This window comes from Phascolarctos cinereus, unplaced genomic scaffold, assembly GCF_003287225.1.
Source record: "Phascolarctos cinereus isolate Bilbo 61053 unplaced genomic scaffold, phaCin_HiC Scaffold_726;HRSCAF=1367, whole genome shotgun sequence".
NCBI lineage: Eukaryota > Metazoa > Chordata > Mammalia > Diprotodontia > Phascolarctidae > Phascolarctos > Phascolarctos cinereus.
The window spans coordinates 303,840,013-303,969,579 of record NW_027556098.1 but is presented as its reverse complement, the minus strand read 5'-3'; the positions used below and the strand labels follow the sequence as shown (position 1 = coordinate 303,969,579).

Here is a 129,567-nt window from a genome sequence, read left to right as displayed (position 1 = left end):
CACATGTGTGGGACAATGGCCACATTAGAATGAAAAGTTCAGAGGCTGAGTCAGAGATCAGAAAAGGTTGTATTCTTTCTCATGAGAAAGGGCATAGCCCTCATCACTCAAGCAGCGACAGCCAGGGAGCGCGCAGCTGGCTGTGAGAAGCAAAGTTTTATAGCCCTAACACATGCCCCCTCCCACTCTCTTACCTCTTTCCCACATCGGCTGGGTACTCAAGGTGTACAATCTAAACGTGGCAATTAATACCCAATAGAAGCAAGCATACCCATATTTGGGAACTAGAAATATGCATGTGCAGGAAGCAGGAGCGACCAGGAACTAACCGCCTGTGCTGATGTGGATTTTTGAGAAAGGTGAAACTCAACTCAGTGCTTAGGCCTGAGGAAACTGCACTTTAGGCCATCTCTCACACCCAGACTGTAGTCTTTGAGCTTGTCTTGCAAAATACCTGTAGGGGTTCCCTCTCCCTCCAAGCACCATTTCATCCCTTCTATTGTGCTTATTCCTTTCCAAGCCCAAACTCCAGCTGAACTTCACATGTAGCCACTTGGGCTCTGACTGCTCCCAGTCCTGTGTGTCCATGCACAAATTTCAACAAGAATCTCTTTCCAAGAGCAAAGGAAAAAACATTGTCTGTCTAGGACTATAATTCCCAGAATTTACACAGTTGGATTCCAGAGCCATTCCATGCTTCCTAGTAAAGTCTGATATCCAGTTACATACACACATACTGTGTGTCAGACAATGTGCTGGAGGCACAAGAAACACATTCTAAAGACTCCATCCTCTCTCAAAAGGCTTACACTGACATAAAGACAAGACCTACGGATGGGAAACAGAATTACACGAAAGAGTCCATAATAAAGTGCTAAATTAAATAATTCAATTCAGCAAACATTTACGAAGTGCCTACTGTGTGCCAGGCATTGGGCTAGGTCCTTGAGAAACAAAGATGAAAATGAAACAGTTCCTCCCTTGAGACATTTCATCTCTTGGCTCCAGGCCTTTTCACTTTCTATCCTCCAATGACTAGAACGTCCTGCCTCCTCCTTCACGCTTCAAATCTTAGCTCAAATCCTACCTTCTGGAAAGAGACTTTTCCAGTCCCGCTCATACTAGTGTCTGCCCCCAAGATTACCTCCAAATACCAGTATATATCTTGTAAGTACCTTGTTATTTATGTGTTGATTCCCCCAGTAGAATGTGAGCTTCTTGGGGGCGGGGACTCTTGTTGCTTTTCTTCGTATTCCTAGTGTTTAGCATGTGTCTGACACTTTACAGGCACTTAATACATTCTTGTTGACTTAACTAAGCATCTGTGTAAATCTACTTCAAGGATGGGTCAAGCAGGTTATTCTTTAGGTGGGCTCCTCACCACTCAGCTGCTGCTATTGCTGGTTTCTGTTCCTGAGGGGGACCTTTCCAAGCTCACAGTCATAAGCTGAACTTTGCCATCTCCAATATTCACTTACATAAAATCAGGAAAGAATGAACACAACAGACCAGAAAAAAAACCCCAAAAAATCCCCAACAACCCAGCTACTTGGCTGCCCACATGGGTTTGAACAGCTCACAAGGAAACAGTCATCTTCTCTAGAAAGCAGCCCAGAAAAGGGAGTAAGAGATCATCTGGTCTAACCTTTCATAAGTACACTCATTTCCAGCTCAACTTCTACTGAGTCATTTAGTTCTTTCAATTTCTTAGTCAACTGAAATATTTTTCTCATAGTCACTCATGGTGCCTCAGTCACAAATGGCCAAAACCAGCTCCCCTCTTTTCCATGTGTTGGATTAGCAGCAAACTGAGAATATTGTTCATGTTTTGCATAACTCACTAGAAAGGGGATGTATCCACAGAGGTTCTAAGAAGTGTGTCCTCACTGGCCATTCCCCTAATACATAAGTATTTCTCAATGGATGTTTACGAATCTTTTGTATTTTTTTTTGTGTGTTTGTTTTTGGTGGAGGAAATAAACCACTAGCCCACATCTGAAACTTATTTTGTGACAACCTCCCTACTTTTTTTTTTTTAAAAGACAATTGGGGTTAAGTGATTTGCCCAGGGTCACATAACTAGTAAGTGTCAAGTGTTTGGTCTGAGGCCAGATTTGAACTCAGGTCCTTCTGACTTCAGAGCCGGTGCTCTATCCACTGTGCCACCTAGCTGCCTCCTTAACTTTTCCAATACTAGTTGTATCCTCACCCCCTCCTACTTTCCCTCTGGCTCACTGGTTGAAGGAGGGAATTGGAATACTCCTTGCTCCCCACTGCCACTTCTAGTTTCTCCTCCTACCTCTGTCACTCAGTATTCTCTCCTTTGAAGTTCATGCTAGTCATATCTATTGTCCAATCAAAACCCTGGTAGTCATTGTTTACAGACCTCCAAGTCACTCCTCTTCCTTCCTCAATGCGTTCAGTACTTGTCTCTCATTTTTTCCTCCTCTCCAACTCCTGTATTAGGGGAATTCAACATATTGATTCTCCTTCAAACACTCTAACCTCTCAGTTCCTCAACCTATTCACTTCCTATGACCTATTCCTCCACCCCACCTAAGTCACACACAAGATCATCATACCCTTGATCATGACATCACCCCCAAATGTACCACCTCCCCATCCAAGAATTCCCAGATCCCCTTATCTGACTATAATGTGTTTTCACTTCTTCCTCTTTCTTCCCTTACAAAGCCCTTTTCTTCAACTGAACCATAACATCCAATACCTTGACTCCTCATTTTTCTTCCAGGACAGCTCTCCTATACTAAACACTTTCTCCTCTTCTCCCTCTCTTGACCCTTTGGTGAACCAATTCAACTCTCCACTGTCCTTCTTTCTTGAATACCTAGCCTACCTATTTAGTAGAGTGTGAGACTGGTGACTTTCCATAGTCCTCCCTCACTTAAATCCAATTCATTTGCAAGTCATAACATCACCTTCCTGATGTCATTGGTCCTCTTCGAGAATGAAGGACAAATGGTAGTCTGTGAGTAGTAGTAGATGACCCACTGGGGACTTAACTGTCCAGTTCCAGTTGGGCAATGCTCCCTCCCTCCTTCCTTCCTTCCTTCCTTTCCTTCTTCCTTCCTTCCTTCCTTCCTTCCTTCCTTCCTTCCTTCCTTCCTTCCTTCCTTCTTTCCTTTTCTCCCTCCTTCCACATAGGAAATCATACCCTTACCTGAGTGAGGGTGCTCTGCCCAAAGTAATATAAATTTTGATCACTGAAACCTTACAAGATATCTGGGGGTTTATGGCCTAGATTTCTTTTTAAGGACCGTGTCTTAAACCAAATCACTCTGGCTCTCATTGACTGGCCACCAATAAGTCCCAGCCCAAACCTCATTTAGTGATTGTTTGGGTTTTGATGGCTCAGAGTGAGTGTAAATAGCAGTTGTTTCTGATTTGGCCAGAAACCCTGAGGTTCTTCTCTCAGATTGATTTTGATTTTTTTTTTTTGGATTAGGCCATTTTTTTGGGCCTCATTTCTTACCTAGCCTTAATCACTGAATGGGCATTGCCTCAGACAAGCTGAGACCTGAGAAAGACCTTAGCTTAAAAAGCCCAAGGTCTCCCACTGCATCTGGGGTCATCTCCAGTTGTTCTGATCTATCTTACCACTGGACCCAGATGGCTTGGGAGGAGTGAGGCTGGTAACTTTGCATAGCCCTGTCTCACTTGAATCCAATTCACTTACAAGTCATGACATCACCTTACTGTTGTCATTGGTCCTTTTCAAGAATGAACAACAACAACAATAACAACAAATAGCCCACCTACTATTTTTCCTATCACACTCTGCCAAGCCTCAGCCTTTGCTCACTCTCACTATTTGCCATCTTTGCTCCTACACACATACTGCTCAACAAAGGTGGAAAAAGTTACACAACTTTCTGACTGGGTCCACCACAAATTTATGTTATACCATCTCAACTGGACCCTCACTGCTGCTAGACAATCCTACTATACATCCTTAATTAACTCACTATCCCATTCTTTACAGTGACTCTTCCAGATCTTTTCATCTCTTCTTAAATCTTCCATTACTTTTCCACCTCCTACCTTCTCAGCTGAGAACCTTACTTCATATTTTACAGAAAAAAATTGAGGCTATTCACTATGAGCACCTTCTTCTCCCCTCTTACTCATCTCATACCACTCATGCCTTCTGTCAATATTCCTCCTTCACCACTTTCCCACACGATGAGGTGATCTTACTCCTTACCAAGATTAACGCTATTTGCTCAAAGGATCCCATTCCATCCTGTATCCTCCAACAGGTTGCCCCTTTGTCATCCCCACTCTATCACTTATTTTCAACCTGTCCCAGTCTACTAATTCATTCCCTACTGCCTACAAACATGTCCATGACTCCCCCATCTTGAAAAAAAATACCCACTTGATCCTTCTACCTTCACTAATTATTGTCCTATATATCTTCTGCCCTTTGTAGCCAAATTCCCTGAAGAGGCCATCTACAATCAGTGCCTCCACTTTCTCTCCTGTCACTCTCTTCTTAACCCCTTGCTAACTATTTTCTAACCTTATCATTCCACCAAAACTGCTCTCCAAAGTTACCAATGATCTCTCAGTTGCCAAATCCAATGGCCTTTTCTCGATTCTCATTCTCCTTGACCACTCTGCAGCCTGGGACACTGTTGATCACTCTGTCCTCCTTGATACTTTCTTCTCTCTAGGTTTTTGGGACACTACTCTTTCCTAGTTGTCTTCCTAATTGACCAGAGCTGTCAGGACACCTTCTCACTTTCCTTTGCTGGATCATACCTCCTAACTATAGGTGACTCATAGGGTTTTGCCCTGGATCCTCTTCTCCCTTAATACTACACTTGGTAATCTTATCAGCTTCCATGGTTTTAATTACCATCTCTATGCTGATAATTCTCAAATCAATTTATCTTGCATCCATCCTCTCTCCTGCCCTCCAATCTCCCATCTCCAGCTGCCTTTCAGATATCACAAACTAAACTAAGATGTTAAAGCAGACATCTTAAACTCAGCAGATACAAAACAAAACTTGTTATCTTTACCCCTAAATCCTCACCACCTCCTACTTTCCCTTTTACTATAGAGGGCAACACCATCCTTTAAGTGCCTCAAGCTGGAAACCTAGATGTCATCCATGGCTCCTCACTCTTACTCTCCCCCTCACCTTGCCCCTCCTCCTCCTGCCAAGATGTTGCCAAGGCTTATCGATTTCACCTTACAACATCTCTTGTATTCACTCGCTTTTCTCTTCTGACACTGCCACTTCTCTTGTGCTGGCCCTTATCACCTTATGTCTGGATAGTTGCAATACCGTGCTGGTGGGTCTGCCTTTCTCAAGTTTCTCCCTGTTGTAATCTATCTTCCATTCAGCCACCAGTGATTTTCCTAACACACAGGTCCTATCATGTCACCCTCCTGTTCAATAAATTTCAGTGGCTTCTTCTTGCCTTCAGGATCAAATACAAAATGCTCCTTGGGGCATTCAAAGCCCTTTCTTGACCTAACCCCCTTTTTACCTTTCCAGTCTTCTTACACCTTACTCCCTATCATGTTCTTTTCAATTCAGTGACACTGACCTGGCTGTTTCATGAACAAAACATACCATCACTCCATCTCTTGGCTCCAGGCATTTTCTCTGGCTGTCCCCCATGCCTAGAATGCTCTCCCTCCTCGTCTCTTGCGTATTGACTTCCCTGGCTTCCTTCAAGTCCCAACTAAAATCTCGTCTTCCGCAGGAAGCTTTTTCCAACCTCTCTTAATTTTAGTGCCTTCCTTCTCTTAATTATTTCCTGTTTACCCTGAATACAGCTTGTTGTATGTGTTTGTTTGTTCTTTTTCTCCCCCTTTAGATTGTGAGTTCCTAAAAGGCAATGGCTGTCTTTGGCCTCTTTTTGTACCTCTAGAGCTTAGCACAGTGCCTGGCATATAGTAGACACCTAATACATGTTCACTGATTGATTGATATGTTGGGTACTTTTTCTAAAAGCAACTCTGTTGATCTTTTTTCAAGGAAATTTTAGACATGAACCATATGTTAACTTTGATTTCTCTGGAGTTCTGTTATGGGGTGGAGGCATAACAAATTAGAGAGAGTTAAAGAAGTATGACCCCTCTCTTTGGGGACAGGCTGCCGTCAAGATGAATCTATGCTCTGTGAGAGTTTGGAGCAGGCACCATTTTTAGAAAAGGGGCCCTCAGGGCCGCCAGTTAGAGAGATGGTCATAGCGATGCCTGGATGTTAGAATGAGGAGTTTTAGACTTGATGTGTTTGAAGATGTGTTTTAATATTTATTTTTCATCTGCCCTGTATCCTTGTTTATATAGAATAGCTTACAATTGTACTGTATTTTATATTTTCCATATTTATTTATATTATGTCATTTGAGCCTCATTGTTATATTGAAAAATAGGACAGATATCATTCCATTTTTAAAATGGAAAAAAAACAAACAAATGGGGTCTCTGGCTCTGAGAATAGTAGTCTTACCAATATACCCATTAGTTTCATAATTTTTCCCCATGAAGAGGAACCAAGGATGTAAACTGTTGTCTGTCTTTCCTAATCACCAGGTCACAAGGAAACTTTCTCCCTGGGCAGAACTAGATACCTGTACCTCCTTATTTATACTTCCAATCCAATCTGAGGCTAATATTTGCCTTGGCTTCCAGTAGCAGCTGTCACCGGGTCACTCCACTTTGTAAGTGACCTCTACTTTTATATACAGAGCTAGGCAATTTCACTTTCCACCCCACTGCAGGCCTGGCTTCCTGTTGGCTCCTCCTCTCTTCCCTTACACTTCTCTGGCAGGGTGTTTTCTATGTTTATGGAGAATGGAGGGTTTGAAGAGAGGTACTTACCTGAGTGAACTTGAGTGTTGCCCTTTGTGGCCTGACTATTTTCAGACCTTTTAAAATCACAGATTTAGGGAACAGGTAAAAGACAACATTGTACAGTGCAAAGGATACTGGCTTTGGAGTCAGATGACCTGAGTTCAAATACTGCCTTTGTCACTTATTATCTGTGTAGGTAAGTTATTTAAACTTTGTGGGCCTTAGTTTCTCCATCTACAGAATGAAAGTATTGGACTTGATTGCTTTTCCAGCTCTTAATCTCTGATCCTAAAATGCAAGGTCATTCAGTTTCAATCTTGTCTGGATGATCTCAGCTGACCAGTGGTAACCTGATCGCCCAGGTGACCATTTAGCAATGACAACCCTACTATTAAGTTTCTCTTCTCTCTTCACTTTCTGATTTCCCTCCACAGTCTCAAAACTTTCTCAAAAGGAAAGTAAGTGAAACCCATTACCCTTGAGTTGAGGGAGCCATAATAGAATCATAGAATCTTAGCATCTCCAGAGTTCAGTGCAGGGTCTGTCTGGCACATAGTAAATGCTTAATAGATGCTTACTGACTTGACTTCTAATGAGAAGAACTGGAAGAAGGATCTTTGGAAGTCATCCAGTCTAATGGTGTCAAATTCAGATAGGAAAAGGAAGCACTGAACCATTCATAAGGATCCCTAGAGGCCACATATTGACTTAGAAAACCACATGGTAACATTATCTATGTTCTATTGCATTTAAAAATTATGAAATATTTACCAATTACATTTTAATCTAGCTTATTCTTAGGAGTGTTGCAAGGGCATGTGTCCTAGGGGCTGAGTGCTTCTCACCTCTGATCTAGACCCACCTGCCACCCAATGCCACCCCTGTCTTCAACATTTCTAACAGGTAAATGGACATCCATCGCCTGCTAAAAACCCTGGACACAGGACTTCAGCAGGCAGTCAATTCCATTTTAGATAGATTTGTTTTTAAGAAGCTTAGATTGATCTGAAATCAGCCTCCACTTATTGGCCTGAGCAATGCCTGCTGGAAACATACAGAATATTCTAAGTTCAGAGGGGGTTGATGATATTTGTAGTTCCATGACTTTGTGGGAGTAAGACACACTTTTACTTAGAGTTCAGCAAAGCTGTTTTGTGTATTATGTTTCATCTCTCAAAATAGATCGACAATTTCTCAAGGGCTCAGGGCAATAAAGGCTTCATATCTTAAAGACCTCTCTATTTTCTGGCACAATACTCTGGACACATTAGCTATTTGCTACTGTAGTGTTAACGAAAGCAAGTGGTGAGATACATTTTGTGGCTTAACATTGCCACCTGTTGGTGAAGACGTTTCCTCCAACATAATGATCAAGGTCAGTCAGCACCAACAGCCCTGCTTGATCTTGCTTGTGAAACCAAAACACAGCAGGATATATTGTGACCCTTTAAACTTATCTAGTGTGACCTTGGGCAAGTCACTTAACCTGTTTGCCTCAGTTTCTTCATCTATAAAATGAGCTGGAGAAGGAGATGGCAAACCATTCAAGTATCTTTGCCTACAAAACGTCAAATGGGGTCATGAAGACTTGGACAAAGCTGAAACGACTGAATAGCCACAACAGCAACAACAATAACAACAACAACAAGAAGGATTTGCTAAGGAAAAGACACAACTGATAAGGATACAGTTCTTCCATGTACATATTCAAACACACATATGTATACATATATACGTATATGTATGCATACATCAATGTGTGTGTATAAAGAAACATTTATTAAATACCTACTGTGTGCTGAGCACTGTGCTAAGCACCAGGGATACAAATAGAGGCAAAAGATATTCCCTGCCCTCAAGAAGCTCACAGTCTAATGAGGGAGACAACACACAAATAAATATGTACAAGGTAAGTTATATACAAGATAAAGAGGACATAATTAATAGGGAAGGTACTGGAATTAAGAGGGATTGGGAAAAGCTTTCTCTAGAATGTGGGATTTTGGTTGGGACTTAAAGGAAGCTAGGGAGGTCAGTAGTCTGAGTGTAGGAAGGAGACCGTTCCAGGCATGGGGGACAGCCTTAGGAAATGTCTGGAGCTGAGAGATGGAGTGTCTAGCCAAGAAGCTAGTGTCACTGGATCAAAGAGTATATGACAGGGAATAAGGTGTAAGAAGACTGGAAAAGGAGGAGGGGGCTAAGTTTAAAAAGGGCTTGGAATGTCCAAAAGAGCATTTTGTATTTGATCTGAAGTCCAGTTGGAACCCTCTGGAGTTTGTTGAATGGGGGGTAGGCGGGTGACATGATCAGACCCGCATTTTTGGAAACTCACTTTAGTGGCCTGAATGGAGAATAGATTGGATTGGACTATTATAATAGTCCAAGCATGAAGGTGCAATTGACAGGCCTTGGCAACAGACTGGGAGGGGGGGGGTTTGTGAGAGTAAGGTGTCAAGGATGACACCTAGGCTTCTAGCCAAGCCAAGAGGATAGTGTTAGCCTCTATAGTAAAAGGAAAGGTAGGAGAGGATGAGGGTTTAGGGGAAAAGATAGTGAGTTCTACTTTGTACCTACTGAGTTTAAGATGTCTAGTAAAAATTCTGTTTGATATGTTTGGAAGGCAGTTGGAGACAGGAGATTGGAGATAAGCAGAGATTAGAGTAGGAAAGGTAGATTTGAGAAATCATTAGAATAGAGATGGCAATTAAATCCATGGGAGCTGATGAGATCATCAAGTGAAGTAATGTAGAGGGAGAAAAGAAGACAGCTCAGGACAGAATCCTGAGCGACACCTATGGTTAAAGGATGTGATCTGGAGGAGGATCCAGCAAAGGAGACTGATGAGGAGTGGTTAGATAGACAGGAAGAGAACTAGGAGAGAGTAGTGTTCTGAAAACCTAGAGAGAAGAGTATCAAGGAGGACAGAGTGAGCAACAGTGCCAAAGGCTGTGGAGAGGTCAAGGAGAAGGAGAATTAAGAAAAGGCCATTGGATTTGGCAACTAAGAGATCATCGGTAACTTTGGAGAGAGCAGTTTTGGTGCAATGATAAAGTTAGAAGCCGGGTTGTAAGGGGTTAAGAAGATAGTGAGAGGACAGAAAGTGAAGGCACCTCTTGCAGCCTTTTCTTTCTTTCTTTTTTTTTTCTTGTAGCCTTTTCAAGGAGGTTAGCTAAAAAGGTCAAAAAAGATAAAGAAGATGGGATGGAAGGTTCAAATGAGGGTTTTTTCAGGATGCGGAAACATGAGCATGTTTGTAGGCAGTAGGAAATGAGTCAGTAGAGAGATAGAGACTGAAAAATAAGTGACAGAATAGGGATGATAGAGGGGGCAATCTGTTGGACGAGTTGGAATGGAATGGGATCGCTTGAACAAGTACAGGGGTGAGCCTTGTTAAGGCATAAGGCCACTTCATCTTGTAAGACAGGGGTGAAGAAGGAGAGAGGGGCAGAAGACTGAGGAAGAGGAGAGAAGGGGGCGAATTCATGGTGAATGGCATCAATTTTTTTCCGTAAAATATGAGGTAAGGTTCTCAGCTCGGGGGGGGTTGGAAGGGGGACTCAGGAGAGGTTTGAGGAGGAATGAAGAGGTTTGGAAAAGCCACTGTGGAGAGTGGGAGAGTGAGTTGATAAGAAAGGTTTAGTAGAGTTGCCTAGCTACAGTGAGGGCCCAGTTGAGGTTGTATAACATAAATTTGCAGTGAACCTAGTTAGAACAACTGTATGATTTTCTTCACCTTCCTTCAGCAGCCTGTGTGTGGGCACAAAGGCAGTGAATGATGGGAATAATCCAAGGCTGGGCACACTCAGCTATATAAGAGGGATAAAGATTCAAGACAGGAGGGCAGTGTAGAGTTGAATTGAATTCTTACTCAAAAATTTTCAGTGTTTCCCTTTTGCCTTTAGGAAAAAGACTTCTAAACTTCAGATGGGCAGTTAAAGACCTTCACCAGCTAGGTCCCACTTACCTTATCACTCTTATTTAATTTCATTCCCTTTCCTACAATCTCCATTCTAGAAGTGTGGGTGTTTTGTTGTTGTTTTTTGTGGGCTAGGCAATTGAGGTTAAGTGACCTGCCCAGGGTCACACAACTAGTAAGTGTCAAGTGTCTAAGGTCGGATTTGAACTCAAGTCCTCCTGACTCCAAGGCTGGTGCTCCCTCCACTGAGCCACCTAGCTGCTCCTACAATCTCCATTCTAGTCAAACTGGTTTGTTACCTGCTTCCTCGACAAGATAGTCTATTTCCCACCTCCACCTTTGTACATACGGTGACCCCATAAGAATAATGTCAGAACCAAAGCTTGGCCAAGATAGAATAATGATAATCAAGGACAGTTTTCTTTACCAAGGAAAATGATTTCTCAGGTACACATATAGAACAAAAACAAATGATAGGGAATTGAAACCCAAGATAAGTAACAGCACCTAGCTACCCTTGATATCCCCAGGAGTATATGACTGTATCATAGGATAGTGAAAGAACCTGAGAATGTCATTGCTGAGTCTAGTGATTTTTTTTAAAAGTCATGGAGAATAAGAATGATGCTACAAGATAAGAGACGGATAAATGTGGTCCCAACTTTCAAAAAGGCCTTGATTTTTAAAATAGGACAGTGGGCTTAACATTGCTTCTTGGAAAATTCTAGAATACTTCATTAAATCATCTGTACTAAGAACTTAATGCATTCTAAGAGCTCACTCCAGACTAACCTCATCTTGCTCTTAAAAAAAGTGGGATTACTAGACTCATAGATATAATATTACTGGATTTAAGATAGTAATCTTGGTTAGGGAATTAGTTTCCTACTCAATAAATTCCAATGGCTCCCTACCACCTCTTGTCATTGTTGTTGTTGTTCAGTTGTTTAAGACTCTTCATGACTCCATTTGAGGTTTCCTTGGCAAAGATAGAGGCATTTTGCCATTTCCTTCTCCAGCTCATTTTACAGATGAGAAAACTGAGACAAACAGCATTAAGTGACTTGCCCAGGGTCACACAACTAGTAAATGTCTAAGTTTGAATTTAAACTCAGGTCTTCTAGACTCCAAGCCTAGGACTCTACCCACTGTGCCACCTAGTTGCTCTCTAGGCTCAACTATAACCATTTCTATTGGGCATTCAAACTTCTTTACAGTTGGCCTCCACCTTACCTTTCCCTACTTCTTATACTACTGACCTTCATGTACTCCATGACTCAGTTATCCTAGCCCTCTTACTATTCCTTATACATGACACTCCATTTCTCATCTCCACATCTTCTATTGGCATTTTCCATAGTTTGGAACGCACTCTCTCCTTACCTCCACCTCCAGGGATTCCTAGTCTCAGCTTAAGCACCACCTTCTACTGAGTTATTTTCTGATACCCTCAACTGCTAGTGCATTTCCCCTCAAAAACTGCCTTGTGTCTATTCTGTACACACTATATTTTGCAACAAGAAGGTGGAACTACATATGTATGTGTTTGTCTCCCCTGGTAGAATATAAGCTCCTTGGGCAGCTAGGTGGTACAGTGGATAGAGCATCGGCCCTGAGGTCAGAAGGACCTGAGTTCAAATCCGACCTCAGACTAAACACTTGACACTTACTAACCATGTGAACCTGGGCAAGTCACTGAACCACAATTGCCTATACATACATACACACACACACACACACATATATATATATATATACATATGTATGTATATATGTGTGTGTGTGTGTGTGTGTGTGTGTGTGTGTGTGTGTATATATATATATATTGCATGCTCCTTGAGGGCAGGGTCTGTTTTGCTTTTTTCTTTGTATCGCCAGAACCTAGCACAATGACTAGCACATAGTAGATACATAATAAATGCTTGCTGATTGCTTGAGAAGATAGAGAGATGTATACTGTATCACAACACCATGAAACAGATTTGGAGTTGGCTGAATGACTGGATACCAAGAATAATGATTAATGGACTGATGTTAACCTGGAAGGAAGTTTCTAGTACAGAGCAATAAGTTTTTTGACTCTGTTCTGTTACACAATTTTATCAAATAAGGCTTAGATGGCAAATTATCAAATTTATAAATGACACAAAGCTGGGAGGAATAGATAACACATTGGATGACAGAAATGGAATCCTAAAAGTTCTTAACAGGATAGAATTACCTGCTGAATCGATTAAGATGAAATGTAATAGGGATCAACATGAAGTTACACTAGGGTTAAAAAAAATCCACTCTACAAATACAGGATGGGAGAGACATGAGTAGACAACATGTGAAAAAGAACAGAATGTTTTAGTGGACTTTAATCTCAACATGAGTCAACAGTGTGACATGACAAGCATTAATAGAGACGAGGCATCCAGAATGAAGGAGTCTATAGTTCCGGTGCACTTTGTCTGCAGTAGATTACATCCAGACTATTGTGTTCAGTTCTGTGTGTTGCATTTTAGGAAGGACATTGACAGGCTGGAATGTATACAGAAGAATAGGACCAGGACCAGTCCCCCAGAGGGGACTGGAAACTATACTTTATGAAAGATCTTAAATCAGAGCCTAGATGGTCACTTTTCAGGCATCCATGCCCTGGAATTCTCTCCTTCCTTACATCTTCCTCTCTTCTTTTAAGATGTAGATCAGTCAATATGTTCCTCCTTTCTGGATTCCTGCTCCCCCAAATGTGACTTCCCTCCCAAACTACCTTGCAGATACCTTTGTATTTGTATACATAATACTATGTATCATATATTATATACATATATTATGCATATATTATATACATATAATATTACATATATATATATATAAATACAGGGTGTTCTAAGCTTTAATGGCTTAAAACTGGGCTGACTTTTGGACTACTCTACATATGTATTTATCAACTTTATATTTATGCTACATATATTTTTATAAGTACTCATCTCCCCTATTAGAATGAAAACTCATTGCAAGTAGAAATCATCTCATCCTTTGTATCTCTTTGTATCTCTCTTGCCTAGCACAGTGCCCAGCATACAGTAGGAGCTTAATAAATTCTTGTTGATTGATTATTGGTCTTGTAGAAGGGAGGCCTTGCTCAGTCATGGATGGGATTTGATGACCTCTGAATTTCTTTTTGATGACTAAAATTCTGGTATGTATATACATTGTGTATGTGTGTGTTTGTGTATAAAATTTAAATGTATATACATAGTATATGTGTGTACATATATGTCTATTTAGATATTTGAGTCTATGTAAAAATCATTTCTCTTATTGATCTTGTCCTGTCTGCACTCATTTAGTCCTTATAGTTTTAGTTATAATCCCTCTGTATAATTAATGATCAGGATGCAATCTTAATTTAAAACGAGTAGTTAATTAGCATCACTGCTCTGAATGAGCAAAAATGAAACTATCACGTTGTAGCTTTGTAAATCTTACTAATGATGCATTTTTTTTGCTTTTTATTATATAAATTTTTTTTATGTCTTCAAATTACCACTTATCATAGGCATGATTTAACTGCACTTTAGTAAGACTGTAGAGTCCATCATCTAGAGGCATTCATCAATAAATTAGGGGGAAAATGTATTAGGGCACAGAATAATCTAGATCAGGGATCTCAACCCCACAGCCCACAATGAATTACATGTAGTTTTGTGTCTTTTTGTTCAAAAGATCATCTAATAAACTAGATAAACTTTTGTAGATGTGCAAATAGAATTATCTTTATAAACTTAAGACAGATATGTAGTTTTCATTTAAGAAGACTGATTTAAATCATACAGCTTTTGGGGGGGAATAGGAAGAAGGGAGAGAAGGGAATGAGATGTATGTATGGTGTATGTAAGGACAATTTGCTGAAGGACCCTACTCATAAAATGCTTATAATGGAGTCATGAAAATGTAGGGTTACAGCCCTTTACATTTTTCTTAATGACCACTGTCTAACTCTAAAAATTCTATGACTCTATGATTTAAATGATAGAGGAGAGAATAGTTTCCATATAAGTTTCCAATGACAAAGTGGATAGGGAAAGGAGATAGAAAGCAATCTAGAAAATAGAATCCAAATTTAAATTGAGTAAAGTGGATTAGAGAGAGGATGGTGCTCAATTAGGATTAATCAATGGTAGTTTCTCTGAGAAGGTAAAGGATGTTACAAACCTATAAGATGGGGCAAGGCTAGAAATATGTAAACCTATCAGAAAGAGATCTAGGAGTCATCATATTTAATAAGCTGCGTATATCAGGAGTAGGGCTATAATGGTAAGATATTATAGGAATAAACTTTGATTTTTGTCATAATCTCAATGAGGATTAGGGAGAAATAGAGGTATTAAATCTTATTGACCTAATTCATTAATATAGCTTATAGAAGTAATTTGTTAAAACATGTTTTTAAAAAGTCATTTGTAAAAAAAAACCCTATAAAAATAGTTTAAAACTATTTCTCTCTACTTCTATAGCCCCATAAAAAAGCCTTTTTAAGCTACACACCCGACTACAATAATAGCTAGCATTTCTGTGTTGCTTTAAGGTTTGCAAAGATCTTTACAAATATTTTCTCATTTGATCCTTATAACAACCCTGTGAGATGGGTGCTATTATTATCCCCATTTTATAGGTAGGGAAACTGGTACAGACAGAGGTCAAGGGACTTGCCCAGGGTCACAGAGCTACTAAATGTCTGAAGCTGTATTTGACCTCAGGTCTTTCTAACTCTGTGTTCAGTGCCCTATCTACTGTACCACCTAGCTGCATGTTTCAGGGCAACAATAATGTTTTTTAAGTTTATGAATTGGAGATAATTAATTATAGACCAGGGATCTACCCTCTGGATCTTAGGCCAAACCTATCTGAAACAATCAGGATACCAAAAATTCTAGGATAAAAGTTCCTAACCTCTACATAAGTTGTCACATTGGAAAAGGAAAAACAGGGCTTAGAGGAAACACTGAAAGGCCTTGAAGCCGTGGATTGGATTTCTCTTAGTTTTCAGAATATTGGAATATTTCTAATATGGTAAGAGGAAAAAAGAAAGCCTTTGAAGCCAAAGGTTGAGGAAAACCTAGAGAGAGAGAATGACCAATTTGCTATCTGTTTCACCTTTTATTTCATTCTTACTCTGTGGGACATACAGATGAGGGAATATTCTTTCATACAATCAGCTTCTGATACTCCCACCTGTGCCCTGGGAAACATAAGAAAGACAGCAAGCTAATGTATTTTCATGATTGTATACGTGCAATTAATTTTTGTGCCATGGCCCAGGGCCACAAAAATAGAACCCAGAAGGAAATTTCCCAACCTCCGCTATCTATCACCACCATTGCTGCCCTCTGATTAAGATAAGGTTGGGACCTAGCCTGGTAGGGGACACTGGGATCAGAGGAGCTAACAAAATCTTGACAACTAGGAAGAAATCTCTTCATTGTTTCTGTATCCGAACTGATTTTTCTCATGACAGGCACCATGCATTTGTCAAATTCACACAAGACTCCTTGAAATTTGTAATAACAGAAATAACTTTGTTTCAATGACTCTCTAATTTATATAAAGCAAAGCATGAACCAGGAGGTTTATGTTTGCCAATGGTATTTGCCACTAATATGGAGGATGTTTAGTGTAGAATACAAATTAAAAAAGGGTTTCCTTTTAGACGGGAAGGTTCTCCAGATAGATTTATGGGTGACGTTCTGCTGATTTCGTCAAGGTCTGGAATGTTAAGTCTTTGACTTAACTACCCATTCAGGAAAAACATAGCAGATAAAAAGTGTCTTTTGTCTGAATTGTGATAACTTGTTGGATGGACAGTCCACAGAAGTCATCCATAAGTAGGTGTATCTTAGAAAACTGCAACTGGAAAATAAGCTGGGCCCAAGAGGGTAGGTGACGGGGTTGGATTGCCTTTGGAAAATTGCACTATTCTTTTAATGACCCTGAGCTTTTCCCTGAAACAAAGGCCCATCTTTTTAACATCAACATTCTCCTGGTGGTATTGTATTGGCTGTGAGTTATGGAATACTATAGTCTCCAAAAAATGGAAATTGCAGATCACCCAAAAAGGATAGTGGAGAAGTATATGGTGTGGGCGTGAGTGGGCTGCAACACAGGACACTAGGCAATTGTGCAGGAGAAGCAGTGCAAAAGATGTTATCAGAAAAACGTATGATTGGGAAAAAAATGGGCCGCTCACATAGTAAGAGCTACATAACTGATGCACAGTTTGCATGCTCTGCTGCTATCCTTACAAAACCAAGAGAACCAGAGAAAGGTCCCTGCCATGTTGGATGGACTCCCTATGGCAGATTTAAATGAGTATATGAACGACACTTGCACAGGATGGGCAAACACAGCTGAGTTGAAATCTTCAGAGCTGGAGGGAGTCTCCATATGGATAAGACCACAGCTCCATCCAAGTGTTCAGGTGTCAGCCCTATTCCAGTCCTGACAGTTTTATACAAAGTAGGAACATTTTTTTTCTCTTTCTTTTCTACTTTGTTATCAGTTCAGACTTTCCCAGGTCATCTAATAACCATAGATTTCATTTTCCACCCAGCCAGACTTCTTGCTCCTCCCCATCCTCTCAGGGGATAGTTCATAGATGTCGTTGGCCACAAACCCACTTTCCATGCTTGCCAGAGTCACAAAGCCGCTCTCAGAGGCATTCACTACTATGTTATCATAGTCACAAGACAAGTCGCTGGGAGTGGCTCCTCCAGACCTGGCCCGGAATGAAATGTTCTTCAGGTCTGGCCGAGGCTCAGTTAAGTCTGCTTCACTTTGCTTTCTTATGACATTATAAACTTCCAGGTCAGGACTATTCCTTCTGCGGGGAGCTGGCCAAATGTTCGGCTCCTTTGTGCTCTCTGTCTGCTCTCGTTTCCTGTAAATAAAATAAACCAGCTTATTATTTCTGGTCCTACAGGAGATACTGCTATGTTCTTCTACCAAAGGCCTCTTGGGCAGAGGGCTGGCATGGATGTATATTTGAGGAGAATTGTGATTTTTGAGGATGAACACAAGATTTAAATTAAGTGAAAAAATTTGGTTGAAGGGGAGAGATTGGGAATTATGGAGAGATAATTTCTGCAAGAGTTCCCCAACTACTATGTGTCATGTTCTCAATCTCAGAAAATAGACAGCTTTTCCATGTGCCAGCCAGGTCAAACCACTATGACCACCTCAACTACCACTTTCCCTCAGACCATTGTGGAAACAGCCCACGGCCCTGTGCCCAGACACCTCGAGCACAGCAGTGCTCTGTAGAGCACCAGCTCTGCTTATAGCTCAATCCCTGAAATAATTCTCCAGGGAGGTAACATTTGCAAAGATGCAACCTGGCAACTGTTTCTGAAGGTACTGATACCCCAACCTACTAGGCAGTCACAGCTACTGAAAAATCAGAAAATGAATTTCTTGACACCAAAATTCTTGGCACTATCAAATGGTTCAGCATCAGAAATGGAAATGGTTTTATTGATGGAAATGACACTACAGAAGATGTATCCCATCCTAATTTGCCCCTGTACCCTAGGAATGACTGGGTCTTTCCATCTGACTTGCAGTTGAAACTTCCTATATGCATTATCTAACTTTATTAGTATGTGAGCTCCTTGAAAACAGGGACAGTCTTCTATTTGTATCTCTAGAACTCAGCACAGTGCTTTGCCTACAACCCTTACTAGATATGTATTTATATTATTTATTCATTTGCAAACAAGATTCATACAAGATGGACATGTAGGATGGGGATCATGCTTCTTCAAATAAGATGCACAAAGCCTGAATCTTGATAGAGTAGTGAGTGGAAGAAATGACAGGATATCATAGTGGAGTAATTAATTTGAAAACATAAGTGCAATTTTTGATGTTGAACTCTATTTTTTGGAATTAAAGGTCTGATTTCAGTTGCTTTATTGACTTTTAAAGTAAAAACTTCCACTAGAACTTTACAAAGTCATATTAAGCCAGTCTTATTTTTTTTTCTTCTTCTTTTTTTTAAATTTAATTTTAGTTTTTGGTTGGGCAGTGGGGGTTAAGTGACTTGCCCAGGGTCACATAGCCAGTAATTGTATGTGTCTGAGGTGAGATTTGAACTCAGGTCCTCTTGAATCCAGGGCTGGTGCTCTATCCACTGTGCCACCTAGCTGTCCCCTTAAGCCAATCTTATTAAGAAGCTAAAAAGTAAATTCCTTAACCCAAGTCTCCATTTTCCCTCTGCCAAATGGAAAAAATAACCTTCTTTCTCTCACTGAGTAGACTCTTAGAAAAATTGTACTACACTAAAATAGTCATTAGGGTAATCAAAATATAATCATTGGAGTATTCTCTACAGAGCAAGTTGGCTATTTTGTGACTATTGCATACTCAATTAAAAAAGAAACTATTCCAAATGGACTTCAGTGATTCTATTTGAATTAAGTGTCTTAGCTTTAGATTTTTGTGATCATGCAATTCATTCATTCATTCCTTTAGAATTCATCTACTGCCTGCCATATTCCTAGTATCGGGCCAGTTACTGCGGAGGACGGAGAGAAGTATAAAACACGATTCCTGTACAAAGCTTACATTTCAGCCAAAGAGACATAAACTAGTGTAGGGATATCCTTGGTAGGTCTTAGGATCACAGACATAGGGTTGGAAGAAACTTTAAAGATTGTCTAGTCTAGTCCAAGTCTCATGTAGTTAGTAAGCAGTAGAATCAGAATTTGAATCCTGGCCCACTGACTCCAAGGCTAGTGTGCTGGTCACTATACCAATTCATTCATTATCAATACATTGATTATTATGTATTAAGAATTGTACAAGGTACTGTGAGAATACCAAAGAAGTACATACCACTGCAATTGCTTTTAAGGAATGTATAACCTCCTTAGGGAGACCAAACTTAATACAAAGGGGAAAAAAAAGAACCGTCATGATGCCAGTTAATAAAAACAATTCTTAGCTCATTTGGCTTCTTGCAGTACACTTGGCGATTTCTTTTCAAATTTGGAATGGTGTCTTCTGGAGTGATGCTTCCCCAACCTTTTACTAAATAAACAGTGATGCTTTTTAACTTCAAAGCTAGATAGAGAAGGGTGCTTTTATGTAGTAAACACACACACACATTTCTATTAGGTATGATGATTTTACTTGCCTCCTTCCACAGATCCATAACCAGCATATAACTGTGGTGACCACCAGAAGAAGGAAGAGGGGAATGCTGGGAATAAGGATGTAGGCAAGATTCAAATCAGACCCTGGAGAGATGAATACACATGAACACTATTGGTAAATTTTGTGCGTTCTTTAAGAAAAAGACGGGCTTTTACAAAATTTCAGAGTTGTAAGGGACATTAGTAGTCATCTCGTTTAAACCACATCTGAAAAAGAATCCTCCCTAAGACACGCCTGACAAATGGTCATCTAATCTGATGATTCCCAACAAGGGTGGGGTCCATGACCTCCTGAGGATGCCAATTCTACGCATACATGTGTATACACACAATGTATGTATACATGTGCACACACACAACACACATGTATGTTTATATAGGCACATACATGCAATACGCATATGTATGCGTGTATGTATATGTATATAGGTATGCATACTTATATATATATTAATCACACATAAAATATACAGTATATAAGTAATTCTCTATATATGTTAAACTATGCACATATGTGTATATATGTATGTATATATGTATACACACATATAGTTATTAGGAAGTTTTTCTTTCCATCAAGCCTAAATTAGCATCTTTGCAATTTTCACTTAATCCTCCTTGTTCTGCCCTCTGGGGTCAAACATAACAACTCACGTTGTTAAACTCTTTCATATGACAGTCATCCAAATACCTGAAGTCTTCTCTTCTTCAGGTTAAAACCCTTGGCTCCTTCATTCTATTCACATCTAACATGGGCTTCATTTCAATTCACTCTTCTACTCACCAGTGGCTGTTCCAAACCCTTTTTATCCCCTTTCAAACCTCCCATGTCACTTCATCTCCACCAAACTCTCAGTTGAGAACCTTGCCTTGTACTTCGTGGAGAAAATTAAGGCCGTTCAACAAGAGCTTCCTCCTCAAATGGTACAATATTCGTAAAGCATTTAGCACAGTGCTTGGCACATTGTCAACACTTAATAAATGCTTGTTCCTTTCTCCTTCCCTCTCTTCCTTCCTCTTCATTTCACTTCCTTCATCCCTGTCTCACATGAGAGGTGTCCCTTCTCTTAGCTAAGGTGGAACCCTCTACATGCAGATTCCATTCTATCTATCTTCTCTGGCAGATTGTCCCCTCTATAATCCCTGCTCCCTCACTAATCTTAATCTCTCCCTGTCTACTGGCTCCTTCCCTACTGACTATAGACAAGCTCACATTTTCCTCATCCTTAAAAAAAAAATTCTCACTTGATGTAACCATCCCCAGTAGCTACCATCCTATAGATGTCTCCTCTCTTTTGTAGTTAGACTCTTCAGAAGGTTGTCTATAATTCATGTCCCTGCTTTCTCTCCTTTTACTCTCTTCTAAGTTCTCTGCATTCTGGTTTCCAACCTCATTATTCAACCAGAATTGCCCTTCCTAAAGTTATCAATGATCTCTTAATTGCCAAGTCAAGTCTTTCCTCAATGTTCATCCCTCTTTACCCTCTCTCTGTAACCTTTGATGCTGTTGATCACCTTCTTCCCCTGGATACTCTTTCCTCTACGGGTTTTAGTGAAACTGCTTTCTCCTTTAACCTGCCTGACCACTCCTTCTCAGTCTAATTTATTTATTTTTTGGAGGCAATGGGGTTAAGTGACTTGCCCAGGGACACACAGCTAGTAAGCGTCTGAGGCTGGATTTGAACTCAAGTCTTCTTGACTCCAGGGCTGTACCACCTAGCTGCCCCCTCAGCCTAATTTACTGGATTCTCATCCAGGCCACACCTGCTAACCATAGATGCTCTCCAAAGGTCTGACCTTGGCCACCTTCTCTTTTCCCCTAGACCATCTTACTACGAACTCATCAGCTTTGATAGAGTCAATTATTATCTCTACGTAGAGGATTCTTAGCCTGATCTACAGTTTCCATCTCCAACTGCCTGTTGGATGTCTTGAATTGGATTTCTGAAAGAAATCTCAAACTCCAGAAAACAAAACAAAACAACAACTCATCACCTTTCTCCCAAACCTTACTTATTTATTTTTTACCTCTGTCCTCCCAGTCACCTAGTCTTGCAGCCTTGAAGTCATTCTCTGTTCCTCACTCTCCCTCACTGCCCCTCCCCTCCAGATCCAATCTGTTGCCAAGTCATATCATTTTTACCTCGGCTGCATCTGTCCTCGTACATCATACAGACAATACCCTAGTGTAGGCCCTCATTCCCTCACACCTGGAATACACCATAGCCTTCTGGCTGTTTGTCTCAAGTCTCTCTCTACTCTAGTTCATCCTTTATTCACTTGTCAAAGTGATCTTTCTGAAGCAGGTCTGATCATATCACTCCCTTCCTCAATAAACTCCAGTGGCTCCCTATTGCTTTCAAGATCAAATTAAAAAATCCTTTGTTTGGCTATTAAAGCCCTTTGCAATCTCACCCCTTCTTACCTTTCCAGTCTTCTTAAATATTGCTCCTCCCTCTATGATCCAATGATTCTAGTTGCCCTTACTGCTCCTACACATATCATTCCTTCTCTCAACTCAGTGCTTTTTAAAATCTCTGTCTCCCAATCCCTAGAATGAATACCCTCCCTCTTTGTCTCTGCTTCCTGGCTTCCTCAACTTCCTTCAAGACTCAGCTGAAATCCCAGGTCTTTACTGTACCTCCCCTTCCACCTCCCCTTCTAGTACCTTTCCTCTGAAGTTAACTCCAATTTGCCTTGCATATGTCTTGTCTGTGTACAGCTGTTTACATATTGTCTCCTCTATTAGAATGGGAGTTTCTTGAGGGTAGGAAATAGTTTTACTTTTCCCTGTGCCTTCAGGGCTTGGTGTGGCACCTGGCATAGAGTAAGCATTTAACAAAGGCTTGATGACTTGATTATCCTGCCTGTTCTTCTCTGGAAAAACTTTTCCAGCTTATCAGGGTCCTTCCTAAACTGGAGCACTGATGGGCGTACATGAGAACCATCTTCAGGTATTTGGGGGGGCTGTTGTGTTTGGAAAAGGGATTAGACTTATTCAGCTTGGCCCAGGGTACAGCCAGGAGCAAAGGGATAAATCTGGGCTTGATGGGAGGAAAAACTTACCCAGAGGATGGCAACCAGCATGATGAATGGTCTCTAGAGCAGGGGTGGCAAACACAAGGTCCTGAACCAGATTAAAATGTAATTGGGAAATATTTAACAAAATAAATAAAAAATACAATAAAACATAGATGACATTACATTTTAAAACTAAATATATGGCCCACAGGGATCCTTATGTATGGGTTACTGGTCCCCATGTCTATTTGAGTTTGACACCACATGTCATATAAAGACTGTTTGAAGGAATTGGGAATGTTTAACCTTAGAAAAGGGCAGCTAGGTGGCACCATAGCTCATAGAAGTCTTGGCCTGGAGTCAGGAGGAGTCATCTTCCTGAGTTCAAATCTGGCCTCAGACACTAGCTGTGTGACCCTGGGCAAGTCACTTAACCTTGTTTGCCTTAGTTTCCTCATCTATAAAATGAGCTAGAGAAAGAAATGGCAAACTACTCCAGTATCTTTGCCAAGAAAACCCCAAATGGGGTCACAAAGAGTCAGATCAACTGAATAAAAATAGCCTTAGAAAGAGAAAAACATTTTCTTTTCGGTCATATCTGTGAAACTGTTGGTCTAGGGGAGTCCTGGTGAGGAAACTTGTCTATTAATGCAGACAGACAACTGTTTTGCAACTTATAGTTTTAGAAAGTTGTCTGGGAAACTGAGAGGCTAAATCACTTGCCTAAGGTTTATAGTTAATGTGTGCCAGAGGCAGGACATCAGCTCAGGTCTTTTGACTCTAGGGACATCCATATGTCTATTATTCTTTGCTGCCACATTTACCCCCAATAATTTTCATCTTGTTAAATTCAGCCCAATGTTCTAGCCTATCAAGACCTTTCTGGATCTGGACTGTATTAATCCAGAGTGTTAGCTCTCTCTCCTGACTTTGTGTTAGCTGTATACCATCATTGCTACATGCACTGTTTGAAATGACAACATTTCAGTCTTCTTTCTGTTTTGTTAGTTTCACAATAAACAGGTTTTTGGGGAGGAGAGGGCCCATCTTTGTCTCCCCTTAGCTCCTCTTCCAAAGCAGGGTACATTTGGTCAGCTGGTGCTCATAAGAATACAGATGGGAGCCACGTATAAGGAAAGTTCAAGTATTAGAAAACTTGAAGTGTTGGTATCATTACTGGGAAAGAAGAGAACCCATGACACATAAACTAAACTGTTGTACCTTCTAAACATTTCTAAGACAAAGAGTTTGGTGTTAGAGTTAGGCGTGGTGATTATGGAGGTTAATGACACCAAGTGGGTCTTTCTGTCCTGAATTCTCTTCTTTCTTCTCTATAAACTTTCTCCCTCAGTGATCTCATGTGTGCCTGTGGCTTCAAGTATCATTGCCACTTGCATGACTGCTAAATCTATATATCCAGCTCTAACCTCTCTCCTGAATTCTAGTCCTGTATTGCCAAGCGCCGGCTCAAAACTTCCATCTCGGTGTCTCAATCCTAATATGCCTAAAATGGAAAAGATTATTCCTTTAACCCAGGGATGGGGAACCTGAGGCCTTGATACCACACGTGGTCTCTAGATCCCCATGAGCGGCACTTTGACCGAATCCAAACTTCACAGACTATCCTTAATAAAAAGATTTGTTCTGTAAAACTTGGACTCAGTCAAAAGGCCGCACCCAAGGACCTAGAATGTGGCCTTGAGGCCGCAGGTTCCTCACTCCTAGCTTAACCCATCCCACCTCCAAACATCTGTATTTCTATTAAGAGTTACCACCATTATCCTAATCACCCAAGTCTGTAACCTTAGAACTTCATTATCTCTTCTCCTCCAGTTCCTTATAACTAATTAGTTGCCAAATCTTTTGTTTGCTCGTTTGTGCGCCAGACCTGTCATTTCATTGGTATAGGGAATTCCCAGTGAGGAAAATCTGGTGACCAATGCAAATCAGCACTTGTTCTTATATTGTTATTATCATATTCTTTGGGAATATAATTATATATTATACTATATTATCACTTCTTACATTCTTTGGGAATTGCCTGGGGATACTGAGAAATTAAGTGACTTACACAGGGTCACATATTCAAGATGGGACAGGGGTGAAATTTCAACCTTTGCTGAGGTCTTAATGAATCTAACTTCACAATATCTCTCGTCTCCATCCATTTCTCTCCACCTTGCCAGATAGCCATTTCTCTAGGTCAGGAGCTCCTCACTTCTTAGCGGGGCTGCTACAATGGGCCCCTCCTTGGTCTCTTTGCTTCCAATCTCTCTCTTTTCCCATCTCTCCTCTCCACAGATGCCAAAATCACCTCCCTAAGGCCCAGGCCATGGCCCGGCTTAAAAATCTTCACTTGTTTCTTATTGATTCTAGGGTAAAATACAAACTTCTCAGCCATATGTGTTCCAAAGTATTTTTCCAGTCTTATTTCATATTACTTTCCTTCATACAATTTATATGCCAGGCAACATGGACTCTTATTTTCCAAACTTAATATCCCATCTTCTGCCTCGGTGTATAGAGTGCACCCCCTCTTTCTTTCTACATCTCAGAATTGTTATCTTTCTGCAAGTGTCAGCTCAAGGGCCACCTCTTTTGTGAAGCCTTCCCTTTTTTCCACTATGATGTTAATATATACTCTGTCTATCTCAGTATCTTTCACTCTGTCTCATCTGTGTTTTTCTCTCTCTGTCCCTCCTTAAATTACAGGGTATATTATCTTTAACCAGTAGAATCTAAGTTCCTTGAAGGCAGGTATTCTTTCATTGTTGTATTCATATTACCAGGGTCTACCTGTCATGGTGCCTTACCCTTCAGAACACGGGCTCCCTTTTTGTCTTTTTTATTACTTAGGAAATGCCCTGGCATATAAAAAGCACTTAATAAATGTTTGTTGATTGATAATAGCTACTTAATAGACATTTGTGGGATTGATAGTGTGGTAGAGGGATGGACAGTGGTAGAGGGATAAGATAATTACAGAAATAATCACCATACAATTTAGGGTATGTTAACTATGAAATTAAAGTTAAAACTTCCAGAAGCCAAAGAGGGATAAAAGATTGGAGAGGGAAGGAATCAGGAAGGGCTTGGTAAAGGAAATGGTAATCAAACTGGTTCTTAAAGGAAAAGAAAGACTCCAGGGACAGAAATGTGAAGGCAGTTGCCTCTAGGACTGTGAGACAATCTGCACAAATGTAAGGAAGCAAGAGACAAAAGCAGACTGGGGAATGGCTAGTGGTCTAACTTGGACAGGGAGAGTGGGTTGTGATCAAGTCCCAGCAAGGTCCCAATGATAGGAACAGGAGAAATGAAATTGTGGGAGAAGAGGGAAGACGTGAAGTTGTGGTCAGTGGGGGTATTTCAGAGTGCAGGATCTTGGAGGTAGAGGAGCTTTAAGTGACGGTAAAGTATGAGGCATAACTACCTCCATAAGTTGCCAAAGTGAAATGAAGATGGAAGTCATGAGAGCTGAGGAAGTTGAGGGAGAGAGAAGCCAGAGAAAGAGAGATTAGAAGCAGGTAGACCAATTATGGGCCTATTGTAGTAGTCCAGCTAAGAGGTGAAATATGATCAGTGCTAATATTGAGGATGCCAAGGGCTACTAGTTGTCCCTTAGCTATGTCTTACTATGTTTTTCTTCAAAATTTTCTTTAAAATATATTTCTTTAAATTTTTAAAATTTAAATTTAAAAATTTCTTTAATTTTTAAGATATATTATTCATATTATATACTATCATTATTTATTTATATGTTATTTATAAATATATTTACATATTATGCATAATATAATTGTAATTATATGAAATATAACATTTCAACACTACTTATAATTCTACATTTCTGTATCATTTATTGTATTATATATATAGATTATATATAATCTATATTATATATTATTTATGTTTTATTGTATTTTTACTTATTTTGTTAACTATTTCCCAGCTACATTTTAATCTGGTTGGGCATCACTTGGGAGTGTTGTGGGACACATGCTCTAATCTAAACCAATTGCTTAATTTGACTGATAAAGAAACAGGCCCAGAGAAACCCTCATTCTTGGGCCTTCTAATTCTTATTTCTCTACATCCATATGTTTACCCACCTCCTCTAAGTACATATCCCCAGAAGACACATTTTCCATCTTGGTTTCTCCTCTTCAGTCCAGTCTTTCTGATTTTCCTTAGGACATCTCTGCTTGAATATACCCCTAACTCCCAAGAGTTAGGATTGAGAAAGCTAACTGTCCCATTTTAAAGCAAGTATGGAAAAAGCAAACTGGTAAATGTAGCTGTGACTGGTCTGTGGCCAGAGGGAAGTCTGGCATTAGCTTTTCCCCAGGAAAGTCCTATGTGTACCTTTGGTTTCTTTAACTGTTCCATTAGCATCTTCTTTTAGGGATCTTTCTGGAGGTGTTGGAGTTACTGGTTCTCTTTTATCACCTAGGTAGATGTATAGAATTAAAAGCCTGAAAAATGGCAGAGATCAATCACAATATCTAAGATCAAAAATAGACAAAACCTGGAAATCGCCTAGTCCAACAACTTCGTTTAACAGATGAGGGACCCAGAAAGGAGTCCTGGCCTGGAGCCTGGAAAAGTGAGGGGACTTGTCCAAGATCACACAACATGGGATGTAGCCAGGGTTCAAACCCAGGTCTCTGACTCCAAAGTCAGAGTCCTTTTGCACACCAATCATACACATCTTTATTGATCACCAGCAGGGCAGTGTGCTAAGAGCTAAATAAAAGCAACACAAAGGAGTAGAAGCAATTTCACCTTTGCAATTCAAGAAAATGTTTTAGGAAAGTAGGAGGTTAAATTTGTCACTGCAGAGGCTCTGTGACTCTGAGGCTTTTATGGGCAGCTCCTGAATTTGTGGGTTTTCAAGGACAGGTCTGAAACTCAACACGTCAATACATATTTATCAAGCACCTACTATGTGCCAGGCAGTGTGCTAAGTGCTAGACTATGACATACGAGGCAACTAGGTTTGGTGAGGTGAAAGGCCAGTGTATTGGCTAGTGATAATTTCAAGGTTTTTTTTTTGGGCAATTGGGGTTAAGTGACTTGCCCAGGGTCACTCAGCTAGTAAGTGTGAAGTGTTTGGTCTGAGGTCAGATTTGAACTCAGGTCCTCCTGACTTCAGGGCCGGTGCTCTATCCACTGTGCCACCTAGCTGCCCCTAATTTCAAGGGTTTGGAGTTGGCATTTTGACTCCTATCTTGTGTGATTAAAGGGAGCTATGCACAAAGTTTATGGATAAATTTCTGATAACACAAAATATATTTTCAAGAGTTGTTTAGCATTTTTAGAAGCATTCAGAGAACACCAGAAGAAGATAGGTTAGTGTTTGCTTGGCTTTGGACCACTGATTTACCGCTAGAAGTGACCTTGGAGATCATCTCTACCAGTGGCATCCAACTCAGACAGAAAAAGGGGCTTCTTGACACTGTTTAATGATGAACAGTGATAGACTTGGGTCTTCTCAGCCATACAACGATCCAAGACAATTCCAAAAGATCTGTGATGGAAAATGTTATCCACATCCATAGAAAGAACTACGGAGTCTGAATGTAGATCAAAGCATATTATTTTCACTTTTTTGTTGTTTTTTCTTTCTCGTGGTTTTCCCCTTTTGTTCTAATTCTTTTTTCACAACATGACTAATGTGGAAATATGTTTAACATGATTGTACATGTATAACCTATATCAGATTGCTTGCTGTCTTGGGGAGGGGGAAGGGAAAGTGGGAGGGAGAAAAATTTGGAACTAAAAATTTTACAAAAATGAATGCTCAAACTATCTTTACATGTAATTGGAAAAATAATACCATTAAGGAAAAAAAAAGAAATAGGGGCTTCTAAACCACACATAAGTATCCCGTTTGGACTATATATTAACTTAGTTTTAAAATATATTATTTATGTTTTATTGTATTTTCTACTTATTTTGTTAAATATTCCCCAGTTACATTTTAATCTGATTTGGCCTCACTGGAGAGTGCTGTGAGTCACCTGCTTACCAGTTCTAATGTAGATGAACTACTTAATTTGACTGATGAAGAAACAGGCCCAGAGATGTGACTTTCTCAAGGTCACACAGCTAGTATGTAGAAGAACCAGTATTTGAACCTAGGTCCCAGGATTCTAATGCCCCCCAAAAGGTGGCATGATTCCTTTTCAGGAGCAGTTGTATTTCCTTCAAGTTGGTCTGGTGCAGGGAAGAACTGGTTTTGAAACCTGTAAAAGCGGGCTCGTAACTCTATATCAAAATGACAGCAGCTAGGTAGCACAATGGATAATGCTCTAACCCTGGGGTCAGGAAGACCCGAGTTCAAATCCTGCCCCAGATGCTTACTAACTGTGTGACCCTGGACAAATCATTCAGCCTCAGTCTCCTCATCTGTAAAATGGGGTTGTGAAAAATCACATGGGGTTATATTTGTGGAAGTGTTTTGCAAAACTTAAAGGGCTTTATAAATTCTATCAGTCTTAAATATGAGGCTGCTAACTCACCTCCAGGTAAATGGCTCCATATCACAGAAGTAGCTGCCGGTATCGGTTTCTCTGAAGAAAACAAAGCAGAACAAGATTCGCTTTCTGTGTCATCGAGGTGAAATAAATTAGAACAAAACAAAACAAAAAAACTTCCTCCTGCTTATAACTTCTGAGACAGCAGGAAGAGTCCCAGTTCTGCTATCATAGGACCACAGACTTAGAAGGAACCTTACTGCCTATTGAGAATAACCCTCTCATTTCACAGATGGGGAAACTGAGCCTTTCAAGTCATTTGCCTACGGTCACATAGCTAGTAAGTCCCTGAGGTGAGACTTGAACTCAGCTCTTTATGGCCTGAAGTCCAGTGCCCTATTCATTGCACCAGGCTGCTTGTGTGACCTTGGCCAAGTCACCTCATCACTCTGAGACTCAGTTTCCACACCTGTAGAGGGTTTGGACTGATGGTCCTTTTCAGCTCTAAATCCCATGATCTGTCTGATATCATTTTAAATAATAACAAACACTGAATTTAGGAGCTCAGTGTACCCTTGGATAGACCATAAGGCTAGAATAATAATTATGCCCAGACTCATGTACCACTGAGAAGTGGTAGGAAACCAAGAATGACTTTTATGTCTATCTTAACATATATGCATATACATAGACACACAGAGCTGACATGTCTCTCAGTGGGGGATGGAATCCATTAAAAGCCACACTCTGCTACACACCAACTTTTCCTTGAAAATGGAATGGCCAAATTAGCCAGGCCAGTCCCAAGAAAAATAATAATAAAAATTCACACTTATGCAGCACTTTAAGGTTGATGGAAAACTTTCCTCAGGACAGCTCCCTGAGGAAAGTAGTAAACTATTAATAACTCCAGTTTACAAAGAATGAAACTAAGGCTGAGTTAAGTGATTGGCCCAGCCCCACATACTGAAGAAGTATCAGTGACCCAGGCCTCTATGTTTCAACTCCAGCCCTGGTTCCATGACATTGCTATGTTTGCACAGAATAGGAGGGATTTCTAATGTTCATCATTTTTAGGCTGAAGGGTATCCAGAAAATGGGGGGGGGAAGACTCCATTTGAGTGAGCTGGAAATTATGAAGCAAGTAGAAGAGAAGAGAAAAAAAGAGCAGATAGAGATTTTATGGAAAGTAAGTAAAATTTAAAAGGCAAAAGTTCAAAAAAACCCTTTTTTTTTTAGAAAAGCTGACAATAAAAACATGCTCAGGGACTAAGGAAAAGGCAAACATTTAGAAAAAAAGGCAAATTCCAAAAATCATCAAAAAAATTCCAAGTCTAAACAATGTTACACCCCCGCCCCAAAAAAAAAGTTTAAAGCAGGTCAAATTTTAAACAAGCAAAGTCCATTTGCTCCTACGAGTATTATCGAGAGGCCCTTCTTTTCTCTGTGGCAGTGAATGACAGGACCAAATTGGACTTGTAGGCTGTGAGGGCCACTAGGGAGTCACCTCTCTATCTCAGGAGGTGAATAAAACTTGAAAAAAGAGAAAAACAACTTGAAAGTAAAATTACAGTCCAAAAAGCAGACAAATTCAGGTTCACTTCAAAGGATGGTATTATTTTTGTCCCAAATTAGATCCAACCAGAAAAATCTACTCTAGCTCTGTCTGGAAATTATAATGTGAAATAGAGGCCAAACAGTCAGCTTTGGAGGTAAGAAAAAGACTGATTGAAAGTCATCTCCAGTTTGGACCTAAGCCAGCAATGATGAGAGTGTTTGAGAAGCTCAAGCAGCTTAAGCCAATTCAAAAATAAAATTCTAAAAGAAAATTGGAAGCAATATGCCCATCTAATTCAAAATACTTATTAGAAAGTATAGTATAATGTTTAAGTCCACTTTCCATAATGCCTGTTATCCCTTTCCAGCATCATTGAGATAAGTCTGTTTGTTGTCTCAATTCTTTGCTTCTTGCTTTGCTTTCTTATTGCTTCTGAGAGGATCCAGAAACAGACATAGAAAACAATGTGTTCTTACTACATTTGATTTGAAGCTTTGCAGGAGAGGAGAATACCTACCTCTTACAATTCTTCTTTTTCTAAAACTCATACCTGAAATAAGCCGAATTTGTGGCTATCCACCTTTTGACTCAGTGCCTGGCATATAGGTGCTTCATAAATGCTTGTTGACTTGATGTGATGGTTGTTATAGTCCTGCATATACCGTCCAGTGTCAGGCCACCACTGCATTTCCTTACCAGCTGGGATCACTTTATCCTCTCCCCCACCTTCACTCCTTTTTTCCCTTCTCCTTCTTCTTGGTTAACTGCTAGTATTTCTTGAATCTACCCTTCAACTGAAATGTATAGCTATTTTCTCTCTCTCTCTCTCTCTCTCTCTCTCTCTCTCTCTCTCTCTCTCTCTCTCTCTCTCTGTCTCTCTCATGTTCCAAAAAGCTAAAAATTCTGGCTTTTTGGAACAAATATTCTGAGAATCCACTTAACAAATGAAAATTCCCTCTAATGCCCATTGCCTCTGAAATAAGAGAAGAGGTTGAAAACTGTGATGCATGGCTTATGTAGTGAATCATTACCCTCAGAATATTTGCAGATGAAATTGTTCTTCATGTTGCATCTGTCATCATTCCACTGAGACATATAGGGGCCTCCAATGCCCACCGGGGCTGATGGCTGGTGATACATAACAACACAGACCTCACTCCCACAGGAAGGTTCATCCACATACCAATTCCTACAGGAAAGAACATAAACTATAAAGACACACAGGAGATGATACTGTAAAAGCTTCAGCCTGGGCTTTCTCATCAAGCTCCAGGGAATTGAAATTAAGACAGTTTCAGACCATGCCACAGGCTGAGGGATAAGCTGAGATAAATGATATGGACAGACTTTAGACTCAATGTGTCACAATCAATCACTGGACATTTGCCACAACCTCTTTGCAAGAAGGTTGACATCATCATAGACCATCTGCAAGGCTACTTACTTTGGGAGTAAATAGGAGATTTAAAAAAAATTTTTTTTCTAATTAGGTTTTTTCATTAAAAAGGCCTTTTAAAATTGTAAATTTAATAAATGTCAACAAAAATAAGCAATCAAATAGGCTAAACAAAAGACAAAATCTTACTCCCTAGCCCCTAGCCTTTACGAAGGTAGAATCAAAAGAATTAATAAACAATAAGAAGAAAAGAAAATGCTTTCTTTTTGTTCCTTTCCAGGCCTTCTCCAAATTCTGCATTCCATTGTGGCCTTGTTTTTCTTCATTCTTTTATTCACTTCATACTAGCCTCTTCAAATTTCTTTGTATATTTCATATTTATCATTTTGTTGCATCATGAAAATCTGTTAATTACATTAATATACAATACTATATATCCGCCATTATCCGATTGCTGGAATATGTGTTGTTTCCATTTTTTTTGCTATTACAGATAGAGAAGCTGTGAATATTTTTGCACAGATAGGTCCCTCATTACTTTTACGATGTTCTTGTAATAAAATCCTAGCAATGGAGCCGATGGGTCTGAAGGTATGAACAGATTTGTGACCAATGGCATATTGCCATGTTGTTCTCCAAAGTTTTCAACAGTATTCAGTCCTACCAATAATATATTTTTTCCCCACAGCCCCGTAAACAATGGGTTTTATCTTCATTTGAGGGTTTTTTTTTTGCCATGTTAGTGGGCATAAAGTAACATCTTAAGATTATTTTGGTATATACATCTCTGACTGTTAGGGAATCTGAGTACTTCTTCTGGGGATTATTAACAATTTCTATTTCCTTCTTTCTGAGGTATCTAGTTATATCCTTTAATTATTGTCTCAATGGGGAGTATACATAATAAATAAGTACCAATTTCCTATAGATTCTTGATGTCATTGACCATTTTATATCTTGACCATCTTTTGATATATTTACCAAAAATATTTTTCCCTAAGCAACTTTTTCTTTTAATTTGAGATAGTTTTTGTTGTGCAAAATCCATTTGTTTTTATATAGTTATACCCGTTAATATTTGTTTCTAATTCTTTTTCTATTTGATTGATGAAAGTATTTTACCTCTACAAGTTGAGATAGTTATAATACTTTTTTTTTACTTTTGTATAATTTGTTATTTAATATTTAGATCACTGATCCAGCTTGGGTTAAGTATATGGTGTGAAGTATGGCTCCAAATCAGTTTTTTTTTTTTTATCATACAGTGTACTATTAAGTTTTCCCAGGAGTTTTAAAAATTGAATAATGATCCTATTCTCCAGTGTTTTTAAAGCACAAATCACTGATCTCTCTTTTTGGATTCTCTATCCTATTTCATAGATCTTCTTTTTCTAATTTTTTTTCTAGTACCAAATGGTACTGTATGACACATTTTGGCATCAAATAGTGTGTCTGCTAATTGAATTTGACCAGACCTGTGATTTCATTTCCTCAACTAAGGAAGATTGACATCTCTGGAACTAATAATTGCCTGGGACACCAAGAGATTAAGTGACTTGCCCCAGGTCACACAGATGCCATGTCAGAAGTAAGACTTGAAACCCGCGTCTTTCTGACTCCGAGACCAGCTCACTATCCTCCATTTCATGCTTCTGCCTCTCACAAGTTTGCTAATTAAGCTGGAAAAACAAACAAACAAACAAAACCTCCCCCAAGATTATAGCTTTAGAGTTGGAAGGGACCTGAAAGGCAAAATATAGGTCCACATCCCTATCTTTACAGTTTCGGAAACAGAAGCCAGTAGTTAAAGTGACTTGCCTGATGTCATACAGGTAGGAAGTAATAGAAGTGAGATTTTAACCCAGGTCCTCAGAGTCATGCCTCCTGACCATGTAGGTGGTCAAGACAAATAGTTCATTTCAACAAGTGTTTAACAACCTATTTCACTAAGCTTGAACAACTAGGGTGGCCTTCTCAGAACTGATTGGCCAAGGGAAAATTCAGTTTTCTTGAGGCAAGGCCAATGAGCAAATATTTCACAAAGTAAGCAGGCTAAATAAGTCAGCTATGGAGGGCACGAGGGTAGGGAGTGGGGTGGAGGGGGAGAGTCATATAGAGAAATGTCTTTTCCAATTTCGGTTCCTTCTAGCTGAGCAGGTAAGCAGCAAGCAGACTTCCTTCTTATTACTTTTTGATATGAGCAAAAAAGGTGGAGAAAGAGAAAAGTCCTGGCAAAGGTGAGAACTAAGATATCCTGGTAGTTCTGTGGGTCATTTGAATCTGGCAGAATAATACAGTCTCAAAATTGGAAGGAATCTTAGAGGTCTTTTAATGTAAATGCTACCTGAAGGTGAATCACAATTATAGTATTCCTGAAGTATTAGCCAGGCTATGCTTGAATACTTCTAGTAACAAGGAATTTACTACCTTACAAAGCAGCTCATTTAATTTTTGTTGTTGTTCAGACATGTTTCAGTCTTGTCTGACTCTTTTTGACCCTATCTGGGATTTTCTTGGCAAAGATACTGGAGTGGTTTGCCATTTCCTTCTCCAGATCATTTTATAGATGAGGAAACTGAGGCAAAACAGGATTAAGTGACTTGTAGCTACTAAATATCTGAGGCTGGATTTGAACTCAAGAAAATGAGTCATTGGGATTCCATTGTGCCACCTAGCCGCCTTATTACAAATATTTTGCAAAGTTGAGCTAAAATTTATTTATCTGTGATGATTTCCTCCCTATTGGTTCTAGTTCTGCCACTGGGGTCAGAAGTTGACTCCAGACATCTTATGAAAACTATAAAGATCAGACTTTACTTTCCCACTGAATTTTGTAGATAAAGTGAGAATGATACCATCTTGAGTGCCCCATATGCACAATATTCCAGTAGGTACGGAAGCCATTTTACATATGTGTGTGTGTGTGTGTGTGTGTGTGTATGTGATAAATTGAAGATAATCTCAGAAGGAAGGCAGTAACATTAAGAGGGATTGGGAAAGGCTTCTTATAGAGATGGGATGTTAGCTGGGCCTTGAAGGAAGCCAGGGGAGGAGGTGAGGAGGAAGAGAATTCCAAGAGATTGCCAGTGAAAATGTATGGAGTCAAAAGATAAAAAGTAATGGAAAAGGAACAGCAATGAGGCCGGAGTTACTAGTTCAGAGAGGAGGTGGAAGGGTTGTAAAGGGTAAGAAAACTGAGATTGTAGGAAGGGGCAGGTTATTATCTCATTTAAAACTCACAACCCTGGGAGGTAGGTGCTATTATTATCCATATGCACACATATTGTATGTATGTACACACATGCACACATACATATGGTGCATGTGTGTATATATGTATATATGCATAGATATGTATATATGTGTATATACACATATAAATATACCTACATACCTACATACCTACCTACATACATACATACACATACACACTATTAATCCTAAGACAACCTATCCACTACTGTCAGGCATCATCACGTCTCATTGCTCTTCACTCCCTTGGATTCCATACTCTTACCGAAATGTCGACGTGCTGCCATCGGTCCACGTGTACAGATCTGGGCAGGCCGTGCTATTGTTACCCTGGTTCTCCTCACGCCTTCGGAGCCCTATCCAGAAGTCTCCATCAGAAGCCAAGAGGTTTTCAATGAATTTTTCTATCAACCTCTGTTCATCTTCAGACTCAACGCTGACTAGCTGGCCTCCATCCCTGCGGCAGGCCATGCTGGCTTCATCAAAGCTGACCCTTCTGGAAGCATCATGGAAGTAAACAACTTTATAACATGGCCTTTGAGTCCCTCCCCTGCAGATTGGCTGCCCTAGAGAAAAAGAAGTCATCTGGTTTCAGAATTTCAAAGTAAGCAACTGGGAAGAAAAGTTCAGAAACAACAGACTTCAGTAGCCCCAGATAGGGACAGGTGAGATATTACTCCAAGGGTTTACAAGGGATGTCCCTAATTCAAGAGCAGATAGTAACAATGCTAGGCAGCCTCTCAGAGTTAATGTCTACCCTTTTTCTCCCACTCCCCTCCTCTTGCCCCCATGGATTCCTTTTCTCCCATCCTGGAGTCCCCACCAAGTTCACTCCTGGGTTGGGTATTGCTCCTTTGATTGCAGGAATCTGTTGCTATGCCTGTCCTTTGCAACGTCTCTTGTATTAGTCTTGTTCTCTGTTTTGATGCAGCTGCTATTCTGGTACAGGCCCTTGCCTCGTGGCTGGGCTACTGTAATAGCCTTCTGGGTGAGCTCCCAGCTTCATGTCACTCTACACTCCGGTCCATCCTCCACTCAGGAAGTCATCATCCTAACATGCAGTACTGACTATTACCCTCCACATCCCCACCTTGCAAAAACTCTAGTGGCTTTTAAAGCCCTTCACAACCTGGCTTCTTCCTACAATCCCTGTTTTCTTACCCCTACAACCCTCCCACCTACTCTCTGAATTAGTGACTCTGACCTCGTTGCTGTTCCTTTTCCATTACTTTACATCTTTTGACTTCATACAATTAAGATGGCAACCTCTTGGAATTCTCTTCCTCCTCACCTCCACCCTGGCTTCCTTCAAGTCCCAGTTAACATCCCATCTCTACAAAAAGCCTTTCCCAATCCCTCTTAATGTTATTGCCTTCCCTCTGAGATTATCTTCCATTTATCATATATATGCATGTGTATATATACATGTATATATCTATGTATGCATGTGTATATATGTGTGTGTACATATTTATATCTATACATATGAAGGAAATGGCAAACCACTCTAGTATTTTTACCAAGCAAACTCCAAAAGAGGTCACGAAGAAGTGGACACAACTGGAACAACTCAACAACCACATGGGTGTGTGTATCTCGGTTGTACGTAGTTCTCTGCATGTTGCCTTATCTCAGTAGATTGTAAGCTCCTTGATGGCAAAGACTGTTTTTGCCTTTCTTTGTATTTCTAGCACATAGCAAAATGCTTGATTCAATTACTTGTATTGCTTAATAGATTCTTGTTAATTTACTTAACTTGACTGTAATGGATAATAATAATAATAATAGCTACATTTATATGGCACTTACTATGTGCCTGGAGCTTTACAGTTATTATCTCATTTGAAATTCAGAACAACCCTGCAAAGTAGGTGCTACTATTGTCTCTATTTCACTGATAAGGAGATTGAGACAGAATAAGATGAAGTGATTTGCCCAAGGTCACACATCTAGCATCTGAGGCTGGATATGAACTCAGGTCTTCCTGACTGCAGGTCCAGTGCTCTACACATTGCACCACCTGCCTGCCCCCTAGATAGTGTTGAACTTGAAGTCAGTCAACACTGAGTTTCAAATCCTTCCTCTGACACCAGCTGTGCAGCCAAAGGCAAGATAATTAGCCTCTTTGAACCTCAGTTTTCTCATCTGTAAAATGAGAATAATATCGTCTGGAAGGTTTACTAAATAAGATTGTTTGAGGTTCAAATGAGATGATGCATGTAAACTTTAAAGCACTCCACAAATACTGCTATTATTACTGTTATTATTTCATTTTTCAGTCAGTTAAGCATTTATTGAGTATCTACTATGTGTCAAGAAAGGACACATAGTAGAGGATACAAAGAAAAGCAAAAGCAACAGAGGGAAGGCACTGATATTTCTAACCTCTGCTTAAAGACCTTAATGGATGGGAAACTCAGGACTCTTTCGAAACAGCCTATTCCATTTTTGGATGGCTATAATTTTTAGACAATTCTTTCTTATACTGAGCTGAAATCTTCCTCCCTGTGAAGTTTACTAGGTCTGCTTTTTGGAGCTGGGCAGAAATCAAATTCTGCTCTGTATGATAGCTCTTCAAATAAAGACAGTTACTGTGTCTCCCCTAAGTCTTCTTTTCTTCAGGCTAAATACATACTTAGTTTCTTTGGTCAATCCTCATCTGACGTAGTTTCAGGTCCCCTTCCCCCGCCCCAAACTATCCTGGTTGAGTTCTTCTAGGCCAACTCCTGTGTACCTTTTAAAATGCGGTGTACGGTATTGGGAGTAATGCTCCGGAGATGCTCTGATGAGAACAGAGTACAGAACTCTTATCTTCCCTTTCTGGGTATTTATACTTCTCATCACTATCTCTTTGATCACTCTACTATGCACATGTTACGTTCCACTTTTATCCTTGTTATCTGTGCACAAATTTTATCTTCCAACTAGATTGCAAGGTGCTTCGTGGCAGTCAGGGTGCATATCACTTTGCACTCCTGTATCCCCAACATTTGCATAGTGCCCAGTGCATGGTAAGCACTGAGGAACTGCTTGCTGAGCTGCATTGAACTGAATACAGCCTCAGATCTCATTAGCTTTTTTGGCAGCTGTGTCATACTGCTGACTCATGGATGCAGTGATTGAAAGTCCCCTGCTTCCATTACGTAAGGACCCTACCTCTGGTTTCTGAAACATTACTTCATTCCATTAGAGATTCCTGAAGAGCAGAAGGGCTATTCCTTGAAATAGGCACAGACGGAGGAGATTTCACAATCTCACCCAAAGGGAGGCAATTCTCTCTTTAGTGACATGGTGGAGTCTCAGGAGATTCTGACAATCAAAATTAACGAATTTGTTTAATGGCTCCTTGAGTTAGGAGGCTCACTGAGAAGTCCAACACAACGGCCCCCATCTTACAAAGCAGGATTGGAGGTTTATGTAGACTTTAAATTTATATATGTTTTTGTCATCATTAGATTGTAAGTACAGATTATTTCATTCATTATACTTATGGCTCCCCTTCCCAACTCCCTCCCTGCACCTAAGACAGTGGCCTGCATATAGTAAGTGCTTAATTAATACTTATTGATTGATAATGGATCATTTCCAGAGTCTTCTCTTTAGCGGGGGGAGTTAAAGGAAAGGAGCTTTTAAAGTACATTGCTACAGAGAGCTTATCCCTTGACATGGCCTCACAGAACCAGGCTTAGGTTGCCCCAGAGAGTTAATGTGATGCATCCTACCTGACTATATCCTGAGATGATTAAGACCATTTCTCTAAAATAGGTAGTGGGTACAAGGCATATACCCTAAGGAGGTCAAAGAAAGGTCCCATATGTATCAAACTATTCATATCAGCACAATTTGTGGCAGTGAAAATTGGAAACCAAGTAGAAGCCCATCAACTAGGGAATAGCTATATAAATTGTGGTACATGAATGTAATGTAATATTATTGCACAATAGGAAATAATAAATATAAAGAATCCAGAGAAGCATAGAAAGACTTACACAAATGGAAACACATGAAGTAGGCAGAACCAGGGAGGAATTGTTGTTTTGGCTTTCTTTGGCACACAGTAAGTGCTTAATAAATGCTTGTTAATTGGTTTATTGATGGAATACACACAATAACTATAGCAACACAATTGGAAAGAACAAAAAAATTTTTTTTGGCTAGGCAATGGGTTAAGTGACTTTGCCCAGGGGTCACACAGCTGGTAAGTGTTATGTGTCTGAGGCCAGATTTGAATTCAGGTCCTCCTGAATCCAGGGCCGGTGCTCTATCCACTGCACCACCTGGCTGTCCCCAAAAGAATTTTTTGAGAGGCAGCAAGAACAGTAAATAAAATATAGGACTACAAGTCAGGAAGATTCAGGTTCAAATCCTGCCTTGGACATTTGTTAGATGTGTGACTAGAAAAGTCCATTTAGCCTTTCTGGGTCTCAGTTTCCTCATCTGTAAAATGAAAAGATTGGATTCAATATCTCAGCGGCCTCTTCCAGGTCTAAATCACTGATCCTATGATTTTACGACCAAGCTTGTCTCTGAAGAAGAGATGAGAAAATGTACTCTTTGCAGAGAGGGGGGACTATGGGTTTGGAACATTGCATATACTGTCAGACTTGGTTAAAGTGTGTTAGTTTCCTGAACTGCTTCCACTACTCCCCCTTTCTTCTTTCTTCTTTGTTACAAAGGATGACTTGATGGGTATGGGAGTGAGAAGGGATATATTTGGCAATTAAGGTAATGTTAAAAACAAAAGAGTGATACAAATTAAAACATTAAGTGACAGAGAAAGCACCTCTGAGGACTATGCTTCACCTTTCACTAATGTATTGCTTCTGTACAAATCTTCATCAAAGAACAATATGATCATTGATTTAGAATTGAAAAAGACCTTAGAGGCTACCTAGCCCAACCCTCTCATTTTAAAGATGAGGAAACTGAGGCTTTAGAACTCAGGTCATTTGACTCCAAATCCAGCACTCTTTCCAGCAGTCATCTCATGTTGCTTCATTGAAACATCATTATATATGAAATGCTGCCACGTCATAGAGCACAGAAATATCTGATTTTTCACTCCAAGAGCATGCAAAGAAGAAAAAAAAAGTCTTTTGAAGAGATCAAGGCCCTATACTATAAGAGCTAAGGCTTGAGGTATGAATATAAATTGTAGCCACTGAGAGAAGGAAAGAAATTTGGTTCCATAGCCTAGTTCTTTCCATCTCTAGGAAATTTATAGTTTACTGATATGGCTTCCCTCTCCTGCTTCAGAGTGGGACAGCACTGCCTCAATCATACTAACCCACCTTACCAGAAAACCAGGACAAGGTGCTTACATGCAGCCAAATCCTTCATCTGTACTAAAGACAGATAAATTTTCATAGGAATGAAAAATGAAATCCACAGGTAATTCAGCAACCTCATAATTTCTTCTTTAATTGTCCCTTCTCCTCCAGTATCTCACCAAACATTGTAAACAAGGAGCTGATTTGAGTTTCACATCAGACCAAGAGTTGGAAAGTACCACAGAGACCATCTAGTCTAGGGATTCTTAGCCTGGATCCATGAACAGAGTTCAGGGAGTTTATGAAGTTGGAGAAAAATTACATCTTTAATTTCATTAACCTTTAAGTTTTAATATTTCATTCTGTTGTAATAACTAGCATTTATATAACACTTTAAAGTATGCAAACACTTTACAAATATTATCTTATTTGATTCTCACAACATTTCTGGGAGGTTAGTGTTATTATTATCTTCATTTTACAGTTAAGGAAACTGAGGCAGAGGATGTTAAGCAACTTGCATAGAAAGTTCACACAGCTAAAAAGTACCTGATGCAGGATTTGAATTCAGGTCTTCTTGACCTGGACCTGGGGTCTGGCCCACTATCCATTGTGCCAGTAGCTGTCTATTATGAATATAGACAACAAAACATTATTCTGAGAAGGGTTCTATAGGTTTTAACCAGAATGCCAAAGGAGTTACGTGATCTAAAAGGTTAAGATACTCCTAATCTAGTCCAACTCCTTCATTTTACTGGAGAGGAAACTGAGGCTCAGAGAAATGAAGATGATTGATCAAGATTCCATATGTGACAAATAATAGAACCAAGTTTTAAAGTGGGTCTTCTGTTTCTGAGTGCAGTGCTCTCCCCTGACCTCACCCCCTCACCCCCCAAGTCCCAGTCCCTTTCGGTTCTGCCTTTTCCTAACTCTCTTTAGAAACTACTACTCAATAGAGATCTTGGTAACACTGCATTAGGTCCAACAATACATCAGATTGTTAGAGCTAGGAGGGAATTTAGAGGTTATCAGCACAACACATGTTTTTACAGATGAAGAGTCATGCTCAGAAATGTAAAGGACTTGCAAGGCAGAGGTGAGACTAGAATTCAGTTCTTTTGACTTCCAGTCCAGTGGTCTTTTCAACACAGCATGCTGTGTCAAGGCATGAGATTCTTTGCCAAGTAATGAGCTAGCCACCCCTGGATGTATTCAGCCAGAGGCTGGGATAATAATATCTTCCAGTTGTTATGGAGGAGGTTTGTACATGGGATGGGAGTTTGGACTGTGGCATTTCCTAAAAGCAGACAGGTGGAAGGGGGAAAGAATTGTCAGAAACAGGCCCCCATAATCCAGAAATTTAACAATCTGACACAGGAGCTGTTTGTAGTCAGCTTTCAATTGCCTGTTGGTGAACTCTTTATGGAAGTTCTAAATTCCCAATTCAGTTTTATTTCCCCAGTTTTCTTGGGACACACATCTTGGCTGCCAGCTGGTGTGGGTTCAAGGAATGAAAACTATTCATCCGAATCAGAGCTGGGCCAGACCTTGCTCATCTGGGCCAGCTTCCTGACTTTAGTTTCCTCTCTCTCCTAAGAAGTCAGCCTAATGTTGACCTCTACATCTAAACCATCTAGTTATTGTCCTCCCTGAAGATATGAAAATAGGAAGGCTATGCAATACAGATCCAAGCACATATAGAAAGGTAAGCCTTTCCCTATTTCAAATCTTATTACCCAACTCAAAACATAAACAATTTGGGATTACTTATGACATGTTTTGAATTTGGGTAGTTGAGTAATGGTCTATTTGGCTAGGGATAACTGAAAAGGAGTTGATTATCTATCTATCTATCCATCCATCTATCTGTCTATCTATCTACCTATCTATCTATCTATCTATCTATCTATCTATCTATCTATCTATCTATCTATCTATCTATCTATCTATCTATCTATCTATCTATCTATCTATCTATCTATCTATCTATCTATCTATCTATCTTCTGGTTCTCTTTGTTAGTCTGACAGCCTTATAGAGGAATCAGCTTCCATGAAAGAGATCTGCAAAGAATGAATAATGTTCCTCCTCCTCCTCCCCCCTTCCCCCATTCCGCAGGCATGCAAAATTATATTGGAAAAGGCAAGAAGCCAGAGCGCTGTACCTCCTCTGAGGTCCAAGTCCGAAACTGGAATGAAGCGACAGAAGGAAGGAAGCAAAGAGAGCGAGTCATCCCCGGGAGTCAGGCGGGGTTGGTTCCCAATAACTAAAGCTCTTTTCCGATATCTAAACATAAGTATTTCAGTGGCAGGAATCTGCTCATCCCACCCCACTCCACTTTGTACATCTCCCAAGAGTTAGGACAAATCCCGGGAACACAGGCAATGGAACTAAGAGATGCTAAGGGCGGCACCCTGCCTTTCAGGGGGTTGCTTGAGTAGGTTTGAGGAGCCTACCGCGAGTAAGGTCAGAATTGGCCCTGGCGTCTTAAGTCGCGGGCTGAAAGGGGCCCATGGGGCACAGGTTCGCTTTCTGCCCTACCTGGTTTATACACCCTCCAGATATGTGTAAAGGGAATCTTGCGGAATAAAGAGAGTTTGGACCCTCTACCCGCCCCATCCTAGCAAAGGGGTCTTCCCGGACTCCAGGCAGCAAGGGCTGCTTGGCTAGGGCGGGGATTAGCGGGGACAGGCCGCTATGCACCCCAGGGACGAGGAGAAGCGGGGATCTCACCACTTAGGAGACGGCTCCCTCCTTCCCGCGGCCAAGCCAAGACTGCGGTGAGGAGCGCGGTGAGCGCTGCTCCAGGCTGCATAGACCTAGGCTGCATGGCTCCAGGATCCCGGGCGCCCTTAACAGCTGTGCGGAGTGCAGTAGGGCTGCAGAAGCAACGGCATCATCTCCCGGGACCCACAGCCGACCACTGCGAGGGCGCCTTGGAAGGAGCAGAGCCCCTGCCGGGAACGTCACAGCAGGGGAGGGCAGCCCCTCTGGCTGGCCCGCCCCCCACACAGCCCTCCTCCCGTGGGCACGGCGCCCGGGGCCGCCTCTCAGCGGACAGAGGCAAGGTGCGGCCCTCCCCAGCCAGTGGACCATGGCTCGGCCAGCACAAGCCCCCTACACTGGCCCGAGACAGAACTGGTTTAGTCGGAATCCCGTCACTTTCTGGAAACTGCAGTAACGTCCCGGGCAGGCAATTCCTTTTCCTCTGAACTTCCTTTGCTCTCCACAATCTGGTCTGAAACAGCTGCAGCTAGTTTCCCCCGAAAAAGAACTAAATAAAGCAAGGCTCGCTCTCTCCAGTGAGCACTTCGCTTCATGCTGCCTCCAAGGCGATGTGGTGTGACAGCATTCAGAGGAGATAACTAACTCACGGCAGGTTCAGACAAAGGGGGCATGAGCTGACCCAGGACATGCCTTCCACGGGAAGGGGAAGAGTTAGGGGAAAAGAAGGAAACAAGTGTTAAGCACTACTATGTGCCATGCACTGTGCTAAGTAAGCTCTTTACAAACATCTTTTTGGATGAACGGGGCTTCAGGGACAGCTAGCTAGCTGAGAAAAGGATGATCGATTTAAAAAAGCCTGGAGAAGCCCAAGCCCAGCAGAGTGGGCCCAGAAATTTTATGGAAAAAAATTAGTAAGTTAAGGTTGATATGTATGTATGTATATATATTGATCTGAAGCACTTTCAAGTTTGTAACGTGTTTTTTAATCCTACCGCAAAGTTAATGGAACTTGACCTTAAATCAAAAGGTTTGCTTAAATTAGAAGAGCTCACATAAATGTAAGTATATCTAAAAGCACTTTTAATTATATAAATCCTTTTTTCCCCTACCAAAACTTTGTGAGGTAGGTAGCCCAAGTAAGAGTAACCCCATTTTACAGATGAGGAAACTGAAGCTAATAAAGCTTACACATTTTCTGGTCTCAGAAACCTGTCTCAAACCCAATTATTCCAAGCCACTTCTCCCAACACAGAGTTGTATGAAAGTATGTTGCTTCTCTACTAGGGAGCTGAAAGAAATAGATGACTCCTACTGTGCTTAGAAATGAGGATCACCTAAAATTCAGTTAAAAAAACACTTATTAAAGTATTCCCTATGTACAAGGCATTGTGTGTAGACAAAACCCAAAACAGTCTTTGCCCTCAAGTAGCTTTATTTTGACAATATATACACAATAATGGACAAAATATATACAAAGTTTAGAGGAAGTGGGATAGAGTACTTCCTATGGTTCTGGGCATATGTGTTTTGATTCCATGAGGGAGAATATATTATACACATATGTATAATATTATATAGAATATGATAAATATATGACATCATGTATTTATCTTATAGTTATTCTATATAATATTTTATACACACATTTATATATACATACACACACACAGAGTCTCTTTACTAGAGGGCATGTGCTAGGCTCCTCTTTGGTACTTTGGATTCTGTGGAGAGAGATGCTGAAAGGTTGTAGAGGGAGGGATGTTTGCTAAAGAGATTGGTGACTGAACCAAGAGGAACTGTATAGGCTGAGTAGAATTGGCTTCTGATTTCTTTAATTGGAGGAAGGCTTTTTGTAGGGACATAGCCAATGCTAGCTCTTTCTTGGATTTTCAGCAACAATTACTATTTCCCTTTTTTCCTTATCTGTGTCAATCTGGTGGATATGGGCTTCAGAGTTGTTTCAACTGGCAATTCTCTTACAGTGATTTGGAGCATTTTTTCATAAGGTTGTTCATAATGTTCATTTCTTCTTTTGAAAAATGGCCTGTTCATGTCCTTCGATTATTTATCTCCTAAGGAAGAGGAATGAAAATTAAAACTCTGACATTCCATTTCATAACCATCAGATTGGCAAAAATTTGTTGGAGTACAGGGAGGCTATAGGCCGACAGGCATACCAATATACTGTTGGAACTGTGAATTGGTCTAACTAATTCTGGAAAGCAATTTGGAACTATACCCCCAAAATCAATAAATTATTCATATCTTTTGAACCATCGATAACACTACTAGGTATATACCCCCAATAGGTCAAAGACAAAGAGAAAGAAAGGATTCATATGTATAAAATATTTATGGTAATACTTTTTACTGAAGCAAAGAACTGGAAACAATGCAGATTCTTGTTGACTGGGAAATGGCTGAACTATTTGTGATGTAAGATTTATGGATACAAAAGATTCAGAGAAACTTAGAGAGTTTTTATGAACTGATTCAGTGAAATGAGTAAAACCATAACAATTTACATCATGAGCACAATAATGAAAAGGAAAACAACTTTGAAAGACTACAGAATTCTCATCAACACATTGGCCAATTATGACTTCAGAAAACTGATGATCTAATTTGCTTTCTACCTCTTGGCAGAAAGATGATGGACAATGGTGCAGAATGTAGCATGTTTTCAGACACAATTGCTGTGTTTTGCTTAGCTATACTTTTTGGTTATAAGACAGGGCTCATATGGTAGGTAGGAGATGTATTAGTGGATATTTATAGAAATGCAAAAAAAGCATCAATAAAATAATTTTTAAATTCACAGAAGAAATAAAGCAGATCAGAGGGGAACACAAAGAAGACAGTTTTGTTACTTGTTAAATTTAATATATATTTAAAAGCAATTTGTGATAAATTTATGATTTCACAATCCTTTTTTGTTGAAATATTTGTTCCTGTTCATGGTCATCAAGTATATAATCAATAAGAAAAATTTTTTAAAAGTTATAAACCAAGTCTGAGTACAAAAAGGTCCAAACCCCAAGTTAGGGGTGAGGAAGTGTGTGAGCAAGAAATGGTCAGGGAAAGGAGAAGCACAAAATATCTGAAAGTTTTTCTTACAGCAACAAGTTATCCTGTGGTAGGAATAATATCTACCAAGTTGTCAGATTATAGGCCAAAATACCTTTTTCTCCCTAAAAGGTAAGGAAGCTGTCCTCAAGATTTGATTTGTCTAGGTAGCGAGGGCCTGAGCCACTGATGCAGCTTCCCAGCCACCTAAGGGTCAAACCAAAGGTCAGACCATGCATAAGCAATCAGTCCTTGGCAGATGTCCCCCAGCACATGAGTTGCCATACCTTGTTGACCACCCCTTCCAGACCTAACTCTTTTCAGTATAAAAATGAAGAGCTTGGGGAGAGGGTAAAGAAGTACCTCCCTGGACCAGTGCTGTATCTTTGCTGATATCCTTTTCAATCAATCAATAAACAATAAGTACCTACTATGTGCCAGGCACAATGGGTAAATTAACCTTCTTTTGTTATTCAGGGGTGGGGGACCTGCGGCCTTCTAGGTTCTCAAGTGTTGCCCTTTGATTTAATCCTTAATAAAAGGATTTGTTCTGTAAAACTTGAACTCAGTCAAAAGGCCTCACCCAAGGACCTAGAAGGCCCCTTGTAGCCTTGAGACCACAGGTTCCCCACCCCTGTCTACATGGTCTATTGAGTATCTCATTTTGTTATAATCTTGAACCTGAACTACCAGACCAACTTCAGTCAGGCTGGCCTAAACATGCCCAAGGCTAATTTATGATAGTGACCTACCTATATTCCCCCTCCTCACTCAGCTATGGAACTCTTATCAACTCATCATCTCCCCACCCAGACCACTTCATCTTTCCCATTCTCTTATTTCTGCTGCTATTTGTCACAGTTGGAACTGGATTCTCAGAGATCATTTGCCACTTGGCTGCATTCCTTTGGACTTCACCCTCTCCATAAGATTGTAAGCTTCTTGAGGGCAGGAACTCTGCTTTTGTATCTGTATTCCTCAGTGCTCATCAAAGTTCCTGGCACATGTTTGGTTGTTGTTCAGTCACTTTCAACTCTCTGCGATCCTGTGGACCATAGTACTCCAATATTGTCCAGGGGGTTTTCTTGGTAAGGATACTGGAGTGGTTTGCCATTTCCTTCTTCAGTGGATTAAGGCAAACAGAGGTTAAGTGACTTGCCCAGGGTCACACAGCTAGTAAGTGTCTGAAGCTGAATTTGAACTCATCTTCCTGACTGCAAGCCCAGGGGTTTATCCACTGAGTCACCTACCTGCCTCCTTTGGAACATAATGTTTATTGACTGCCTAATCCCTCATTGCAGAAGAGGAAACTGAGGCTCATTTAGATAAAATGACTTGCCTAAGATAGATACCATTAATCTCTTTAATCATTCAGGCTCCAAATTTTAGAATCACCTTTTCCCCCCTTCTCTCCTACCCCTAAATCCAATTAATGAGAACATCCTATTTTGTCTTCCTTTGTAGACTATATTATGTGCTCTTTGAGGGCAGGAACTACATCTTTACTTATATGTATTTCTGAGCACTTTCTATTTCTTGAGCACTTGGCTCAGAAATATTTTATTTAAAGTGAAAGGGGAAAGGCCACAAATCCCAAGAGTGATCTTTTGTGGGAAAATCTCCTAATAGTAGTTTACAGGCATCAGTGATAAAACTTGGCCAGGTTCGTTCTCTCTCCTCTCTTACTTCCATTAGCTACCAGCTAATACTGCAGACAGCTCAGCTGGGAAGGGGAATCCTAACCACTCATTAAGGCTACCAATGGATTATGCCCTATCTCCTTCTCTGTCATAGGGGAGTAACAGAAGTCCTTTGTAAAGCCTCAGTAAAGCAATTGTCTCTTTTAATTCCACTGCCATTATCCATCTTCAAACCTTATTGCCTCACCTGAAGGGAAGGTCTATGGAAGTGCTCCCTCAGGAGCACTTTGCAAAACAAAGCTTGGGCCAAAGACTTTCTGTTTTTTCCATCGATAATGTATGTAACTATGGAAGAACACACTCTACTTTTCTTATATTATTTCATTAAATGTCTGAGCTTTGAAGTAACTTTTTCCTTTGACCGACCAATAAAATTTAGCATTTTGATGGGGGCCTGTGAACTATGGTTTTGAGTGGATGTAGACCATACAACACCTTGAATCTAGGGTAGTTTTTCTGAGAGGCTCACATGTGTTATGGAGGTATCTCAGGGGTTACAATATATTTATTGTATTTATAATGTATTTATAGGACATTTAGAAATAAACACGATGTTGTTGTTCAGTAGTATCCAACTCTTCCTGACTCCATTTTGGGTTTGCTTGGCAGAGACACTGGAGTGGTTTGCCATTTCCTTCTCCAGCTCATTTTACAAATGAGGAAACTGAGGCAAACAGGGTTAAGTGACTTGCCCAGGGTCACACAGCTAGCAAGTGTCTGAGGCTGGATTTGAACTTGTGTTCCTGACTTCAGGGCCAGAGTTTTATCCACTGAACTACCTAGTTGCCTACAGAAATAAACATATCTTCCCCAAAATTCAGATTGACCTATATTGGACATATGGTAGCTGAACCTTCACCACATCTGCCCTTTTTGTCAATGTTTCTGAAATGACTGCTGCTGAGTAGAGATCAGTTTAGCTCCTGTTCAAAGCATCATCTGAGAATAAGGGAGAGATGTTGCCAGCCCTTGATCTACTCCAGCCTGGAAGGAACAGAGGATATCTTTTGTTTGTCTGGCTGCTGAGTGTTGCTGAGAACAGGAATAACAGTTACTAAGAAGTGACCAATATGTCAAGTTAACTTAAATTTAATAAAATTCCATTAGTTTCTACAAATTCCTGGTAAGCTTAGTTGTTAAAGAATTTCTGAGACATTTCTGACACCACAGCATCTGTTAACTGGACCTGTTGCCTGATTATAGGTTCCTGAGTTCCATCTGTAATACCCACAACCTTGCAGTTGATTCAAAGCTTGAGTGGGGTTGCGGGGGAAGTGGGGTGGGTTTGTGGTGAATGCTCCACCCTTTAACCTGGACAACCAGGCCTGAGTATGGGAATTTAAAAGTGTCAATGATGAAAAAACATTTTAATTCTAATGACAAACTAAAAAAACAAAATAAAACAAAATACCACAAAGCAACTTTTTTTTTGGTAAAATTGGCTTCAATGGTAAATTTTCAGAAATATTTAGCATATCTGGGGTTTATGTGTATGAATTTCAAGCCACTGGCATGGTGATTTGGGTATTCAAAGATCTGGTAGTGGCCTGCTTTCTGAAAGAGACTCCAGATTTCCTCCAAAAAAACTGGACAGGCCAATCTTGGGGAAAGGTAATGCAAAACAAAGAGTGAAACTTTGGCTTCAAACTTGTAGTGCTGAGGCTGCATTTTGGAGCCTCCCCCCATTTCCTTCTTGTCTGTTTTTCCTAATGGCTCCCGAGTTGGCATACTCACCGCACCTGTTTCCGGTGCCTTTGACACACCTAATGTGGTCAAATCCTGCAGTTCTGATAAAGAACTTCAAAAAGAAACACAAAAATGTAAACAAGAGGAGAAGAAAGTGTGAAGTGAGAGAACTGAACAGATATTATGAAGTGTAGCAGTGACCAAATGGCATGAGAGATACAATAAGTACACATAACTCATCAAATTCTCTTGAAAGTTTGTCTGTAAATTTATTTCATTGACATTTTAGCCTAGAACAACAAAAAAAGAACCTGATAAAGAGGTGCTCTGGTGTGGCAGAGCAAAATTACTTTCCCTCACCATCAATCAAGCTGACCCAAGGCCTTCACTTCTTCTTGGTCCTTTCTTTCTGATTTCGTGAGTACTTTCCTGTTGGAGGTAATAAGTCAATTCCAGTAAACAAAGCTGTAGTTTTGAATACGCACTCTACATCATGAAATGATCTTTTGGAAATCTCCCCAGGAAACAAGTACAGACTTTGTGTTTCTGCATATTAAATATTATAACAAAGGGCAGCTTTATGCATATATGGTATAAGTCTATGTGGTAGTATTTGAGTAACATGGGAAGACTCCCCTATGCCCAAAATACCATCCCCACACAGGTATCACAGTGCCTGAAATTCCACCATTAATTCCTTTATAATAAGCAAACTCCTCTATACTTTTAAAAGGCAAACATTCTTAGGAAGAATTAAATGTTAAATTGCTGAAACCTTGGTGGGGAAAAGTTTGTCAGGTACCTTTCCCTAGAATGAATGACCTGAACCAGGCAGGGTCATAGAGAGAGGCAGTTGACTAAGCCACAATTATTTCCAGGGCTGACCCTACTTAAAGATAGTTCCATAAAATGAATGTTGGAAGTGGAAGGAACCTCAGAGACAATCTAGTACAATGCTTGTTTGACCAAGAATTCCCTTCACCACATGCCTAACAAGTGTTTATATACCTTTTTCTTAAAGACCCCTAGTGAGGGGAGACCCACTTAATTATATTCATCTTTTATTTGGCAGTTAGGTAGTACAGTGGATAAAATGCTAGGCCTGGAGTCAAGAAGACCTGAGTTCAAATCCCTCCTCAGACACTTCTAGCTGTATGACATTGGGCAAGTCACTTCACCTCTGTCTTTCTCAGTTTCCTTTACTGTAAAATAAAGATAATAATTGTATCTATCTCATATGGTTATTGTGAAGAAAAAAATGAGGTAATATTTGTAAGAGTTTAGCACAGTACCTGGCACATAATAGATACTATATAAATGCTAAAAGCTGTTATTATTATTAGAAACTAATAAAATTTTAGAAAAACCATATGTGGCTCTTATACTTTTATGGAGATTCTTTTAAAAGTATAACAAACATATGCATGCGACATAGGGTGTTCTCTGGTCCAATTTCTGCCACAATTAGTAAAAATTACTAGGGGCAGCTAGGTGGCACAGTGGATAGAGCACTGAGGTTGGAATCAGGAAGACTCATCTTCATGAGTTAAAAATGGGCCTCGGACACTTCCTAGCTGTGTGACTCTGGGCAATTCATCTAACCCTATTTGCCTCAGTTCCTCATTTGTAAAATGAGCTGGAGAAGGAAGTGGCAAACCACTCCAGTATCTTTGCCAAGAAAATCCCATGGACAGTACTAAAATGACAACAGATACGATAGTAGAAGATGAATCCCTCAGGTTGGAAGGTATCCAACATGCTACTAGGGAAGAATGGAGGAAAACTACAAGTAGCTCTAAAAAAGGAAGTTGCCAGGCCAAAGCTGAAAGGAAGTTCAGCCGCAGATGTGTCTGGAAAGTCTGATGCATAGGAGCCCGGGATGAAAGACCCATGAACCAAAGTAAGCAGGACGTGGTCAAAGGGAGGTAAAAAGATTGAACGTTGATATCTCCAAGGTCAATAACTCAAATAGATAGGAATGAGTGAATTTAATTCAGGTGATCATTACGTATGCTACTATGGGCAAGATTCCTTTAGCCTTCATAGTTAATAAAAGGGTGAGAAAAGCAGTATAAGGGCATATAACCTCAAAAATGACAATGATATCTGTTTGAATGCAATATAAACCATTCAGTATCACAGCAATACAAATCTTTGGTCCAATTACCAATGCTGAAGAGATCAAAGTTAATCAATTCTATGAAGACCTACAAAATCTAGAAATAACACCAAAAATATCACATTCATTATGTAGTATTGGAATGCTAAAATAGGAAATCAAAAGATAATTGGAATAACAGGCAAGTTTGGCTTTGGAGCACAAAATAAAACAGGGTAGAAACTAACAGAGTTCTGTCAAAATAACTTGCTGATCATAGCAAACATTCTTTTTCAACAACCCAAAAGGTGACTCTACACATGGACATCACCAAATAGACAATACAGAAATCAGATTGATTATATACTTTGTGGCCAAATGTGGAAAGGCTCTATATCAAAAACAACACTTGGAGCTGATTGAGCTCAGGTCAAGAGCTTCTTGCAAAATTCAGACTTAAATTGAAGAAAAGAGGGAAAACCATCAGGCTACATAGGTGTGACTTAAAGAATATCCCTTTATGAACAGGAAGTTGAAGTGATGAATAGATTTAAAGGATTAGATCTGATAGATGGAGTGCCTGGAGAGCTATGGATAGAGGTTCATAGTATTATACAAGAGGCAGCAACAAAAAACACTCCAAAGAAAAAGAAGAGCAAGAGAGCAAAATGGCTGTTGGATGAGGGAGGCTTTACAAATAGCCGAGGAAAGAAAGAAATTGAAACAAAAAGGGAAAGATATATCCACCTGAATCCAGAATTCCAGAGAAAAGCAAGGAGAGATTAGGATGTTTTCCTAAATGATCAATGTAAAGAACTAGAATAAAATAATAGAATAGGAAAGACAAGAGATTTTTTCAAGAAAATTAGAGATATACCAAGGGAATGTTTTATGTAAAAATTGGCATGATAAAAGACAAAAATGGTAGGGACTTCACAGAGACAGAAGAGATTAAGAAGAGGTGACAAGAATACATAAAAAAACTCTACAGGAAAGATATTAACATCACTAATAGCCACAATGGTGAGGTTACTGATTTAGAGCCAGACATCCTAGAGAATGAAGTCAAGCAGGACTTAAGAAGTATGCCAAGTAGGCGGTGACAGTAAGAGGTGACAGAATTCCAGCTGAGTCATTTAAAATCCTAAAAGATGATGTCGTTAAAGTGCTATGCTCAATATGGGAGCAAATTTGAAAAACTCAACAATGGCTACTGGATTGGAAAAGACCAGTTTTGGTCCCAATCCTAAAGAAGGGCAATGCCAAAGAATTTACAAATTACTGAACAATTGCACTCATTTCACATGCCGTCAAGGTTATGCTTAAGATCCTGCAAGCTAGGCTTCAGCAATATGCGAACCAAAAATTGTCAAGAGAACAGGCTGGTTTTCAAAAGGCAGAGGTAATAGAGACCAAATTGCCAACATTCACTGGATTATAGAAAAAGAAAGAGAATTCCAGAAAAAAACCCAAACCAAACATCTTCTGCTTCATTGATTACACTAAGGCCATTGACTGTGTAGATCATAACAAAATGTGCTAAGTCCTCAAAGAGATAGGAGTATCAGATCATCTAACTTATCTCCTGAGGAGACTTGTATGCAGACCAAGCAGCAACAATTAGAACCAAACATGGAACAACTGATTAGTTTGAGATTAGAAAAGGAGTACTAATCTATATGTAGAGTGCATCATGCGAAATGCCAGGCTTGATGAATCAAAAGCCAGAATTAGGGTTACCAGGAGAAATAGCAATAATCTCAGATATGTAGATAATATACTCTGATGGCAGAAAGTGAAGAGGAATTAAGAAGCCTCTTGCTGAGGGTGAAAGAAGAGAGGGTAAAAGTTGGCTTGAAACTTAACATCAAAAAAACTAAGATCTTGGCAATGGTCCCATCACATCTGGCAAATAGGGGGAGAAGAAATGGAAGCAGTGTTAGATTTTATATTCTTTTTATATTCTGGACTCAAAGATCACTGCAGATAGTGATTGCAGCTATGAAATTAAAAGACTCTTACTTGTTGGAAGGAAAGCTATGGCAAATCTGGACAGCATACTAAAAAGCAGAGATATCATCTTGCCAACCAAAGACTATATAGTCAAAGCTATGGTTTTTCCATTAGCAATGTATGGCTGTGAGAGTTGGACTATACGGAAAGCTGAGTGCCACAGAATCAGGACTTTCTAATTGTGGTGCTGGAGAAAACTTGTGAGAGTCCCTTGGACAACTAGGAGATCAAATCAGTCACTATTTAAAGAAATTAATTCAGATCATTCATTGGAAGGTCAAATACTGAAGCTGAAACTTAAAATACTTTGGCCACATAATGAGAAGACAAGACTCATTGGAAAAGACTCTGATGGTGGGAAAGATTGAAGGCCAAAGAAAAAGGAGATGGCAGAAGATGAGATGGATAGATAGCATCATGGAAGAAACAAACCTGAGCTTGGACAGACTTTAGAAGACTGGAGGACAGAAGGGTCTGGTGTGCTATGGCCCATGGGGTCTCGAAGAATAGAACACAACTGAATGACTGAACAACAAAAACAACAAAATCTATTCTAGGCACTGTGAGTAATAGAAAGAAGTGCTCGACATAGCGCTGCCCCAAAGGAATTTATAACCCAGTTGGGAGAGACAAATATAAACATGTGAAAAGCTAAATAACAATTCAGGAGATTAATGAGTTCAAGATAACAATATATAAATGTCATAAGATCATAGCTGATATTTAGTGATAGAGTGGAAAAAGCACTGGACAGGGAAATGTTAGAAGCATTTATTTATGTATTTGGGGGGATGTAGATCATTTATAATTAAAAAGTACACACCAAGCATGCACTAATAAATCAATCATATATAAATGAAAAAAACCTCAAACTTCTTTGTCTTTCAGAGGCAATATCTATACTTGTCCCAAAATGGAGAATTCAAGGACCAACTTTCATGTTTAGGACTGTCTTGATGCTGGTTTTTCTATTCCATCTGTACTGGATCTAATGTACTGATAAAACAACCTCAATTACCAGAACAATTATTTTTTCAATTTTGATGCTTCCTTTATTTTTCATTTCATTCTCATTTTGAAGTCTCATCATTTTATGGAGGCCATGCCAACAGAGTGCAGCCTCTGGCAGGTCTTACCAAGATGAAAATGCTTTGAGTCTAAGATTGGTGGCATAAGCATTTATTAAGTGCCTACTATGTGCCAGGCATGGTGCTAAGAACTTTCAAATATTATCTCATTCTATCTTTATAATGATAGTATAAGATAGGTGCTATTATGATATCTGTTTTACAGTTGAAGAAATTGAGACAGACAGAGGTTAAGTGATTTGACCAGGATCACATGGCTAGGAAATGTCTGAATTCTGGTTTTCCCGACTCTAGGCTCAGCACTCTGTCATCTAGCTGTGTGACCTTTGGCAAATCCCTTATCTCAGGACCTAATTCTTCTTATCCATAAATTGAGAGATTAAGGCTAGATAATTTAAAAAGTGATATTCCTTCCAGTTTTATCATTCCAGAATTCTAGAACTGATTGCCAAGTGAATGCTCTAGACAAGAAGCACTTTAGGAATACAGAGAAAGGAGAGATCATTCACTATGGGATGAAGTGGCTTTATTCAACAGGAGGGAAAGAATATATGTCCATATTCAAAAAGAGTTAATTTAAGGATTCAACTGGCTAAGAAAATGTCCAAGCTAGGAAAGAATGTGGTTTATTTTTAGGTGACCATACTTATAGCAACACAACTGGTCCAAAGGGAAGATCTGATTTAGCCCTGCACGGTTTAAGGAACCCAGTTGCTGCTATTCCAGAAGCAATTATCATGCATCAGACCCAAAGAATCTTTTAGCTGGGCTAGTTTTAGCCACAGGAGTATATAGTGCATAGAATCACAGAATTTTAGAATTAAAAGGGATTTTAGAGCCAAGTTCAACCCCTTCATTTTACAAATGAGGAAACTGAGGCAACTTGCCTAAGGTCACTTAGCAATCTGCTTCAGTCTCTCTGTAGGGATTCTGCTGAAGCTTCTTGAAAAATCACCATATCCCCTAGGTGGGGGAAGAAAGATACAGTCCTTTTAGATAAGAGGTATAGACTATCCCCAGACTATGTCATGCCATCTGGGTGAAAAATGAAAATTAAATTTTGTCCATGAAATATCTGGATGATTAACTGAATTTTTCATTTTCTATAAGGATGTCTGGCATAGATACAATCACCCTTATCTTGTTCATTCTTCTGCCAAGGTTAGAGATGTGTGAAGTTATGACAAATGTCAAAAAAATGATCCACTCAATTACTTGTAGACAACAGTCAGGGCCGGCCCTAAGGAAGAATATGGCATAGAGCTTCAAAATAACAGAACTCAAAGGGAGCTTAGAGACTGACTAGTCCAACCCCACTTTACAAATGAGGAGGTGAAGGTCAAGTGAGATGAAGTAATTAGCTTACTCAAGATCACAGGTCTCCTGTCTCTGCAGGTAATAATGGGAAGAATGTTAGATAACTAATAATAATAGCTAGAAGCTAACGTCTATTTAGCGCTCACTATGGATCAGGCACTATGCTAAGCACTTTACAATTATTTGATCCTCACAACAACCTTGGTAGGTAGATGCTATTATTATCCCCATCATACAGATGAGGAAACTGAAGCAAACAAAAGAGTGACTTGGCCAGAGTCACACAGCCAATGTGTCTGAGGTCAGATCTGAACTCAAGTCTTGCTGACTTCCAGTACTCTACCAACTCTGCCACCCAGCTGCAGTGCTAGACATAGAATTAGAAGACCTGAAGCCCAATCCTAGCTCTAATGCATCCTGTTGAATCTAAAGACACACCTGTTGAACCTTAATTTACCTGCAAAATGGAGTAATACTTGGTCCACCTGTGTCAGAGGACTGTGGTAAAGAAGTACTGTGTAAATGAGAAGACACTATAAAAATGAGTTATTCTCAAACCTATTGCCCTTTTCTTTGCTCTTGAAGTCCTCTTCTCCAACTCCATTTCTTCTCCCTTCTCTGCCCACCCCCTTTTCCCCCTTTTCAGGCTTCTAGTGCCTCTGTACATTCTAAAACTTTATAAAAACCTGATTCCAGGAAAGGATTTGATGTGAATTGCAAGTGTAAATTTAAGGGATGAATATTACCTAAAGAACCATACTAGCCCCAAGAAGATATACATTTGAAGCTTTATCTCTAATTATGGAATGAAGGACCCTTTACTTTTAAAGGAATTGTAGTCAACACAGCATGTATGCAGAAATCTTGGGAGAGTTTAGAATAATTTCCTTTCTGTGACACACAAGGCTGGATTTAACTTCCCCCTTCCTCCCATGCCCTTCCTTCCCCCTCACTCTTTCTCAGATCATCTCTGGGCTTTTTCTGGTGTCTGCATCCCCATCAGAGTGTTCCCAGTAACCACAAGTCATCATGCTTAACTCATGTGATTGGGTCATTAACTGTGGATACTTGAATGAGATTTTGTTGTTTGTTTTTGGTTAGGGAAAGTCCTCAAAAGATACCAAATAGGTAAGGACTACAACTTGGGTAAGGCTAGCCAAAGACTCAGGCTGTGAGTAAACTCAGCATCAATTAATTTTGTTGTAACAAAAACGATAAGCTAAGACTGTGTGTCTTTGAGGGCTCAGGCTCTGTGACGTGCAAGTTAAAACACAATGACAGGATATTATTAATCACAAAAAAACCCCAAACCCTAAATGTTCATACTTCTGGTTACCTGATGGGAACAAAAGCTGAGTGGTGATTAATGAATGAGATAGCCTCTTTTGTAGGATATGTGTCATGAATGGGGATCACTGATTAATATTAGTTCTATAGTCTGTTCTCTATAAACCAATATATAACCTTGGTCCTTATTTTTTCAAAGTTTACAAAGCCATCTCAAATGCTCAGATTTTCTAATTGATGAAAAGATAGAGTTTCTATTAACACTGTAAATCAAACTATTCTTCCTCTCCACCCTCTGGGATGTTTGTAGGGTTCCTGTTTATTTTGTTTTATTTTATTTTTTAACAAATACTTCCTCACAATGGAAAAGAGCACTTACATCAATTATGAAGTCACCTTCTCTGGCTTAAGGAAATTGTTTCATGAAATCTCCTTAGAGCCCAAGTAATGACATTGCTAGCTTTCGTTTCTTCTCTTCTCTGGTAAAACCATTTGCCATAGGGTTCAGTAAACCATTTGTAATCCATTTGTAAATGGGGATAATACTCACTTACCTCAAGGGTACTTATGAGGAAAGTGCTTTAAAAAACTAGTGCTAAATAAATCTGGGTTCTTGTTCAGCTGGCTCTTCAATTAGTCAGTCTGCTAGTAGTTGAGTACTAGACCTGGAGTCTGGGAAGAAATAGATTCAAATCTTTCTGACTAACTACTTACTAGCTTTGTGACCCTGGGCAAGTCATTTAACCTTTCAGCCTCAGTTTCCTCATCTGTAAAATGGGGATAATAAATAAATAACAAATAATAAGTGGCTCTTATCTCATAAGTTTGTTGTGAGGATCAAATGAAATAGTGTATTTTTCAAAAGACTTTGCAAACCTTAAAACATATATAAACATTAGTCATTATTTCTACCTTCTTTTCAAATGCTTAAAAGCACATTCTGACAGGAACGCATTCTGCACAATTCTTGAAGGTATAAGAACACAGGATAGGTCTGGTTTGATAACTTTATGCAAGGTAACATTGTTAAGTTTGTGAATGTTCTTTCAGCGAATCCTGGAGAATACTGGAAACTCATCTACCTCACCATACAGAAAGGTTATTTGTGCCTTGTATAGAGAGCCAAAAGGGGGCAAGCCTTATTAGAAAGTTGTGGGGCTAGGGCTGGATTTTAATAGTGTTTCTTTCAATTCCATAGGTCTTGTATTTTTGTTAGAGGAACTAGGCTCATGACACAAAAATAGTCTTCAAGAGAATGAAGCAATGATAGATTTTCTTCAAATTACACACATCTGTTTAGTCTCTTAAACTGATCTCAGTGATCAGTACATTGATGCTTTTTGAATATGAAGTAAATAAGATACTTGTTTTAGAAGGTATTAAGTTCAAGAGGTAGAAGGTATTAAAGATTAAGAAGCTCAGAGGCCATTTAGTCTAACCCTCTCATATTATAGATAAGAAAATTGATATCTAGGTAGGTTAAGTGACTTGCCCTAGGATCACATAGGTAGAAAGTATCTGAAGCAGAATTCGAACCCAGGTCCTTCAACTACAAGAGGTCTGTTTCCACTGTACTTCTCAGTCACATTATGGAAGTATTACCCGCTGCTAGTTTGGGTGTGGGTGCTGCCCTAATTTGGGGGGGGTGTCAATTGTTGCCCCAGTTTTAGGGGTAGCTATTGCTCTAGTGTTCTTTCCTTGTTGCTCCTGTCTTCCCTCTGGTGCTCTGTTTGGTATATCTAGTTAATCTATGTGATCTCTTTAATGCACCAAATCAAAGAATTTATCTATTCTACAGTCACCCTTGAAGCTAGGAAGGCCATTATATGACCCTGGACACCTTTAACTTCTTAGTGCTATGGGCCAAAGGTGTCAAACATGGGGCCTGTGAGGTCAGAACCAGATTAAAATGTAATTGGGAAATAATTTAACAAAATAAAAAGACAATGGAACATAGATAATATTAATAATATATGGTTTTCTAAGTCAATATACAGTAAGCAGGAATTCTGATGTACAGTTTTGTGGCCCTTTTTCTATCTTAGTTTAATATCATGTTCTAGGCAACTCTCTAAGGCTACTGGTTTCGAGAAAGTGCCAAATGTGCATTCTTCATATGGGAGTTCCCTTTACCAATGAAATTACAGGTGCATTCCCTATTCTTATCCAATTGTTTCAACTGACCATTGACTAGATTATCTAATCTTCTGCAAAACCTTCCTTTTAAGTCCCTGCAATGGAGTCCCAGCAGGACAGAATATAAAAAAAAATAGCTTCTGACTAAATAATTACTAATAGTAATTCACATTTACATAGTACTTTAAGTACTTTATACTGTTTTATTTAAAGCACATTCCCTATAATTCTCAAAGGCAGGCAGTGCAAATATTATCCCCATTCTAAAGATGAGGAAACTGAAGCTCAGAAAAGTTAGATGGTTCAAATACTTCAGGGCACATAAATAATAAATGCCAGAGCTGATGCTTGAACACTGGTCTTCTGATTCAAAGTCAAATGTTCTCTTTCCACTCCTTAACTAGGGAACTAGAAATGGGAGAAATTATTTTGAAAGGTTTAAACTTACTTTGTTTGAGGTATCTTGACCTTTGGCTTATGAAGAAGGGAAACCAGTTCTTTCTGAAAAAAAAATGATTTGACTTAGACATAAGTGAAGTAGATTTTTCTTCTAGTCATTGCTCATGATATGCTGACTGAATTTTGCCTATTTAAAAAAATGTGGACTGAATAAACATAGTGTCCACATATTACAAAACATTTACTATACTCTGTCCCTCCAGGGAAGCTCACGTACATTTCTCAGTATCAGTCTCACCTCTATTCTCTCTTCTCTTTGTTTTCTTAACAGATGAAGAATCTCTTCCCGTTTCTTGGCCTGTTTAAAGAAAAAACAGAAAAAAAAACAATGAATGTATTTACATGTCATTCTTTTGACTTATGAATATGGCACCCCACTGCCTTGTTCAGGTTCCTGGAATCAGTTTGGGTTCACCAAAGGCTCTATTTTTTCTCACTGATTCTTACCAATTAGTCAGAATTAATACTATGATATCATAGTAATACAAGAGCACATTTACTTAAAACAGGATGTAGAGGTATTAACAAGCCATAAGAATCAAGCAGTGATCATTCTTACCACCCATTTCCCAAACTACAACCTGTCAGACTTTCTAGAGAAAGATAGGTTTCAGTCTTCTCAGCTCTGCTTTCACAACACTGAATCAGTCTCCTACTGGGAATGTTAGAAAAGCAGGTTTGTGGGTCTACTCTCTCCCACTAGTGTCCATACTGGGTAGCATTTTCACTTGCTGTGCTTTACCCAGGATTCTAGAGATCTGGTTTTCAAGGAGAGAACATGGCACCCCTATAGAACTGACAGCAAGTTGAGGGACTTTATCTTCCACAAACTGGAGTTCTGCAGGTGATAATATTACAGTAGCATAGACTCTGGGTGGAGGGGAATGTTTGCACTGAGCAGTGAAAGGCTGATTGGAAAATCTCATGAGATTAATGAGATGCAGGAAGATACAATCAAGACATGAAAAGTAAGGAAAATGGATATGGAGTCAGAAAACTCTTATACAGTTACATCTGAATTTTGCTACTTCAAAGAGGTATCATATTCTGAGAAACAATAGATGCAGATATCTTTCCAGTTACAATTCCCAATGTGACAGGTTGTTGTTGCAAATTGTCAATATATTTACAATATAGTACTGAGATAAAGTGCCTTTCAGACCTCAAGGTTACTGGGTTTTATTTCTGGGAAAATTGCTAATGACTCCTTACTGTCCCCTATGTTTTTATGGCATCATGATATAGTAGCATAAGGAATAGTGAGAGAATAGACTCACAAATCTAATTTCCTATTCTACTAGCTAGTGATGATGAGCTGATAAAATGGCATGGGAAGGAGAACTAAGAGGACTCACAAACTACATTTTCTGGAATTTAGGGAGGCTGTAATTTGGGAATGCGTGGCAAGAACATTTGCTTAATTCTTATCTGGTTCTATATCTGACATTCTATTTTAGGTAACTCCATTGCTCTGATATCACATGACAATCCAATTATGGATGGCCTAGGGGAAGGGTCAGTGGAGAAAATGGGGGCTCATGAGCAGTAACTGAATAGATAGTGAAGCTGAGGTCTAGAAACTATAATAGGATACTATACTATTAAAGTATTTCTGCCTGATTTTCCACTATTTTTGAAAGAATATTAGTTTCCTTTAACCTATAAGATTGAAGAATCTCTCATCTCATTCTCATATTGTGTGGTAGAAATTTATCAGTAATTTATTCTTTTTCATGATGATTCACACTTTTTAGCCAAAGTACAAACAATTTGCAAAAATTTTAAAGTGTACTTTTCACCATCAAGGACAGTAAAGCCAACACACTTGACTCTAACATTATAGTTATAGAGACATTCATAGAAGAGAAGAAATGGCATTAAAGAGAACATAGACGGGGAAAACATTGCTTTAGATCGAGTATCTATGCTAGAGGTGGCACAATTGTAAAAAGTGATTCTATAATAGATCACATCATTACAATCATTCAAATGAGTGAAATTTGTAGGGAATATGTGATTTCACTGTGCTTATTGTTTGTATTGATTATGAAAAATCATTTGATTCATTCAGTTAACAAATACTTGTATTATAGTGCTTACTATGCCAGACACTGTTCTAAATGCTAGGGATTAAAAGATAAAAACATGGCCCTTATCCTCAAGGAGCTCACATTATAATTGTGGTGGTGGTGGGAGAATAACATGAAAATAAGTGGTATATACAGTGTGAATAGAAGGTAATCCAAAGGTAGGATTTAGTCTGAGTTCTTAAGGAAGCCGAGTGTCAGACATGAGGAGGTACAGAATTTCAGGCACAGGAGATAGAAGTGTAAAGGCATGGAATTGGAGGATGGAGTATTATGTGTAAAGAACAGCAAGTAGACTAGTATAGCTGGATCATAGAGTGTGTGGAGGGGAGTAAAATATAAGACAACTAGATGGAAAGGAGCCAGATTGTGAAGAGCTTTACATACCAAACAGAGGATTTTATGTTTTATTCTGAAGGTGATAAGGAACCACTGGAAATCATCAAGAAGGGAAGGGTGATGTGGTCAGACTTTTAGTTTAGGACAAGCACTTTGACAGCTAAATACAGGATGGCTGGAATGAGGACAGAATTGAGGCAGGGAGACCAATTATAAGGTTATTGCAATAGTCCAGGAATGAAGGAAAATGAGGGCCTGCAACAGGGCAACAGCTGTGTATGTGGAAAGAAAGGGATATACAGGGGAGATGTTGTTTGTGAATGTAGAAACAACAAGACTTGGTGACAGACTGGGTGTTTGGAATGAGAGAGGAGTTGAGGATGACATCAAAGTTGCAAGCCTGGGTGATTGGGAGGATGGTGGTGCCTTTGACAGTACTTTTGACAGGTAGGAAGTAGGGAGGGTTTTGGGGGAGAGTTAATGAGTCTTGTTTTGGACACATTGAATATGAGATGTCTATGGCACATTCTAGTTTGACATGTGTAAAAGACAGATGGTAATGTAAGACTAGTACTCAGAGATTAGGGCTGGATATGTAATAGTCTGGGAATCATCTGATAGAGATAATTAAATGCATGGGAGCTGATAAGATCACTAAATAGGGAAAAGAGAAGAGGGCACAGGACATACTTTTGGGGGGCACCTACAGTAGGCAAGACCTGAATGAAGATACATGAAAGAAGACTGAGGAGGAGCAGTAAGAAAGAGCAGAGAAGAGCTAGAAGAGAGCAGAGAATGTCTAGGACAGGGATGGAAAACCTGAAGCCTTAAGGCCACATATGGCCTTCTAGATCCTTAAATGCGGGCTTCTGACTGAATCCAAATTTTACTGAACAAATCCTTTTATTTTTATTAATACATTTTTGTTCATTTTTATATTTTTATTTTATTTTTAAAATGAACATATCTAAAATACTAAAGAATTAAATAAGTTTCCACTAAACAATCTTTCCAGATTGATTGGCACAATTAGAACATTAGTAAGCCATAAGGGCTAAATTGATGGCTGCTATACTCATTATTTAGTTCTAATACCCCCCATCTGAATGGCACCACTACTGCACGAGGCTGGTTGGTAAGAGTTTGTGTGGGTTGAGTATGCCAGTCTCTTATCAGCTCTTGACAATGATGCATTGTGTTTATATTTGAAGTGGAATTTGTGCACAGCTCAACAGTATTTTTTAATTCTATCTGCTTAATAACCCATCATGTCCAAGAAGAGAATGCTGTAGGAAGAAAACAGATTTTTAAATGAGGAGTTATCTTGTTTCTGCTAAAGATAACATGATTTGCTTACTTTGTGATACTGCAATATCAACATTAAAGAAACTCAATGCTGACTTCCTCCCAGCATCGTGGCACTTTCTCCTCACAAGCTTTCCAGGAGCCACAGGAGGCCGATGTGCCTTTGGGCCCTCCTGGGCTGGGGCCTGGCCTGCCTCGGCCTCCCTCCCCACACTGTGGTCCCTCGAGGCCCTGGCCCCTAGCCCCCAGGGCCTCCATGGCCTGCCTGCTGTGTGAGTCCCACAGACTAGCTAAGTAGCAGCCACCTGTGGCCAGTTCATTTGACTAGTTCTGACTGAGCAGCCCTCCAAGTCATCAGAGGAAATCTTGATGGTGACCAGGATCATCTTCTGCAGGCAACTAACTGTAGCTGTTAACAACTTTGAGGTCCAAGACGATTGAGGCATCAGCAGAATCTACAAACTGGAAATGTGTTTCAAGTTTCTCATCCTGAAAGTCCCTTCTCAAACCTTCATCATGTGAGAAAGCCTGACTCCATTGCCTGAGCAATGGAGAATGGAACCAGTTTTATGTCAATTCCATGACCCCTGTCACTTTAGGAGATGCCAGATTTTGAGGGTCATGTATATGAAAAGCTGTCAAAGGAGATAGATTTGACTTAACTAACCCAATGGCAAGCTGTCAGTGGCCAGGCCAGGCTTCTCCTTGTATGAAAATCCCTAGCTCTCCCTCCATTAAGACTATGGAAATCCTGGTCCTTGTTGGTACTACTAGTTGGAAGAACCTAGGAAGCTTATTCTAGTGGATAATTGGACACTATGTGTCCTCAAGGCCACACATTTTGTAAACTATTTTTGTCTTCCCATTGGGCCTGGACCTCCTTTCCTGAGGAGAAAACTACCCCAGGAGTAGACTGTATAACAATAATGGCCCTTGATGGTACTACTAGAGTTGGAAGAAGCTAGAAAAACTTGTGGTTAAGACTCTTTGTTGCTCTGTACTGGACCCTACACTATAGTAAACACCCCCATCAGGCTTTCTCCTCCTGACAACTTCCATGGGGCAGAGTATGGGAAGGCTGCCCCCTGCCCTCTCTCCTATCATGCTATTTGACCCAGAAGAAGCTTCCATAAGTCTATTTGTGGAAGTTTTTCTTCCTTATTAAGGTGAACCCCATCCAGAGATGACTATGGTTTTGACTAGACTGAAAATCTGTGATACTGCAATAATTTAATAAAAGTGTTATGGAGATTTCCTCTAAAAAAAAAAAAAGAAATTCAATGCTCATCAGCATTATAACACTCATAAGGACCACAAATATTTTAAATTAAAGGGAGAGGTATAAAAAGTTAAATTGTGAAATTAAAAGATGAAACGCAAGAGCACACTGAAGCAACTTATAAAGTAGCCTATATACTCAGGGGAAAAAAGGGAAGCCATTCAGTGATACAGAAATTGTAAAAGGATGCATTGTCAAAGTTGTAGGATGCTTAGATCCTGATAACCTTTCAAAGTAAAAACAACTGCCTCTTTCAAGGAGAACCGTAACTGACTGGCAGCATGAATTAGCTTTCAACTTAACAGAACAACTTCATGTAATATTTCAAAAGAAAAATGTATACTCTTCACTCATTTTGGATAACTCAACTGATACTACTGACTAGGTGCAGGTTTATATTTCATTTGGGTCATAACAGAAGATTTTCTTTACTATGAAGAATTACTTGCTTTGGACACTCACGAACAGAACACAGGGAATAGATATCTTTAACAACTTTCAAGATAAATGTTGTGAAGTTGAACTGAATTTGGTAAATTTAGTGAATGTATGTACAGACAGTGCCCCTTTCATGACAGGAAAACATGAAGGGTTTACTGCACAGATTAAAAAAGTACTAATAAATCCAGATGCTCTCATTTCTTTTCACTTTATTTTGCATCAGCAAAATCTCTGCGCTAAAGCTACTACTTTAAATGATACTTTGCAACAAGTTATAAGTACTGTTAACTATATTCATGCAAATGCAACATGGCATCATCAGTTTCATAATATGCTAAAGTTGAACGATGAGGTACTCAGTGTGGATTTGCCATATCATTCTAAAGTATGTTGGCTATTGCAGGGACAAGTGTTAGCCAAAATTTTATCTCTGTGAGAACAGATAGTTAAATTTTATGAAGAGCAGAATCAGCAATGTGAATTATTGAAAGAATATTTCTATAGGAATACTGCATTTCTGTGTGATATCATGTCAAATCAAAATGACTTGAATATTTCTTTGCAAGGTAAAACTAAGTCTATATATGATTTGTGGCAAAAATCCAAGGATTTTGAAAAAGCTATCTTTTTTGATATCTCTTATATGTGAATAATTTGAAGAATATGCAGCAGTTATAGACCTATTAATTGGAAAATACAATGAAAGGTTCACTGACTTTGAGAATCATGACATCACACTCAAATTAGCATTTTAGCCTCACCTAGTTGATATCACCAACGCACCTCAAGATTACAGTTGGAATTGATTGAGCTCTCAGTAGATGACATTTTAAAGTCATTGTTTGATGCTAAAAAGATCCAATTGAAATACGGAAAAATGCAGTAGAATACCCATGCCTTTAGCAAAATGCCTGAAAAATGATTTCTTGCTTTTCAACCACTTATTGCTGCGAATCTACATTTTCCTATCTAACCCAAATCAAGGCACCCTTAAGGTCACAAATGACTGGTACTCATCTAGAGGATCAAGTGAAACTGTGGACCTCTATGCTGCAACCAAATATTCAAATGCTTTCCAACAAAAAGCAGACACAACAAAGTCATTAAGAGGTTAGTTGACTTTAAAATTAACAAATAGTTTTCATTTTTGAAATCATTAAGTCATGGTAGTTAGATTTTTACAAAATAACGTACATTTTTAAAGTATATCTAATTGAAGTTTCTTGATGACGCCTTATTTGCTTACATCTAAATATTAATGAGGCCTTCCAACATGAAAAGGTTCCCCACCTCTGGTCTAGGAGAACAGGGTGATCAACAGTGTCAAAGTTACAGGGAAATGGAAAAAGGATGAGGGCTGAGAAAAGGCTTTTGGATTTGGCAATTAAAAGATTAATAAACTTGGAGAGGCTGGTTTCAGTCAAATGATGTGATCAGAAGTCAGATTTCTGAAGGTTTAGATGCCAAAGAAGAGGAAATGGAGGCAACAAGTATGTGTGGCTTTCTCAAAGAGTCTAGTTGAAAAGGAGATGAGAGCTATAGGATGAAAGCTAGTGGAGATGGTCAGATAAAGTGAGAGATTTAAAAAAAACCATTTATTTATTTTTAGTGTTCAACATTTACTTTTACAAGATTGAGTTTTAAATTTTCACCCCTTCCCAAGATAGCATGCAACGTGATATAAGCTATACACGTACAATCATATTAAACATTTCCACGTTAGTCATGTGAAAGAAGAATCAGAGCAAAAGGGAAAAACCTCAAGAAAGAAAAAGAGAAAAAAAAGAGAAAATAGTATGCTTTGATCTGCATTCAGACTCTATAGTTCTTTCTTAGGATGTTGATGGCATTTCCATGATGAGTCTTCTGGAATTATCTTAGATCATTGCATTGCTGAGAAGAGCTAAGTCTAACAAAGTTGGTCATCACACAATGCTGCTGTTACTGTGTGCCGTATTCTCTTGGTTTTGCTCACTTCACTCAGCATCAGTTCATACAAGTCTTTTCAGGTTTTTCTAAAATCTGCCTGTTCGCCATTTCTTATGGAACAATAGCAGTACATTACACTTGTATACCACAACTTGTTTAGCCATTCCTCAATTGATGGGCATCCCCTCAATTTCCAATTCTTGGCCAATTACATGTAAAAACAATTTTAAACATTTGTTTTTAAAATTTTTTGAGTTCCCTTTCCCTTCCTACCCTCATTAAGAAGGCAAGCAATTTGATATAGATTATATGGATGTGCAATCATGCAAACATATTTCCATGTTAATCATGTTGTGAAAGGAAACAGACAAGAAATCAAGAAAAATGAAGTAGAGAAAAAGTATGCTTAGATTTGCATTCAGATTCCATCATTTCTTTCTCTCGAGACGGATAGCATTTTTCATCATAAGTCCTTCAAAACTGTTTTGGATCATTGTATTCCTTAGGATAGCTAAGTTACCCACAGTTGATCATCACACAATATTGCTGTTACTATATACAATATTGTCCTGGTTCTGCTCATTTCATTTTGCATTGGTTCCTGTAAGTCTTTCCAGGTTTTTCTGAGAGCATCCTGCTTGTCATATCTTATAGTACAACAGTATTCCATCACAATCATATACCATAACTTATTCAGCAATCCCCAAATGATAGACATCCCCTCAATTTCTAATTCTTTGCCACCACTAAAAAGAGCTGCTATAAATATTTTTGTACACATAGGTATATTGGCTATAATATTCCTGAGAGTTTTCATTTTGGGACCTCCTTCAGGAGGTGATCAGTAGATTCTCCTAATTTTTATTTTACCCTCTGGTTCTAGAATATCAGGGCACTTTTCCTTGATGAATTCTTGAAAGATGATGTCTAGGCTCTTTTTTTTTTGATCATGGCTTTCAAGTAGTCCAATAATTATTAAATTATTTCTCCTAGATCTATTTCCAGGCCAGTTGTTTTTCCAATGAGATATTTCATATTTTCTTTTATTTTTTCATTCTTTTGATTTCATTTTTATTGTTTCTTGATGAAGTCATTAGCTTCCACTTGCCCAATTCTAATTTTTAAGGTGTTCTTTTCTTCAGTGAATTTTTGTACCTCTTTTTTTTTAATTTGGCCAATTCTGCTTTTTAAGAAGTTCTTCAATGCTCTAAATCACTATTGATTAGAGAAATGCAAATCAAAACAATTCTGAGGTACCACATCACACTTATCAATGATTGGCCAACATGACAAAACAGGAAAATGATAAATGTTGGAAGATGTGGGAAAATTGGAACACTAATGCATTGTTGGTGGAGTTGTGAACTAATCCAACTATTCTGGAGAGCAATTTGGAATTATGCCTAAAGGGCTAGAAAACTGTGCATACCCTTTGGCCTAGCAATAACACTTCTAGGTCTGTATCCCAAGGAGATCATAAAAATGGGAAAAAGACCCACATGTACAAAAATATTTATAGCTGCTCTTTTTGTGGTGGACAGGAATTAGAAATTGAGAGGGTGCCCATGAATTGGGGAATGCTGAACAAGTTGTGGTATATGAATATACTGGAATACTATTGTTCCATAAGAAATGGTGAGCAGGTGGACTTCAGAAAAACCTGGAAAAACTTACATGAACTGATGCTTAGTGGAGTGAGCAGAACCAAGAGAACATTGTACACAGTAATAGCAACATTGTGTGAGGACTAACTTTGATAGACTTAGCTCTTCTCAGCAATGCAAGGATCTAAGACAACTCCAAAAGACTCATGATGGAAAATGCTATCCACATCCACAAAAGGAACTATGGAGTCTCAATGCAGATCAAAGTATGCTATTTGCTCTTTTTTTGTTTGTTTATTCTTTCTTTTGATTTCTCCCATTGGTTCTAATTCTTCTTTACAACATGACTAATGCAAAAATATGTTTGATATGAATATATATAAAGCCTATATTGGATTGCATGCCATCTTGGGGAGGGGGGAGGGGAGGGAGGGGGAGAAAATTTAGAACTCAAAGTCTTATGGAAATGAATGTTGAAAACTAAAAATAAATAAATAATTTTTTTAAAAAGAGAACTTCTCTTTTTCTATATCTTTTTCCATTTGGCCAGTTCTGCTTTTCAAGGCATTCTTCTCTTCACTGAATTTTTGTGGCTCTTTTAGCATTTAGCTTATTTTGTTTTTTAAGGTGTTATTTTCTTCAATATTTTTTGTGCCTCCTTTATTGTTAACTCTTTATTTCATGATTCTCTTGTATTGCTCTCATTTCTCTTATCATTTTTTCTTTTTACTTGATTTTAAAAATCCTTTTTGAGCTCTTCCATGGCCTGATACCGATTATACTTTCCTTTGAGGCTTTGGATACAGTAGTTTTGACTGTTGTCTTCTGAGTTTGTGTTTTGATCTTCTTTGTCATACCACAGTAACTTTCCATAGATCTTTTTCTGCTGTTTGCTCATTTTTTCTCAGCCTATTTCTTGACTTTTAACTCTATGCTAAAGTGGGGCTCTACTTCCAGGATGGAGGGCACACTGTCCCAAGCTTTAGGTTTTTTGTGCAGCTGTTTTCAGAGATAATTCTGGGGACCTGTGGTTTTTGGTTCTTCTAAGGTGGTATGATCTAGGAGGCCTGAAGGGAGAGCTGTATTTACTCCTCTCTTGGCCTTTATTCTGGTCTGTGAGTGACTACAAGCACTCTTTTCTACCCTGGAACTGTGACCAGGGTACCAGCTCCCCTGTGGCCACAAACTCTAGCATATTAGTGCTTCTCCTTGCCCTGGGACTGAGACACAGGACAGTGACTCAGATCCAGATGCAATGCAATAGAAGCCTGCCAGCGAAGAGATCCCTGTAATCTCCTTCTGACCAGTTGTCTGACCCCCTTACTGCCTGTGGGCTGAGAGGTCTGGAAACCACCACTGCTGCCACTGATTCAGAGTCATCCTCAAGGCCTACTGCTGGTTTTCTGGCTCCACTCTCACCTAGGTGCAACAGACCTTTCCTACCAACCTTCTGAGTTGTCTGGGGCTGGAAAATTGTTTTGCCCTGTCCTTTTGTTCCAGAATTTGTTTTAAGGAATTATTTGAAGTTGTTTGGAAGGGTTTTAGGGAGCTCGCAGGCTAGTCTCTGACTTTTCTCCTCCATCTAGGTTCTATCCTCTGTTTTTTGCAAAACTACTTTAATGACTCCAAACTTCTCCCAGAAACAAAGGCCCATTCTGAGCACCAATATTTTACTAGTGTTGTTACATGTCTTCAAGGAATGACTTCAACAGCCTCTGAAGAATTGGAAATTGGACAATATGGGTTTCTCCTTACCTTCCTTCCTTTTCCAGCTCCCTCTCTATATAATTTTATATGTTTTGTTTGTACTTTTCCATGTACATTTTAGGTGTTAGGACAGGACCTATCTTTGTATGCCCAGCACCTAGCCAGTATCTAGTGGATATTCAAATGGATCTCCAATCTTATCAATTTGGCTATTTTCTCTAATGATGCTGATCACAGCTTAGACTTGCCTGCTCATCCTGTGCAATCTTGTCCATTTCCACACAGAGGGAAATGGAGAAGTGGGTGTTAGCAGGCTGTATCATATAATCTGAGAAATTCTGAAGAAGAGCAGAAGTAAAAGATGTAATCAGGGAAATATATGATAGGAAAAGAAGAAGCGCTGGTCATGCAGTGAGAGCAAGGGATAATAACTGAGACAGCGTGAGTGCTCCAGTCAGAAGAATGTGAAGAAGGCCTTCAGCAGCACACCAGGTGGACCCCTTATGGTAAACTTATAAGGAAATAGATGACATTGAAAGACAGGTCCTGTCCTAATACATAAAATGTACATGGAAAAGTACAAACAAAACATACAAATTCATATAGAGAGGGAGCTGGAAGAGGAAGGGAGGTAAGGAGAAGCTCATATTGTCCAATTCCTCCATGAAAACACGATACCCTTGGTACCAATTGTTGTGGCTTATTGCTGGAACTAATGGGGCTTCACAGAAGAATCACAGGAGGCAGTCAGTTCTGGAAGCAAGATGTCCTTTTTATTTGGCACTTTGAAGGGAAAAATCACCTGGCCTAAGCCACAAGGTACTAGGGCAGCCCACTGACTTCCTCTCACCCCCTCACTGGGGCAGGGACTGACTATTAAACAAGACAGAGGAGGGTGTGGAAGGGAGAGAAAAAGGGATGTTTTCATGGAAACTTGGGTATGATAATCTTTAGGTTATGGTAGTTGAGGAGGGAGTTCATGATGGTACTGACAGAAGCTTCTCCAAGGCCTTGATGTATAGTTATACCAAGATCTCTCTGGGACTCCTGGGTCTTTGCTTCAAGGCAGTTTAGGTAGCTCCTGAAGTCCAGCTTTATGATCAGAGCTCTGCACTAAAGAAATAAATCTTGCAAGTGTTTGCAGGGCAAATGGAGAGGGGAGAAACTTGAAGCAGGAAAGCTGGTTAGGAACATACTTCAAATATTTCAGATTAGAGGCAGTGGGGACTTGTATTAGCGTAGTAATAATGGAATTAGGAAAAAAGGATCAGATGAGAAGTATCGTAAAGATAGAATACAAAGGAATTAGATGTGTAGAGAGGGGTTCGGAGGGGTAGTGGTGATATTGGACATAAGAAATTATAGATGACTTCAAGGATTTGTGATTTCATCTATGTGGGTATTTCCTCTATTGATATATATCATAGACTCTTTAGGTCTTAGTAGGATTGATGGTAGCTAAAGTAAAACAAACAGATAAATCACCATTTGATTCTGGTGATGAATCTTTCTGAACTGAGATAGGCATCTCTTCAGGAAAAAAAAAGATTGATAATCCATTTCTGGGCTGTACTTGACATCTGGACCTACCAAAGCTTGCTTTCTACTCTCATGTCCTCTGAGAACCTAGGATATTATAGTATACTATCATGTAATGGAGGAGTGTATATAATGAAGAACAACCATTAAAAATTGGAAAATGTATGTACTGTATGTATATACACATATATATACGTATACATGAAATATATATATTGCATGTATACATATATATAACAAAGATTGTATATAATAAAGAACAACCATTAAAAACTGGAAACTATGTATTGTATGTACATACACACACACACGTATATATATAAAATACATTTTTCTTTTACTTCCACTTAAGAATCTGTCATTTAAATGTTTGATATTTTAATTTTTTAATATATTATAGAAAAAAAGCCAAAAACTTTTAAAGTATGACCCCAAAGAGGAAATAACATATTCTAATAGTTTTCATTTAGAGCATTTTAACAACTAATCTATTCCAATGTTTAATCTTACCCTCCACTCAAATTGGTTTCCATGAATCAGAGTCAGTAAATTTTTTTTTCTAATTGAACTAATAACTGAAAAATGATGGCCCAATAGTTTTGCTGTAATCTCTATTTAGTGTGTGTAAAATAAGTTTTGAGTTATGGTTTACACAGATTGACTCATAGCCCACAACTGCAGCTTGTCTTTTCTTACAAGTCTTTTAATTTTTTTTCTTGATGGCTATAGCTACGTGGTGCTAAACATCTATACATTTTTTTCAAGCTTCAGATCCTTTTACTTCAAAAAGGTAGTCAGTTCAATAATGTAATAAAATTCTCTAGAAATATTGAAGTCAAATGCTATTTGACTTCTTCCTGGATATGCTTTCTGAAAATGAATAACAGGTTTTTAAATCATGGTCAACAATGGTGTCATGTGGAAAAAAATGTTCCAGACTGTTAGACTATTCTGAGAAATCTCTGCAATTAATTACAGACACATTCAAGCCTTTATTCTGAGAAAAGGTCCACAACTTGCCTTATAGTAGAGCAAAAATTATTTTAATATTACACAAGCCAATGAATTGCTATTTTGCAGCCCTGATATTGTCAGTTAAGCATATCCAGGTATGATATTGAATATTTACATAGTCACTTAGCATTATTTAATTTATTAGCTCTCACAACAATCCTGTAAACAAATTTGCATTTTTGCACTTTCAGGAATGCCAAGAACTAAGCTAACATATTTTAAAATGGCTACCTGGGGAAATGTAGCATAAAGCAATAGGGCAACTGGAAAACAGTGAAATTTAAGTTGAATATTTCAGGAAAGTTTAATGAGAGAGGCAAAATGTGTGGTGCCAAATTGGGGATAGCTCAATTGCTCTTTTTGGTTCTTCAAGGCAGATAAATTGGAAAAGGAGAAAACTCCTTTTTTAATGATTTGATAACACAGTGTGGGTAGAGAAGTTGAGTTTTTAGGCCCTTCATAAACCTTAAAAAGAATTCCTTCTCTGGCTTGGAAGAGTCTAACCTCTGACCTAAGAATTAGAGAAACAAGGACAATAGGTTCCACATTCAGAAACTGAGATTTTGAAAGTGTTTACTACCAAATATTCAAATCCTGTCTTGGACATGTTGAGTTTAAGACATCCCCTTTGAAGTAGCCAGAAGAAGTAAGTTGGTGAAAAGTCCTCTGACCACAAATTCTCCAGAATATCATAAAAATTTTCTTTATCCATATTGTTATTTGTAAAAACCAAGTGTGAAACAACTGACAAACTTGAAACACATAGCTCTGCTTTTCCTTCCACTCTAATTCTCATAAAAGAGGGCATGGTTTATGACACAATTACAATGCTGACTGAAATACTCTCTAAAAACAGAGTGAGGTAGTGTCTCCACCACTTGGGTTATCTCTCTACAGCTTTTCTTATGGCTGAAGTTGTTGCTCCAACAACTTGTGAGTTTAAGGGCCCAACCACAAGGATGGATTGAGCTAGCTCTGAAGAAGCTGGCTGCCTTCCCAAATGAATGAGAATTCATTGAGCACAGAGAAAACCCCTCAATATCAGATCTGAAATATGGAGCTAAATACAGGGGGGATCTACAAGTAATGTGTGTGTGTGGGGAAAGGAGATGGTAAAGCATACTTGAGATTTCTAATTAACACTGTAAAGAATTTCAGGGGCCCCTATAAGAGGTTCCAATAATCATCAAGAGATTTTTTTTTTTTTGTGGCTAGGCAACAGGGTTAAGTGACTTGCCCAGGGTCACTTAGCTAGTAAGTATTATGTGTCTGAGGCCGAATTTGAACTCAGGTCCTCCTGAATCCAGGGCTGGTGCTTTATCCACTGGAGGTTTTTTAAAAAGTATAAATTCAAGGGAGAAAGCTGGATAGAGAATTCATGGGATTATTCACTGATCATGGAACAAAAAAGACTCAGGTATGACAAATAGGTAGCAGATGGATTGAATGGATTTTCTGTATCAGTTTTTACCAAGCAACCTTAATCGATAAGTACCAACAATTCAATGGGCATTAATTAAGAGATGAAAAAGTATTTAGGAGTAGACTAGAAAAGCTCCTATTCCCTTGATGGTATTTACATGTGTCATTTTGAATTTATGTTTAGAAGTATTTTAGCATTATAAAACTATAATGATATGATTTGGAAGTACTACTCCCAATGGGCCTCCCAAGTCATCAACAAGAACCCAGGGATGTGGGCGTACCTGGTAAATCAAGGGGAAGTAGGTTTGACCATTCATTATATTAAAGATAACGTCCATCAGCTTTGCTCTGCATATGAGGTGAGAGATGGAGATATTCCTAAGACAAGACCTTAGAGCAGTGGTATCAAACTCAAATAGAAAAGGGAGAGAGTGACTAAAACTTACATAAGGATACCTGCTGGCCATATATTGACTTAGAAAACCACATACTAACATTATATTTCAATTTAATTCTGGCAGCTGGGTGGGCAGTGTTTGACACATCTGCCTTAGAGGGTAGCCCAAAAGAGGGTGAAGATTTTGAAACAGAAATCATCAATAAACAAACATTTATCAAATACCTACTATGTGCCAGGCACTGTGCTAGGTACTAGAGGTAAAAGGACAAAAATAAAACAGTCTTCACTTTCAAGGATTTATAATGGACTCAGAAAGAGTACATGTCATTCTCAACTCCTTGCTCTGATTCACCTCATATATACAATCTGTTGCCAAGTTCTGTCATTTTTACCTTTGCAATATCTCTTGAAGAAGTCCCCTTCTCTCCTCTGACATGTGTCACTCTGTATGTATACATACATACATATATATATATGTATATATATATATATATATATATAAACATACACATGTATATAATAAATATAATGTATTTTGAGTGGGGAGGATAATAGAAAATGAGGGGATGGGAATCAAGAAAACTTAATATAGAAAAGAAAATGGTACCCGAGCTTATATTTTTAAGCAAACAGGGATTTTAAGAGGTAGAGGGAAAGACAGAGTGTATTCCAGACATAGGACCAGCCAGTGCAAACGCATAGAGATAGGAGATAGAGTCTTGTGAGTAGGGAACATCAAGATGGTCCATGTGGAGGAATCACAGAAGGCAGGAAGGGGAGCAATGTGAAAGTTGAGGATAATGCTGATGTTGGAAATCTTGGTGAAAGAAAAGAGTGGAGAACTGAGTTTTGGGGAAAAGGCAATGCTGTCTTGGACACATTGAGTTTAAGACATCCACTTTGAAGCAGCCAAAAGGCAAAATTGATATATGGCATGGAGCAAAGCCAGAAAAGTACAGCATTGTGTATGCTATGTAGGCAGTGTCTACTATGGTGGTTGGATGACCACTAGAAATAGTTAAATCTAGTTATAGCTTGGAGACAACAGCATGGTACAGTGGTAAAGAGTTTTGAGTTTGGAGTCAAGGGAGCTGGATTCTGATCTCAATTTTGCTACTTACTGCCTGTGTGACTTCAGGCAAGTCACTTAAGCTCTCTGGGGCTCAATTTCCTCAACTGTAAATGAAAGGGTTGCATTAGATGATGTCTGAGATCTCTTCAAGTTCTAAAATTATGACAATAATTTTAGGAATAGGAAATCTGCTAGGTTAGAAGAAAAAGATGAAGAAGCTGCCTTTTGCTGAAAAGAGGAACACTAGTCTTAAGTAGCTTCTGAATATGCTTCCAGGTAAATTTCTTGAGAGAGAGGAGAAAGGGTCGAGGCAAGGGAAAAGACTCAAGGCTGGCAATGCTTTTTAAACTATGGCAACCAATTTAATATGTGGTTAGACTTTAGCGAGGATCAGAAAACTTTGCTTCCTAAACTTGTCTGCATGCTTTTGTATTTGTTCTTCTTAGCTTCTGAGTAAAAGTTATTTTGAAAAAAAAATTCTAGTCTTAGCTGAATTATGAGGAAAAATATAGAGGGTGGATACCAAAGAATAGAATGGTCCTATAAAAGGGTCAAGAAAACTAAAATGCAGAATGAGTTGAAACCAGTGCAGAAATTTAAGGGTAATGACAACAAAAACTTTCTTTTGGGGGGTGGCTATATTGAAGAACTTACACAAAATCTTATTTTGATATGATTATTGTGGTATCTAGATAATCTTGGGTTTTGGGAAGTTATGCCAACATGGTGAAGTTCTGACAGATTACAACACGTTAGAAAGGCTTTGAGCACAATAGCAGCAACACACCATGTCTGCTCTCTGAGGACCAGAGTGCTGGGAGGCTTATGACCACTAGGTTGACCAGTTGCTGACAAATGCTTTGGTGAGCCAAAGAAGATTACAAAGTAGTCCTTAGGCCTATGTAGGCCACTTCAGCTTTTGCAGTGATAATAGCATAGAGGCAGAAAAAGGTAAGTGGGCTAGGGATCCTACATTTTTAGACCATCTGTAACTATTGCCTTAATTGTTGGTCTGCTAAGTGGGAGACCTCTTGTAAAGAATGGACATAATGATGTTGGAAGAACTGAACCATATCAATCTTAATAGTCTTGCTAGAACTGAAACTAGAAGACAAAAGGAAGTTGCAAACTACATAAATGGATGCTTTGCAGGTTTTCCTTGGAAAGGCTAATAAAGAAGTTGGTGGAGTTAGTTTTATTGTGTATATGAAGGTGATAAGAAACATAATTTCATGGGAGATGTAGTTATCTTGTATTGCAGTACTCAATAAGTATTTTTTTAAAAAAAGAATGGCAGGAGAATAATTGCAATGTATGTATTAATATCTGTTGCAGAGGTTGAGGAGGTAGAAAAATTCTATGAAGAATTTGATAAGAGTTTCCAAATTAAATCAATGCGCTCTTTGAGCTGGGTAATTTCAATGCCACAGTGGGTAAAAGAGAAGATAGCAAAACATTTGTTAAAAAATATAATCAAAGAGAAAGGGCAAAGGCTTGAAAACTCGTAACTATGAATCATAAATTTTCAGTCGTGTCTAACTCTTTGTGACCCCAATTTGGGTTTTTTTTGGGAAAGATACCGAAGCGGTTTGCCCTTTCCTTCTCTAGCTCATTTTACAGATGAGGAATCTGAGGCAAGCAGGGTTAAGTGACTTTCCCAGGATCACACAGCTAGTAAGTGTCTGAGGCTGGATTTAAACTCAGGTCCTCCTGATTCTAGGCACCACTCTCTATTCACTGTGCCACCTAGCTGACATGAATCATGAATACTTTGAGAAAATTATCTAAAAGCATACAGATGCCAAAGTGATGTTTCCAAAATGTAGAATGTCACTCCCTTACTCAATAGACTTCAACATTCTGTTCATCTAAGCTACCATGCATAGGAGCAGAGATAAATTCTCCAAAATTATAGGCTATTGTAATTAATAAGACCATAATGGCTTTCTGACTGTGTATCTATTTTGGATTATTAGAACATAACATCATAATATCCAGTAGAAAGAAATTTAAACTAAAATTAAGTGAAAGGAAACTCATTAAAACTATAGATTAAGAATTTATGTACAAAAATCTATCAAGGGGGAAAAAGATACAAATGTTTCCAAAAATCTAAATGTTTAGTGGTATGGAGAAAAAACAGAGTTGAAAAGTTGATCAACCTCAATTTTCATCAATTTGGCCAGTCTAAAGTCACAATCTAAAAATATTTACTGATGGATCTGAAATTTCATGGATATGTGCATTCCCTCTGCCATATTCCCTCCACTGATGAAGATCAAAACCTATTTGTGGTATGGGTTTTTGTGGACTAAAATATTATCACTTCAAAGACTTTCCATCTTGGTGAAATCTGCAAAAGTATATGCACTGGCACTGTCTTCAAGAACTTGGAGTGACATACATTCTATTATTAAGTATAATTTAATGAATTCTTTCAAATATCTCTATTACTGTTGAGGGAATGACCATCCTTTCTGGCTTGCGACTTAGGTGTCATCCTTTACTCTTTACTTTGATTTACCCACTCTGATTCAGTTGCCAAGTCCTGTCATATTTACATTTACAACATCTCTTATAGAGGTATCCCTTTTCTCCTCTGGCATAACCATTGCCCTGGTGCCTGTCCTCATCACCTCATGCCTGGACTATTGCAATAACCTTCTGTTTGGTCTCACTGCCTCATCTCTACCTATTACATTCCACCCTCTACCCAGCTGTCAAAGAGATCTTCCTAAAATTCAGGTCTAACATTTTACCTCATTCTCAAATTCCAGCAGCTCTCAATTATTTCTCCAGGATCAAAAATGAAATCCTGTTTAGCTTTTAAAGCCCTTCACAACCTTGCCACTTTCTACATCTCCAAATCTTACACTTGACTCCCTTCTATGAGTTTTCCAATTCACTGATACTGACCTCATTGCTGTCTTGCTATTCCTCACACAAGATACTCTATCTCCCAATATCTCCCTACTCTATGCTTTTTCACTGACTGTCCCCCATATATGGAATGCTCTCTTCTCATCTCTGTCTCCTGGCTTCCTTGGCAGCGTTCATGTCTCAGCTTAAATCATTTCCATCCCTCCTCCATCTCCCGGTCCAGAAGATCAGGAGATGGCACTCTGGGAGTCATCACAGCAGATCAGAGAATTCCCTCTTATTATCCCCATTATATATAACTAATTTCAATTAAATCCAGGTCAACAAATATTTATTGACAATTTCACTCACATCAGAGAATTTATATAAACCAAGCTCTAAAAGTGCTCTGTAATTTTGTAACTTAAAAATTAAGGTTTGTGATGTTTAGTGATCTATATGGTATTTCAAATGCTATCTACATGAAAGAGGCCCTTCCTTCATTAGAAAAGTTGTTTATTTTGTTGCAGAGGGAAAGGGCATACTTTCCGAAATTTTTTTCTTGGGGTCCAGAATTTAATGGTATGATGCTGCTTGGAAGCTACCTGTTTGACAGGGAAGCAGGGAGATGTCAGTGCTTATTAATCTTCTGTGAAACCTATTCTTCTTCCATGGTCCATGGAATAAAGAGCATTATGAGATTTACAACCAGTATAGAGTAAAACTGGATATTAGTCAAATAAAACATAATACTAGCATATGAGACAACTTCATTTAGAAAGGAAAACATTTCCTTTCAATTCTATTTTTTTTACATTTGCAATTATTCTCTATGCATATTTACTGCAATCTAGATTGTAACTAGGCTCTGTAATTGCCAGAGAGAGAATTCAGACATGCTCATAATGATGATTTAGAGAACTAAAGGGCCATAAAATGATATACTGTTCACTTTAAAAAAAGGCTGAATAATCAGTGAAAAGCTTCCTCCTGCACTAATCTGATTTTAGAAGGTAGACTTAATGGCAATAATGTATGTTAATGGATGGAAGACACTGAGTTATTAATTGGAGAGAGGAGGATTGCTGACTTGCAGTAAAGATTTGCAGACCTCAGCACCTTTCTACACCTTCTGGAAACTGCTTTATCTTGGCTCAGTTCCCAGATCTGACAAACATTTTTCATCTTAAAAGGAACATTTTACTAAAATGAGAAAAAAAAACCCCATAGTAATTATGTAACCAGGATTGCTGCATGATTTTAATACCTTAATATGTTTTTTTGTTAAATTTAGATGTGTCATGAAAAAGTACAATGCTCTTAGTGCTGTCATGTACATTTTTGATATAACTTGAAAGAAATAATGTTCTTGATAAACATATGTATCTTTTGTCGACAAAATATTCACCCACTGAAGAATTTTCAGTAATCCATCTCAAAATATTTATAAAAATGCATGTAAAAGTACATATCTATGATGAACCAAGTAGGTTTTAAAATTAATTCTTAACATTATCTTAAGTGATAATGAGTGAAATTAGATTTTAAAATATTGTTCTAATAAGGGAAATAAAACATATAGATATAAAATTAAGTTCTACCCTAAACTCCATTAACTTAGGGTTTCTACTTCAAAAAAGTATGGATATTTGAAACATGTGTACACACAGAATACAACTGGACCCTACTGATAGATTCAGTTGGTAAAATTTGTTGCAGCTTAAGATGGTCAAAAATTGTGAGACTGGTACTTTCCAATTTTTGTCATGCAATGTGATTGTTTAGGTAAACTACTATCAACCAAATATTTGCCATGTTTGACTCAACTCATATAAGATAGAAATGTGTGAATGTCAGTGGTAGACACTGGTGGCAATTAATAAGCTTGAAATGGCAAAGGATATATGTTAGTGTACATCTTTGAGATACTACTCTCAGGTAGCTAGAATTTGTAATTTCTTTTTGTTTTCAACAACTGAATACTCTTAAAATTTATCCTTTGCAATGAAATCTTTGAAGTTTGGAAATAAATCCTAAAGGACTCACTTAGTTCTATGTTTTTGAGTTATTAAAATGTTTAAACATATATTTTTATATTTATAAAAGTACTTTAGATGAATATGTATTATCTTTAAATATATCACTAAGCAATGGATTTACTTGGTCAGAGAAACAAATCATGGACTCTGAATGGCTTGAAAGGGCCTTATTTTTAGTTTATTAAACCCCCAATATTTTACAGGTGAGGAAACAGACACATGCTCCTGAATTCACATAGCTTTTGGTCCAGATAGAACAAAAAATGTCAGCTCAACTTTAAAATCTGGAATACTCTACTTTCCTAATTATGTAATGGTGATTTAAAACTACTTGTACATTGGTTCTGTGCATGGCAATACAGAATGACACAAGTATTTTGTTCTATAGGTGGGTTTGTGGAACGGATATGTGCTAATTGGAATCTTTCCATACTGTTCTGGAGCCTGTGTTTCAAGCTACAGGCCCCTTTAAGACCCAGGTATAACGTGTAGCCTTCTCACACTTTCCCTAAAGACTCTTTGCCAGTGGATCTGGTTTTCAGTAATCATACTGTGACCAAGCCTTTCTTAAAGTTTTATTTCACAGACTTACAGATTATTAGAGTTTGAAAGGGTGTTAGAGATTATCTAGTCTTACTTTTCCATTCTGTAGATGAAATAACTTAGGTCTAGCTTTTCTTCCATGAAGTTCAAGGGATCTAGCATTGGCTCATAACTGTTGGGCAGCTGTTATTCACTCTTGAAGACTAACCTCTTTTATGACAGAATCAGCGTTTTGGTCTGGACGTAATGCACCATCTGTTATACTGTCAGCATATGATTATTCTTAAAGGAATAGGAAAAGATAGCACAAAATGGGAGTGATTGTGCCCCAAATACAGTGATTGTGGATTGTGGAGTGATTGTGCCCCAAACAAGGAATGCCAGATGACTTAATTGACCTTCAACCAAGGCCCAATAGTTATAAATTAAGAATCCTTCTGTGATTTTTCACAAGAATAAGAAGCCTGCATGCAATTCATTAAAATAGATCAAACAACCGTGCTCATTCTTATCCTGTGGGGGAAGTTTCTTGAGTCTCAAAAGCCAGAAGGTGAACTCCAAATTCCTTTGCATGTTTCACCAGAAAAAAAAAGTATTTTAGGAGGGCTACAGATAAGATAAATAAGTTGATCAAGGTCTAGGAGGAGTGTAGGGCACATCTTGCTCATAAATGATTCTCCTTTACTTGGTGCTTTTTAAATAACATTCTTGCCGACTAAAGACTTCGCTCATTTTGTGCGTCTGTCCAAGTGTCCTTTGAGCTCATACTCACCTGGGAATCTTGCTTTAAGGATGCTATTTTTGTGTCCCCAAAACATTATCTTGTCTCATTTTATAGTTTTTCTCTCAGCTGTTGGGGTCCCTCCTTTCAGGTCGAATCTCATCCAGTTTTACTCTTGGCAGCTAAAGAATACAATCTATGTGCCTCTGACTATTTTCCAAGTCACCATCTTTCTGAGGTGGAAATGGTTTGGGAAACTCTTATATTTTCCTACCAGAAGAAAGAGAACTTCCATGAAGCCTCTAAGCCCAGTTAGGCCCAACCAGTTTTGGTAGTATGATCAACACTATAACAATATCTTTGCATGGTGTTCAGAGTGAATGTTGGATTTGGAATTGGAGGACATGGGGGCCAATTTTCTGTGTATAAAGGGGATTAGACTAGATGACCTCGAAGGTCCTTGTCATCTCTAAATTTAGGATCTTAAGAATTACGGAATCTCAGGATTCAAAAGGCAAATGACTATATCTTTTAAGTCTGAAGGCATTTTGGACTACATTTTGCTGCGATTAAATATCCTGTTTTGGAGCCTAGCAGGAAGCATTAAATGCTTCTAACTTCACTGCCTGACTTTTTACATAATTTGCATAAAAGAGATCTGGTTGTTAATTCAATTCATCAATTATTTGTAGGCTCAGGCATAATAATTCACATTTACCTAGTGCTCTAAAGTTTACAAAGTATTTTTCTTATAAAATCTTGAGAAGTCGGTAAGACAAGTATTATCCCCATTTTGTAGGGAAGCAAGGAAAACCCAAAGAGGTCTGATAGAATGGGAAAATGGGAGAGGTCAACTTGACTGATGGGTGAACAGCAGATTAAGTTAAGTAGAAATAACAATGTAGTATATTTAAAGGAAGGAAGATTAGGATAGAAGGGAAATTTAGTTTAAACAAAGTTCTTACTGTCTAAAGTTTAAAAATCCCCCCTTTTTGTTGCTGTTCAACCATCTAAGCCAAACACTTGGCAGAAGTAAGGGTAAGTAGGTCAGCTACTTTAATTTTAATTAATATCAGTGGTTTGTAGTTTTCCCAATCTTGAGCTAACTTTCTGAAAAGGATACTTTGATATGTCTTATTCATGGACTCCTGGACCATAAGTTTAGAGATGGAAGTAACATTAGAACCTCAGTGGGTGATCTCATCTACTCCAATACCCCTATTTTACATCTATAAAAAGAAAAAGGAAGCCTTGGAGAAGTTGATTCTGATTCCTATTCTAATTTCCTTTCTACTATGTTGTGCTGGTATGTAATTGGCAAGGACAAATCAGGCAAGATATTACTTTACTGTTGCAAAACGACTCTGAGTAAACCTGAAAACCACTGCAACACTGAAATACAGCTACTCAATAGAACAAAAAACCCACTAGAAACTTGAAGAAAGAATTATAGATTTAGAATTAGAGACATGAGTTCAAATGTTTCCTCCCCTTACTTCCTGTGTTACCATGGGCAAATAATTTAACTTCTCCCAACCTCAATTTCCTCAACTGTGTAGGAGTACAATACTACTGTTGCTGGCAAGAATTCAGTGGAGAAAAAAATTGAGTCTCCTGCATGGTGGTTTGCATGGACAAAATTGGCATCATAAGAAAGACTAGATGATTTCTAAGGTGCTTTTGAGCTCTAAAGCCTATGACTTGGAGAAGTAGTATGAGGTAATGGAAAAGGTGGTGCACTTGGATCAGGAGAGATCTGGTTATAATCCTGCCTCTGTGACTTACTATCAGTGATATGGATAAGTTATATAACCTCTCTGACCCTCTGTTTCCTCATCTGTAAAATGAGGATAATAATATTTACTTAGCATTGCTAGGAAAATCCCATGAGGTTCAAATATATATACACATATATATATATATATATATTTATATGTACACATATATGTATATAGTCATATATTTATATATGTATACATGTATACACATTAAATAGACATATGCATATCTATTTCTTTGCAAACCTTAAGAGTATTTTTGTTAGCTGTTATCATCCCATAAAAAGTGCTGATATTGCAAACAGCATCACTAATTTGTACAAAAATCCCTCAGATATTTGTAATTAATTTGATAATGACTTAACCATTTCTAAAACATATATTTATTTTATTTATGCTGTTGTGCATAAAGATTATGCTTTTTTAGTTGTGCTGCTAGGGAAGTCCATCACTTGAATTCTTTCCTAAAGGAGTTGACTGAGATAGTACTATTGTCCCCACTGCTGGAAATGGGTATGGTATTTCTTTAAAACTGCTGGTCATTAAATTCCCAATAAATACTACATATTTAATATGTTGCTGTGCCAATCTTATTCTTTGTGGTTTAACCCTTGGTTTATATTTGTTCATTACACAAGTTTGACTTCCTATGGGAATTATTAAGTGCTTCATCCCTTTTTAGTCCCACAAAGAATGATCTGAATTCTCTTTCCTATTTATTTATTTATTTATGTTTCTCTTCATAAAGAGATGATCAGATAAAGAGCTCTTTTAAAGGTGGGTTAATTTTATAACCACAAATGAAATAGCTGACTATATATTGATTTTAATTGTTGCAAGGCTATTCCAGAACTCTCAGAGGAAAAGTAATCATGCTGTGTAGTGCTATCAGGTTTCCTTTAAACATGAATAAAGCCATTTAGTCAAAGCACCTTCAAGCATTTCTTCAGATTTTCTGCCACAGACATATATCACAGAACTATCAGGCGTGATTAATAGCATTTTGTTTATTAACCTAAAGTTATGGCATATATTTATAAAATACTCCAAAGATGAGGGTAGGGTGACAGTAAGGTTAAAAAATGTAAACAACTGAAAATCAACATCAACTAAGGAGATGATAAAGTTATAAAAAAAGACATTTTCAACAGAATTTATTCCAAATTTAGCCTTTAACTTGTTACAAGACATTATGGGGCTAAACCTCTGCACTGGAAATCAGTGAAAAATGTTCCACTCTAAAACAGTATTAACAATGTCCAGCATTTACCGAGCAGTTTAGATGTTCAAAGCACTTATAGCAGTCTAATTAAATAAATAGATACAACTCAATCTTTTAAAAAAAGTTTTTAAAAAAGGGAATCATTATTTTCTGCCATTAATCTTAAGAGAATGATAACAGATGTGATGGTAAAAACATGATAAAGGGGAAAAAGAGTGAAATCTAAAAACAAGCTGTTTTAATAATTATATTGTTATACTGCCCCTCTTTCACCTATTATACACATTCCTCTAAGATAAAAAGAAACATAAAATACAGGAAATGGTGGACTAAAATGGGGCAACTCATATAGGTGTATATGTATATTAACAATATTTACTAAGCACCTACTCTGTTCCAGCATTGTATTAGTTTCTGGGGATACAAAGAAAAAGATGAATTAGTCATTATTCTCAGGGAACTTGTATTCTATTGACAGAGGAAAGAACATGTGCACAGAGACATAAATGTAAAATACCTATAGTAATGTGAACAGGGGGAGGAGTGGACAGGGGGAGGAGTGGGCAGGATCTGGAAGGATCAGGATATGTTCATTTAGAAGGTGGGACTTGAGGTCATTAAATAAATTTAGGAATTCTAAGGGACACAGGTGAGGAGGTAGGTACATTCTGAGCAATGGGGACAGACAATCTATATATAGGCACTGAGACAGGACATGGGATGATTTTAATGGGGAATAGCAAGTAGGTCACTTCGGCTGTATTACCAGAAAGAGGGAGGAAAGGAGAGGAGGAGGGAATGGTCATGTGCAGTAAGCCAGAAAGCTAGAATGAAGCCAGATTGTAAGGGGTTTTAAATGTCAATTTTTATTCCTAGAGGCAATAGGGAGCTCCTGAAACTTCATGAGCGGGAGGACCTATCACAACATGGTCAGAACTGTCCTGTAGGAATATCAATTTCACTGCTAGCAACTGATTGTACAGGGGGGTGAGGGGTGATATAAAAGAGGGAAAGGGGAGGATGATTCCAAGGCTGAGAAGCTGGGTATGGAAAACGGTGGAGCTTTAGGGAAAGTGTGAAAGAGGGAAAAAAAAGAGAGGCAGAGAAAGAGAGAGGGAGGGAGAGAAAAAGGGAGAAAGAGAGAGAGAGAGTGCGACAGAGTTGTGAATGAAACCATGGTGTAAGTGGATAGACTTAGAAATATCTGGGTTTAAGTCCTGCCTATGGCATATAGTGGCTGTGTGACTCTGGTTAAGTCACCTAACCTCTTAGTGCTTCATGTAACTCTTGTGAAGACTATAAAAAGAATGCCTCCCTAGTAGCTTCTTACACTGATGAAATCACAGCTCTTGTCCAAAAAAAAAAGTATGTAGGTGTAAATATTTATACATACAATAGTTTGATTTTCCCCCCCTCATATTTGATATCTTCCCCTTTCATAAAGCTGAAAAACTGATCCCTCAATGTCATCCAAAATGTGTCACTTCCAGCACAGACTTCTTTGTGTCTATAGTTTAATACTGCTGCCTCTTTTATCTTCCTTAATGCCTTTTTCTCTTTCTCCAGCAGCATCTGGAGACTGGCATTAAGCAGAGAAATGCAATGGCTCCTCTATCCTTTATTTTATAACCAACAGTTTGTTATAAACCACTTTAGAGGGTTTTTATACTTCTTTTTTGTTGTTGTTGTATTTTAATCTTCAGTGCTTTTTGAATAATTTTTCTTAGTTGGATAGCTTGCCAAGATTTTTAAAAATTTGTTTTCCCTTCTACTGTTTGTTCCTGTTTTGAAGAGATACTTTTTATAGCTTTCCATTACCCTTCTCTGGAAAGGCGTTATAAACAAGTTTATAATTAGTGCTACTCTTGATTGCCACATCACTTTGATTGGTAAGGATATCACATATTTGCTGCACGAGTAAGTTTCTAGGTGCTTTTGATCATGGCAATTGATTACTTTGGTTAATTGTCTGCATAAAATTATTGTGTTGATATCCTTTCTTCCCCCCTTCCCCATTTTTCAGCATCACTAACTTAACTGCTAGGATTTGACTTATTTTAATTACATGACACATTTTTCTTCTTTTAGTTTGGTATTAATATTTAATTTGTGTTCTAACAGGTTGGTGGTCTCACTGTATACAAGCAGCTGATTCAAGAACTGAACAGGAATGGAATAAACTAGTCAGGGGTGTCAAACTTGAGGCCCAAGGGCCAGTGCGTGGTTTGAAAGACCCCCAATCTGGTAGAACTAGATTAAAATGTAATTGAGAAATACTTAGCAAAATAAATAATGTTAATTTATGGTTTTATCAGTCAGTATGTGCCAGCATGTATCTGTTTCTATTTGAGTTTGACAAGGTCATTTTCAAGAAATTTTCCAATGCTTTTAACACTGTTTCTTCTTGAACAAAGGCTCATAGTTTTGACACCAATATTCTTCTAGTGATGATGTATGCTGAAAGTTATGGAATAACAGAGTCCTTAAAGAATTCAAGTTGAGATTCATCCAGAGGGTGATGGAGAGGTGTACAGTAGGCATGTAAAAGTTGAAACACATTACAAATGAGTGATTATAATTACACAGGGGAAATGCGGTAAGGATGACATGAGGAAAATGTATGACCAGAAAAGGTATTGGGCTGGTCATAAAATGGAAGTAAGGGACAATTGATGGATAGCCTACAACCTCCATTGATGTATGTATACATATGCAACATGAAGAGATTGTGAGGAAGGCAACCAGCATACTGGGTGGGTCTCCCATAGCAAATTAATGGAAGGACACCTACGAGTTTAATAGGATGAACGTTCAGAGTTAGAATCTTGCATGACCAGAAAAATACCTAAATTGATGAGATTACAGATCCATTAGACTACCAACACACACATATATGTATATATATGCATTTTATATATAAATGTGTACCTATAGGCATTATCCCCAGAAAATGTTGCTAGCATACAAAATTCTCTCTTTCCACACTTGTAAATGTCAAGAAGCACCAATATGATATTTTCATGTAAATGGGGTTTGATCACAGCATGTACATAGAAAATTGCTTTTGCTGACTCTGGCCATGTGTGACTCAGCATCTGAGTGCACTAAGGATGGTGGTGAGTCCTTGCCAATTAGCTTGAGCTTTTAGATGAAAAAGCAATCTCCTTGTTGGTTACTTAGCAGCAAGAGCCCATGACTCAGTGAACCTTTAAAAAGGTGATGATTCCATCCTTGCACATTCTTTTCTACCCGGAAGCTGTGGAATGGCTACCCTGCAGTCTCTCTCTGAAGGGCTGGGGGCAGAACTGGTTCCATTCCCCATTCCTAATCATATGATGGCTGCTGCCACATGGTGATGAGTACAGTGGAACTCAATTGGGTGAGCTTGCACCTGGTTCTGTGCTGCCATTTCCACTTACGATTTTCTTTCCCAAGTAGGTGACCAAATGATTATGTCCAGGCTTGTAGGTAACCTTCTGAGTTTGAGAGATCCAGGTGTTTCTAAATCTATCAGACAGAACTGACTGGTAGAAAGGGGAATTCCTATATTGGAGAGGATACCACCAACAGAGGAAAGACTTCTGCCCTGACTTGCCAGAAGACACGGACTTTGAGGGAGATAATGCAGAGCTGAGGTGAAATGCAAAATGTCTAATCAGAAGGCCTGCAAACTACTTCATGTTTAAATGGTTTTAAGTATAATCCTCCTATCAGAGTGAGACAGTAATAGACTCTTGTTAAGTTTGTTTTGGTCAAATAAATAATTGTGAGTATTCTGTTTTGTGTTTCTTTTTTGTCTAAGAAATAAAAACCTATGCCCTACCTGATTTATATTATACATTGAGAACTTTTCTATGCTGCCTCCCCATTCCCTTTTTAAGAGAGACTCTATACATATGGCCAAAGGCTAATTTTTAAATAAATTCTCCATAAAACACTGGGATCAGGGTTTAGTAAGTAGAAAAATTTGAGAAAAGGTCAGTCAGCTAGCATTTATTAAGTACCTACTATATGCCAGTAACTATGCTAAATGCTGGGATTACAAAAAAGGCAAGAAACAAAGTCCTTGTTCTCAAGGAGCTCACAGTCTAATTCAGGAGACAACATGCAAATGTTATATGTACAAACAAGATATATACAGGATAAATTGCAGGCATTCTCAGAAGGAAGGCACTAAGATTAAGGAGGCCTGGGAGAGATTTCTTGCAGAAAGTGAGACTTTAGCTGAGATGAGAAGGAAACCGGAAGGTAGAGGTGAGGTAGCACATTCTGGCATGGAACAGAAAAGTCTCAGTCAGGAGTTGAAGTACTGCATTTGAGGAACAGTAAGGAGGCCAGTTTCACTGGATCACATGTATATGAAAGGAAGTAAGTTATAAGAAGACTGGAAAGGTAGGAAGGGACTAGGTTATAAAGGGCCCTGAAAGCCAAACAGAGGATTTTATATTTGATCATAGAGACAGTAGGGAGGTGGTGGAGTTTATTGAATGATGGAGGAAGAGGATACCGTCAGACCAGTTTGACAGCTGAGTGAAGGATAGATTAGAGTAGGGAGAGACTTGAGGCAAGAAAACCCACTGGCAGGCTATTGCAATAGTCCAGGTATGAAATGAGAAGAGCCTGCTCTAGAATGGTGATAGTGTCAGAGAAGAGGGCATATACAAAGGATGTTACAAAGGTGGAAAAAACAGGACTTGACCATTGATTGCAAGTGGGGGATGAAAGTGAGGAGAATCCAGGATGACATCTAGGCTAGGAGTCTACGTAATTGGGAAGATGGTAGTACCCTCAACAGTAAAAGGGGAGGTCAGGAAAAGGGAAGCGTTTTGAGGAAAGATAATGAGTTCAGTTTTGAACATATTGAGTTTAAGATGTCTACATAACAGCCAGTTTGAGAGATCTAAAAGGCAGTTGGAGATGCAAGATTAGAGACTGGAAGAAAGATTAGGGCTGGATAAGTAGATTTGAGAATCATCTGTACAGAAATTACTTAATCCATGGGAGCTGATTAGATCATCAAGTGAAACTGTTGTTCGTCCTTTGTTTTTGAAGAAGGCCAATCATGGGTAATGCCTTGACTGTGTGCGAATTGGATTAAAGTGAGGCAAAGTTGCACAAAGTCATCAACCTCATTCTCTCTTCCTAAGTCATCAAGTCTAGTGGCAGGACAAAAGTCAAGACTGGTGATGGCCCAAGATGCAGTGGATGGCCTTGGCATCTCTAATATCTGACCAAGCTTTAAGCATTCTACAGTCCTTGCTTCACCCTCCTTCCTGGCTGTTGTTCTCATTTCACTTGGGAAAGTGTTCACATGCTTGGGGTAGATGTCCCTCTAAACTCATCAACAAGTTTGAGGCCTGTCAATTACCCTCAACCTGAGTTAGCCCATTTGAAGAGATGGTTTACTGGAGTGTGGCCACTATGCATTCTATAGCTTCTTGGAGCCACAGGTGAGAGTTGGGTGAATCAGACAGACACCAAAGGTGGATAAGCAGCCCCAAAAAAGGCTTGGCATGCCCTCAATATCAGAGGTGTTAATCCTCCTGAACACCCCATACACCTCACCAAGTGAAATAGTATACAGAGGCTGAAGAGAAGAGGACCCAGGACAGAATCTTGGGGGACCCTCACGGTTATCAGGTGTTATTTGGATGAAAATCTAGCAAGAGAGGCTGAAAAGGAATGGACAGATAGGTAGGAAAACCAGGAGAGACCAAGATCATGAAAACCTAGAGAGAAGAGAGTATCAAAGAGAAGAGGGTGATTTAACAGTGTCAAAGATTGCAGAGAAGTCAAGAAGGATAAGGAATGAGAAAAGGCCTTTAGATTTGGCAATTAAGAGATTGTTAGTATTTGGAGAGAGCAGTTTCATTTGAATGATGAGACTGGAAGCCAGACTGCAAAGCATTAAGAAAAGAGTGAGAGGAAGGAAGGCGAGGCACCTATTGTAGAAGCCTTCTCAAGGAGTTTAGCCATAAAAGGGTCTACTTCTACATGCAGAGGGATTTGCCTTGGCAAGGAGAAATGCCACCTCTTCATTCAAAAAAGGGGTAAGGAAGAAGACAGTGGCAGAAGGCATCAGAGTAACAACAAAACAAAGAACCAGGGAGAAAAGGGAGTTTTCTGTGAATGGTGTCAATTTTTTCAGTGAAGTATGAGGCAAGGTTCTCAACTGAGAGGGTAGTGAGAGGGGAAACTGTTGGGTGCTTGAGGAGGGGTGAAAAGGCTTAGAAAAGCTGGGGTAAATGGGATAGTGAATCAGTTAAGGAGATATAAAAGGATTGTCTTGCCATAGTGAGGGCCCAGTTGAGATTATAGAACAAAATTTTATTAGACCCACTCAGCAGAGTTTCATGATTTTCTCCAGCTTAACTGAGCAGTAAGTGAGTGAAGGCAGGAAATGATGGGAGTAATACAAGGCTGAGTTTTGGAAGGGCAAGATATTCTTAGTATAAAGGAGCTAGAGACTTGAGACTAGTGTAGAGTTAATCTGGGTCACCAGGGGGTCAAAGGAAGGAAAAAAAATCTATGTATGTATATATACACACACATACATACATATATATATATACACACACACACACACTAGCTGTATGACTCTGGGCAAATTTCTTAACTTCTGTAACATGGACACAATGCCTACTTTTTTTTTTTGCTTTTAGGCAATTGGGGTTAAGTGACTTGCCCAGGGTCACACAGCTAGTAAGTGTCAAGTGTTTGGTCTGAGGCCGGATTTGAACTCAGGTTGTCCTGACTTCAGGGCCGGTGCTCTATCCACTTCGCCACCTAGCTGCCCCACAATGCCTATTTCAAAAGGTTGTGGTAAGGACAAAATGAAAGAACATAGGTAGACTGCTTTTGAGAACCTTAAACTGTTACACAAATGCTAGATATTATTTCTATCATAGAATTCTAGGGAGTTCGAAGGACCTTTGAGGTCATCAAATCAACCCCCTAAAACAGTATTTTGTAATCATTACATTGCGGAAAGTTAAAAACCGAGTTCTTCCATTGTACACAGTAACAACATTGTGCGATGGCCAACTTTGATAGACTTACCTCTTCTCAGCAATGCAATGATCTAAGACAGGTTCCCAAAGTTATTTGGCCTATTGTTCCCTTTTAAAGAAAATTTATTCAGCATCTCCTCCTCCCCCACCCCCACCCCGTCCCAGAAATCTACTTTTTAACCCTTTAAACAGTTTTTAAAAATCTACAACAGTTCAAAAAACATATAAAATATATATTTTAAATGATACATCTTAAATTTAACAATTTATTGTAAATTTGTGGGTTTTTTCCTGCTTTGAAATTTTGATAACACCATATTGCATCATGTAACCTTATAGTATCGTATTATAAATGAATCATTACATGCACATATTCCTGCCAGTGTGTGCTGGACTTCCCCACAATGTGTGCTACATGCCACCTGCCAACACTTGCTTGTTAAGACTTGTCAGTGGACTTGACCACTGATGGGTTATAACTTGCATTTAATATGTTTATTTTGGAAAATAATGTAATCACTATGACTTTAACTCTGTTACACAACAGATAAAACATGTATGTTTTTTCAAAATTTTCTTATCTTCTCTCCTTTCCTTATGCTTCCACTGCTCCCTTATTTTTATTTAAAGCACCTCAATTGTACCCAAGGCTACTACTGCCCACCCTGGATCAGTCCAGTGCCCCCCAGGGGGTAGTATCACCACTTTGGGAACTGAGGAGAGACAATTCCAAGGGACTTATGATGGAAAATGCTGTCCACATTCAGGGAAAGAACCATGAAGTCTGAATGCAGATTGAAGATTCTATTCTCTTTCTCTTTCTCCCATGGTTTTCCCCTTTTGTTCTGATTCTTCTTTCATGATTAATGTAGAAATATGTTTACTATGAGTGTACATATATAGCCTATATCAGATTGCATGCCATCTTGTGTAGGGGGGAGGGAAGGGAGGGAGAAAAAGAATTGGAACGTAAGATCTTGTAAAAGTGAATGTTGAAAACTATCTTTGCATATAATTGGAAAAAATAAAATACTATTAGTGGAAAAAATAAAACTAGTTCTTCTGCTACATGTGACTGGTGGTGATCTCAATAAATAAAAAATAATCTTTCCTAGTCTAGCTAGAAAATTCATTTTGAGGGACACAGTATATAGCAGTTTGATGAATCATGTATATGAATTGTCTTTGATGAAAGCTTATACACAAATCTAAGGGAAACTTGGTACCCTTATTTGCAAAACATCCACCTATAACCATCTCCTATTGTACAGAAGTTGATAAAAGTATTCTTAATGTTTTTGGATCCCTAAAGTTTTTCACTTCTCTACTATTGCTTCATTTATAACAGAGACTTAGAATTTTTAAAGCACTTGCACATAGATTGCTCATCTGATCCAATAAAAACCACGAGGTAGGCTGAATATGGATTATTATCTCTAATTACAAATGAGGATTCAAATTTAGGTCTAGTCCTCTTTTCAAAAATAATGGGACTGATCTCTTGACCCATAGTCTCCCCTTAAACTCTCCCCACTTGAAAAAATAATTTTATGAGGTAAAATTGAAAATTAGATTGTTTCCTCAAAAAAGCCTTACTTTCAATCACATAAGATTCCAAATAGAAGAAAATGGCTAAGTATTTTAGCAATTTAATCAAGTTGAAAAAGTAACAAAAGAGCCCACAAAAAGGGGCCAATATGATCAGCAAACTAATCCATTGTTCTGTAATTTATGTGGAATTCCCGATAAAACTTTCAGAGTTTGCCAATATCTCCTATGATTAAAGACAGTAAGCCAAAATGGGGTCTTCCATCTTTGCTTTATAATAGAGGAGCAGTTACAGGAATAGAATTTGTCCATTAACCAAATAAATGGTTTCTATAAATCACTATATTAGTTGCTGAGTTAAAGGCTATTTCTCTACCATGCAAATTAAACCAACGGGGCTGCCAAAAATTGATTTGTTCAATTGATTTCTTTAACTGTGCCAAATTCACTCTTTCCAGCTTTTGCTCAAAATGATAGTAGTTGATAGAATCAAATCACTTTCACCCCATTTTATTTAACTGCTTGTATACTTGTAAATGGTATGTGTTGGGTAGAGTCTTGGTTGACAGAGTATATGAACCCCATCTCTCTCCACTTATTCCATGTATACCATTTTGGTTTATAACTTGCAGTAGGCTTTTGCAGAGTCCTTGAAATAGCCAAAGGCCCCTTGGAGAGAACCTAAAGGCTCAAAGCAAGTAGCTGTTTAGAGGCCTGCTAGTCATTCGTAAGAAGTTTTGGCAGCTCTTAGACCCCAACAGCGGTTAAGGCTATCTCATGGATGGTTCCCAAAGGCTCCAGGATGACCTAGAAGCATCCAGAGTATGTCCAGTCTTCTCAATTGTTATCAAATATTTCCTAAAAAACTATAAGGAAACCTGGTTGGAGGCAAGTAATGGCTCCTCAGAAAAAATTATAGCACTATAAGAGTAATTTAGGTCATAATGCCTATATAAGAATATGGATTGGCTTTTTTTTTTGTAAAAATAATTCCAGTCAGGTACCTACATTTGTGTAGATTTGACCACCTGAATGATCATTCACTTAACGCCAGTGGCATTGATTTGTTATTATATAACCACTTTGCATGAAAATATAAGAGTTCATGTCCTTAAGAGTGATTCATGTAACACTGGAGTATTAAAAGTCAAAATGATATCCACAGGAAAATCTAAGTCTTGGTTCAGGTCTGGTTTTGAAATGCAAGTGATTTGCACATAGTTAAGTGCTTAATAAACACTTTTTCATTTATCCATTCTTGTTATACCAACTCAGCAATGAAAATTCTTTTAAAACTTTAGGGCCTTCATTTAGGCTGAAAATTTTGGAGAAATTGATATTTCTATGTCTACAGTAATGAAAAAAGAATATAAGCTTCAAGAATTTTGCATCAATCATATATGCTTTTGAAATGTGATCCTACCTTTTGGAGGTACTTTTGTTTTTCCTCAGCTTCCTGAGCCTTTCTGTTTTTTTCAAGGAGCTGTTCAGTTTCTAAACAAAACAGTTAAACTCAAAATATAATATTCTGAAATTTCCATGAAAAATAAAAACAATTTACATATGAAAAAGAAATGGCATGTGGATTAGGAGAAGGCAAAACAATAACATAGTAGTGATATACTGCACTGTGCCCTGGTACTTTATAAACTCAAATTTTATTTTTTAATTGTAGAACAAACATGATATCCATGGCTTCAATAAACCTCAAATGAATCCAAAAAACAAGTAGGTCTGATTCCAGAGATCTAGAAAACTTTTCTGAAAAAAAAATACCTCCAACTTTTTTGTTTCTGGGGTTTTATTGAGAAAACTGACAACCACCTCTTGAATAGAGGAAATACCAGGCCCTGAACCAAATATTGACATATTTGAGGTTCACAACCTTCCCCCTACCTCTCTCCATTGTTTGCTACTCAAATACAGGGTTTAAAACACCGAAGATTATGAGAGCTGATACTTACTATAATCCACAGTGTTGAAACTTCTTTCTGCAAAAGATAAAATGAATAAATTAATCATTTTAGGAATAATCTTAAGTGCTAAGCATCTCAGTGTCTGCTAACAACCAAACAGGTCCATTTACTTTACAGACATGTCAGTGACCTCTAGCTATGAAAAATTTAGGATCTAGTCCCAACTATCATCCACTTGCTTTATCACTTGAAATGTTCCTTCCTCTTGACTTAACTTCCCCAGAGATTTCGTTTGTGAGAAAAACATTATACCTGATGACTCTTACCTATAAAACAATACAGGGCAGTTAAAAAATTTTTTTAAAATGTCCCGACAGTAAAACTGAGGTCTGAAGACCTATAGGGTGGGTGCATCCCTGACCCTTCCTCTTTCCAGAATTATGGTGAATTTTGAGATGAGATGTAACTGTTTTAATCCTTCAGTAAGAAATATGCTACAGGAAGTTGCTGATTTAAAAAAGCTCCAAAGTTATTCCTGAAAGATACGGGGGTGAATGACATATTACTGGATAGGTTTCGGGGATCAAGGAGTTATCACCTCCTGCCACTACTTACCAGCCACAGTGGGCCCAGTAGCTCGAGCTATGGGCAATCGCTGTTCTGTGCTGTTTGACACTAACCGTGACTCAGGATGCGGATACATGGTCGCCGAAACCCAGAACTGTTTGGCTAAAGCCACATCCTCTTCTGAGGAGCCGGTAAACACCAAAGGTCCAGGGTATACACTTTCAAGCGGCTCTTCTGGGCCAGTCTTTCTGCCCCAGTGTCCTGTCTCCATGGCAGCTCAGGACGCTTCTTCCTACATAAACTCTAGACCACAAGTCTCACAGCTTGACCGTGGGCCCGCCCCTACTTTGGTCCCACCCTCTATAAACAGGCAAAGTTGGGTCCGCCTAGGATCCACCTACCTAGGGCCTCCTCGGGAGGCATACCAGAAGTCTGCGGGGGTGGGGGAGGTCAGAGCAGAGGTTGTAACGGTTCTACACTCCTAGCACTGAAGCGATCCTAGGAGCAGTGAGGATTTGGAGATTCCGGACACTTGCTCTGAGGGTGGGGGCTAGGGTATCAGGCTGTTTAGAGCAAGCACACCATAAGAGGGAAATTAGCGCAGCTACAGGTCTGATCTGGTTCTACAGTTATGGTCTAAAAAATATTTCAAATTCAGAACAAATTAATTTGGGCAATTAATGTGCCTGATTAGAATCTAATATTGGGTTATCAATTTAGTGTAGAACAGCTATGAATGAGTACCAAAAAAGAAAATACTAAGTATTGAACATAGCTAAGAATAAAAATTAGATATAGCTCCTGATATTGATAAAGATTTAGCAAGTGTGTGCAAATTAATTTTATTGGGGAACTATTTCTTAATATTCCGTAAATAATTAAGAACAGCTAGTTTCTTTATTAACTTTATTCAGGAATGTTTCATATTTTGACATTAGAACTATAACAACATTACTATAGCAGGAATTGTGACATTCATATATAGCAACAATTCTAACTTCTATTGGCATGCTGGCTTTCATATACACTTTTGTAAAGGAAGTTTGTTCAATCTGATATACACAAATCACATATGTCACGATAATGTTAAGGAAACATCTTATTCATGTGGGTGTGCTTAGGAAATTGGTTAGTTTTGAATTTAATTTCTTAAAATGGGTCTTTCATGCTTGTATATTTAAAAACAAAATGAAACCTTTTAGACTAAGCTGCTGAAATTACCCATTTGCTTTATCTTTTCAAAAAAGTGCTATAGTTCCTTGACCAATTCTATTACAAATTTTTCGTGAAGGGGGAGGTGCTGCTTTTGTACATTGTTTCTTCTTTGGCCTCCAAAACACATTTAGATATCTGGATTGGATGAATTACAAATCTATTTACTTGGCTGTGTGGTTAGTGATTGGTACAACTACTAGCAATCAGCTAACTACACTGCCTAGTAACTAGACTCAATTTCCCCCCTCAATTCTAACTTCTAAAAGTGGTACCTTCACATTAAATTTATGAAGTACGTTTGTTTTTGATTAAATTTTAGGTCCAAGTCCTTGTAGGTCATCTATTGGCTGAATTGACCAGTAGTCTGCTAGAAAGTCTGAAAATGTGCCAGTTCCAATATTACATACACTATGCAAATATGATTAATAGTTCATCTTCAAGCAGTTCAAAGGTAATGGAGTTCTCTTTTACCCTTATCATTAAATCTCCCCCCACAATCTATTTTATATTTTAGCTAAATGTGGCAGATCCTATGGTTTTTACACTTACAAAAATTGCATGAAGTTACATCTCATTCATTTTACAATTTAACTCAATTTCCAGTTTACTTTGGCCGATTGCCAAACTGTCCTTCTCTTAATATGCGGCACGCATACTGCTGGATAAATTCCAACAAATCACATCTCTGAGCACAATTTTCTCCTCAAGCAATTCAAGTCAGGTGCAGGAAACCTAGCCCTTCGGAAGGAATCGCCACTGCCGCCGTCTCCACCATCGTGACCTGCCAAGTGAACCCACTTACTCCTTCTTCTCAGGCGTTTGGCAGCCGGTGATGCTGTGCCTTGTTTTGATGGCAGTGGAGTTAGTGATTGTAGGCAGTAGAATACAATCAGCTAACTACACTGCCTACAAACCGAGCACTGGACACGCCGCTGGTGTGGGAGTGGGGGAGGGGTGCCCCTGGAGGGCTGGGCTCCTCCAAGCCTTCCACAAGCAGGTCACCTGAGGTCTGTCGGTCAGTCAGTCTTCCCCTTTGGCTTCAAGCGAGCCGCTCTCTCCCAGCCAGACTCGAGGCCCGAGGTTCGTCGGTGCGGCCCCTTCCCCAGACGGGCCCCGGGCTACACTGGCCACCAGCCCGGCCAGGGCCGGCCCTTTGTATACACCTTGTAGTCATGGACACCCGGGCGCAGTCGGAGGAGGGGAGTGCGTGGGTCTCAGGACCCGGCCCCCCACCCCCACCCCTGCGTCCCACAAGACCGGCGTGGCCCGTTTCCCCGGACGACCTCGACCGAGTTGCCGCTGGCCCGTCGGCCTAGCCAGCCCCCCCCTCCCCGCTCCTCCCACGGGCTCCCGGGGCCGGCTCCCCTCTGCCCTCCCCCCCTGCTCCTCCTCAGGCCCGGCCCTTGTTCCTTCTTAGGCTCCCCGCCTCTGCCCTCCCCTAGTTCCTCAGGGCCACTTCCCCGCCCCCGCCCCTGCTCCCCTCTAACCTCCCCCTGACACTCCCCACACCCCCAGGCTCCTGGCTACCTTCAGTCCTCCTCTAGTTTCTGCCCCTTCCCTCAGGCTTTTGGCCCGCAGCCCTTTCAGCCCTTCCCCCCAGCCCCAGCCCCTGCCCCCTCAGGCCTTCGGGCCCTGTTCTCCCATGTCCCCCTCTTTTCCTCCCCAGGCCCCCACAGCTCTGCCTCTCTCCTGGGGCTTCCATCCCCCTCTGCCCTTTCCTCTCTCTCTCTCCCGGGGGCCTCTCCTTCTCCTCAGGGGGTCCGTTTTTCCTACTTTTCTCAGCGCCCCTCCACCCTTCTCCCCCAGTCCAGTCCCAGCCGCTCCCCTCAGCTGCCGGCTACGGCTCGAGGGCACGGCTTCGTAGTCCAACCGCCATTCGAACCTGGCGCGCGACGGGGGCGGGGCAGGCACGCGCTGGAGTGGGGGCGGGGCGAGGCAAGGAGAGGGGGCGGGGCGGGGGCGGGGCACCCAGAGGCATTAAAAGGAATGGGGCGGGTGGGGGGAGGGGCAGAGCGCTCCACAGGGCCCTGGGCGGGAAGCGGCGCCGTGGGGGCGGGGGAGCGCGGAGCACCGAGCCTGTCAGGGGGAATCCCAGCTGTTCCCGCATCTCCTTTCACACCCCTCCCCCAACTGTCCCGATACAGCTCGAGAGGCCAAGGTTTCTCCTCCCTCCTGGAAATGAAGCCCTGAGGCTCCTCCATTCCCCAGCTCAGGGAGATAGTTTTCCAGTTACCTCCGGATGGGGTGGATCTCCTTAGGTTTCCTCAAGTTTTTCCTCAGGTTTCCCTGCGGGGACAGGCCTGCGAGTGACTGACACGGAGACAGGGAAAAACTGGGCCTTTTCTTACCAGGAGGCTTGTCCTATGGAAAGATCCCCTGCTTCTCCCTGCCAGAGGACTTGGCTTCAGTTACTAAGAGGAGGCCAGGCCAGGAGGAAGAATGCTGGACCCAAAGATCGCAGGATCTGGAGCTGGCAGGGAGGATCCTAGTGGTTATGATAGGAGCCTAGATTTAAAGATGGAGAGGACCTGGAAGGCCACCTGCTACGACCCCACATTTACAGATGAGGAAACTGAGGACCAGGCAGGGTAAAGCCACTTACCCAGGTTCCCCTAGGCGTGTGGCAGAGCTTCCACCACTCAGAGCCCTGGTCTTCTGTTTCCAGGCCTGCCCCGGGCTACCTTGTGGTCTAACCCACCCCCCTCATTTTATACATAAGGAGACACTCCTGGGATATTGTGACCTGCTTCCGACTTATGAAGCAACAGAACTGGAATTTGAACCCAGGGTTCTCTGGGTTCTCCATAACTAGTACTCTAGAGGTGGTTAGCTTCATCGGTGGCTTCTATTATGGTTGTAAAGAGCTCACAGTCACAGGTTTGGAAACACAAGGTCAGCTGTAAATGAATTGTTGTTGGTTAATCCATAAGTATTGAGTACTTATGTTGTGGTTAACATAGCAGAGGGTACATAAGTGTAGGGCAAAATTAGCATACTAATTCACAGCCAAGGCAATCAAATAAATACTCAGTTGCATATTTACTGACTATATATCCTGTGGGAGGCCAGAGTTGGGGCACATCAGAACAGGTAAGACTTCACTGAGATGGGTAGAATTCTGAGTCTTGAAGGACAAAGATTTGGGCAGTAAATACAAGATGGCATTCATTCTAGGGAACAGGAACAGCAGCCATATAAGACATGTGTATTTGTTTTGCCCAGAGTTCTGCTTATAGAGAGTATGAAAGGCAGCAGGGTGTAATAGAGTGCTGGACTTTAACTTGATTTCAAATCCCTCTTCAGACACTTAGAGACTGGGTGCCGTTGGACAGCTAGCTCATTTGACCTCTTTAGTCTTAGTTCCTCATCTGTCAAATGAGAGTAGTTAGAGTAATTGGCCTCTCAAGTCCCTTCCCAGATAGAAATCTACCATGCTGTGTTTGTGTGTATATCCCCTGTGTTTGCACAATGTACATGCCTAATAAATGTTTATCGAATTGTATGTGGAGTTATGGGGTGAAGGATTTTCTGTGTTAGTAACAATCACCCTTCCTTTCATTTATTGAGCCTAGAAAGGGAATGGAACTAGGGACTTAAACTTTGTGGAAGTAGAACTCTAGTGATGGTACCACCCCTGTAATGTTAGTTTTCCTTGGTACCATTTGCTTCTGAAACCCAGTATAGAGGCACATTTGCCAATTAACTTTCTTCAGAAAAAACCCCAAAACTTTTATAGCTACAGACTGCATCCCTAACTTTCAGGGAACTAAATGAGAAAATGTGAGTAGCTCGGAACAAATGCATAGTTATTACTGTGGCTAGAAATAAAGTCTTAAGTTAAGTAGCATCATATTTGTATGAAGAGCCCATATTTCTGCCCAAGTGAGATTTCATTTTGAAAATAAAACCTTGCATCTACAAATCTGTATCAAAGTCAGTCTAATAGACTCAACTGAGAAATTAAGGTGAAATATGCGATATGCATGGAAAAATAAATGAATAGTGCTTAAGAAATACTAAACTAGTCTTTCCTAGTTTAAATCAACTTAATCATTTAACAGGTGTTAAATACCCACAACACACTAGATGCTATACTGAAATCAGATGGCTACAACCTTTGTGATATACCAATAAATGCCAAGGTTCCTCTGAAGAGCCAATGTTGCCATTTTCTGCTTTTTTATACACATCATTTCGTTGTCAAAAAATCTTTACTCAAGAAAAAAATTTGCAAACTTGCTAGATCACTTAGTATATAATTATTAGAAACAATTATGTTATCCTTAAATGGTTAGTCATTTTAAAAGTTAGCTATAATTTTTGATAGCATTTCTTAATTAGTATTGTAAGGTTAATAGATCTATCTTGGATATCTTACCAGCACTGGACAGCTGCCAGCTACTATCCATAACACTTTCAGGCGGATGTTTTGATAAAGCATATGTATATATGCATATATTCTTCCAAAGGTGATTGAAAAAAATCAATTAAAAAAGTCATAATGCATAGACATATTAAAATATTAAAAAGCTGGATAATTTATATAGCATGCATAAATACTGAAAGACAAAATAACCACAAAAATGTATGTGACCTAGCTCTCAGAAAAATTAATGCTTGTTCTAGAGTGATTGTTGATTTGGCCTACAGTTACTACAGAAACTCTGAGGGCTTGTTCCCTTTATAGTTCATGTCTAGGCATGTCTGGAGACCAGGGAGACCTATAATTTAATCTAAGTAAGAATGCTTGTAGTGTTTTAGATGACCAAACAGAATAATGCAATTTGTTTTAGACATCACCAGGACAGGACTTTTCTGTGAAACTGTTTAGTCTTTTGGTTTAGATTGTCTATATGGGTCAGTTTAGAAGCGGGGAGTGGGGGCGGCAGATTTTGGTTGAAGATGAGGGAAGGCAAGAAGACATAAGAAAGCACATCTATCTTTAGTTTCAGTAAATTGTTTTTAGCCCTGTTTTCCTGTTCTGGAATCAGAGACCATGGTGATATGGGGATTTCTCAATAGATTTATAAAATTCTTGTCATCCCTCAACCGAAGAGAGTAACAAGTGGAAGTTGTTTTTCTTCTTCTGTGTAGCTTTGGAAGGGATATTGGATTCACCCTTTGGAGTCAGAAGAGAAGAATCAAACTGATTACAAATTATTAGATGGTGCAGTTTCTTTTAGGTCTGCCAGATTTTAAGGAAAAACAAAATACATAGTTTCTCTCAGGGAATTTAAAATCTCCAGGATTTTGTTTCACATGTATGTCTAATAAATGCTATAGTATTCTTAGGTATGCATGATCATTAGACTTCATGATGCTGCATATGGGAATTTCTTTATGCCAAAGGCAAATTGAAGTCAACATTAGTGCCTTTTAAGACCTAAAAATCAATGAATCTGTCTAATTATGAAAAGCTATTTCCTTTCTAACTAAAATGGAGTGCTAGCAAGTTTTATAACTACATACTTTTAGCTTCTATTTCATTTTATTCTCATTAGTTGAAGTGCTCTAGATTCTTAAAGTGGTCTCTTATTTAAAATATTCTCTAGATAATACTATTGCTTTCAATCCCAAACTAATGAATTTATCTTTTAAATAAGTCAAAGATAACCTAACCAAATAGGAAAAGTGAAGTATTTAAAGCTGAAAACAACTTAGTTATGGATTTCATAACAAAAATTTTTGAGTGCCTTCTACAGGGTTGGCTGGTGATACAAAGAGATATGAGATACAATCCCTGCCCTGAAGGGGTTTACAATCTAGTTAGGGAGACAGAATATACATACAAAAGACAAGAATACAAGGTAGCAGATGGTGAGTGCCAGGTAAGTGGTTCAGACAATAAAATTCTTGCATGTTTTTTAATGATATTAATTATCTGGCTCAGTTCTCTTTTCCACCCCATCATCCACTGTGTTGTCAATGTACATAATGACATGCCATTGTAATACTCTGAGATCACAGTTCTCTCATGTACTTTTATGACCTTTGTATCTACTCCAGCCACTCACAAGCAGGGCCACATCTTGGATCTTGTCATAACTTATAACTATTGTTCAACCTTAAGATCTCCAACTTTGACATTTTCCTCTCTGATCCCATCATTACATATATCCTCCCTTTTATCCATCCTATTTTTCATCTTCATCCACCATCCCTTTCTAGGTTTGTTTCCCTGAGTACCCTAGACCACATTATAAACCACTTCAATAAATGCTGTCATCAGCACTCTAGAATTCCTTGTCCTTTTGTCCTTCTACCACACCTGCATTGCCATTTCCTAACCCTGGGAAAATTCTCCTGCCTCTTGTTATGTTTCTCTGTTCTCCAAGTGCCAAATGTTGATGAAGAAAAATCACAAGATCTGGCTAATTGCCTCCACTACAACTTTATGCTATCTAACGTCAGCTCAGCTATCACTCCTGCTCAGCAATCCTTATAGTTTAGTTGGCTTCCTATCTCATTCCTCTCATTCTGGTTGACTCCCTCCTCTATTATCTACAGCAGATGTTTCATACTTTTTATTCAGGCAGTATTCTCATTCTTAATTCTTTCATTCTTTGTGGATAGCTTTGACTTCTACTTTAATGAGAAGATTGTAATCTCCTGGCTATATACATATGTGTGTGTGTGTGTATATATATATATATACATATATATATATATACATATATATATATATATGTATATATATATATATTTTTTTTTAATCAAGAAAACTTTTTGATTTTCTAGCTCAAAAATTTATTTTTATATCTTTACCTAACCTCTCCACCTTCAGGAAGTATTCTTACTTTCCAAAACTAGCTCTTTCACTTAGGTCTTCTATATCTTCTACTTCTGCCAAGTTGTTCCATTGATTATATTCTCTTTTCTACACCTTCAATCACTCCCTTTCCATTGGCTTCCTTCTCCCCTGCTCAAACCTCTCTCATCTTAAATACATAGAACAAAACCAAAACCTTCTTCAACCCATGTGGAGTAGGTCCATTAATCTCCTTTCCTTCAGTATCAAACTTTAATATGTATTCATATATAAATCTATATATCTCCATAATATGTAATTTAATTTCTATTGATTATATCCAGGATATAATCAAGTACATAAGAAAAGAAAATAGACACAAGAATGAAAGATGAAACTAAAATTCCTAATAAATTATAAATGATTTTACTACAAGTGTCTATTTTCTATAAACTTCTGTTGTTCACCCTATGCCCAAAGGTGTGTATATTGTACTTGTTTTCATAATCTTTGACCGCCTTTTTTGGGTACGTAACATGGATTTTTTTTGTTGCCATTGTTGTCTTTCTTTATATAGTTGTAGTCAACATATGTTCTTTTGCTCATTTTCTTTATTTTAGATGATTTTATATAATTGTATTTCTTTGAATTTTTTTTATGTGGCACAATAATAGGATAATTTGATTATAGATTTAGAGCTGGAAAGAATTTCAGAAGTCACCTGGTCCAACCTCCTAGTTTACATATGAGAAAACTGAGGCCCAAGAAGTTGAGCAATTCTGCCATAATTTGTTCAGCCATTCTCTGATCAATGGACATGTAGTCTGTTTTAAATTTTTTGATATTGCCGTTAGGAATAGTTTTATCCAGTAGGTTTTTTTTCTGTCAACATCCTAGTAGTAGTAGTAGGGGAACGATTGGGTCAAATAGTATGAACATTAAAAGCCATATAATTCCATACTTCTTTAAAATGTACAAATTTATAATTTTATCAACAGTATAATAGCATTCCAATTTTACTATGGCCACACCACCATTTAATTTTATTATTTTTATTGCCTTTGCCAATTTGTGGTTGTTAGCTAGAATCTCAGGAATTTTTTAAAAATTGTAGTTTTTTGTGTCAAAGATTTTGAATATTTGTAATGTGACTGTTGATGGTTTGTTTTTATTCCTTTGAAAACTTCTTGTTTATATCCTTTGATTGCCAGACTTATTTTAAAAAATAGCTTGCACCCCCTACTTCTTAGTCATAACACTCATTTCTCATCTGCTAGTGGTCTAGCAAACCTAGCTAGTGGTCTTCTGCTTTCATGTCTGTACTCCAACTACTATTGAAGATCACTATTTACTTCTTGGCAACAAATCCAGACTTCCTTTTTTAATCCTCAACCTTTTAAGCTGTCTCTGGGATTTGACACTAGATTTTCACCTCCTTTTGCCTTCTATGAGACTAAATTATCTAACCTCTTTAGCATTCTTTTTGTTTCCTCTTTGTTTTCCAATCCATAAATGTAGGCATTCACCAAGGTTCTGTCTTCAGTTCTCATCTCTTTTCTACACACACAGTCTCTTGGTAATCTTAGCTAGTGCCATTACTTAAATTATCACCTTTATATGGATTACTTCCAAATCTATACCTACAGTTCTGATCCATTTCTTGAATGTGTCTACAGACCCAGAAGTCCAGTTGACATCTAGCTATCTTCCCTGGATCTCAAATATAGCATTACCAAATGCTAATAAACTCATCACCTTTCCTGCCAAATTTGCTTTTGCTATCTTCCCTAATTTCATAAATGACTTCATTCTTCCAGTAGCAAATGAAACCTTGGAGTCATCTTTCCCTTCTTTTCTCTTATCCCTGTCACATCCCATTAGAACTCATCATTGGTTGGAGTACTCACATTGATGAAATTATAGATCTTTTGAAATACTGAACTAAACCTTTGTTTAGGATAGCATATCTTATATAAAAAAAGGGATTTCTGGAGATCTTAGAACTATAGAATTACAATGTTGGAAATGACCTTGGAGTCATCTAGAAGTTCATAGACATAAAATTGGAAAGGACCTTAAAGGTCATCTAATTCAGCCCCTTCATTTCTGAGGTGAGGAAACTGAGGGTCAGAGTGGGAGAACTAACCTAACTAGAAGACAAACTTGGGGTTGCATAAGAGGAATCTCTTATCCAAATACCCACTATGATCTGAGATGACTAATTCGTCTCCAAAGGGTAAAATACAATTAAAGGCCCAAACAAAATTTTCTTACTGCTCTTTAAGTTCATAAGTTGATTAGGGGAATCTTTGTGATCAATCCCTCTGTTCCTAATTTAGTTCAGTCCCTGTGACATGGTATTTATACCCTTCACTCTCCTAGTCATTCTCCTCTAGATAAACTATAGTTTATCAATGTTTCTTTTAAAATGTGGTGGCTAGAACTAAATACAATATTCCAGATATAGTCTGACTAGACAAAAGGGCTGTATTACCTAGATATAGTACTTACATGAATGTTGCCCAAGATTGCTTCACTCTAATTGAAGGAATGGATCTCTAATAGTGGTAATTCCAGGCACTATTGGTGGGCTGGCAGGAGAGGTCTTTCTGGGCCAGGGAATCTTTCATTGGTACACTTTAAATCACATTAAATACAGGACATGTCTATTTAACCTATTTGAAAGCCTGGCCCCAAATGAAGAATTCTCACCATCAAAACAGAATATATTTGCTATTTATTTGTAGGTGGTACTTTAAGTAATATTTTAATTCTGCGTAAGGAAATGAACAAAAGGAAGCATTGAAGGAAGATTTGTTTTGTTTGATTGTTCCTTAGTGGAATCTAGGCGCATTATTATTCTGCTGTTCTATTTTGCAAGTTCCAAGACTTGCCTGGGCCTGTTGCAGAAAATAATACCACGGGAAAGTTCAAAGTCTCATTAACCATTGTGCTTCACCGATCCAAAACTCAACAGTACAGTATTTCAAATGGGAAGTTGAAAGTGATAACAGAACTATTGGGGCCTGTCCTGTCGATCCTGTAAGTGCTTGCACTATCCATTTGAAAATGAGACTCCTATTTGCTCTTATACGTGTGAGCGTTCTCTAAAATGATGTGTATCACATGGGGTTGTGGCAATCAAGCCTACTCTCCTGTTCAGTTATAGATCCAGTTAATGATCCATTTTCAGTGTCTGTCCAACTTATATGTACTCATGGATGAGCTTTAAAAGTTGTCCATATAACTGCATGTTATAGTCTGGGCAATAGACATTATTTATCCAGTTAGGTTTGTTTTTTTTACCAATACAGATAGTTGCCTCAGGTTTACTTAATTTCTCCACTCTTAAGACAAGAGAATTTTTGCAAGAGACACAATTTATTCTAGGAAACCATTAGGAAATATGAAAAAATATTGGTATTAATTAGACATTAAAAGTTGTTATAATAGTCTTCATTAAACTAAGTGAATGGATAAATGATCAAAAGAATGAAATAAGTTTATATCCACCTAGGCAACCAGGAGAGAAATTCATTTCAATTCACACTTATTGAGTCACTCATTATATACCCAGGATATATACAAGTACATCTTTTTTGGTGTAGGACTGTAATAATAAAAGGTGCAATGCTACCATTATATTATTTCTACTGATAGCTTGCTAATGATGATAGTCCTTTTTACCCATGACTGCTCCAGGGAATTAATGCATCTTAAAAAACCTTAAAGGGACTAAGCAAGTATATATCTACCTGTTTGGGATATTTGGGAAACCTGTATTTGTATTTTGTTTGCTGGATTCTTTGTGATGCACATTTTAAAGTGTATCTAAGTATATGCATTATCCATTTGAAAAGGAGATACATGTTGTCTATAGTCCAGAAGAATTTTTAACATAAGCAAGTTTTCTCTTAGCACTATATAAAATCCACTTAATTTCCTCACTTTTAAGATAAGTTAAAAAGAAGTTTTGTAAGAGACAGGTAAATTTCTTTAGGATAGTGTTAGAAAAGATGAAAAATTATATGTATTAGCTGGAAAGTTAAAGAAATTAATACGGAATTTCTAAATGAAATTATTTTTAGCCTTTTGTTTATAGATAGTTTTCTGTATCATAGACTAATTATACTGTCTTGGCTTTATAGCCTGAATTTCTTTTGAAGAGTTCAAATAATTTTTATATGAAGATATGAGATTTAAATAGGGGAGTGCTGATAAATGTTTAACAACTGGCTCTCCCACTAAAATGTATTCATGACAGATTTTTAAGTTTAATCTCATTATTAACATTTAAAAAAAACCCTTTTTAAAAAAGTCTAGACAATGACAGTAACTCAAACTTTGGTTTGTAGTGTATGCCTATTTTTGAGGTGTAAATGCTCACACTGAAAATTTAACCATCAGCTCTCAAAGAGCTATTTCAAGCTAGGTCCAGCATATCCCTGGGAAGACAAAATGAAGTCATAGAAAGCTTAAGGCAAATATTGCCCAAGATTACAGGCAAAAAGCAGAGCCAAGCCCTTGACTCCTGACTCTACATTGACAAAAAACAATTTGATCACATAAAATATTTTGAAAAATTTTTGTGGTTATGAAAAAATACTTTAAATAGACATTTTTCTCATATTTTCTCTAATTATGGTATACAAAACCCCAAATTAAATGTTGAGTTAATTTTAAATCGCTTTATAAAATCAAATTACTTTAACTCACATAAAGTGGCTCGAATCTTTCTAGTCTTGAGACTGGACCCTAGTTTGTAAGTTGACTGAAATCTTAGATTCTAACTGTACCTCTGATGCTTTTAGTATTTTTTTTAAAAAGATAACTGAGGGGGCAGCTAGGTGGTACACAGGAAAGAGCTCCAGCCTTGGAGTCAGAAGGACCTGAGTTCAAATCTGCCTTAGACCAGACACTTGATACTTACTAGTTGTGTGACCCTTGGAAAGTCACTTAACCCCAATTGCCCCACCAAAAAAGCAAAAAAAAAAGATAATTGAATTAAAAGTAATGATTAATGGAGGGAGAGGGAAGCCACTAGGTATTTGATGAACTGTCGTTCTATGAATAATTGTTGTTGTTCAGTTCTGTCTGACTCTGCCACATTGTGGACCATAGCATATCCGTGGTTTTTTCTTGACAAAGATACTTTTTTAAAAATTATTTTTGCTATTTTCTATATTTCCTATTTTTGCTGTTTTCTTCTTCAGTGGATTAAGGCAAACAGAGATTAAGTGACTTGACTGGGGTCAAACAATTAATGTCTGAAGTCAAGTTTGAACTCAGGTCTTCCTGACTTCAGGCCTTGCACTTAATCCACTGAACCACCTAACTGCCTCTCTTATGAATATAAGCAGTTTATAATTCTACCTCATTCTTCTGAATATTCTATATACAAACATTTTAGAAAAAGCGCATAGTCAGAATAAAGTCTACTTACAAAATTTTGCCTTGAGAACAAAAAAAAAGTAATCAGTTTACTTAAAATTTTAATACTTCAATGAATGCATGATTTTCTAGGTGCAGTTACTCTTTCCCATGGTATAGATCATATCTCATCTATACCTTCTTATCCATATCATCCTATAAATCCTCCATAAAAGATCTCTACCTAGTGCTTTGGAGGCATTTTTCTAGGTCTCATAACACTATAGTGATGACAATGCATCATTAATGTACAATATTTAAAATGTAAAATAGAGATTGAATTATTAAAATGTCAAAAATAATTAAGATATGGACATAGGAGTTTTGATCCATAATTAATGTAACAAAACAATAGAAATTCTATAAGATAGTATAAAATGTGAATTTTGTTTGTAATTTTTTATATTTTAATTAGTGTAAAGATTCTTTATATAGTGATTAGATAATTATGCTCTATATAAACTGACAGTGTTCTAGAAGCAGTCATTTCAGTTAGCCTGATGGATAGCACCTGTTCATTGTATTAAACACCCAACAGCCTTTGGGATTTTGGGGTTTTATAAACCTCATCCTAATTGTAAGTGGATTAGGTGTGGGGAAGAGGTTGAAATTACGAACTCAAGTATGCTAACTCCTTATAAACCCTTCCCTGCTTCATATTGGTAGATAAAATGGATTTTTTTTTGTGGGGTAGCAAGAATATCATATGTTTGAGTAGTTTAACTAGATTTTCTAATGTCTCTCTTGGAGATCTGAAATGTGTTTTTTTTCTCCCAAAACTTAAAAGAAATGATGCTTGCTGTCATATAACATATTCATATCTTATCAAAATTGTACCTATGATTGTGTGATTATAATGCTTCCTATCTGTTTCTTGTGTACACCAAAGTTTAAACAAATACTACTGTGTTAGTATATGTTTTCCTCAAAGAATTCTCAAAACCACTTTGTAGAGGTGTAGGTATTTTTGGCTAAGTTTTTGTTGATCAAAATAGTATGCTTGGTTACCTCTTTAAGGAGTTTAACTCTAAATATCAGCTTTCTCTTAGCCTAAAACTTAGACGAGTTATGTGGTAAGTAGATATTGATGGTATGTTCAACCCTTGCTATTTAATTTCTTATTGTTCTTTCTCAGTGATTTGAAGACATCTTTAGATCTCCCTTTTTAAAAATGAAAGATGAAATTGCCACAACAATTTTCTTCATCACAAGACTGGTGAAAAAATCTGATAAGTTGAGTAAGCACCAAATAGAAGAATTTGCAGCTAAGCTGATGGCAATACTATTTGAGACATACAGGACACACTGGTACCCAGATATCCCTTCTAAAGGTCAAGCTTTCAGGTGAGACCTGTTATGCTGTATGGCAAAGAAAACTAACAAATAGCTATGCTAGGAAAGTACTCAGATTGAAGATTCTGAATTTCTACTAATCTTTCCTCTCCCACTTTATGATTATTGTTATTTGCCTATAATGGGGCCAAATATTTGAATATCGGGGGAAGGGAGGAATGTACAGTTTAACAATTAGTTCTTACTAGTCAAAGTGAGCTGGCCCCGGCATACCCTTGTGCTCAATAGAAAACAAGTTGGAGGGAAAATTTGTTAGAGAGGGACCTTTACTCTGTACTTACAGCAAAACACATAGAATTTGTTAGAATTTATAAAGTTTAGGTTCTGGGTCTCTAAAGAAAATTTGGTAAAGGAGACTTCATATTTTTTCAGCTGCAAAATAAAAGAAAGTTCTCTAAAAGAGCCTTCCCTTTCACAAGTTGCTCCCTTCCCTAGCTGCAAAAAAGAAGGAAAATGTAACATGCTTATGATCCAGATATCTTTGCAAAAAGTTAAGTAGTTGTGCCCTTATTTTTGCCTCTTCTCAACATTAGGTGTATCAGGATAAATAAACAACAGAAAAAAGATCCCCTTCTGGAGAGGGCATGTGCTGAAAGTAATGTGAATTTTTTTCACCTGGGACTTCCAAAGGAGATGACCATATGGGTAGATCCCTTTGAAGTATGCTGCAGGTAAGTGCTCTACCCAGAAACTAATGATGTATGTATATCTTGTATCTTTTAGTTGCCTCTTGAGGTAGCCTTCATGGAAGGTAGCTCCAGAAAGATCAAGACTCTTTCTTCCCCTAATCAAGGTATCATTCAGGTATCATAATCATCAAGATATCAAGACCATTAAGCCTTTAGCAGGTGTCTCAGTAGGTTTCTATCACATTCTTAATGCTGGTTTTTCTTAATAGAAAAATTGTTTTGATTATTTTCCTTTAATATTTGGTATGCTTTTAAAGTTCGAAAGGAAGTAGGGTGGGACATTTTGGTTGAACTATCATCCTTTGAAATTTTAGATTAAACTCTTATGAGCCAATGTCTTTACTTTTAACGGGCTTTCATTGGTTTGGGGAAGAAAGGGGAAGGTCAAGGGTATCATTAAATTTAGCGTCTGATTATTATGTTCTACTTCGGGATATGACCTTCAAGTAAATACTAAAGGCATTATCATAAGGGCATTCTATACCAAAGAATCAACTAAGTCTACTAGCTGAACCAAAAGAAAATACATTTTCTTTTCTTTATTTCCAGTTAAGGGGTGGGGTGTGTGTGTGTGGGAGGTTAGCTTCACTTAAAGCCTCCTATTATTGTTTATAATATTACAATAGTCTGAGTCAGAGAGTACCCCAATAACAGCCTTTTTGCCTGTTCCTTCCATTCTTGTATCTGTCGTTTGAATCAGACTTTCTTCAAGTGATGAAGTAGACTCTGTCTCACTCTACTCCCCAGAAAATGCTTGAGTTTACTTAGAAAGACAGAGAAAGAGGCGAGGGGTTCATAGTTGTAGTTTTTAGAAATAAAGAGAACCTTAATTCAAGTTCTTGTTTTAAAGTTTTATATCCATTTTCTATTTAGATATGGTGAGAAAAATCATCCATTTATAGTTGCTTGTTTTAAAGGCATGCAGGAAGAATGGGAAATATCTCAACAGATCAGTCATGCTGTTAGTAAAGTCACATCTGACTACTATTCTGGCACTTCCTCTGATGAGGATACATGTGGCAGAGAGCCTCAAGTAATTCCTAAAGTCAAAAATCCAAAAAGCATTTATCAGGTAAGATATAACTAAACTGCTCTGGATGGGAGGGATGTTTTGTTTATCCTCATGTCCCAGTTAATCAGTTTGTGCTTAGCTCCAAGACCTGATTGGTCTGTTTCTAGAATGCTGAGTCTTTGCATTCTTTCTCAGGTTGAGTATTTCAAGCAGCCCCTCCAAACTTGGTTCCAATATTCCCGTAAAAAGAATATGACTGATGGGCGCCCCAACCTCCCAGGAAGTACTTTTTATGTCCCATACAAGATCCACAAGTGCTACAGGCCTGCTGCTGTGTTTCCAGGACCCCGGGTGGATAGGTACCACTGGGTCAACACAAATCGACAAAGTAGCTAAAGTATACAATTCAACTGATCTCGCTGTGGGATTAGAGTTCACAAGAGCAGCTTTCTTTTTTCCTAACTTAAAATGAGTCTGAAGTTGAGAGACACCTGAAATAGAAAAAAGAACCTCACTTGGGGCCAAGGTACTTGATGGTGATTCTTCTCACCTGTATTATGACTCTATTCTTAGCTAGAATTATAATGTTTCACTTTTAAATGAAGTTTTATGTGTAATGGATGTACTCAAAAAGGTAATATAATGAAGTTACTGATTTATAAGATTCTACTGATTATAAAAAGTAACAATAAACTTCACTATGTTTTTAACACCAGTGTCTGCTTTACTTTGATTCTCCCTCATCCTGACATAGTCCATCGTCCCTATCTGGTTTTACTTGTCAGATTCCATGAGGGTCAGACCTTTCAACAACTTGTTTTCACCAGCACCTGAGAAAAATTTGACTTTTTGATGTGCATACTTTGCTAATCTAAAATGAATAACCATAGTTCCATTCTTCTCCATTATAACATTCAACTAACTTCACCTACTTCCTTTTGTTAGGAAGAAGCATTTTCCCTACCTGTTACTAAACCTTTTACCCAGGCTGCCTGCTCTGAGCTCTTAATCTTGAGGATGTGAGAGGAAAAGATGCCAGAGCACTCTTCTACCTATAAACATGCTTCTGTAAACCCTGATACCCCTCAAATTATTATTTTGCTTTTTTTCTTGCTCTCATCTTTAGATTTCTAGAAGGTTCTGTGGTTCTCTCCTCTTTTTATGGGGGATGGGCATAATCTGGACCAATAACTTTATTGGTAGAGGAGAATCCCTCTACTAATGAAGATCTGTAACTGTTCTGCAGTTTATAACCTAAGGGTGTATGAGGCACTGAGGTTGTGACTTGACTAGTCACATGGCCAATGTGTCAGAAGCCAGACTTAATTCAGCTTATATTCTTACTAGTATATTAGAACTGGTCTTTTGATGATTACTAATGACAACCTAATCTTTAAATTGGCTTTTTAAAAACAGGTGTATCTTGATTTCTCTGCAATATTTGACATTGATCACTCAACCATTCTGTGCCTCAGTTTCTTTGTCTGTAAAATGGTAAGGTTGGACTTGATGGCCTCTAATAAGGGTCCTTTCTAGCTCTAGATCTGTGATCCTATGCAACTCTTTTCCCTTAGCTTTTGGAACACTAAAATCCTAGCTCTCTTCCACCTTTGATTATTTTCTCCTCTTTTTATTTCCTCTTCCTACTCCTTAAATATAACCATTTACTGAGATCCTATGCATCTGTAGACAACTTTAATGGTTATTTCTTTGTCAATTGTCATCTTTTTCTATATAAAGTCCTAAGATCTAGAACAACATTCCCAGCATCCTAGTGCACTAACAAGTTCAAAATTGAGCTAATTTTCTACCAGAAATCAATTCTTACTCCTGAATTCCTGGTTCCTATTGGCTGGTATCACTATCCATGTCACTTAGGAGTAATCAATAACTTAGTTTTGTCTTAGCATTACATAGCTAGTCACAAAGACTTACTTTTTCCCTCTCTAATCTCCTTGAAGTTTCTTTCCTTCTTTTCATTTCTAACACTGGTTCAGGTGCTTGATGATTTTTTCTTTATTCTTTATTCTGAAATTGTTTGGAGGGGGGAAGGTTGGGACTAGGGAACACTTTCTAAGCATGCATTGGACTGAACAGAGGAAAGGATAGGGTTTTAAGGGGTGGGGTGGGCATAAGGTGAACTAGAGAATAGGAAGACAAGTTAGCCTTTTGAGGCTAATCTGTCATCTCATTACCCCTCCTTCTAATATAATAGGAATCCTAAGACACAGTTTTGATCACCTCTTACATCCCAACCACCCTTTTTAACCTTGGAATTTCTTCTTATACCACTGCCCTCTCCCCACCACCTTGAGGTTCTAGTCAAAATGGATTACGTGTTTTTCTTTAAAAATGTCCTGTACTTTTTGGCCTTGGTGCTTTTATTCACACCTAGTATTAGTAGGAAATTTTTTTTCTCATTGATGAAATAAAGGACTTGGCAATCTCATCCTTATTAGAAAGGAGCTTATTTTGCTTGATAGAGATTATTCCTCTTCCTTCGGCTCCTCACAAATCCCTATACCTGGAAATCATCAGGCTAGCCAAAGATTTATTTCCTTTTTAAAAATTACATTGGTGACGGTCCTACTACATGCAGGATTTGTATCACCAGATATGTATATCTCCTCCCTTATTATAAAATAATTTGTTTTTTCATGTGTAATTGGTCATATGTATAATCATATGTAAAGACATACCAATTTTTCCCCATCTCTGACAGGGCAAGAATGTGGTATAAAGTCAGCTTTCTAGGTACTTTGGGATGCCTGTGATTTCATCAATGTAGATACTCCTGTTGCCAATGTTAATCATAAACTTCTTTTATGTCCTTTCATCCTGAATTGTTCTTGTTTGTGTTTTCTCATAAATCCATTATGGAAGATATTTAATAGATACTCAGTGTCCTAAAGAATACTTCTACCATTTGCCCCTCTCTTTTTAAATTTTTTTGAAGTTTCCAATGATAAGGTTCCCTATCAGTATTTGCTATTCTTACTAGACATCTAACCAACCCCTTTTCTGGTCATACATTTCCTTGATAGTTGCTTTTGATGCTAATTACCTGCAAGTTATTGGTAATATGCTATAGTTTGTTCAAAGCCACCATGCTGTTGCTACCATCTTTGTGTTGACTATTGGGTTATTTGTAATTTTAGGATTTTTTGAGATCCTGTTATATTCCTACAAACTATGAAATACTACATCAAGGGAATCATAATATTAAAGAGATTGGCTTTTCAGTAGTCTCCAGTTTGGGATCCTATGTATTTAGAAAATCACATAGTATTTTAAATGATTCTAGTCTTCCATCTCAATTCTAGACCTAGGTTACTGTATTATCTGCCCCCAGCTGTACAAGAAATACATATTGATGGTTTATTTTGACAGGTTGTGCACTTGCTTGTCATAGTATAGCCTGAAAAAATAAAATGGATTAAAAATGCAAAATGGATGACTAGGCCAATCTGTTTTTTACTGCTGTGGAATTCACTGAGGGGCTCCATAGTGTTCTAAGGTGTGAAGTGGTTGGTTTGATGTCATTTGCAAAAAACATTTGAAGAGCCTTGCTATCAGTAGAGAATCTATATTTTGTTTAAATTTTTATGCAATACATCTTAAATAATAGCTCATATTTATATTGTTCTTTAACATGCACAAAGTGATTTACATGTGCTAACTCATCTGATCTTCACAACAAACCTGTGAGGTTAAGTGCCAATGTTATTTGTATTTAATTGTCACCTATAGTCCAGGAGGAAGAGCCCATTTCCACAAAAGAGGATTAGCTCTGGGCTCAAACAGATCCTAGTTCATTCCTGGGAAAGTCTGACTGCAAAGAAGGGAGTGAGACTTTTTTTTTTTTAACTCTATCTCATTCTATTTTTTCACTTGAATTTCTTGGAAAATACTTTAAAGCTTCTGTATGGCTCATGTCTAGGGTTTCCCTTAAAAGGGCTGAAAAAGGTAGTAGATGTCAGATATAAGACAGCTATTTATTTCCTATACTACAAAATGAATTCTTAAAGCACCAGACTCATAAACATTAGCAAAAGCTTAAAACATGAAATATTATGTGGGACTACTGAACAGGTATTTTCATTTTCACCACTGACCTATACTTCCCATCCAACTCACAAGTCTGAAACTTTTGACAAACTAGGCCATGAATTGGGCTTTATTTAGCCATTTAGATGAAGAATCCTTCTGGTGGCTGTACTCTTTTCCTCTGAAAAGTTCTACAGTTATAGGAATCACTCCCTCTGGCAGCCAGCCCCTGATTCCAGAACTCTTGAATTTTTGAACCCATAAGGAAATTTCTAAGGCCAGAAACCACCATTTTAGGATTACTATTTGTTTACCTGCACTAAGGGAAAGGAACACAAAGCAGAAGTGGTAGCTAGGGACTTGAAGACTAGTCTCAAGCAAGCATATATTTTAGCTTCCATTTGTGTATAGTTTCCATAGCTGCTTTGGAAAGGTGGAGGAGAAGGGACCCTCCCCCCAAAAAAACCTCAAAAAAACCCCAAAAGCCCTTTTCACTGTTGGGAAGCCAAGGGAGAGCTGGCAGAGTCCCAAGTAATGTGCTGAAAAGAGGAAGAGAGGAGGTTGTTTTTCCTCATTTCCTCTTATAGTCTACTGAGTAGGTGGTTCTTCCTGGCTCCATTGCCAATCATCTTTGACATAGTCCCACAGTCACCATGACAAGTATGTAATTGCTACATTATCCCAAAGCATACCTATGATCCATTGAAAATGGTCAGCTATAGGCCCATCCCCATATATATTCTGTTTACCATATACAGATAAGAAAATGGCCTCAGAAAGGTTAAAAGACTCCCCACAGGGTCACACAGCTAGTAAATGTCTGAGGCAATATTTAAATCTGACTCAGGGTCCTGAATTATCCATTTAATCATCTGACCTCTTTTTGTCCCCTGGAGCTGTATTGAAATCAGGAAGATCTGGATTCAAATTTAACCTTAGACATTTACTCGCTGTATGACTTCAATCAATACTTAGCAGCTTGTTTAACAAAAGTTATCTATTTGGTTGTATCTGTCATAGTGTTTTATGATTTTGACATATATACATACACACACACACACACACACACACACACACACATATATATATATATATATACATATATATATATATATATGTATATGAGATACTTTGTATGAGGAGAGCCTTCAAGGTATTTTCTGTATTAGTTTATTGATTTTTTTAAGAACCAAAGTGATTTTTATTCCATAAATTAACCCATTTATTGTTGGACTATGGGCTACAGATATTTGATAAGATTTTATTGGTTTTTCAATTCCTTCAGTCTTCTGATGGCAGATTTGACTGTGACTGCAGAGGTGGTATTGTAGGTTCATGCACCACCAGCTACTGTCTTCATACAGGATCCACAATGCCAGATACCCACAGCTCGTGTCTTTATTTTGGTCTTGCCACAGAAAGAGCAGGTGTACTTGGCATGCTGGTTAATTTCAATTTTCTTCACCACTTTTCTGAGGGATCCACCATAATGTGTTCCATATTTACCAACAATTCTGACCTTCTTGGTGTGTTTAGCCATGTTGCCAGTTGTGGGGCTGGAGCTCAGAGAGGTATTTATTAATTTTTTAAAAAATCTTTTCTATATCTCTTCCAGTTGTGTGACAAGAAAGATATGGTTAAATTATCTGCAAAAGACTTTGTTTTCTTCCCATTTTTTTGCTGAGAATACCCTAAATGTATTCATAGACTATTCTTATAGATCTTATGGAAATGAGAGAACAAGTATATGGGTCTGTAGTTGCTGGAGTCTTCTTGCCTTCCTCTTTTGAGTAAAATATATTTCCATTAAAAAAATATCTTTTCAAAATCTTGAGCATTAGTTTTTGAATGTCTTCAAAGTCATCAACTCTAGGATGCATTTCTTCTGTATGAATTTAGGTAGGTTTTTTTGTTCTTCCTGACTTGATCTTTAAGTGCTGTGTACTTACTACTTCCTATAATCATTACAAAGATGTTAGATTCTAAGTATGGTCTTTCCACTATCATTGCTTATGAGAACAGATCACTGTAAAAATGCTAAAAGATGGGTTCCATTTCCCATCTGTTTATTGTTCTTCCTATTTTGTCTGTAAATGCTCTTAGGAGAATCTGATGTAATGATGCTGACTTGATTCAGCATAGCTAGATCTCAAACCAAGTTTTTCTCAAGTTGATTTTCTTTTCAACTGCTTTTGCCCTTTCTGTATTATGAGGCCAACTAACCAATAAGCATTATGTGCCAATCACTGTGATAAACACTGGGAAGACAAAGAAAGGCAAAAATAATTCTTGCCCTGGAGGAGCTTGCATTCTAATAGGGAAGGCAAACAAGAAAATAGGTACATGCTTGTGTGTGTGTATATATATATATATATATATATATATATATATATATATATATACATATATATATGTATATATATATATATACACACACACACACATATATATATGTGTATATATATATATATATATATATATATATATATATATATATATATATATATATATATATATATATACACACACACATATATATCAGGTGGAAGGTAATCTCAGGGGGTGTGGCACTAGCATCTTGGGGGGGGGTAGTCCAGAAAAGGACAACTGCAGAAGATAATATTTAAGTTAAATATTGAAAGAAGCTAGGGAAATTATGAGCAAAAGTAAGGACCAAAAGAATTCCATTAGAGGGAGATGAACAGTACAAAGGCACAGATATAGGAAATGTTATCTGTGAAGAACAGCAAATAAAGTAGGCCAGTATGGCAGGATCACAAAGTGTATGGAGGGGAGAATAAAGTATGAGAAGACTGGAAAGCTAGGAAGGAGCCAGATTGTAAAGAATTTTAAATGCCAAAGAACTTTATATTTGCTCCTGAACATGCTCAGACTCATACACTAGGAAAATCACTTTGGTAACTGAGTGGAAGATGGATTGCAGTGAGGAAAGACTTGAGGCAGGGAGAACAGTTAGAAGCCTATTGAAATAGTCAAGGTAGGAGGTAATGAAGACTTGAACTAAGGTAGTGGCTGTGTGAGTGGAAAGAAAGGGATGTATATGAGGAATGTTGTAAAGGTAGAAATGACAAGATTTGGCAATGTGTTGGTTATGTGGGGTGAATAAAGAGTGGGGAGTAGAGGGTGATACTGAGAATTTGAGCCTGGGAGACTGGGTAAATGGTGGTGCCTTTGACAGTAGTAGTAAAGTTTTTTGGACATATTGAATATATGATGCTTACAGGGCATCTAATTTGAGATGTCTGAAAGGCAGTTGGTGATGTGAGACTATAGGTCAGGAAAAGATTTGGGCTGGATATATAGATTTGTGTATCATCTACATAAAGAAAATAATTGAACCCATGGGAACTGACGAGATCTTCAAGTGAGAAAGTATAGAGGGAAAAGAGAAGAGAGCCCAGGACACAGCACTGGAGGACAACCACAGTTAGTGGACGTGACATTGTTGAAGAACTTTTGGAGGAAACTGAGAAGAAACAGTCAGAAAGGTAGGAAAATCAGGAGGAGAGCAGTGTCATGAAAATCTAGGAAGAAAAAAATATTCAGGAGGAGAGGTGTTTCACGATGTCAAATGCTACAAAGAAGCTGAGAAGTATGAAGACTGAGAAAATATTACATTTGACAATTAAGAGATCATTGGTAATTTTGGAGAAGGAGCCACATCTTCATCTGAGATAGGAACAAGGATGAGACAGAGTGGGGAAAGATGTCTTAATTATATGAGTTAAGAGAGAAGAAGCATGGGCTCTTAGTTAATGGCCCCATTTTTTTCAGTGATGTAAGAGGCAAGAACCTCAGGAAAGATGGTGTGTGTCAGGTGAGTGCCATGGGAGGTGTGAAGAGAGATGAAAAAATTTGGAATAGCTGCTTTCAAGAGTGGCATAGTGAATCAATTAGGGAGGAATAGAATAATTTTCTTGGTATAGTTAGGGCCTAACTGGGAGTATGTAACAAATTTGTGGTGGACTTTCTTCAGCTCCATTCAGCATGAGGTAAGCAGGAAAGAAGGCGACAGATGGTGGTAATAATCCAAGGTTAGGGTTTGGCAAGGTGTGAATGGCAATAAGACAAGGGTGAGAGGAATTTCAGAGTAGAGTATAGAGTTGAGTTGTTTCACAAGTTGTCAAGATAGGGAAGGGAGGAGGCTGTAACTGTTGTAGGAATGATGGCCTGGGACAGAAATAGTGGTGCAGGTCAAAGTAAGTAGAAAGAATAGAAATCATAAGGCCTGGGGAAAGATAGAATGATAAAATGTGATCATTTAACTGTATTTTGGAATTCACAAAAATGGAAGTGGATAACTTGTGGGTGATAAGAAGATCAGAGATATCAAAGACAAGATCAAATATAGTCTCTGTGTAATGAATGTATAGTGGTGGAATGTCATGGGAACTGAGTAGACTAAAGAATTAGGAAGAAATTAGGAAGACATAGAAAATTATGGTATTTGAGGGAGGATTAATATGAATATTGAAATCCTTTAGTATGGGTGTGGGGTGGAAAGATGAGAGGTCAATAGATAATAGTCTCCAGGACCTGGATCGAATAATAGATTTAGATAATGTGAACCTCAAAAGAGAAGTGAATGATGAATGCTGGTGGTAGAGAGTTTAGAAGTGGCATTGGGGAGCAAAGAAATCAGAGGAATGAGAGAAAGTTAAAAATTACTAAAAAGGGAGGTGAGAGAGGAAGTCTAGGCAGTTAGGTATCAGCCGGTGTCAGAAGATGGAGGGAGTGAAAAAGAAAAAGGTTCAAGATGAAAGCAAGTTTTAGTTATGATACAGATGGTCAATAGGTCATAGTGGAAGGGGAAGACAAATCTGGAGCAGGACATTGTGAAGGGGGTAGGGTTGAAGGGAATAGGAGTAAGGGAGTTGGAGATGGGGCTTTGAGGTTTGTATGTTTGGAGCCCAGTGTTCATAATCCCTGGAATAGGGAGAGTATAAGAAGGTGAGAGTATGCTAACCAATTGAGAATGAGTTCCCTCTCCCCATCCCACACCAGTCAGTCAGTCAATAAACATTTGTTAAGCACCTACTATGTGTCAGGTACTCTGCTAAATGCTGGGGATACAAAAAGAGGCAAAAGATAGTCCCTCCTCTCGAGGAGCTCACCATCTAATGGGGAAGACAACAAACAAATATATACAAACAAGTTATATAAGAGATAAATAGGAAATAATAAGAGGAAGGCACTAGAATTAAGGGGGGTTGGCAAAGCCTTCCTCTGGAAGATGGTGTTTTAGTTGGGACTTAGAGCCAGTAGGTGGAGGTAAGGAAGGGGAGCATTCCAGGCATGGAGGGCAGCTGGAGAAAATGCCTGGCATAAAGAGATAGAGTTTCTTGTTTTTATTTATTTATTTTTAGGCAATTGAGGTTAAGTGACTTGCCCAGGGTCACACAGCTATTACATGTCAAGTGTTTGGTCTGAGGCCGATTTGAACTCGGGTCCTTCAGACTTCAGGGCCAGTGCTCTATCCACTGCACCACCTAGTTGCCCCTTAGAGTTTCTTGTTTGTAGGACCACAAGGAGGCCAGTGTCATTAGCTTGAACAGTGTGTGGTGGCAAGTAAGGTGTTAAGAAGACTGGAAAGGTAAGAGAGGCTAGGTTATAAAGGACTTTGAATGCCAAACAGAGCATTTTGTATTTGATCCTGGAGGTGATAGGAGCCTCTGGAGTTTATCAAGTAGGGGGATGACATGGTTGGACTTGCACTCTAGGAAAATCACTGTGGTGGCTGAATAGAGGGTAGACTGGAGTGGGGAGAAACTTGAGGCAGGCAGACCCATTAGTAGGCTATTGCAATAGTCCAGGCAAGAGATGATGAGGGGCTGCACTAGAGTGGTGGCAGTGTCAGAGAAGAGAAGGGATATTGGTATTGTAAGAGATGTTGCAGAGGCAAAATCAACACACCTTTACAATAGACTGGATATGGGGTAGGGTATAAGTGAGAAGTCAAGAATAACAGTTAGGTTTCCATCCTGAGGGACTAAGAGGATAGTATTGCCCTCAGTAGTAATAGGGAAAGTAGGAGAGTGTGAGGGTTTGGGGAAAGATAATGAGCTCCATTTTGGACATGTGGAATTTAAGATGCCTATTGGACATCCAGTTTAAGATGTCTGAAAAGCAGGTAGAGATGCAAGAAAGTAGGTGAGCAGAGAGGCTGGGTTAGGATAGGTAGATTTGAGAATTGTCAGCATAAAGACAGCAATTTAATTCATTACCAAATGAAGTAGTATAGAGAGAGAAGAAAAGAGGACTCAGGACATAACCTTTTGGGATACCTATGGTTAGGGTATGATCTGGATGAGGATTCATCAAACGAGATTAATATGGAGCAGTCAGATAGGTAGGAGGAGAACCAGGAGAAAATGGTGCCCAAAAACTTAGAGAAAAAGAGTACTAAAGAGTGATCAACAGTGTTAAATACTTTAGAGAGTTCAAGGGGGATGAGAATTGAGGAAGGACCTTTGAATACCATTGAACCCTCCTTTGTAACATAGTTAAAACCAACTAACATGGAGAGCACTTCTGAAAGAGCATGCAGCATTTCATGCCTGTAGTTCTCTTCCTTTCAAATTTATTTTTCAAATTTCTCTACTAATTTATTCTCTGCAATGAATATTGTCTTTTAAAGTAAAGTTACCTTAATAGTCATCTGCTTGCTAATATGTTCACGAGCATAGTAAAGTGTGATCAAGTTGCTTTTGAGTGTGCAATGAATTACACCTCCATTTACCTCTCCAAGGAGATCATATAGACTTTCACTCAGCAGCAACTATTTTGCATCTACTGGCTTAATTTATAATGAGAATATAGGAGGTGGCATATGCCAGGTGAGACAAGTCACTGCCACCACCTCAACAACATCTCCCCTGAACACCTGATTCAGATAGCACAGGACCCTGAATCCAAGAGCTCTAGGAAGAGTGGTGCTACCCCTCCTTCAGGCTACCAGCCATGCTTCCAGCCTGGCTCCCATAGCTGTCATTGAAAGGAACAGTCTCTGTGGCCCATCTTATTCACCAATACCAACCACCACAAATGGGCAGGTAAGCAAAGAGCTCTGGAAATTGCAATGCCCCCCAGATCACAAATCCTATTTCCATCACAGTCTGAGCAGCCATCATTCTGGGGAGCAACCTTTTGGAGATGTGACCTGGCAACTGTTTCTTCAGGTTCCAAAGCCCCTGCCTTCTCAGAAACTGCAACTGAAACCCAGAAAAGAGAGTTCTTGACTTTAAAATTCTTGGAACTATTAAATGATTAAAAATTCAGAAGCAGATCATGGTTTTATCAGTGGAAACAACATTAAAGATATGCATTACAATCTACTTTGTTACTGTACCCTAAGGATCATGGAACCTTTGGTCTGACTTGCACTAAAACCTCCTATATGTGTTTTTTCCTCTTTTAGAGGAGCTCTTGGAGACCAGGGACTATCTCTGTTTTTATGTTTTTATCCCCAGCACTCAGCACAGTGTTTTACACATAGCAAGGACTTAATAAGTGTTTTTTCATTCATTCATCTATCTAATCCAACCCGTACATGAAAGGAAAGTCTACTGTAACATTTCCAGCAAGTGATTACCCAGTGACTGCTTGAACACCTTCCAAGAGAGGGAATCCACCACTTTTCTAGGCAGTCCTTTCCACTTCTGAATAGTTTTAATTATTAGGAAGTTTTCCTGATTTAAGTCTAATTTTGCCTCTTTGTAACTTCCATTCAATGCTGCTTGTTTGACCCTCTGATCAAACATTAGTTATACGGGTAACTGTTTCATCAGTTTCACCTGTGATATTTTAAGTTAGTCTGGTCTCTGGTCTGATAGTTTTTTTTTTTTTTGGTTGGGCAATGGGGGTTAAGTGACTACCCAGGGTCACTCAGCTAGTAAGTGTTATGTGTCTGAGGTCTGATTTGAACTCAGGTCCACCTGAATCCAGGGCCGGTTCTCTATCCACTGTACCACCTAGCTGCCCCTGGTCTGATGGTTTTTACTGATAGTCTGATCTGTTGACCTAATCCTTCGTACTAAATGCCTGTTGATGTTATGGGCTGATCATGCTTCTCATCAGAATTATCATCCACCCTTCATAAACCTGAACTTGTATGAGTCTAGACTGGTTAGTATTGTTACTATATTCTTTGGGGGGTACATTTGTATTCTAGGAGTCCCTTTGACTGAAGTACTTGTTGGAAAAGGTATGACCTTTAGGTTTGATTCTCTCCTATTATTTGAACTAGTTGTTGGGGTATAATATGCAATGTCTTTTTCATTTGGTCCTTTAAATTGAACTCTTTTGCTTACAGTCCAAAGAAAGGGTTTCTAGTTGTTCATCAGGGAGTCCAACTAACTCACCTATCAGTAGTAAGTGATGGCAGTGGATTGTTTTTGTGGAGCCCCTACTAGCCTCTGAGAATGTTATATAAACAGGCAAGTTGCTCTATCCCTTTAAAACTAAGTATAGAGTAGTTTTACATCAGTTTGCTTCTTGTGTGTTCCGTGAATACCAAGATTTCACAGCAGAACTGTATTACTTTGTCTTAACAATGGACTCAGGAATCACAATATTAGTTATTTATTTCGGCATTCTTCTGGGCTAAAGTTGTATCTAACTGATAAGCAGCTTTCTTTAATTCCTCTTTTAGTCAAGAGATGTACTTGTTGTGAATTTCTGCAGTCTCTTCATCTTTTAGAGACTCAAAACCACAAATCAGTAGGTAGATGTGGCTTGTGTCCAAATATCAGCAAATAGGGTACAAAACCAGTAGCATTAGTCAGTCAATAAACATTTATTAAGTGCCTACTACTATGTTTCAAATGCTGTGCTATTGCTTGGGATGCAAAGAAAGGCAAAAGACAGTCCCACCTCTCAAGGAGCTTGCCATCTAATGGAAAAGAATACCCAGCCTTATTCCTAGCGGAGTTGTAGGTTTGTACTAGGAAAACCACATATTCTGATCCATAGATATTTTTATTCAGATTTTACTTTATTCAGAACTAACATGCTTATAAGTATGTGGTTGAAATGTTCAGGTTGTGGGTCCCCTTTAGGGTGGCAAAGCTTGAACTTTTCCTTGAAAAGTGTATTTTCAAAATGTCTGCCTAAGGTAGTCCATACACTGAGAAATATCTAATCTTTCCTCCATATGACAGACCCTTAAATACTTGAAGACAGCTATTATATCTCCACTGAACCTTCTTTTCTCCAAGTTAAACATGTCTAATTTCATCGAATGATCCTCCTATGTCAGAGACTTAAGAATCTTCTTGATCCTAGTTGTTTTCCTTGGGGCACTCTCCAGTTTATCAATGCCCTCCTTAATCCATGGTGCCCAGAACTGAATAGAATAGTGCACATGATGTCTATTCCTGGAAGCTATCCCTCTCTTAATGTATTAGCTTTTTTAGTGGCTAAATCACATTGATGCTTGCAGTCTACTAAAGTCCCAAGATCATTTTCAGAACAATTTTTGTGTATACATGTCTCTCCAATATTATATTTGTGAAGATGATTTTTGCACCCAACTTCAAGACTTTAAATTTATTCCCATTGAATACTATCTTATTGGAATCTACCTAGTGCTCAAGCCTGTCAAGATCCTTTTAGATATTGACTCTGTCATCCACTGTGTTAGCTATCCCACCCAGCTTTGTGTTATTTGAAAATTTGATAAGCATACCATCTATGCTTTTATACAAATCATTGATAAAAAATATTAGACAACAAAAGTCTAAGTACAGATCCCTGGGGTACTCCATTGGAAGCCTCCTGCCATGTTGACATTGAACCATTAATAACTATTCTTTATCCAGGCATACAACCAATTCTGAATTCACCTGATTACACTTTAGTTTAATTCATATCTCTCTATCTTTTCCATGAGAATAGCATGAGATATTTTATTAAAAGCATTACTAAAATTTAGGTAACTTGTAATCATAGCATTCTCCTTACCTGCTAGTTTAATAATCCTACCAAAAAAAAAAGGAAGTTAGTTTATTATGACCTGTTCTAGATGAAACCATTCAGAATCTTTTGTAAATGTCTGCCAACCTTTTCTTTAATGATCCTAGGGATAGAACTCAAGTTCACTGGCTTATAGTTTAAAGTCTCTTCTCTTTTCTTTTTTGAAAATTGGGAAAACTTGCCATTTTTCATTCTTATGATACCCCTGTTTTCCATGAGCTTTAACACATCTCTGACAGTGGCTCAGCCATTACATCTGCCAATTCTTTCAGTACCCAAGGTTACAGTTCATCTGTTCCACATGACTTGAATTCATAAAGGACAATTGGAAGCTGACTTCCTATCTCCTTACTTATCTTGGGTATTGATGCCTTGTTAGTAATTTTTTTTGGACATTTTCCTTTGTTGAGAAAACAGAAACTAAATCAAGAGCTGAACAGTTCTGCCTTCTCTTTGTTGTTATTCACATCATCCCACTTACCCAAAGATAGATCTTAACACTTCTTTGATCTTCTGTTTTTCATCCAATATAACTAAAACTATAAACTTTCACTCTCCCTCCCCCCACCCTTGGCTTCCTTCACCAGCCTTATTTCAATTCTGAACCTTAGAATTCCTGATACTATTTTTTTTAAAGTGCCATGCCATGCTTTTCATATTCATCCTCTGTTACCTAACCTTGTTTCCATTTTCTGCATATTTCTTTTATAAATCTAAGTTCGTTGGTGAATATCTTGTATATCCACACCAGTTTCATCAGACAAATCCCATGTTTCCTTCTCATTGGGACTGTTTCTCTTTTCATTAGCATTGTTATCCTTTGTGTCTTTGGAATTTCATACTTGAGCCTCTCTCATTCCTATTGGGCTGACTTTTCCAGAAGCATTTTAGTCCATGGGGTCCTACCTGTCTTTCCTCTGTAACTTTTGAAATGACTTTTCCCATAAATTAGAGGTGCATATCAGACTGCCCAGATTCCCTATCTTTTGCTATTACAAACTCTAAGAGGAAGCAGTCATTTCCCCCAAGATTCTCATCATTTTCACCTTACCACCCATTAGTAAAAATCAGACCCAGAACAGAGTGTCAGTGTGGGTGTGGTTTAGTTTCTCTAGTAGTATGCTACCTCATTGGTGGCTACACTGGATATTAGCAGTTAAATCTAATGTTTGAGGCCTAGGAACTGTAATTCTGAAGTTTCCTTGGTACTGTTTTCAGCCACTGTCACTGCAGAAGCAGAAGGGCTACACAGGTCTTCAGGTCATTTTATGTGTTTTATCTTTCTTTTTTTTTTCTTTTTTAGGCAGTTGGGGTTACGTGACTTGCCCAGGGTCACACAGCTAGTAAGTGTCCAGTGTTTCGTCTGAGGCTGGATTTGAACTCAGGTCCTCCTGACTTCAGGGCCAGTGCTCTATCCACTGCGCCACCTAGCTGCCCCTATGTGTTTTATCTTTCAAGGGTTGTCATGCTTTTCCCTCCTCCAAACACCAATTTGTCACCCGTGGCTGATGTGGTGAAGATTTTCAATGTTCAAAGATTGGCCCTTTCACAATGGACATTTACTTGTTCAATGTCTTTGTTAGCCAAACAATTTGTTTGATAATTTGGCACCCCTATCTAATCAAGAGTGTGTGTTTTTAAAAAGTTGTTTGAATCTTAACACTTTTGGAGAACAATTCTGATAATGATTCAAGCAATGAATAAAGTCACATAATGTAATAATTATTTAAGATGGTCCACCGGGGTTGAAACATGTTGACATCATTATGTGATAGAAGTTATTTTCTCAGGTGTATAACCTTGATTCCCTTACAGTTTTAAGTGTATTTGAATTTTAAAAAATATGTGCTTAAGTTGCCGTAACTAATTTAGGGATGGCTGCATGTAGTTCTTCAGAGTTTTGTATATGAAACTATAGGATTTCAAGTTATATTTAAGTGTAAAGAAAAAAAATACCGTTATGATTAGTATTGATGTTTTGATTAAAATAAAGTTACTTTTTAAAAAATAGACACATAATAATGTGAGCATTTGATAGTTTTATTCATCATAATAAATGGATTTGTATCAGTTCTCTGTATAAAGTAGGTGCTTGGTAAACACAGAGAGAATTATAATTTTTTTTTTGTGGGGAAAAATGGATCTTGGTTATGACAGTAACATTTTGATTCCTATCCATGGAGAGGGCAGTCCTGGCCTATTCTTTGTTGTGTCTGTGTATTAACAACTG

At 38.5% G+C, this 129,567-nt stretch overlaps 3 protein-coding genes and 1 pseudogene across 6 annotated transcripts; 1 reads left to right on the top strand and 3 right to left on the bottom strand.

Moving 5' to 3' along the window:
* Positions 1 to 15,891: 15,891 nt before the first annotated feature.
* On the bottom strand, positions 15,892 to 44,070 carry LAYN (layilin). Of its 2 annotated transcripts, XM_020989793.2 has the most exons (7): positions 43,663 to 44,067; positions 35,925 to 36,225; positions 32,043 to 32,200; positions 29,499 to 29,549; positions 27,340 to 27,423; positions 19,938 to 20,040; positions 15,892 to 17,681 (listed from the first exon to the last, which is right to left on the bottom strand). In XM_020989793.2, the coding sequence occupies exons 1-7, from the start codon at positions 43,757 to 43,759 to the stop codon at positions 17,324 to 17,326; spliced, it is 1,152 nt and encodes a 383-aa protein (XP_020845452.1). In that variant the 5' UTR covers positions 43,760 to 44,067; the 3' UTR covers positions 15,892 to 17,323. The 2 variants fall into 2 exon arrangements, with proteins under 2 accessions (XP_020845452.1, XP_020845453.1); XM_020989794.2 differs by lacking the exon at positions 27,340 to 27,423 and having other exon boundaries at positions 43,663 to 44,070.
* Positions 44,071 to 45,080: 1,010 nt separating this feature from the next.
* LOC110210697 (cilia- and flagella-associated protein HOATZ) lies at positions 45,081 to 97,406 on the bottom strand. Of its 3 annotated transcripts, XM_078156850.1 has the most exons (7): positions 96,899 to 97,403; positions 96,332 to 96,358; positions 95,791 to 95,861; positions 60,745 to 60,804; positions 60,496 to 60,548; positions 50,469 to 50,537; positions 45,081 to 45,728 (listed from the first exon to the last, which is right to left on the bottom strand). In XM_078156850.1, exons 1-6 carry the CDS (start codon positions 97,119 to 97,121, stop codon positions 50,471 to 50,473), a joined length of 501 nt encoding a protein of 166 aa, XP_078012976.1. In that variant the 5' UTR covers positions 97,122 to 97,403; the 3' UTR covers positions 45,081 to 45,728; positions 50,469 to 50,470. The 3 variants fall into 3 exon arrangements, with proteins under 3 accessions (XP_078012976.1, XP_078012975.1, XP_078012977.1); XM_078156849.1 differs by lacking the exon at positions 45,081 to 45,728 and having other exon boundaries at positions 50,353 to 50,537; XM_078156851.1 differs by lacking the exons at positions 45,081 to 45,728; positions 50,469 to 50,537 and adding an exon at positions 56,224 to 56,696 and having other exon boundaries at positions 96,899 to 97,406.
* A 2,786-nt stretch (positions 97,407 to 100,192) lies between these two features.
* Positions 100,193 to 113,959, top strand: BTG4 (BTG anti-proliferation factor 4). Its single transcript, XM_020989798.2, has 5 exons — positions 100,193 to 100,957; positions 111,379 to 111,587; positions 112,130 to 112,267; positions 113,159 to 113,357; positions 113,493 to 113,959. Exons 2-5 carry the CDS (start codon positions 111,415 to 111,417, stop codon positions 113,691 to 113,693), a joined length of 711 nt encoding a protein of 236 aa, XP_020845457.1. The 5' UTR covers positions 100,193 to 100,957; positions 111,379 to 111,414; the 3' UTR covers positions 113,694 to 113,959.
* A 4,646-nt stretch (positions 113,960 to 118,605) lies between these two features.
* On the bottom strand, positions 118,606 to 118,884 carry LOC110210521 (large ribosomal subunit protein eL43 pseudogene; annotated as a pseudogene).
* Positions 118,885 to 129,567: the final 10,683 nt, after the last annotated feature.

What these genes read in the sequence shown, in the direction of transcription:
- LAYN (XM_020989793.2), bottom strand. Translation starts at nt 43,759, where the DNA reads ATGCAGCCTAGGTCTATGCAGCCTGGAGCAGCGCTCACCGCGCTCCTC. An exon ending in GGCAGCACGTCGACATTTCG is followed by an intron (nt 32,201 to 35,924) that starts GTAAGAGTATGG and finishes TCTTTCCTGTAG; the next exon opens with GAATTGGTATGTGGATGAAC. An exon ending in CATCTGCAAATATTCTGAGG is followed by an intron (nt 29,550 to 32,042) that starts GTAATGATTCAC and finishes TGTTTTCTTCAG; the next exon opens with AGAAACCGATACCGGCAGCT.
- LOC110210697 (XM_078156851.1), bottom strand. Translation starts at nt 97,121, where the DNA reads ATGGAGACAGGACACTGGGGCAGAAAGACTGGCCCAGAAGAGCCGCTT. An exon ending in AACAAAAGTACCTCCAAAAG is followed by an intron (nt 60,805 to 95,790) that starts GTAGGATCACAT and finishes TTCTTTAAACAG; the next exon opens with GCCAAGAAACGGGAAGAGAT. An exon ending in GTCAAGATACCTCAAACAAA is followed by an intron (nt 56,697 to 60,495) that starts GTAAGTTTAAAC and finishes TATTACCTGCAG; the next exon opens with AGACAGGAGACCTGTGATCT.
- BTG4 (XM_020989798.2), top strand. Translation starts at nt 111,415, where the DNA reads ATGAAAGATGAAATTGCCACAACAATTTTCTTCATCACAAGACTGGTG. An exon ending in CCCTTTGAAGTATGCTGCAG is followed by an intron (nt 112,268 to 113,158) that starts GTAAGTGCTCTA and finishes TTTTCTATTTAG; the next exon opens with ATATGGTGAGAAAAATCATC. An exon ending in ATCCAAAAAGCATTTATCAG is followed by an intron (nt 113,358 to 113,492) that starts GTAAGATATAAC and finishes ATTCTTTCTCAG; the next exon opens with GTTGAGTATTTCAAGCAGCC.